The sequence below is a fragment of the Mustela nivalis genome (assembly GCF_964662115.1).
Source record: "Mustela nivalis genome assembly, chromosome: 17".
NCBI lineage: Eukaryota > Metazoa > Chordata > Mammalia > Carnivora > Mustelidae > Mustela > Mustela nivalis.
In genome coordinates, this window is record NC_139036.1 from 1,816,844 (window position 1) to 1,954,224 (window position 137,381).

Below are 137,381 nucleotides of genomic sequence, written 5' to 3' on the forward strand. Positions count from 1 at the left end.
GCATTCCAGGCCCACCCAGGGACTCCCCCTTCTCTCCTCCTCCCTGCAGCCCCTCCCATACTGCCTGGCTCTTCCCTCGGCCTTGGCAGGGGCTGGGCCGCAGAGCCACGGGTGGGCCTCAGAAGCCCCCGCCCCACTGGGTGGGACCCTCAAGGTCTGGGTCCCCCTTTCTGGCCCCTTGAAGAAGGCAGAAGTTGAGAAGGGCCCCCTGAGGCCGGGAAGGGGAGGAAGCCGCCTGCAACCTGCCTCCCTGCACCCCGCTGAGTGTCTCTCTCTCCACCTGGTCCTGTGTGCCAGCAGGGACCGGCCAGCTGGGGTTGGGGGGCCAAGAGGGGAGGTCCTGTGGGACCTCCATGCCTTGGTTTCCCAGTCTGTGACATGGAGAATTGGGGGAAGTGAGCCATGCAGACGTCTCATCGTGGGGCTGGTCTGGCTTCTGTCCCCAGGGGCCCTCCCTGCCTGTGACCCCAAGGCCAGCACGGGGTGGCTCCAACCGCTGCGGACGGATGTCCCTCGGGGCCCCTTGGACGCTGCTCCCGTGAGCTGGCAGGCCTTCCCGTGCCGGCCACATCCTTGGGGCAGGAGAGGAAATATCGCCAGTCCCACTGTGTGTGGGAGGCTTCAGGGCCACGGAACCAGGGAGAGGCCTGCTGGGGTCTTACGGGCACCGTGGCACTGTGTTCTGTGTTCTGTGACTGACTGTTGAGTAGATGACGCGGGGACAGTCTATAGACCGTAGCAGACATCACCTGTGAACACAGCCTCCATCTTCGCTGATGGTGGTCCTGCCCGCGCTGGGCACCCCGCTCCGTTCTGGGTCTCCCAACAGGCCCTGCCCTGTCCCTGCCCCCCACCGGGGCTGGACCCGGCAGCCACTGTCTGCCACGGAGTGCCCCCTATGCTCTGGGTGCCTGGGGGCTTGCGCCCAACACTGAGGCAGAGGCTGTGGACCCCTTCACGGGTGGGATGGGGACTGGGCAGCCGAAGGTTGCCATCTGTGGTGCATGCAGTGGTCCACGGGGCCCTGGCGTCACCGGAACGGGTGCCCCATGGCCTCGCCCCTGCGCCGGGCTGCAACCCCACTGTGGCCCCGTGGCCTCCGCTGCACCCCGAGCCCTGCCCTGGTTTCCTTCTCCTGAAAGCTTCCTTTCCACCTGGGGCAGCTCCCTGTTCTGTAACCAGCCCGTCCTGACCTAATGCTGGGCTCTGGGCAGCCAGGTCTCAGTCATGGGTCCCCACAGCCACATGGATGGATCAGGGGAAAGGGGCATCAAGGCCCTGCTACCTGAGCTGCGGGACCAAATGGTGGCCGGGGCAGACCTGCCCGTGGACGCCTCCAAAGCCCCGTGTCTCCCGAGACCGGGCAGTTCCTGCAAACTCCCTGCTGGCCACAGCGACCCAGGGATGGCACAAGCTGTCCCTCCCCGAGACCTGAGCACGAAGGCGAGAGAGGAGAACGGGCTGTGGTGGGGGCCGAGGGGCTGACTCTTTCCTGAGCCTAGGCTGCAATTTTGGTGGTTTTCACGGAGGAGGCAGCCTTGGAACCAGACCTTGACGGATGGGCGGGGCTGCGGTGAGGGAAGGAGGGGCAGCATGGCAAGGCCCGCCCGTAGACAGCGGGCCGCGTGGTGCAGGTGGTGTGGTTAGTGCAGGTGATGCAGTGGGAGGACCCCACACCCACGGTCCCCTCAGCACCGGCACAGCCCCAGACACGCTATTCCCTGGCCAAGTCCACCCTCCCTGGGAAGTGAGATCCACCCCAGACTCAGCCCTGCTCTGGCATCCTGGTCTTCCTCCGTGTCTGTGCGGGGAGGTCCTGCCGCACGCCTGGCCACCCCCGGTCCATGCTCACGAAAGCCCGCCAGCGACACGTGTGCGAGGGATGCAGGGGTGGGTCAGGATGGTGGCTCCAACAAGGACTGGGGCCCAGAGGCGACCGCGGGGCTCACGGGACGGCGCATTCTGAGGCTGAGCCTACGGGAGGCTGAGGGCCCTACGGGCACAGTCTTGGAGGCCAGCCCCGTCCACGGCGGCCTCTTGGCCATGTCAGCTCCCGGTCACGGATTGTGTAGCTGCGCCATGTGACGGGAGACGTGCAGAGCATCCTGGGGGTCAGAAGGAAAACACGTACACGCACACATATATAACATGCACACGCAGTGCACACATACACATATGTGCACATGTGCACACGCACGCACACGTGTGCACAGGGCTGCAGTTTCCGGGGCCCACATTCCATGGACCCAGGCAGGCAGGAAGCCTGGTAAGGGAAGGCCCCTTTCCATAGCACTCCCTGGCCTGTTGGTTGAGCGGGACCCTGCGGGGAGCTTGCTCTCATCTTCCTCCAGGGTGGATGGAGGAAGGTCTGCAGCCCCCTTTTCTGCAGAGCAGGGGCGGGTCTCACCGGGGTCACTGGGGTCACCAGGGTCAGCGGCTCTGCACCCAGGGTCCTGGGTCTGGTAAGCACCTGCTTCCCCGACCCCGCGGGTGGTGCTGCCCCCGTCAGGTCCCGCCCCAGGATTTGCAGGAACTGAGTGAGGCTGGGGAAGAGGCAGCGGAGACTCCTGGCATCCGAGGCGGAGGCGGGTGGAGGAGCTGGAGGGGGGCCTGCGAGTTTTACTTCGGACAGCTCGAAGGGGAGTTTGAACTCTGACGATCACGGTGTTCTTGTTCCCTGAGTGTGGAAACATCAGGGCGTGGAGACACGTGAACCGTGCTGTGGGCGGCAGCCCACACGGAGCCGCCTGCGCGAGGACCCCGCCGCCCCGGCGGCTTCTGGAGGCTGCAACAGCGCCCAACCGCATCCCTGGCCGCAGACAGCGCACTGTCCACAAGGCCTCAGGAGTGTGCTCTGGAAGCCGCGGGGTCCCCGGCATCTGAGTAACTTGGATTCAGGACGCGGCCTCCCCTCAGAAGCATGCGGCGCTTGCAGTCGTGGTGAGACCGGATGCACCTCCTGCTCCCATCCAGGCTGCCGGGCATGTCCCAGGTGTGACTGGTGACCCGACAGAGCAATGTGGATGTGGGGACCGGCAGTGCGGGTGTCCTTGGTGAAGGCAGGGCAGCCAGGCACGTCCACTCCTGGTGCTGGCCTCTGGGCGGCCAGCGTCCTGTCTGCTCCTCGGGGTCTCAAATCCCGGTCATGTCCGCTTATGTGGGAGAGCCCAAGCGTGCTCCTGTGGCGGCGGGAAGCGCCACATGTGCACCTTCGGTCTGCGCCGAGCCCTGCGGAGGCTGGCAGACTCGCTGCGGCTCCTGGCCGTAGGGACAGGACGGCAGGACCAGGAGGGGATAGAAGGGGCTCCTACCACAAGCCGGGGATCACCCCCGTTTTCGGGGTGCTGGGAGCCACAGGACCTCCAGCTCCTGGGCCCTGTGTCTGCAGCTATGCAGTGAGGTGCGGGTCTGCCCCGCTGGCGCTGGCCCCAGGTGGGGTCTGGGTCCTTCCTCTCTGGCACAGAGGATGTCGGAGTGTTCGGTTCCCTTCTGGGACCCCAGATCTGAAAACAAAGTAGAGCGTGGGCCCACCCCCAGCTCCCAGCCACCGCACCCCTTCCTCCCCGCACGCTGGCTCTGGCAGTTCTTGCTTCTGCCCCTGTAGGGGATTCCCGGGTAAGGGGATTTCCATTTCTAGATCTGCCTGTTTGATGGCCGTCCGCCCTCCTGGGCCAGGATGTTTCCTTGACTGACTGTGGTCCTTCAGCTGCTAATCTAATCGGCACTGGCCAGGTGCCCCGTGTCCCACAGGGGCTTCCCGGACGCTGCTCGGGTGCTTCCGTGTTTGGAGAAGGCTGCGCTGCTGGGGGCCCCTGGGGTGCCTCTGCACTCCACCAGGAATCTAGTTCATCCTTAACAAGTGGACTCAATGCACTCTCCAGCCCTTGTCAAATTCAGCCTTTTAGTCATTGGTACGTAGCCCCACCGCACCGCCGGGGGGCCTTCCAGGCCAGGTGGGCTGTGCCCACGCTGGCAGAATATGGGACCTACCAGTGGAGAGCCTGCGACCCCTGGTGCCCAGCCGTCCTGCCGTCCTAGGTCGTCTTTCCTCTGGAGGTCGAGGGGGTCATGGATGGCAGACCGGGTCCGCCACTTAGGACCCGAAGAAAGATACCTGGCTTCTAGCCTTGGTTTCCTCATCTGTAAAATGGGAATGGTTGATGGGCTGCTGTCACGACTAAACACAGTCCCTCACGAAGAATATGCGTGACACCCGTAGGGCTGCAGTGGCCGCTCTGAGAGACCCTGTCACTGCTGTTCCAAGGAGAGGAACAGAGGACAGAGGAAGAACTCCTAGCCCAACGGAGGTCCCCAGTTGCTGGCAGAGTTCAGAGGCAGAAGGGTGGACACAGTGATCCCTTGTTTGGGGATCCCTCCCTGCCGCCCCTGTCTGGGCTTATCCAGCTGTGGTCTGAGCGCCAAGCACTGGGTGCTTTCCAGGGAGCCGACACAGACTGTGAGCTCCATCGGCCACAGGACCCTTGCCCGCCCACGGCCGCCCCAGGAGCCCTCCCCACATGCAGCGATGGGGCTGCCGAGGTTTAAACCCTACGCCACAGGTGCTGCCGGTGAGCACACAAGTCCCTGCTTGCGTTTGGTCTGAGAGTAACGTGAAGACAGCTGGACCTCATCTCGGCCTCAAACCGAAAACAGCCACTGTGAGGCTGAAGGAGGAGGGGGGACCGACTGTGTGCCCAGGGCACAGCCTCCTCCATCAGCCGCGCCTTCCTCGGAAACCGGCCCCGCCCCTGCAGACTCCCCCAGCCCTGCGACCTGGCAGCATGGGCCCTCAGTGACCCTTGGCGCTCAGCGGGTTCTGTGAGACCTCCGAGGACGTCGTTGGGACAGGCTGAGGATGCGCGCACACGATGGCCTAGATTTTTCAGCCCCTCCTGGGCACGGGATGGGGACCGGGTCACCGCTGTGGAACCATGGAACACTGGGCGTGGCCCGCCGGGGTGCGGCTGTGCTGGCGGGGGGCCCTTACACTCGGGGTCCAGGGCTCCCCCGAGGGCTCATTCGCTGATCTTAAAAGGGATTGCTAGTGAGCGCCTTGGCCACCCAGCGCCTTCTTCCCTGACGGCGCTGTGAGGGTGAGGCCGTGGTTGTCCACACGCCCAGGGGTGGGTCAGGCAGGGTCCCAGCCCCTCCCTGGGTGGGCGGTGGAGGCGCAGGCTAGATTAGCCACAGAAGCTGTGGGCGAGAAGGGAAGAGCTCGCTCCCTGGCTCCCGTGGTCCCCTGGCTCCCGTGCGGCGGGCAGGGCTGGGGCAGCTCCACTTAGGCCTCTACTGCCGAGGCTCCGTCTGGGAATGGAGGCGGCCCCCCTGCAGCCATGGATGGCTGCCTGAGACTTCCCAGTGTGGGAACTGGAGAGGCGGGGCTGGGAAGGCTGCAGGGAGGACAGGTGCGACCAGCCAGTGAGGCTGGCAGAGGCCCCAGGCCTTGCCCTGACGTCTGTCTGCAGCGGGCAGCAAGGAGTCACTTGGCTTGGGCCTGAGCTGTGAGCGGCTGCGCCAGGCCTGCCGGGCACCGTGGTACCTGCCCCGGCAGCCAGTGTGTCCAGGAAGGAAATGAGTGTAGTCGGGCGTGACTGCCCTTCTGCGGGGCCATGTTGGCTCTGGTGGTGGGCGTGTCCCTTTCCAAGTGCCCAGGTCCAGGCCAGCCCCGCTCCCTGGAGCTCTCTGATGGGTCCAATCTGTGCACATTCTCGGGCAGTGGGGCGTAGCTTGGCCCGGGAGCCGCCCGCCACCCTGAAGGAAGGGTTGGCCTGGAACCCTGATGCTGAGCCTCACCACCACAGAGCTGGGTGCCCAGGAAGCAGCGGCGCCCACTTCTCTCCTGCAGGCACAAGGGCAGCGCCTCTAAATCGCTAGTCATCCGTGTTCACCAAAGGGCGATGCTAGCGGTACAGGAGGTCAGTCCCCGCTGGTTAGTCTCACGCCCATGTGGATGACGTGTTTGCTCTGACCAGAGGCAGGGCTGGAACTTCCTTAGCAGCTGGTCTGCTGGCGCGGTCAGCACCCCTGGGGGCCACCCTGCTCTCCTGGCTGAACCAGATCCAGGCCCCTCTGCCAGGAGCACCCTGTGCCTCCCGCCCACTCACTCCCCCCACCCAGGGGTGGGGCGGGGTCTGAACTTCCAACCAATGGGACGCCGCCCCCCACCTGTGCAGAGCAGTGAGTCTCAATGCTACCCTCACAGTGCGCCTTCCCTGGTGTGTGTGTGTGCACACAACACGCACATGTACACACATGCACGTCACAACACAGATACCCCCACATGCACACACATACACACGCGCACACACATCCAATACATGTGTACACATACCCCACATACACATACATACACATACACATGTACACAAACACCCCCACATATACACATTGTACATGCACGCACACACACTCATACACAGACACAGGCATGCACATCTACACACATACCCCCACACAAATGCACACACACACACAGCTCCATGCATGTACACACACATACACAGCCAGCAGCACAGCCCTACACTTACCCACACACATGTACACATACACGCACACGCACGCACAGAATGCGGTGCCAGGAGGTAGCAGGGCCCTAGCCAAATGGCAGTCACTGTGGCCACGGCGAGCCAAGGGCCCCAGAGGGGTGCACGGGTCCAGTTGTGTCCCCTCGGAGGCAGGTCTGTTGCTCCCCTGCCACCATTCCCGGTCACCGAGCAGACTTTCCCTAGCCTCTGCCTCTTTCCAGGTGCACCGGAGACAGCACAGCACCCCTCTGGGGGCCCTGCAGGTCCCAAGAGTGGGTACAGGTGAGGCCGCGGGCTCCCTGCCGGTCTGGCCCGTACCACCCGCCGCGCCCATCCCCACGGTGCCCGAGGACTGGGGAAGGGCCACAGGAGTCCATTCACTCTTCCGGCTGGTGACCAGCTTCTGAAACTCTGCCTGCTGGAGTCAGCACCGTCGTCTTGTCCCAGGATCCAGAGCTCTTGGACTGACCGATTTGCAGCCTCTGGCAAGCCAGGCTGGTGTCCTCCTGGGTGAAGACTGAGTAGGCAGTTTGGACACAGGGCCCTGGGAAGCCTCCGCTTCGCCCCGTGGGGCGCCAGTCAGGACCCATATGGGGGTCACATGCTAGATGCAGACTGCAGCTCGGGTGAGGAGAGACGTTCTCATGGTCTGCACCATCCAAAGACAGGAGAGCTCACCCTTGAACTCCTGAGCAACCCGTCCTTGGAGGTGGGCAGCCCCCAGGTGCAGGCCACTTGGAGAGCAGCCTGCGGGTGGAGTTAAAGCCGAAAAGGGTTTGTGGATTAGATGCTCACTGAGGCCCCCTGTCGTCTGTGTGCCTGGTTTCCCTTGGAGGGGCTAAGGGGACCTTGCCCTGAGGACTGAGGCTGGCCCCAGGGGGACTATCCTGCAGAAGGTGGGGGAAGGACAGGGTGGGTGGGGCACTGGCTGCAGAGGGTGATTGAGCTTAACCCTTGCCAGTTGCGCAGCGGCAAGCAGAGGCATCGTCCCAGGACAGGGCCTGGTGGGAGTTAACCCCTGCAGTAGCAGGGAGCCAGGAGGCTTGTCCTGGCACCCACCCCCTCCAGCAGCTGCCACCCCTCGGGCTGCCCCGCACTGTGAATCCCTGGCTGTGCTCAGGCAGACGCCTTCCCCCAGGGCCTGCTCACCGGGAATGTCTGTGGCCAGGTTTAGGAAGTGCCAAGGCCGCAGCTTGCTGGCTGGGCTGCTGGCCTCCCGCCCTGGAATCCCAGGTGGGATTTGCGTATATTGCACACGTTCCCGCAGAGTTCAAGGCACTGAGGTCCTTTCCAAGCTGAGGCTAGGTCAGACCGTGGTCACGCCCCCGGACCTTGGCGGGGTGCTGATGGAGAGCCATCCCAGGGCCACCTCCCTCTCTCCTCGCCTCTGCTGCTAGGTGTCTCTCCCGCTCCAGGCTCTGGGTCGCCCGTCTTCTCTGATCTCCCTCTCCCCACCTCCCCGGCTCGCGTCTTGGCCCGGGGGTGTCTCCCTGGCGCTGCGCCCCCGCGTCCCCGCGCCCCTTCTCCCGGCCCGCGCGTCCGCGTCCCCGCCCGCACCGCAGGGCCTCCCCGCGTCTGCGCCCCCCGCGCGCTGCGGTGGTGGCCGGAGAGCGGCGGCCGCGGCCGGGCGGGGGTGCGGGCCCACGGGGGCGGTGTCGGGCGCTTTCCTCCGTCAGTCCCTCCCCGGAGGCGCGGGGGGCGGCGCGGCCGCCGCTCGGCGCCTTTAAGGCAGCGGGAGGGAGCGGCGAGGCGGCGGCTGCGGCGGCTGAGGCGCGCGGGGCGGGGGCGCGGGGCGCGGCGCGCGGAGTCCGCTCGGGGCCGGAGGCGGCTCGGCTGCCGGGGCCCGGCCGGGAGCGGCGAGGAGCGCGCGCGGCGCAGCCAGAGCCCGCCGCCCGGGACATGGCCCAGGCGGGCCGCGCAGGTGAGGGCGGGCGCCGGGAGGGCAGGGCCGGCGGCCGCGGGGAGGGACCCGCGCGGCGCGAGGAGGGGCCGCGGGCCCAGGTGAGCCCCCGCGCAGGTGGGCGGAGGTTCCGGGAGGGCCGTGCGCCCCGCGTCCTTCCTGCGCCCCCGGCACCTGGAGGAACGGCGCCGGCGCGGGTGGGGGCGGGTCTGCGGCGCCCCGGTCTGGGTCAGGCCGCCACCGCCCCCCCCCCGCCCCCGCCTCCACTGCCACCCGCACGGGCAGCCCAGGGCGCGGGGACCTCAGGGGCTGTCCGGTGGCCGCCGCTCCATCCCACGCCCCTAGCGCCAGCCAGGACGCGCCCCCCTGTCCTGCCCCTTGCTCTGAACAGGACGTGCCGATGCCCCCGCCCCCAGCTCAGTCAGGAGACCCAGATTCCTTCTTGGGAAGGAGGGGTGCTGGCGCTGCACCACCGGGGACCGTACTACCCGTTTCCCCCACCCGACCCTGGAGGCAGAATGTCAGGTGCGAGGGTCTGAAGGTGGAGTCTCTTCTGGGGTCCGGTGGGCTCTGCCCTCCCCCAGGCACCAGGTGCAGACCTGTGGTGTGAGGGAGTGGGCGTTAGTCATTCCTTCATTCATTCATTCCGACAGTTCATTCACCAGCATCTGCTGTGTGCCAGGCCCAGAGCCGGGCGCTGGGGAGCAGGAGTTGCACCACACTCTGGGCCCCGTGGTGGGGAGAGCCCCCAAGACCGGCCCCACGGTGTGGGCGACTGCCAGCCCGGTCTCAGCAGGCCGGGCTGGGGAGGCTGGTGTGTGTAAATGTTTCGAGAACTCACACCCAGCCTGTGACGTTGGCAGGTGCTGTGCCTTCCCTCGGGACACGGCATTGGTCTGGCACGAACCCCACCCCTTTCCCTGCAAGCCCTGACTGTGCCAGAACAAGTGTGAATTCACCCATATACACACTCAGTGTGAGCGCCTGGGCTCTGTGCAAATCCAGTGCCACCCCAGGAATGGTGCTCTGGACCTTGGGCTGGATCTAACCGCCCCCAACTGCGTGCACATGCTGGGCTTGTGACTTATGGCCCCCAAGGAGCCCTGCAGGGTGGAGCGGGCCAAGCGAGACCCAGCAAGTGTGCAGCACAGCTAAACACCCATTCCTCATGGAGGTGCTGCGGGAGGGACCAGGAGATGACGCGGGGCAGGCTGGAAAACGCTGTCTCCCTCCCTCCTGGAGCCGGGGTCCCTCCCCACCCCCACTGCTCCCAGAGGGCAAGGCAGGGTGTATGTCCCGCCCACCACCCCCGCTCCGTGTGTGCGTGTGTGCGTGTGCGTGCACAGCCCTGCACAGATCACCTGCTGGGGCACGGCCGTGATGACAGCAGCCAACCCTCTGCCTGAACTGTGTTCCAGGCACTGTGCACAGTGATCCCGGAGGGGGAAATGCTTCTCTCCCCTCCTAAGGCTTCGGAAACAGAGGGTCTGGGCAGAGCTTCCTTTGAAGGAGGAAGTAAGGGACTGTCTCCATCATGGCCCCGTCAGTGGCCCCCACAGCCTGGGGTGCCGTTTGGCCCCTGCGGTGGCCCGTGGTCCTTTGGGTCCCAGGCTGACGGTGACAGGTGAGGCACTGCCTGGCCCCGAGCGGCTGGACCTCGCACCGCTCTAACATCTTGTCTTCTCGGCGTCCGTTCTGTGCCCGGCCCTTCCCTGCGGGGAGCCTGGACGCCCTCCTCCGTGGGTCCCAGCACCCAGGCCCCTCACTCCTGTACTCAGCTGCCCCTCCCAGGAGCCGCTGGGACTGACCCCGTAAGAGGGGTCGATGCCTGTTTTGCTCGGTCCTTCCTCCCATTTTGCAAATGTCCCTTCTGCTCTTCAGGCTCTAAGCCTACTGACCTGAAAACGGCTCTCGGTGGCGCGTGCACGGGAGCCACACCAGCAAAGCCGGAACAGAATAGATTGGCCAGCTTTAGAACAGAGACGGCCTCACAGACGGGGGCCCACAGCCCTCTCGCCGCAGCTAGGGAAACTGGGGTGCAAGGGGGGTCGTAGCACAGAGAGGTGTTGATGCTCACGACCGTCCACGGTGGATGGGCAGACTGATGGTTAGAAATGATCAGGCCACCCTGGGAGGTGACACTGGAACCAAGGAAGGCTGAAGGTTGCAGGGGGAAGCTGTGGGAGGCCGGCCTGTGAGTCAGGATGTATTCTGTGACCTGTGAGATGTTCCCTCTGAAAACTGGCCAAGGGGCTGCCTAATGAGGGAAGAGGCAGGGGTTTGGGTCACAGAGTCACCATAGCACATGACTCTGGGATTATCATATCATGGGCTAGTGAATGGTGTTTTGGGGCTCGTGCAGTGTGCAGCCTGAGCAGCTAGCCATGGCTGTGTCAGCTATGTCAGACAGGCGCTGATGGGAAGCAGTAAAAGGACTTTCACTTTGCCAGGAGATCCCAGGTGCAGGAAAGCATGTTGGGAGTTTCCAGAAGGGATTGGATAAGTTAGAGTGTTGATTCCAAACAGGTTGTTACCAGTTCCGGGTCTCTCGGGAGACTTCAGTAACCCAGGCCAGAGCTGTTGTGATACCCTGCATCTAGTCTTGAGAGAGAAGGGGAGGGCCTGAGGGAGCTCTAAGTCTGGTGGACAAGGAGGGGCCAAGCCTTCTGGCGGGGATGGTCGTCTGCACCCCAGGGCTACCTGTGGGTGGTGGAACAGAACAGGAGGCCCAAGACAGTGAAGGCTGGCAGTCTTAGGAGTTATGCCTTAGAGGCTGGTGAATTTGGATGGGAAGATGGCGAGGGGCAGGCCTGGGGTTGGGGAGGGGCTGGATGGAGGGAGAGGTGGTTGTGGAGGGGTTGGGGAGGGGTGTTGGAGGACTGGAAAGAGCTCAGGACGGAGAGCAGCATGGAGGATGGGGCCCGGTGGCAGGTTGGGAGTTTTGGCAGCCCATCTGCCCCGGGGGAGAGGCAGGTGAGGTCCAGGCTGGCTCTGTGGGGAAGGGCTGCTTCCTGCCCCTGCCCACCTCTCCTCAGGCCCCCTCTTCCCCACCCAGTGCCCCAGCAGTTTGGGACCTCTTCTCAGCAGGGCAGGGCCTTGGGCTGGAGGAACCAGTTTTTTAGCTCCCAGGGGCTGGCCCTGCTCTGAGGGGAGGGGCCTGCGGGGCCTGGGCCGGGTTGGGCAGGGGACTCGTCCTCTCCCAAGGAGGGACCAGACTCGAAGCACTTTGGGGAGGTGCGATGTTGGAGCCACTGTCAGCGGCAGAGCTGGTGGGCCGGGTAGGTGCCTACCGGAGATGCTTTGCTGCCTCTCAGCCCGGGCTGCGCGAGCTGCTGGGTCCCTGAGTCTTGTCTCAGACCTGTGGCCTTGGGCCCCGGAGCCCTTGTATTAGCGGGAGGCCCCGTCTACCTGGCCGGTTGTTTGGGAGTCTTCAGTGGGACCCGGAGTGTGACATGTGGCTAGACCCCCCTTGCAGGGGCCGGATCTGCATCCCACTGGCCAGAGGGTGTGATCCGTTTGCAGGAGACTGAGGCCCAGAGGGCATGGGGCCCTCTCCTGAGGTCTGTGTCTTCAAGAACGGGGGTGTGAACGCTCGTGGGGAGTGGGGTGTTCTGGTGGGTTCTGGCTGGGGGTCTGGAGGCACTGTGGTTGAGATGTCACTGGCCTCCCACCTGCTGGCTGGACAGCGTCTCTCCGGTAAGGCTCCGTGTCACTCCCATTTTATGGATGAAGAAACGGAGCCCTGGGAGGGTGAAGTGTCTCATTCTAGAACCCTGTGAAGTCAGAGGCTGGGCTGGAAGTAGGACTGGGGGCTGGTTGGGGCTTAACCTTGACCTGCCATCCTGGGCCTCAGTTTCCTCAAGGGTGGGGGGTTGGGGAAGGCCAGGGAAAGAGTCTCGGGAACCAGGACTGGCTCTAAAGTTGCTGCAGCTTTAACACTGGTCTTTCTTCTTTCTCAGCCCATCCTTACGGCCTTGTCCTCTGGGTGGGGGAGGGGGGTCTCCTCTCTGCTCTCCTGCCCCCTCAGGGACCCCAGAGGGGTTGTGGGGGATGGGCCCAGCACAGAGAGCCCACGTGCCCTGGGGGTCACCAGATCTGCAGCCAGGCTGGGAAGGGGGTGGCCGACTCGCCCCCCCGCCAGGGCCTGGTGTGGGAGGGGGCCTGGAGCACGTCACCAGTGAGCCTGGAAACCACGAGATCCCAGCCCCCCCCCCACGCCCTCAAGTTCTCTCTACTCCTGGGGCTTTAAAATCCTTGTTTCTAAAGAGAAAGAAAATGCTAAGTTGCACACACACACACACACACACCCCCTGCAAAGGAATGGAGCCTCCGTGAGTCACTCCGGAGGTAAATGCCACCTCCAGGGCCGCCCGCCCAGCTGTGCGGGCCCCAGTCCTCATGGGGGGCCATGTGTGGGTGGGGGGCGTCTCCTGCCTGTCAGCGGCTCAGGCTGGAGTTGGGTCCCTGCTGCGCCCCCTCCGCCCCCCCCCCCCACCTCCAGACTGTCCCCAGGGTGGTGCTTGTGAGGTTCTCTCTGAGGCTAGGGGTGGCCCGTCTGTGGGACACGTTCATGCCCTGGGGTGTGGGAGGTTTTGTGGCCGTGGGAAGGGGGGTCAGCCTGTGTGGCCAGGGCTGGCAGCGGCAGGTGCTGCTGTGTCAGACCCCAGAAACTGGGTGCCTGGCCCGCAAGCTGCTGTCCCAGCTTCTTGGCCCGGCTCGTCCCCAGGCCGGTGAGCAGCGGAGCCCGGGCCCGATCCTCCAGGGGTGGGTGACCCGGGGAGTCCGGAGCCCGCGCTCCCTGGAGAGGGTCACCCGCGTGTTTGCAGACTGGTGTGGGGGAGGCCAGCGAGGAGGCGCTCCCCTTCCCAGATGGCCGTTGCTCTGCAGGGGAGGGAGGTTGCTGTCTTTGGAAGCAAAGATGGAAACCCATCAGGCTGTGTCTGGGAGCGGCCTCTTCCCAGTGGCCTGCAGCTGAGCCGGTCACCTCCCTCACAGCTCCTGCTCAGGGACAGCCCGCCGGGTGCAAGACTCGGGGTGTGGAGAAGCCGCGGCCACCCGTCCCTGCTCGCACACCCCTGACCGTCCCCCAACCGCTCCACAGCATGTCGCTCCCCTGTCTTCCTCCTCAATGCCTCTGCCTGGCCATGGCCTGAGGCTTCCTTCTCCTGTCCCCACCCACGTCCCTCCCCTGGGAGTCTGGTCCTGGCTGAGCAACTCTGGAGTCATCCCTGGTGGTAAAAAGAGCTATTTTCGGCCTTCCCGTTACTGCCCAGGACGTGTGGGGTGTCTCTGCCTTGCTGTCACTCTGTTCCCGGGAATCTGGAGGAGGGCCGAGAGCCTCGCACAGCCCCAACTCTGGGGTCCTGGCCCCGCAGCGTCATCGGGGGGCTGTGAATCAGCCCCAGGTGGGGAGCCTGCGGGGCAGGAGGTGGCCTGGGGTCCCCTGCACTCTCTGGAGCAGCCTCGGAGTGGCAGGTGGTAAGGAGGCCCACGCAGGGTCACCTTGCCCTCGCTGCTCCCCAACTGCCAAAGGTGGCCTCTGGGGCTCTTGCCACAGTGCAGGCCGGCTCCTGGGGTGGGGGGTCTCTGCGGCTTCCTCCTCAGGCTCTGTCCCCCACCCCCCACAGGGGCTCAGGGGCATGACTGGCAGGGGGCCTCAGTCCCCACTGCTCTCATGAGCGGCCTGTAGGCGGTGGCGCTGTGGGAGCTCCCATTCGCGGGAGGACAGCGCCTTCTCCTTGTGGAGCAGGAGTCTGGGGGACGGACTGCCGGGCCCTCGAGGAGCTTTGCTCCCAGCAGCTCCGACTCTTGCAGAGCCAGGCAGGCAGGGCCGATGGAAATGCCGTAGGTAGCCAAAGCGATTAATCACCGGTTCTCTCCTAAAGACGCGAACTAGCGGGCGTTGCAGCGGCATGTTCACGAGCTACCAGAAGGCAGATAGTTTCAGAGTAACTGGTTGAGCCAGATGTGTCCTGTGGGGACCCTGGGGTCCTGATCCACCTCCAGCCCATGTCTGGGGACAGGGCTGGGACAGTGGACAGGCCAGCTGCAGGTTGGGGCCACGGCCCTTCCTCGCTGGCCTCCCGGGCCATGCAGGCCCCCGGCAGCCGTGGGAGGCGCTGCCCGGGAGTCTATGTTGGCAGAGGCCGAGCCCCTCTGTCGTGCCCGGGGCCAGTATGGCCAGGGTCAGGTGGAAGACGGCGGCTGGCACTGGTGCCCAATTTGCAGCTGGGTCTGCCATGGGGCCATGGCCACGGGTACCAAGCAACGGGGATGGGCGCCGTGGCCTGCTGTGTGCCGGGGCCGTGCCTCCGTCTGGGCCACTGCTCCAGGCGTGGGCTGTGGATGGTCTCGTGTCCACTCTGCAGCCTGGAGCCCACGCCCGGGCTCGTGGGGCCACCTGGTCCCCCAGGAGCTGGATTGGATTCCTTCCGGTCATCCAGGACTTGGGCTCCGGGTGCCGAGAGCCCCAGCAGACAGGCCCTCCCAGGGCTCCCCGCATGTCCCTGAAACAGCCCAGCCCATATGCTCATCAGTGGCGCATACAGCGGTTTGGGAAGAGTTAGGACTTGTTTCCATAGCAACCAACCCCCAACCTGCATCGGTCTCCTTCAACGGCTTCTCTGGCCTCTCGTCCCTCCCTGGTGGCACCCGTGAGGGCTGAGCATGGGCGGGTCGGCCCTGGACGAGTCTGCTTCCCGGACCTGTCGTGACCCAGAGAGGGGGGTGAAGACAGGTGCATGGGATGCTTCCCTGAGAGGGCCACCCCTGAGGTCTCTCCTGCAGGGATCCGTGCCCAGCAGAATGAGAGCTTCCTTGGTGCTCAGTCCTGGAGGGTTCCCACCAAGGGTGTGCCCCAGGGAACCCACTGCCCAGTGGGGCAGGCAGGCCTGGACCCAGGCTGCAGATGGGTGCTCTGATGGCCCAGGAGAAGGACGTCAGGGGTGCACAGAGGAGGCAGGCTCCAGACTCCCTCAGGGCCGGGAGAGCTCTGCAATGACCCCCAGCACAGGTGGGAATGAGGGGAGGGTGGGGACCCAGGGAGCGTGGCCCGGGGCCTCCCAGAGGCCATGTGCGGCAGGAGCCCAGAAATCCTGGCCTTGTGATGCTTAGAGTCTGGGGGATGGGGCGCTGTGCCCGTGCGGGGCAGGAGCCCCATGGGGTCTGTGTGCACAGACGCCGGCAGAGTGCAGGCGTGGTGCTAAGCCTGTTATGGACGCTCATTCCTGCAGTCCTCACAGCGGCCGCTCTGAGTGCTGTTACTGCCCCCACGTCCAAAGCGGGAAACTGAGGCACAGCGTGGTTAGCAGCAGTTACTGATGCCCGGTGGACGGCTGAGAGGCAGGCCTGGGATCTGAACCAGCCTCTGGGGGCGGGTGAGTGGGACGGTGGTCCACATCATGCTCGACTGAGGCGGGAGGCCAGGCTCCGGGGCCGGGGCCAGACCCGCGCATCTCACTCCAGGTCCTGCGTGTGGACTTGTGGGAGCCCAGGCCGGAGCAGTGGGGCGGGATTCCGAGTGTCGTGAGACCAGATGTGACGCTGTGCGTGTGTGCATGCGTGCGTGATGGACGCGGAGGCACGGGGGACACGGGGCCTAAGGGAGCCCCAGCAGAGCACTCGCTGCCCCCAGGTGCACGTGGTTCGCAGGCGGTGTCCCTGCCGTGGCTTCGCATCCAGCCGCGGGCTGGCCCAATGCCGGACAGCCCTGCCCCGCCACTCAGAGTCACTGGAGCCCCCGGAGGCAGCTGGCAGGGGCTGCTTCAACCCCGGCGCCATGTGGCCGTCACCGCAGATGCCGGAGGCCTCTCTGAGCTCTGATGAGCCAGACTTCCCGTTCCGGAGAAGCGTCTCAATCCAGCATCCAGTCATGGTCTGACTGCGCTGACCTGTGTCTGTCCTCCCTTCCACCTTGCCCACCCTGTACACCCTGCCCCTAAGGCTCAGCTGGGCCCCCTCCCCAGGAAGGCCTCCAGGCCCTCCAGCCTGCAGGGCGTCTGCCTGCGGGACACGCTGCCCACGCTGTGGGGTGTGGAGCTGGCCTTCAGCCCTGTGGCTGGGCTGCCCCTCGTCTGTCCTGGGCTCTTGGGAAGCTGCATCCCAGGGGCATGGACCAATCCAGGTTGGCTCGGCCCTAACTCCTTCCCCCAGGGTGCAGTCCGGCCCGCGGCCTGGCCCCAGAGGGGTCGGCCGATGCCTTCCCCCTCGGGTGGGGCTCCTGAGCTCAGCATGGTGTCTCCTCTCCGGTGGCCTCCTGTCCCCAGGTTGGGGCTGCTTTGGGGGTTCCTTAGCACAGGGCCGAGCATCCCTGATGGCTCCTGTCCACGTGTCCCTCCGTTGCCGTGTCCCTGGGCCAGCCCAGTTGGGGAAGACAAACTGGTGTGTGTGGCTGGTGATCGGAGCCCGTGCTGGCCAGGCCCAGGCCCAGTCAAAAGACTCTCCTGGGCAGCAGGAGAGAGCTCAGAGCCTGCTGGGGGTCAGGGCCTCACGGGAGCAAGGGATCCTCAGCATCCCTCTGGACGGCGAGGCTGGCTTTCCCCCTTTCTCTTTGGTCCCAATTTAGAGCTCTAAGTAAGTGTGTTGGAGGAGGTGGGACAGGAGGAGAGTCTGCTGGAGGACGCGGATGGGTCTGCGGCCATGCGGGGCTGCCGGGAAGCCCCCGTGAGCCCTGGCTACGCCTCAGTCCTGCCGCTGGTGGGGGACCAGGGCACTGGACCCAACAGTGGGCGGTCTGGGCTGAATTCCCGAGGACAGGGTTGGAGCTACAATGCCCATCTTGCAGGCGACAGAAGCGAGGCCCCACGAGCTCCGTGAGCTTCTGTCCCGGGCCCGTAAATGGTAGCGGGAGCCCGGGTTGGTGTCGCTCCATGGCCACGTGGTAACGTTTCTGCTGAGTGTCCACCCCTGCTGGCAAGCTGGTGTGCATGAGGCACAGAGGCGGGGAGGGCGTTCTGTGGGGGCGCGTGTGCTTGGCGTGTCTTTCTGACAGGGTCGGGAAGGGTGGCCTCGGGAGGATGGCCGCCTCCCAGGAGGGCAGGTGCACGTGGAGATGTCCACATGGACACGAGGATACCCAGACGCTGACTCGCAGAGCCGGAGGGCCGGTTGGATGGGTCCCGCTTCCCACGCCGCCTCGGTCACTGACGGGCTTTGTGGCCTCGAGCAAACAGCTGTCCACACCCTCGGCCTCGAGCAAACAGCTGTCCACACCCTCGGCTGTGCACCCCACACGCGTGTGTGCAGGACACACATGTATACATGCTCGGTGTGTCCGGCTCCTTCTCAGGGACCGACGCATCTGTAGGAAGGTCTCACACCCTCGTCCCGCTGCTTCCCTGCAGCCGCTCCCCCCGCCCCGGGACCCCACGAAGCCCAGCCCGTCACACCTGTTGTCAGCGTGGCAGTGACCTAGAGGGATGGTGGCCCAAAAGGAAGGATGTGGGAGGCGCCGGTGTGTGGCCTACAGATCCCAGAGCCTCTGCCCTTCAAGCTTAGGTACTGGACAGACTGGGGTGAAGCTTCCGCTGAGCCCGCTGCCCCGCCCGACCCGCGGGGACCAAACAGCAGGGACAGTGGGACCGTCCTGGCCGTCCAGGCTTCACCTCGTGGACCAGAATGGGTGTGCGCAGCGAGGCACATCTGCGTGTTAGTCTAGTGTGTCTGCTGCTGGCCGGGAATGCATGTGCATGAAGGTGAGCTCCGCAGACGTTTAAATGACTGTGCTTTCTGGGTCTCAAGCCTCTCTGCAGACATTCGGTTTCTACTCAAGCGCTTCTTTTCGTGGGTTTGGTTTTTTTGGTGCAGGTTATAAATGGTTTTGTTTCTTAAGTGTCTAACTCCGGCTCCTCCTGACAGCCCAGGGTGCGGCTGGCTTCGTGTGTCGGCCTCGTACCCGGCAACTGTGCTGTTCCAGGGGCGTTTCCGGTGGGTTTTTTTGATTCTGTGGAGGTTTTGTTTCTGTGTAGACATGATGCCGTCTGAGCATCAAGGCGGCTTGGGTTTTTCCTTTCAAATCCGTATCCCTTTGGTTTCTTCTCCCTGTCTTGCTGCAGCTGCTGGAGCACCCCCCCCACACACACACACACTGGTGCATCCTCTCAGGAAAGACAGAGTCTGTGAGCAGGGACTGGCTGCCCAGCCTGCCACGCGGCCCGCAGGGATGGGCAAGCATCGAGAGCTTAGAGAGTCCCCGCGGGGCATGTGGGTGCCCCTCGCTGGGACTCCGGGCTTCAGAACGCACCTCCCAGCATGCTTCTGGCCTGGCTCCCAGCATGGTGCTCAGGCTGGGGTGCATTTGGGAGTGAGTGGTGGGTGAGGCTACAGCGACAGGCAGGGGCAGGGTCCCTGGGCCCACGGGGCTGGTCTCGCCCTTCAGGAACAGTTTGTGATGTAGGATCCGGGCGTATGGCAGGGAGCAGTGCCAGCTTCCTGCAGGGGTGCGGAGCACGGAGGGGACAGGGCTGCCGTGGGCTCCCTGGGGCTGTCACAGTGCCCACACCCGGCTCCCGTAGCCAGGGCTGGGGCAGCACCCACCTCCCCCTTGCTCACTGGCGTGTGTGCCAGACGGGCTCCTCTGACGTCAGTCAGAATGGAAAAGGGACATTCACCGTCAGGTTCCTCAATGTGCAGATGAGGAAACTGAGGCAGGGATCTTCGATAAGAAGACGGGTCTCTCTAGACACATGACGTGTGACGTGCTGGCCAGGGCTGGTGCCCTGGGAGGACCAGCCCTGAGTGCAGGGTGATTTCACGGTCTCCCCTAGTCTCTAAGACGCCGTAGTCCCTACTGGTGACCAGACCTCTCCAGTCACGTGGTCGGTGACTGCGCATTTTGCGTGTCTCCTGTGCGACGTGCCATGGATTACTGGGGCTTCCGCTGCAGGGGAGGAAGCGTGATTAGTAAACCTATAAGGACGTTTGCTGAAAGAAAAGCCTCGAGTGTTTCCCAAAGGGCCCATGTGCGAGCGGGTCTGTGCTGTCTGAGCCTGAGTTGCTCCAGTGCCCGCCGGAGCTGGGATATGCACTCTCGGGCCACGTGGTCCGGTTTTAAAGATGTAAAGGTGTGAGGAAACACGCCTCTTCGAATGGGTAGAATAGGTTGACTCGGGAATCGAATCACTCAGCCGTGTAGAAGCCGCGTCTCCCAGCCTCCTCCTGTCAGAGCCGCTCCGCAGGAACCTTTGCCGGCCTCTTGGGCGTGTCCTCCCCGATGCAGTGACGTGGCTGAACATAAATTTGTACCATGATCTCTGCCGCAGATGCTCGCTGTGGGCTCATGAGTGCCGTGATGCGTCGCTCGAGGGGGACACCCTCCCCAGCAGGTGTAAGCTGTCCTCACCTTACAGCTGGGGAAACTGAGGCACAGGGGCTGTGGAGGGGCTCACCTACCCTCCCACAGCTTCTCGGGGCCTCAGTGACTGTGGATCCAGGCCGTCCCTCCTCAGACCTGAGCGTTTAACCAACACGCCGCCCGAATCCGTGTGCAGACACAGGCGTGTTTTCCAAACTGGCCCAAAGGAACACACTGTCCCTGCCCTTCCCGCCTCTCTCCCTCCTGGCCGTACCTGCGGGTGTCCTCCACCGGGACCACTGCACCGTTCCGTCCTGTCCCCATGTGGACGCTGGACACCTTCGAGGCTCCGGTGCTGCCGGACACGATGGTTAAGCTGCTCCCTGATGACCCTCAGGAAAGTGACTGGGCAGGTTTCTCCCGACACCTTCATGGTTTCAGTGTGGACGGTCCCCGCTCTTCATGGGTCTGGGGACGAGTGGAGGGCGTGAGCGCCCGGGTGCCTGTGGAGGGAGCTCAGAGAGGGGCTCCAGGGCAGCCCAACACGGGTGGGCGAAGGAGAAGGCCACATCCCGTGTGTGTCCTCACTGCCCCGGAGGGCCGCCGGCGCCCATCGGGCCTCGTGTGGACCAGAGGCTGCAGCTCTGGGCCTTCCGTGAGGCGGACGCTGCACCTGCCTCTGTTCACATCCTCTGAGCCTGGGGCCCATGGCCGTTCATACCTTCCGGGGCAAACCAAGGCCGTGGCGTGGAAACGGGGCCACAGGGTTCTAAGCGGGGCAGGGCTCAGGCCCAGGCCCCCTCCCGACGGGGGCTTGCGTGTCTAGGCTGCACGCGTGGTGTGGGCGTCGGCCTCCCCACCCCCGTCACGCTCCTACCACTGGGCACGGCCAGAAGCAGGCGGCCTGTGGGAAGACGCGGACACGACCGGCCGTGACTTTCGGGGCCTCTGTACCCTGCTCCGCTGACCTTGGTGTCCCATTTTGAGCAGGTGGTGGGGCCTTCGAGAGGCCATCGTGAACAGATCCCCCTTCCCGCGGGAGTGACCCTGCGCCCTCGCTGCACGGCCATGCGAGTCGTGATGTGCCCGGCGACCGTGGCGGCGTGCCTCGACCGACTCCGGTCTGTTTGGGGCCCACTCGCGCCTGCCTCACCGCAGCACGGTGGAGGGGGTCGGGGGCCCAACACAAGCCGCGTGTCTGGCTGGCTTGGCGAGGGGCGGGCTGCTGGCGGCCCTCGGTCTGGGGGCACAGGTCTGCTGCCGCACGCTGGAGGCGCTCTCAGGCCGGGCTAACGGAGTGTTCCCTCTGGCAGGTGGCCCTCCCCCGGGCGGCGGTGCCCCCTGGCACCTGAGAAACGTGCTCGGCGACTCCGTGGAAAGCTCGGACGATGAATTCTTTGATGCCAGAGGTAAGTGGACGCTGTCGTCCCGTCGTTGGCTGGAAGACTGTTCTAGAAGCCCTGGGAAGGGGCTCCCTGTGGGGGTTAGTGTCTCTCCCTCCTTGGACACCACGTCCCACACTTCAGAGGTACCCGATCTGTGAGTCCCCGGCAGGGGCTCTGCCTTCACTCTTCCACCCTCTGGGTCTCCTTGGGTGCCTTGCAAGGCACTCACCGGGCTGCAGAGGCCATGGGCTGTGGCACTGCCCTCCTCGGGCCTGTGGTTCGGTGGGGAGGCCAAACCCAGCAGTGACCCTGGGGAAGGCACACTCCTGAGGGGGAAGGATGCCGCGAGTGAAATGCACCAGACGTTCCATGGTGACATGGGTCCCTGATGGACGTGGGATGGGGAGCCTGTGGTGTCCTCTCCACGGTGACAAGGGACGAGGGCAAGGAGCCTTCCAGACACAGGAAGTGGCAGGTGGGCAGTGGAGTCTGTCCAGAATTCCCGAGGGTCCCCGTGGTCGCACTTGCCAGGCCCGTGTGCAGGTGGATGAGAAGCCCTGGAGGCCTCCTCCTGCCCCCAGAGCACCTGGTCCTCACCGGCTGGCTGGTCCCCACCCTATGTGGGGGGTCAGCTCACTCCTGGGACGGCTGGCTTTGAAATGCCTGGCAAAATGTCTGAAAGACAGACTGTGTGTTTGGGACACTCACTCAGGGCACCGGGACCTGTGGGGCACTCGGGACCTGTGGGGCACTCGGGACCTGTGGGGCACTCGGGACCTGTGGGGCACTGGGACCTGTGGGGCACTCGGGACGTGATCTCAGCCTTGCCATTGATCGTCTCCTGGCCTCAGTTTCCCTGTGCCCTCCATAACTCCAGAAATGGGGAAAGCCCGGTTCCAGTGCCTTCCAGGACGCCCAGCTGGGCAGGGGGAGGCTTGGCCTTGAGGCCACTCCCGAAACAGCCCCCTTGGGACTCGTTTGCTGTCCCCACTGGTGTCTGTCTGGAGGGGCTGCCGGGGCCGCGTCTCCGTAGCAGCTAGCTTCAGTGTGACAACAAGCGTCGCTACTCTGATGCTTAGAACGTCTGTTTCAAATACTTGGCAGTTCATCGGGGCTGGGGTTCCTAGAGCACGGGGATGGCCTGCGGTGGGAGCACTGTGGTGTGGTTTGGTGGGCGGGTCAGGCTTGCTCACCTGCTTCCCCTCTGAGGGTCCCACCTTCCACCCTGCCCGCTGTGCCTCCCGCCACACCTGTTCTCCCTGTGACCTCCCCTCCCCCAGCTGCGGGTCCGCCCTGTCCCCCTCCTCTGCCCTTGGCTCCTGGGAGCCCCATTATCTGCTCCCCACTGCCTAGCACCCCAGCCCTTAGCCACAGGAGCCGCCCCACAGGCTGTGCAGACCCCCTTACTTCTGGGCTGCCCCCTACCCTCCTCCTGGTGCTCCGTGTCGTCCCCCATCAAGGCCTCTAGAGGGTCCCAGGCTCAAGTGAGCAGTCAGGGGTGAAGCTGTCCTCCGCTGCCTGAGCCGAGTCAGGCCCCACTGGCAGCTCTCAGCCTCGGGGCCAGGCCGTGGGGGTCCAGGACTCGAGGGTCCCCTCCCTGGCCCTGTTCTCCTGCTGTCCCCTCCTCTAGCAGGGCCCTGCATCCTCCAGCCGTCGGGAAGCTCCTGGGTGGGGTGCTTGTCCAAGCAGGCCCCTGCAACGTTACATCCTCCTCCTCAGTGTTCTGATGGGGAAGATGGGGAAGCTGAGGCCACATCAAGCTGGGGTGGCAGGGCTGGAACCCTGAAGCTCAGTGTGGGGGGGTCAGGTCCCTTTCTCTGACTTAGTACCGAGGTCGGACCTTCTTCCGTCCTCCAGCCTGTAGGCCTGAACAGGGTTTCCCTGGTGGGGCGGGAGCCCCTCGCTCTGGTAGTGCAGGGGAGAGGGTTGGGCTCCGGGTGCAGGGCTCGGCTGTGTGTGAGGGGTGCGAGGCATTGGGGGCAGGAGAGTGGAGCAGGCTGGGCACCCAGCACCCCCTGGGCAGAAGGCCAGCTCCCTGGGCACTGTGGGCTGGGTGCTGGGGTCCAGATTCTCAACCCAGAAGAGGTTCCTCCCTCCTGTCAGTCACAGGAGATGTGGGGGCTGCAGACCAGTCTGGAGGGCTGGGGTGCAGAGCGAGGGCAAAGCCGGGGGGTGACGGGAGAGGCCATGGCTAAACCTCATGTCGGAGCTGGGGGCCTGCAAGGTCTTTGAGTTCAACACTGCTACCCCAATCTCCAGGCTGGGACACTGAGGCCAGAGGACTGGGAAGCTTGCTCAGGGTCGCTCAAGGTCACTCAAGGAGTTGGGCAGAGCAGGGGCTAGAAACCGCCTACCCATCCCCTCTTTCCGTGTTTACTGAGTACCTGCGCGTCGGGGAGCGGGCGCTGCCCTCGCGTAGGGCACACGGGGCGCATAGGCACTGTCCCAGCCCTTGCCGAGCCTGCTGATTGGTGGTGGTGGGCGGGAAGACCACGGAGAGCAAGTGAGCCACACTGACAGCTGCCGAAAATAAAATAAGGGAGGAAACAACCAAGACCACGGTGTGAGGCTGCCCCAAGCCCACGGGAACCAAAGCATGGTGCTGCCACGAGATCGCGGGGAACCACGGCACAGCTTTGTCTGGGCTTCCTGTGGGTGCACAGCCTCAGGCGGGATGGAAGGTAGTGGACAGTGCAAGCCACTTGGACAGAGATTGGGCCGGTGACTGGCCTGTGTCTGACCCCAGGCAAGTCTCTGGGGCCCATCATGTTGCACATGGCAGGGGTGGGGTCGTTTGTCTCAGGGACGAGTGGGACGCTATGCCATGGTGGGCAGGGGACCAAGGGGTCTCACAGAATCAAACCACAGGGGAACTCTTGACCCCTGTCCTCTCATTCAGGCTGAGAGAGGAGGAGTGGGTGCCACAGAGCTGCCCCGAGGTATCCGAGATGGGCTGTGTGGGGATCCCGTGATGGCTGTGGTGGGGGGCAGGCTGGACCGTGGTACATAGCACCAGGGGAAGGTGTGTAGTCCTAAACCCAGAGGCCCCAGGGCAGGGCTCTCCTCGGTCCTGAGAGATCGGTGTCTGATGCAGGGGTGACAGGTGGTGTTAGGCCAGTGACCATGGAAGGGGACACGCCCTCAGCTCAGTGGGCTTGAGGTGGATCCTCCCTGTGCGGAACAAGGAGTCTCGCTGCTCTGAGATCCTGTGGCCCCGGGATGGGAGGACACAGAGGCCGTGAGTAAAAGGCAAGGACCCAGCTCGCATCAGGGTCCGAGTCTGTCCAGGGTCTGGGCTGGGCAGGGACGGGAGCTCCATGGGGGAGAGGTCGGTGCAAAAACCTTCCCCCAGAGTCTCTTGGGGTGACGGTCAGCATGCGGGGCACAGCCTCCAGCCAAAATGTAGAATCGGTAACCAGAGCACGCATCTAGCCAGTGCTTCGTGGCCTCCGTGCGCCCTGCCGAGAGGCACTTACCGCAGCGAAGGGACATGGAGCAGACAGAGCGGCCATGGGCTCCGGGTGTGTGTGTGCGTGCGTGTGCGTGTCCTCTCGGGGAAGAGCCCACTGTTGCTAGAGTGAACCCCCCAGGCTGAGAGCTGAGAGCGGGCAGAGGGGAGACCCAGGGAGGGGAGAGTGTGGGCGAGGGTGGCTGGGGTCAGCGAGTGCGAGAAGCTGTGGAAGGTTCCTGAAAGCAGAGTGGGGGTGGGTGGCTCCACAGGACTGAACCAGGGTGTTGAGAGAGATCCAGTGGGAGAGGAAGAACAGGAAGAGCCCAGTGGGGATAGGGAGGTCCTGAGCCCAGAGAGCCGGGCAGCAGGAGCTCCAGCACGTGGCCAGAGCGAGGCCTGCCCTGGTGGTGTGGGACGGTGTGGCAGGGACTGCTGCAGCCTGAGAGGAGTGGGAGGGCTGGGGGGTATGGGTGAGAATGGCCAACCACAAGCGCAGGGACGTGGCGCAAGTCTGTGAGGATGCCGCACTTCTTGGAAAGAGAGACCAAGGGGCTGTGGGCCAGGAGAGGAGGGGGCTCTGCTGAGCCCTGGGGGTCCCCGGGACGCTGACCACCTCAAACACACACACCCCATGCGGCTCTGTGCTGTCATCTTCATGGGCGGTTCTCCAGGCCCGCACCTGTCCTGTGGTCGTCATGCCCATGGACACCTTGCCTTCCTGACCTCATCTAACCTCAGGGCAATCCCTGATGCCACGATGTGGTTTCATAGTGAGAAATACTGAGGTTCATAAACACACGTTACCATTCGAGGTCCGAGAGCCCGCAGATGGTGCACCCAAGGTTGAAGAGAGCCTGTCGAACCCCAGAGCTCAGCTTTTAAGCCCTTGGCGGTCCTGCTTCCCCAAGGGTTGTACTCCCTGACATCTTCTGACCACACGTGTGCCCCTGGAGCTTCGCAGGTGCAGGACATCCTCTCCTGTCCTCGGGACGGCTTGCTGGGAAGGGCTGTCAAACCAGAGCCCAGCAGAAGAGACACGAGGACAGGAACAGCTGGAGGACACGTGGGGCAGAGTGTGGACTGGAATCCGGCCGGGGTGTGCCCAGAATACAGCGCTGCATGCCAGCGTAGAGGTGTGCCAGCGGGGAGCAGGCTGCCTGTGGGGAGCGGTCAGGGCGTACGTGTGGCGCCTGGCTGGGGGGCTGGGCAGATGACTCAGGGTGTCCAGGCCAGGCCGTCGGGATCGGAGGGCTCTCAGAACGGTGCATCTGGGTTCAAATCCCGGTTCTGGCTGGTGGCCTCCGGCAAGGTCCTGAATTGCTCTGTGCGAAGCTTTCCTCGTCTATAAAATGGAAATGGTGCCAATCATTACCTTTCTTGATGTGTCACAAGGGCAGAGTAAGGGGATGTCGTGAAGCGCGTGTGACCATCTCCGTGCGGAGCCGGCACCCGGTGACATGGGTGAATCCCTCTATGTGGACTCTGGAGGCAGGAGCAGGTGTCCTGGCTGCAGGTGGGGTCGGGGAGCGCCGGCGCGGTCAGGACCATGGACAGCTCCCCATGCGCTATCTGGCTCCTGTCTCCTGCTCCGGGTTGTCCTGACCCATTGGATTCTCCTCACGGACCCGCTAACCCTGTGAGAAGGGGTGCGGCGCCCTTGGCAGGAAGGCTCGTCCCTTTCACAGCCGGGCTTGCGGACGCCTGTGGGATCGGTCTGGAGGACGTGCCCTCCTCTGGGACGGGGGGGCTGAACCAGACGGGTAGTGCAGCTGACATGGGGCCCGGGGACTGGCGCTCAGTGTGGTTGGGGAACGTGGCCCCACTGACTCCTTCGGTGTTGTCTCTGAGCCCTTCTGGGGAAGAGCGGGGATAGAGATGGGGTTGAGGGGGACGTCGGAGAGGACGGAGGCATTACTGGGTTCACAAGTGTGACATGAAAGCCAAGGGGTCATTACAGATCAAGGACTGCTCGGATGTCTCCTGCCCTCCCAGGTACACCGGAGCTGGTCCTGCCCCCCTCAAACCCAAGTGCCGGCGGCAGCACCTCTCACACGCGAGACTGTACTGTCTTTATCAACCAGCACCCCATGCCCTGAGACCTTTGCCCCATTGCCTCCTTGAATCCTCACGGCAGGTCTGTGTGTTGGGGGGACTTGCCGCACCCATTTTTCTGATGTAAAAACTGAGGCTCGGAGAAGCCAATAACCTACCCAAGGAAAAACTGAGCAAAGGGCATGGCTTTCCTCTTCCTTGCAAACACGTTTCCTTTCAGGAAATACCGCTCTTGGTGGCAGGGAGCGGAGACACAGATGGGGCTTTCAGCCTCCCTCATGACCCTCCCCTCGTCCCTTTCTTTGCCGCAGCCTGTGGGGGCCCCATAGGGTGCAGCAGCCATGCCTGCCCATGGCGGGAGCTTCCAGGAAGTGTTGTAGCTGTCCATGAGCGCAGACCCCTCTGGTAGCGGAAGTCTGCGTCCACGGGTAGGTCACCTGGACGCAGCCCGCGTGCTCATGCCCGCCTCTGCTTCTGCCCACAGAGGAGGTGGCCGAAGGGAAGAGTGCCCTCCTCATCGGGATGAGCCAGTGGAACTCCAATGACCTGGCGGAGCAGATGGAGACCATGGGGAAGCTGGACGAGCGTCCGGGTGAGCCTCTGCTTCTGGGGCTGGGGCATGTGCACGCGCGTGCCGCAGGGGCCGGGGCGTGGGTGACAGCGGCGAGAGCTCGGGTCTCTCTGGGCACCTCCCCGAATGCTGTGGCCTGTGGGAGCCCCCGTGGGCTCTCGTGCGGGGCTTTCTGTGCCGGGCGGCCGAGCTTCCCTTGTCCGTAGGATGACCTCCCCTGGGGGCATGCGTTCCTGAGGGCAGGGGCGGGGGCAATCTCCGGGGTTGGCAGAACAGGTGAAGCCAGGGAGGCGGGTGGAGAGCCTCTGGGAAGGACCTGGAAGGGGAGCAGGGCGGGCCGCACCTGCTGCGGGCCAAGTAGTTGAGGAAGGAGTGTGCGGCTGGGTTGGCCCACGGGGCTTTTCATGGAAGCGCCCATCAGCAGAGCAGCCCGTCCTCCTAGGCGTCCTGCCCATTTGGCCGTTTCACATCCCTGAGAGTTTGCTGAGCACCTACTGCATACAAGCACTTGGCAGATGGAACCCTGGGGCTCACCTGGGGCCACCGCTTGGGACGGTGATACAGGACAAGATGTAAGGGTTCAAGCTTGGGCGGAGGGTCGCTGGGCACTGGGGAGAGAGGGGGCAGGGAAGGTTCCCGAGGACGGAGCTACGGAGCCAGGCTTCGAGGGGCGGGTGGAGCAGGTCGCTTAGTGGGAAGGCCGCGTCATCAGAGCCTGGGTTGGATGAAGGCCACTCAGGAAGCAGGGCCAGATCTAGAACCACCCGGGGTCAAGGGGGCTGGCCTCTAGGCGTGTTGCCCCCAGGCTAGTCCTTCCTGTCCCCCTCCCCCGGCCCAGAGAGCACCTCTTCCTCATTTCCCGGCCCTGTCATTCCTCACACACGGGCTGGGCCAGGCTGTCCCCTCTGGAGGTGTCCTGTGAGATGGTCCCGGCCCAGCCCGAGAGGACGGCCGTCTTGGTGGCAGCCGGCTCAGTGCTGGTGTCTTGCCTGGAGCCACTTCCCTCGAGCCCATCCCCTGTGCCCTGGGCTTGGGGCACTCACCGTGCCAAAGCTGTGCTGTGAGATGGACGCACAGGGACGGATGGGTGTTCATCCTACAGATGGCGAACCCCAGGCTTACAGACGATGTGTTTTGCCCGAGGTCCTGGGAGCTGGTGCGGCACCACGCTCAGTCCCTCTCCCTTGTATCCTCATTGCCAGCTGGATGGAGGTGGGCTTTGGGGCCTCTGCAGAGTAGTCAGGTCTTAAAGAAACGGCCTGGGCTACTGGGCCGTTCCCAGGAAGGGCAGGCTCCAGTTTGGTCCCCAGGGCCTGTCCAGAGGCAATGCCCCAGTTGTCACAGCCGTGCGTTTGCAGAAGGACCCTTGGCCTGCCCTTGCCTTCACCACAAAGCCTGGAGGGGCCCAGAAGGGGTCCCAGGTTCCAGCTGCTTCCCGGGACAGTGCTCAGTCATTATAATACAAGCCCAGCCTTGCACTCACGGCCCATCTGGCCAACCTCTTCCCATCCCCTCCCCCTTGACTCCGCCTGTGCGAGCTGGGAGGGGCAGGAGCAGCAGCCAGGGCTGGGGGAGCTGGGAGGGCAAGGGAGGGAGAGCCTCAGGCGCTCTCCGTGGTCTGGGCATGAACTTGGCTCTGCAGGCAGGCAAACTCTGGGTACCTTTGGCACCTCCCTTTCTTTGTGGGCAGAGCAGGTCTAGTGCCAGTGTTGGGGGAGCTTAAGTGAGTCAGGACTTGCCAAGTGCGTTCTATACCAGGTCATCCGCTTCAGGGACCAGTACATTCCGGCAAGCACCTGACGGGCTGCACTGGGTCAGAACCACGATGCTGATACTATTTCCTCCCCGTGGGTGGGGGGAGCAGGGCGGGCAGGGAAGGGTGAGGAGGGGAAACCACTGTGTCTGCAGCCCCTGGGGACTCAGGGTGTGACTCGTTCACAGAGCAGAACACACGCATTCATCTCATTGGCCGCCCATCCATCCGCCACGACACAGGCCGCTCCTGTGCTCAGTGAGGGTACAGCCCCCTGGAGCCAAGGAGGAGCGGGGGTCCTGGCGACAGTCACCCGTGCAGGAGGGCACTGAGCACGGGGCCTCGGGAGGGAGGCCCAGGCATGACTCTGGGCAGCAGAAGCCCCCGATGCGTCAGGAGAAGTCTGCTCCGGAGACCGGCCTGGGTGGTCGCCGCCGCCCTCCATGGTGACCCCATGTCCATCTCCAGCTGCGACTTCTTCCCTGGGCTACAGACTCAGCTGTGGGCTAGCTGCCTGCGTGTTAGCTCTGCCTGGATGCCTGAGGCTGTTTCACGTTCCCCGTGTTCCTGACGGCCTGTGAGGTGTGACGTAACCACGTACACACGTGCACATACATGTACAACATATGATGCACAACACGTATAGTGTATACTAGGTATGTACGTGCAGCACGTAATGGGACATGACAGGCACTTTGTACACACAAAACACGCAACACGGAGTACAATGTATCGGGTCTCTATTCGGCACTTGTTTAAGTTACTATATGGCACGTTGTATATGTTACTTTGTATACATTTGTGCATATTGATGTATACACCCGCACACACTTGTGTTTTCTTTTTATTATTTTTCAGGGGTTTCTTTCTCTGTTTCCCCTTCCACACTTACCTTAGAGACGTTCCAGACCTGGGTCTCCCCTTGCCCTTCCTGTTCCTATTTCTTGGTCCTTGCTGGGCTCTGGAAATGTTCCTCGCTCCAACCCCATTGGTAGCTCCCCGGTTCTGTCTTCTCTAGCCATCGCCCTTCCTCTGCTCAGCTCTTCTAGGGTTTTTTTGTTTTGGGTTTTTTTTTTCTTTTTGCTTTTTCTTTCTTTCTTTTTAAACAATCATCTTTTCATTTTTGTGCACTGTGGTTTTTTTCCGTAACAATCTGGTATTTATCCGTGGGTGCCACAGACTCATTCTGTGCTCTGCAAGGTCTCTTTCTTCCTGTTCTTTGACATGTCAGAGTCCCCTGGTGGGTTAGAAGTGGATGGAAATAGACCACACGCACTTTAGTGTGGGCTAATTAACCAAAGATCCCTCAGCGAGATTATGACATGGAACGGGAGCGAGCTTGAGTCCAGTGATCTCAGGAAGCACAGTGCTGCCATTAACATTGTCCAAGGAAGGTAGGTCCTGCCGAGTTCTTTTACAAACTGAGACACAATTCGCATACCATATAACCCACCCTCATAAAGTGCACAATTCAGTGCTTTCTGTACAGTTTGTACATTCATGACCCTGAGTAGCCACCACTACCTAGTTCCTGAACATCTCATCGGCCCAAGAAGAAATCCCATACCTACCAGCAGCCACTCCCCATTTTTCTCTCCTCAAAACCCTGGGATTTTGTATGCATAGACTCCAACAGTATGTGGCCTTTTGAATTTGCTGTCTGCCTTGACATCGTGATTCTGAGACTCAGCCCTGCTGTGGCATGAACCAGAACATCATTCCATTTTATGGCTGAATGATAGTCCCACATATGGTTCATCCATTCATCAACTGGTGGACATTCGGGTGGTTTCCTTTTTTATACTGTTATAAGTAATTCTACTGTAAGTATTCAAGTACGGGTTTTTGTGGGGACACTCCCAGGACTGGGAGTGCTAGGCTGCCCCATGTTCCCTTCCTACCAGTGTTGTACCAGAGTTCAGACAATCCACATTCTTTTCAGCACTTGTCTTTGTTGTTCGATTATAGCTTCGCCAGTGGGTACGACATGGCGTATGATTATGGATTGGATTTGCATTTCCCTAATGACCGATGATGATAAACATATGTTTATGTGCTTTTTGGTTATTGTTTATCTTCTTTGGAGAAAGTCTGTTCAAATCCTTTGCCCATTTAAAATCAGATTGTTTTTCTCTTGTTGAGTTATAAGTGTTCTTTATATATTGTGGATACTAGACCCTTATCAGTTATATGATTTACAGATACTTTCTTCCATGCTGTGGCTGTCTTTTCACTTTCTTGATAATACCCTTCAGAGTGCAAATTTTTAACAGTCAGATGAAACCCATTTTATGTATTATTTCTGTGTTCAAGGCCATATCTAAGAAACCATCAACTAATACAAAGTCAAGTTTTAGCTCTTCCATTTAGGTCTGATTCACTTTGAGTTCATTTTTATATAGAGTGTGAGGTAGGGGTTCAACTTCATTGTTTTGCTGGTGGGTTACCAGTGGTACTGGAACCATTTATTGGAAAGACAATTCTTGAATTGTCTTGGCATCCTTGTCAAAAGTCAGTTGATGAGAAACATAGGGATTTACATTTGGGCTCTCAATTCTATTCCAATGATATGTGTGTATCCTTAGGCCTGCACCACATCATCTTGATAACTGTGCCTTGTAGTTAGTTTGAAATCAGGATCCATGTGCTTTGCTCTGTTTTGCAAGGTGTTTTTTTTTTTGCTATTCTGTATTCCTTGTATTTCCTTGTGAATTTTAGAATTGGCTTCTCAATTTCTGCAAAAAATCCAGCTGGGATTTTAATAGGGGTTGTGTTGAATCTGTAGATCGATTTGGGGTGTATCACCATTTCAACAATTTCAGTCTTCCAATCCATGAACATGGGATGTCTTTCTGTTCATTTAGGTCTTCTTTAATTTTTTTCAGTGACATTTTGTAATTTTCAGGGTACAAGTTTTACACTTGTTTTGCTAAATTTACTCCAAAGTATTCTATTCTTTTTGGTGCTATTGTAACTGGATTATTTTCTTCATTTCATTCATGGATTATTTGCAAGTATATAGAAATGCAATTGATTTTTGTATATAATCTTGTATCCTACCCTGCAACTTTGCTGAAATCATTTATTAGGTTTATTTTGGGGTAAGGATTCCTTAGGATGTTCTATACGCAAGATCATGTCATCTCCAAACAGGTAGTTTTACTTCTTCCTTTCCAGCCTGGATGCATTTTATTTCCCTTTCTTGCCTGAATTCTCTGGCTAAATTCCCCAGTGTAATACTGAATAGCAATGGTGGGAGCTGGCATCTTGTCTTGTTCCCGATCATCGGTGGAGTTTTCAGTCTTCTGCTGTTAAATATAATGTTAGCTGGGCTTTTCCTGTAGTTGTCATTTGCTTGGTCGAGGCAGTTCCCTTCTATTCTGGGTTATATCAGGGATATTTCTCATGAAAGGGTGTTGTGTTTTGCCAAGTGCTTCTTCTGCCTCTATTGAGATGATCCTGTGGGTTTTGTCCTGTTTTCTGTTACTGTGATTGACTTTCATGTAGGGAACAGCCCTGTTTCCCTGAGCCCTGTGTCTCACTTGGTCCTTGCCATGTTTCTATCTTTTATGTTCAGAGACTGCATATGTCTTTCTGAATAATTTATACTAACAGTCTGTGAGCTCTCACTTAAGGGGCTGCTTACAGTCTTGTTTTAGGGACAAACTGAATGTCATCAGGCAACATTCTTATTGTCAGGAGGGAGGCAGGCACTGCCCAGTTGTCCCAACCACCTTCTCTGTCTTCCCTTTCCCAGAGAGCTGTTTTATTTACCCCATGATTCCTCCCAAACTCTGGCTATGTCCTGTGTCTAATAATGTGGTTCTCAAAGAGTGTTCCCTGGACCCGTAGCATCAGCATCACTTGGACACCTGTCAGAGATGTGAATTTTGGAGCTCCCTCCCAGACTCACTGAATCTGTGTTTTAAGTGCCCTTTAGGTCCTGGTGGTGATGGCTCGACTCTGAGGTCCTGCTGACTGGCTAAGGGGTCTGCAGATCCATTTTCCTGGGCTCACCTCCCTCTGTCACTGAGTTTGGCGTCTTGCTTCCATGCTTTTGGTCTTCCTGTGATACTGGGTGACACTGTGTACCCGACTCCGTAGTCGGACCCCCCCCCCCCAGCCTGTCACTGGCTGCCGGGATGTGTCTGTTTATTGCAAACAGCTGTGCTCTGATTATCGGGGAGGGTAGCACATGCTGCTGGATGACATGAGCTTCTGGTTTATTCTTCTTGGTATTTTTAGCTTCCCAGGGTGTCCTGTTCTCAGACACTCAGCCCTTCCCACACCTGAGAGCAGATGCCTCTGCTCGGTCAATACAGGCAGGTGTTGGAAGGAGGCCCACGTGGTTGGAAAAGCTTCTTTTGCTCCTGGGTTTTCCATCGAGGAGACTGCTTTCCCCCGAGCTGCCCCTCCTTTGGCCACAGCCTTCCTTCCTCTGCAGGATGCAAATTATGGCTTCCCCTCTCCTCACTGGCAGTATGGCTGTGTGACCTTGGCGGTCCTACAAAGCTCCACGCTGAGGGTCTCTCACTTGATTTTATGCTCTGCTGTTGCCATCTTCAAACTCTTAGTACTTCTGAACATGGTCCCCACCTTTTCTTTGTGCACAGGCTCTGCACATGCCATTGCCAGCCCTGCCTCCCCTGACCTGTTCCCTCTGCTCTCCACCTCCCAGGGGTGCCATACAGTGTCCACTCTGCCAAGGACACCCCCTTCTTATTTTATAGTACCACTAAAGACAAATTCCTAGGAAAATATTTGGTGTCATTTTGGGGCGGGAGAAAAAGCTGGGTCCTGTTGTGAGTTTACCATCTGCATTCAGCTCTACTGTGCTGTAAACCCAGGACTTCCTCCTGCAGGGAGACCGGCACGGGGATTTCCATTATCTGAGGAGTGAAGGGTAAATGCCTCAGCCATGCATGGAGGTCCTCCTTCCCACAATTGTCGTCGTCTGGGGAGCGTGAGCTCACCATTGCCGTAGGAATCAGATAGCCGTGGACAGCTTGACCAGGGAGCCACACTCTTACGTGTGTAGGAAAGGAGTGAGTCCTGAGATGGCGAGACCGACTCAGAGACAGCATCCCGCGGTGGAGGGCATTGGTGTTGGAGTGGGCGCAGCAGGTGCCCAGGGGCTGCTTTCCAGAGAGGCTGGCTTGCCAGGCTCAGACCGTGAGGAAGGGGAGCCACTGTGGGCCCATGAGCCGTGAGCGGTCTGGGCAGAGCATGTGTCCTGGTGTGAGTCTAGTGTCGGGAGGCAGAGAGCTCAGGGGACGACGGCAGTGAGCCCCATGGGGTGTGCAGGTGGGGGCCTGCCCCTCCCTGCCTGTGGACCGGGGCTTCCCCTCCTGAGGTGTATGATTTGAAGGAAGTCATTGAAAATGCACAGAGAGCTTCAACCCTTGCGATGTTGGTTGTGGCCATGAGTACGACGGTGGGGTATGCATCTTCCCTCCAGCACAGTCCTTCTCAAGTCGGCCGAGGGCTGTCCCCTCCGCAGAACACTCTTCACGGGGCTTTGGGGGGGATGTTCGTGGGTGTCCTCACTTGGCTGGGGATCGTTTATGTGTGAACGAAAGTGTATCTTGTGCGTGGCTGTCGTCTGCGATGTGTTCCGGAGCCCACTGGCCGCGAGGGGTTCATCTGACTTCCAGGACTGCGGAGAGCGGCTTTTCTGGGGTCGGGGGACGAGTTCTGTCATCCACGGAACTCAGTGGAGTCCGCCCGTAGGGGCATGTGCGGCTGAGAAGCAGCGTGCCAGGCACGGGGACAGCAGTGGACAGCACAGATGCCCCTTCCACTGTGGGGCCCAAGTCTCAGAGGCAGACCCCACAGGACTCGGGCCCCGACTGTGTGAGGATGGGGGTGGGGAGGGCTGGCCGTCCCTCTGGCTGGGGGCAAAGGGGGTGCCTTGGCTGAGGCAGGACTTGGGGAGGGGGCGGTCCCAGGATGGCCACTGTGGTGGCCCAGGGCATCCAGAGCTAATGCAGGGGGGAGGCAGGAGCGGACGTGGGTGCGGAGCTAGGAGAGGGCCCGTGGCAGTCTGCACACTGCCGAGTGTCCTCAGAGAGGGCAGTGTCCTGTGAGCAGCTGCCCTGGGACAGTGGGAGGAGAAGCCAGGCCTCCCGTTCCCCGGCTCTGTGGACTGTGGTGCACGAAGGGGGGAGACCTCTGCCCACCCAGCTCTGGAAGGGGGTGGGCAGGAGCCCCATGTGGCCTCCCAACGCCCAGCACCGTGCTAGGGAGTCTGCTCACTTGTCTTCTCTTTCCCCGCAGGAGACGCGAGCACCCCGTGCACTTCCAGCACCCTCCAGGAGAAGCAGCGTGAGTTAAGCCCGACCCCCCCGGAGGCTTGTCTCCCGCCTGGGTGGGTCCAGCCTCTTTGGGCCTGGGGCCCCTCCCTGCCCCGTGGACCAAGCCTGGGGTCCCAAGTTCCCATGTGTGGGCAGCGCGGGGGCCGGTGGGCCAGGAGGCTGAGCCCGGCATGGCAGATGGGACAGTGCAAACCCTTGTGTGCCATTTGCCTGTGGACAGGAACGGGGTGCAAAGCCTTGGAGCCTCAGAGATGAGGTCCTTCGGGTGACACAGACGCGGACATGCCGTCTGCCTCCCCGACCCCCTAGAGGCTGTGAGTGCAGAGCCCGCCCCTAGTTGTCCTGGACCTGCACATCTGTCCGGTGGGGCTTCTCCAGGTTTCCTGCAGGGCCTGCCCCAGGGATGCCTGGCAGAGTGTCTGCAGTCAACCCTGTGACCTGAGGACGTCTTCTTGAGCCGTGTCTGCTGCTGGCGGGGTTGGGTTTCTCAAGAGGCTGGGGTCAGGGAGGGTCAAGATGCCAGTTGGGTCTCCGAACCCCCTTCTTCTCTCTCCTGCTGTTTGGGTCTGTGGTTGTTTCTCCGAGGGTTAAGCCCACGCTGTGCCCTCTCCTGCCCCCCGGGCTGGTCCATTCCTCAGGGGCAGGAAGGTGTCTGCATTCCCACGGCTCAGGACTGGCATGGAAGGGGTTTTTTGCACCTGGGGCAGCTGTGGACAAGGCTGTCAGGGGCCGGGGAGGGGCCGGACTCCTCTGCCAGGGGCACCCCAAAGCCTCAGGCCGAGTGCACGGGGCTCAGCATGAGTGGGGCGGCACCAGGACGAGCTCCCAGAGTTCAGCCTGCAGAGGAGGCTGAGTGAAGACCCAGGGGACCAGGACCTTCATGTTTCCCAAGAGGAAGGGCCACAAGGAAGCGCTCAGTTCTGTCCCGGGACAGACAGAGTGTGGGGGCTCACGACCCTGGGGTTGGACAGAGCGATGGGGTGCATGGCCCTGGACCGAGTGCAGGGGTGCATGGCCCTGGGGGTGGACAGAGTGCAGGGGCACTCAGCCAAGAGCCCAGGTATGTTTTCCACTGGAAAGGAGGCAATAACTTAGGAGCAGCCACTGAGAAACTGGGGGTGTCTGCGTCTATCCTGGGGGCATTTGGGGCAGGAGAGGTTGGCTTGTGCATGAAGAAGGGGTTTGGACCATGAGAGCAGGTGTTTGCAGGTGGAAGGTTCGTTTGTCTCTGGGAATTAGCCAGCCCTGCATGGGGCGTCTCCCCCCGCCAGTCTGGCCCCCCAAGATGTCAGACCTCCCATCGCTCTGGGAGGCAGGGTGTGGCTACGTCCCCCAGCGAGGGAGACACGACCTGCCTCAGAGGGAGAGCCGTGGGGCTGACCCCCCCGTCCGCTACTTCTGGACTGGGCCGGAAAAAACATGCGTTTACGTGAAGGCGAAGTCCCTTGTGTTCGGTTTTCAAACCGAGGGGGTAGGTTTCCGTGCTGAAGACTGTCCCGCGGGTCTGCGCCTTCAGGATCTTCTCCGGGGACGTGCGGCAACGTGGTTGTGGGGCCGGGGCCGGTCCAGCGCCAGCCCTGGGTCGGCGAGAACCGCAGCCTGGAGCGCCTGCGGGGAAGGCGGCCGTGGCGGTGCCACGTCCCCTGCTGGGCCGTGCTGTCCACGGAGATGGGCGCATTGCGGCTTTAGGAGATGACGGTGGTCGTCCGTGCTGCTCTGCCCGCTCCAATCCTGAGTCCCTGACGCGGGTGCTGTGCTTTGTCGTCTGGGGCCTTCCTCCCCACGTGGGGTCTGCTCCAGTATTTCCCGTCACTGTTTGCACCCTCACCAGAAGCAAGCAGCAGGCCGTGTCCTGACTGAGCTCGGCTCCGTGGGCTCATCACCTGTGGAGCCTGTGTGGCCTGAAAGGGACAAAGAAGGTGGGGGGGTCAGCACCGCCCCACGTGTGGGGCCCGACCTCATGTCCCCTGCTGGGGCCCGGGAGCCAGAGGAGCAGCTCAGATGCCTGGACCACCACCAAGGGTCCCTCCAGTGTCTCTACAGCCGCCCCCCATCTCCGGCCCAGCATGCCCGGAGACCCTACCTGCAGCTATCCCCCAGCCCCACCGTGCCCGGAGCCCCCTGCCCGCAGCTCCCCGCCCTGCCATGCCTGGAGCCCCCTGCCCGCAGCTCCACTGGTAACTGGTGTCTTTTCCTGGCTGGTGTGGGCAGCGTGCTGAGCACAGCTGCAGACGGGCTATATTTAGCTGCTTTAATGAGCTCGGGGTGGCAGACGGCGGCCTGAGGAGTTTTCCTCTTGTGTGTGTGCCGCACGGTACTCGTGTGTATATTGGCGTGCGTGTGAGTGTGCCTGTGCGTTCCTCCACATGAGGACACGTGTGTGTCTGCACACATCTGTGCTTTGCTGGGACGTCCTCAGCTTCCGACGCTGACGGGGCTCCAAAGCGGGAACAAAATATTTGTCCACTCACTTGTTAGAAAAACATTTCCTGAGCACCTCCTCGGTGCCAGCGCCCGGACGGTCTGCGTGGGGGAAACGGAGCGTAAACAAACCCTGTCCGGGCCTTGAAGGCCCTCCCGGCCAGGGAGGGAGGAGATGCCGGGTCCAGTAACCAGAAAACCTGAAGTACGGGGACTAGTTTCCGAAGAGAGAGCCCGGTGCTTCCGGGAGGAGGACGTCAAGGACGGACACCCCCGGGCGCGGGACCACGGAGGCTTCGGGAGGACATATTTGGACACAGCCGTGTGAAGAAGACACAGGGCTTGGGGAGCAGAATGTGCAAAGCCCCTGTGATGAGAGGAAGAAGGTTTGAAAACCATTGTATGGCCCAGTGCTTGAGCTCAGAGGGGAGATTGTGCAGAGGGGAGGCTGGTGTGGGACTGTGGCACTGGGATTTTATGGGGCCCGTGACTTGGTCAGGGCTCCAGGGGAGAAGGATGGCTGGGTGGACGCGGAGCTGAAGCGTGTAGTCCGTGAAAGGACTACATTCTCAGGTTCAGAGAAACCCGGGGGCATGGAACCAGGCAGGTGCCCACGTGTGGGAACCCCAGCCCGATGGTCCCATCTGTCCCTCTGTGCAGCCCCTAGCCAGTGGTCCGGGGCCCCCAGAGCTCCCCCAACCCTGAGGACACCCCGCATTTGTCTCAGCTGGGGGTGAGAATCTCTCTTCAGTCAGAATCTGTTTCCTCAAATCCTTTTCTCCTGCGAACAAAAGAGCTTCTAGAAACAAAACCCAGGAAGCCTGCCGCAGTTCTCCCCGGAGGCCGGGAAACCCAAGCAGGGAGAACATAGAAACCAGCATCTCCCAGAAGAAGTCTGCCTGCTCCACGGGGTTGAGAGAATTCCCACTTTTAATCTGACATCTGAATGGGCAGTGCCGGCCGAGGGTCTGAACTCTGGAAGGATGCAGGTGAGGCGCGCTGCTCGCCGCAGCGGCGACTGGCCACGTTCCCTGCACACGATCGTCTCCATGAATGCTCACAGATGGGAGCCTGCCACGCACTCGTCCTGCCCCTGCTCCTCGCGGGCGAGCACGTAGCGGGATTATCTTCGCCCCCCCATGCGTTTGGGGGTGTGCTGGCCGTGGGAAGGGGTCCTGTCTCCCTGTGGCGTCGCCCGTCTCACCGGCTCCTGCCGCGCTTGGCACACGTTGCTGTCTTTGTAGCGTGACCCCGTGGCCATGGCCAGCATCCTGCGTGAGCCTTTCTGTGCGAGGCTCGGTCCCAGGGCGGAGAGGGGGACGCTCAGTGTCTCTGGGGACGTGGCCAAACTGCCCTTTGCAGACACCAGCCGTGGATGGGGAGGGGCTGCCTCCCCACACCCTGGGCCGAGCAGCAGTGCTGATCTGGGAGTAGGGGAGGAGGCCTTTGGAGTGATCTCTGTGGTGATCCCTCCCGTGGGTGCCTGCACACAGGAGCTGTGACCCGTCCTTTCTCTGGAAGCAGCAGGGGTTAGTGTGCGGGCGTGCGCGGGTGGGCACGCTGCTGTTTCCCTGCGTCTCTGTGCCCGCTCCCCAGTAGGGCCCGGCAGTCTCAGTGGCGGTTGCTCCCCATTCCCTCCCCCAGGCTCAATCCATGGGGCGGCGGTCAGGCCTCTGTGTGGGCCAGCGCCTCTGAGAGGGCTGACCAGCCCACTGGGGTGAGCCTCCTTAGCAGATGAACCCAGGCTGATGGAGCTGGGCCATGACCTTGAAGGGGCCAAGGCTGTGACAGCAGGGACCTCGGGTCCATCTAGCCCACCATGCCTGGGGTGCCTGCCCGGCGTCCACCCGCCTGGCATCCACTCATAGCACCTGCTCCTACAATCCCTCCTTCCGGCCAGGCCAGCTCATTTCCCCCCAGGACAGTCATGAGCCCTCCAGAAACCACCCCCCTCGGTGGCCGGGCTCTGCCGTCCCTCCGTGACCCACATGCAGACCCCAAGCATTTACAGGCCACCGCGTCCCCTCAAGCCTGATCTTCACGGGCAGGGGCCCCTGTCCCGCAGCTTCCCTGCCTGGTTCCTGGGCTACACCTGAGCCCTCAGATTGGCCCGAGCTTCAGGAACGCAGTGTCCTCGCTCTGCCCTGAACGTGCTGGAGCTCGCAGCCGCGAGGCTGGGTGGGCGCCCCTGTCCAGCTAAGGCCCATATCACATGACCCCAGGGCCCTTGAGGTCCTCAGGCTTCCGGGTGCACGTGGGCTCCAGCCAGGAGAGCAGGAGGCCGCCGTGGTGTCCAGCTGGTTTTGGGACCCAAATGCAGGATTTTGATGAGGCCATGTTTCATGGTCACTGTCGGCCCCACAGGCCTTCCTTTCCCTTTGCATAGCCTCGGGGCCCCTTGCCAGCCCGCCAACGCCCAAGGGCTGGCCGGTCGCTCTGCTGTGTGTGTGCTGTGTGTGTGTGCGGTCGGGCAGGGCTTGCAGCTGGTTCACGGTTCTTCTTGTAAGTGACACACGCTCGCACTCGCAATAGCTTTACACTAAAGGAAGTCCGGGCTCACGTGAGGAAAATGAGAAAATCACCCGGTGTTCCCCCGTCCAGCAAAACCATGCTGACGGGGACGCGGCTGGGGGCCTCCATCCCTCATGGTCCCCGCGGCTGGTGGCAGGAGAGAGGGACATGGACCCTTCAGCCGAGCCGGGTGACACTCTGCCGGGTGTGCTGAGCGCGTGGGCGCTGACCTTGGCTTCTGTCTCAGGAGCACTGTGGCACTTGGGTAATTAGAAGGGTGATGACAATTTGTGCCTCTCCAAGGTTGTGAGTAAGCAAATATAGCCTCTCCCGCCAGCTGGCAGGGGAGCCTCGGGGAGCTGGGTAGGCCAGCAGGGGTGCTGGGGGTGGGTGCTGCGGTCACAAGACACGGTCACAGAAACAGCCGTGGGCTCTCCCCACCCTGGGACTGGGCACCGCAGGGACCCTGCCTGAATAGGGTCCCCTGGCAGAAGCAAAGCCTCGGGGAGAACCACGCAGCCCGCCCATGAGGTCCTGGGCTCCCCGCCTCCCGGGACCCTGCCCGCCGCTCCTGTCACCAGAGGCTCTGGGGAAGCCTGTGGAGGGGGAGGACCCATGAGGCCCAGGCTGAGAACTTGCCATGCTTCCCTGACACCAGCCCCCCCAGGGGCCTTCCAGGAGATACGCGTCCCAGTATAGATGCTTCTTCCCTAGATGGGACTTCTCCCGGGGCTGATGAGCACGGAGAGGTCTCCCAGGCTGCATGACCCCCAGGGTCTTTGCAGTGAACTTTCACAAAAACCTGGCTTTCGATGCTCCCTGCTCTCGGGGACCCCCAGTCTGATGCGGAAATGGTTGACTAACCTCACAGCAATGAGTCAGGCCAGCTGAGCACAGTGTGAGATGACCGTCTCTGCCTAAGTAGACCTGAGACGGCTTTCCAGAGGCTGGGATGGTTGAGCAGGGTTTTGCGGTATAGTAGGAGTTCGCTGGTGCGCCCAGGTAGGAAGGCAGAGAGCTCAGCCTGAGTGAGGCGGGGAGGAGCGAAGCTGCCGGGTCTGGTGGCCAGAACCGGTGTCCTCAGTTACTCTGCAGGGACTGTCTGCTTCTCAGAGAGCAGAAGGCTTGTGGGGAGGCACATGCTAGGGGGCCTCGAGGCTGCCTTTCTGAGTGTCTGCAGAGGCCTCTGCTGAGGCTGGAGACGCACATCCCCAGGGGTCCCCTCCAGGCCTGGTAGCTGACCCTCGGGGTGGGGGGGCCGGATCTAGATCTGCAGGCGAGGCCTCCCCTCCCCCCTCCCCCAGAGCCAAAGCTGTCTGGCTTTTGCACACTGAAAGGAAGCCAGACTCTTGCCATTGGCGGGGAAGGCGCGGGGCGCCCAGGGTCCTGCCAGGCCCGTCCCTGCCGAGCCCCGAGCTGCCTCAGTGTCGTCCGTGGCCAGGATGCGGCATCAGCTCATTGCCAGAGCGTGGCGTGGGGCCAAGGTGGCTGGCCACAGGCCGATGGAGAATGTGGGAGCCTAGGGCCCGTGGGCTCAGTGAGAGCTCAGGAACCAGCCCCGCTCGCGGAGGGCATGGCGCCCGGGAGACGGTAGGACCCTCGTGTCTTCCCTGTGGCTTATTTATAGGCTCGTGATGGTAATTCGTAGCAGCCACCGTGCATGAGCCTGCAGCCGCACTGGAGGCCGGCAGCCGGTCCAGCGAGGGTGTGGGGGGCCATCAGGGCTCTGGTGGGTTTGGGGTCAGGGCTGTGCATGCTGAGGCAGCTCCTGCCGGCCTCTGTCCCCGGCTCGGGGACCGCTGAGCCTCCCTGGCATGTCCTCCAAATGCATGACTGACACAGAGACTTAGCATGTGGCCAGCCCCACTCTGAGCCCCGTGCATGTCTGAGCTCCTCTGTGCTGGGCTCCTGCTCCGGAAGGCTGCCATCCCCATGCCCCAGAAGAGAAAACCGAGCCCTGCTCTCAAGCCACTGAGTGCAAGACTTGGACTGGGGCACTGGCTCCAAACCAGTTACCACCCAGCCTCGGAAGTTGTGGTCTCTGGGCCGCTGCCAGCCCCGTGGCCACACACACCACGGAACTGGCTGCTTTGCTGTGGGGAGGAGGTCCGTGCTGGGCAGCCTGCCGCTTTGTGGTTTGCATGAGCATCTCCTCTCCTGTGGACAGAGAGTGTGGTGTCACCTTCCCGGGGAGGACAGAGCACCACCAGGCATCGTCCTCGGTTGGGTATGGGGCTTGTGTACAGGCTCACATGGCCCGATTCGTGGTGAGGCCAGGGGGCAGTGACCCAGGAGGGGTGAGCCTCGGTTCTCTTGCTTGAAAAGGGGGCTCACACCCAGAGAACCAAAGCTCAAGGCCATTGTGGGGAGGAGGGCACAGCTCGGGGACATAGTAAGTGCTCCGCCAAGACCAGGCCAGCTCCCGGCTGTTGTAGTGGGAGCCTGTCCTGGGGTCAGGTCGGGGATCCACGGGCCGTTATGGGGACAGTCCCGTGGCTGGAAGCAGCTGGAGGAAGCGCAGGCCGAGCCTCCCTCACCACCCCCTCCGGGCCAGCCCCTCTGTCATTGAGAAACCCGCTCCTGCCCGTCTGGGCAGCAGCCCTCAGCTCATAAAGCAGCTACCCTGAGACCAGGTGCGTGTCCATGAGGACCGAGGAGTTCAGAAACGCACTTGCCTTCCAAGAAGGGCTTCTTGTTGGGTGCCCTTGGCAGAGCCCCCTGGGGCTGCTGGGAGACCCGACTTTGACCCTGGCTCCGGCTCCCCACTCCCCTGCCACGGGCTTGCCCACAGAGCCCCTGGAGGGTCCTCCTCTCGTGGATCCTCGCAGGTGTGGCAGGCTCGGGGTGGGGGTGAGTTCCCCGTCACTGAAGGCACATGAGGGGTTCATCGTCTAGCCGTGTGGTGCGGCCACACAGAGCAAGTGGAATCCTGCCCGTGGGGAGAAGAGAGGGGAAGCAAGGTCTGCATGGCAGGCGGCCCCGGGTGGGCAGTGAGGGGGGGCTGGACGTCTCGCGGCGTCTCCCTCCACCCCAGACTCCGATGCAGCGATGTTTGGGAATGCAGGCTTCAGACCGCACAGACTTCTCTGTCAGGGCCCGAGGGCAAATATTCCAGGTCCTGTGGGCTCAAAAGACTCACTGAGGCCCCTGTGAATGGCCACGGACTCCAGCTGTACCCCAATAAAACTTTATTTACAAGAGCAGGTGGTGGGCCAGATTCAGTCCGCGGCAGCGGCTTGCGGGTCCCAGCGGCAGGGGACGCAGGCTCCGCTAGAAGTCCCAGAGGAAGAGCGGCGGCTGCGGGAGGCGAGGACGTCTGGGAGCTCCCCAGACCCAGACGCCGCCACGCCTCTTTGGGGCTCCGCCTGCCCCCGGCCCCCGCTCCCCTCATTCACAGCCTTGCAGTTGGTCTGACGGCTTCAGGCAGATGCTTAAAAAAACACTCGGAGCAGAGCTCCGGCTTTCAGAGGCGTGTTCGGCCCCCGTTTGCGTCCCAAGCTGGAAGCAGGAGTCCCCAGAGGACACGTGTGCTGTTGCGGCTGTCGTGCTTCCTGGGACCGCCTTCCCTGGCCCCAGGCTGCCCCTGCCGGCCTCCCTTGCCTGGGGAGGACGGAAGTTTCTGGTGCTGTTGATCTGGATGCTGTCCCTCCAGCGAGACCCCAGGGAACTCTGAGGCCCTGGCATCGGGAGGCCCATGGGCTGAGTCCTCTGTTCCCCTGCAGGAGAACTGTATCGAGTCTCCCTGAGAAGACAGAGGTTCCCAGCTCAGGGAAGCATCGAGATCCACGAAGACAATGAGGTGGGCTGGCTTCTGGGGTGTCTGGGCCGCCGCCAGTCAGGAGTCCTGGTTGGGAGACTTCCTCACCCTAGGACTTGCTGTGCGCCCCTGCGTAGGTGCTTGTCCTGCTCTGGGCTGCTGGCTCCCAGGGGAACAAGAAAGGTCTCGTGGGACTCTCCCCGCCCTGATAACAGGGGCTTGGCCAGCCTGCTGCCCCTGTGCGGCCCTCAGAATGCACAGGAGGCCCCGCCACGCGGGGAGCTGAGACAGGCCAGCCACAGCTGTGTGTGCGACGGCGTGTCCCTGCCTCCTGTCTATCCCGACCTGTGTCCTTCTCAGGAAGGCTGCCCACAGCGCTCCTGCAAGACGCACGTCCTCCTGCTGGTGCTGCATGGGGGGAGCATCCTGGACACGGGCGTGGGGGACCCGTCCTGCAAGGCGGCCGACATCCACACCTTCGGCTCGGTGCTGGAGAAAGTCACCCGAGCCCACTTCCCGGCGGCCCTGGGCCACATCCTCATCAAGTTCGTGCCCTGCCCTGCTGTCTGCTCCGATGCCTTTTCCCTTGTCTCTAAGTGAGTCTACGTCCTTCCTGCCCTTTTGGAGAGGTGGGGGGGGGTCAGTGGGGATGACATGGAGGGGCTCCCCACCCGGCGCACCCCTGGGGGCGTAGGGTCCCGAGCGACCAGGAGCACAGGGCTGGAAAGTGGTCAGTGGGAGTCCAGAGCCCTGCACAGCCGTGCAGCATGAGCTCCTCTGCCGGACCCCCTCGATGCTGCAGACCTGCTCCTGGGGCTCACTAGACGCCGGTCTCCTGGCCCAGAGGAGGATGCCGAGGCCCCAAGAGGCAAAGCCAGTTCCCCCGGGGGTACCTGGCCCCTGGAGCTGGGAGTCAAACCTGGGCAGCCTTGCTTTTGAGCCACAGTCAGAGCCCAGTGGGCATGTGTATTCTGATGCAGTGGGCACTGGGCCCCACAGACGCCCGGGGAGGACCCAGGGGACGGCCCTGTCCCAGTGTCCTCGTCTGTATGAAGTGGACAGTCATGTCCCAAGTTCCTGCTGGAGACCGTGAAGGTCCCGCGTGCTGGTGCAGCACGCAGAGCAAGGGGTCAGCTGTGACCCAGCTTCGTCCTTGGGAGGGGACAGTGCATCCCATGAACTGGGCCAGGTGGGGGACGCTGCAGAGACCCCGGCTGGAGGGGTTGAGGCAGTGCATTTGCCGGGCCTGGGGTCTTTGTCCAGACCTGCCCCTGGTCCCTGGTGCGGAGAGCAGGGTGTGCGGGGCCCACTATTCCCTCTGAGACACGGGAAAGTCTCCTCTGCCTTTAGGACCCGAGCAACCTCTTTGCTGACCTACCTGTGGTCACGGGACACACAGGGCAGGTCTCCGTCCAAGCTGGAAGGAGGGACGGCTTGAGTCAGTAGTTCCCCGACCCGATGTGATTCTTGTCAAATGCAGGGCCCTGGGGCTCAGCCCTGGGGCCCCCGTGGTCGGGAGGGGAGGAGCCCTGGACTCTACCTGTGGCACAGCTGCTCTGGGCACCTGCTCTGCAGTGGGACTTGGGAAACAGGCTCTTCCCCACTCCAGCCGTCAGGAGCTACCGTGTCCCCGGTAATCGATATCGGGACCCCGGGCCCTCGCCCACCAGATGGCTGACCTCCAGAACTGGGTCAGCCAGGCCTGGCCTGATCACCAGGAAGATGGATGGCCCGACCGCTCAAGGGGAGGGTGGGGACAGCCTCTCTCCCCCAGGCGGCTCCTCGCCGGGCCATCCATCACGCCAGGCACTGCCGGGAGGGAGCTCTTACTCAGCTAATTAAAATCTCTCCGGCAGCAATTGAGGCCTGTTTCCTCTAATTTGTGTTCTTTGGAGATGAGGAATGGCTGTGAGGCCAGCCTTGCCCTCCATGAGGGCTCTGCCACCTGCTCAGGAAACCCTGAGCCCGGTCGCCTGTCCTGCTTCCTGCGCAGTCCCCAGTGGGTTCGTCAGCCTGAGCTCAGGCTGTGGGCAGAGGGCTGGTCCTCTGCCCAGTGAGGCCCGACGTCCCAGGGGACAGGGGCGGGCCAGGTGGGGGTGTGGGCTGGGGTGCGCGCCGGGGTCTGGTCCCAGAGGGGTCTGAGCCACGCACAGAGGGAGGGGCTTGCTGGAGGGAAGCAGGGGAACGAAGGTGCCGGACTGTCCACTGGCCCTGGGGATGCTGTAGGGCAAGGTTTCTTAGTCCTTTCTGGGATCCCGCCTTTCACAAGGGTCACAAAGGCTGTGACCCTCTCCCGAGAAGGATGGACACAGGTCACGTGTGCAGCTGTGTGCCCGTCTCCAAGCAGTGGCTGACACGGGACCCCATGCCTAGAAGGCTCTCCTTCCTCCTTCCAACATCCCTGAAGCCTTCCTTGAGACCTAGGCCAAAGTCCGCCTCCTCTAGGAAGTCTGCTCTAATGATATGTCTGTCCCCCATCCCCAGTCCACACCAGGTGGCTTCCCCACGGTGGCGGTGTCCCTTGGGGCTCAGCAGAAGAGGGCAGGGAAGGCAGCTGTCCCAGGAGGCCCCAGGCCCACATCCCAGGCTGGTGCGGGCGGAGTCATGACAGCGCACAGGGGAGTCAGCGCAGTCTGCCCCCAAGCCCCCCGCCTGTGCCCTGTTTCCTCTGGCTCTCACTCAGCCCCTCCCCTAGAGCCCCGAGCAGGGGCCTAACCATGGCCAGCTCGTGCCTGTGCTCCCTTCTGCCCAGTGTGGAGCCCCACACCGGCCCCTGCCTGAGCCTGGCTGGGCTTCCCTTGACCCTGTCTGCAGCCTGAACCCCTACAGCCACGATGACGGCGGCCTCGGCAACAGCCAGGACCACGTCCCTCTGGCTGCCCTGCCCCTGCTGGCCATCTCCTCCCCGCGCTACCAGGACGCGGTGGCGACCGTCATTGAGCGAGCCAACCAGGTCTACGCAGAGTTCCTCAGGTCTCCGGATGGGCTTGGCTTCAGTGGGCAGGTAGGATGGCCTCCTGGACCTGCCCTGCCCTAGCCCGACCCAGGCCCGAGTCTGACCCCTGCGACACCCTGGCCTGAGCCGCTGTCATGCCCACCATGACTGCAGCCCGAGCATCCATCCCCTGGCGGGCTCTGTCGTGTCTCACAGAGACAGGTTCTTTCCTCTCCCGTGGACAGGCATCCGGTGCTCTGGCTGGGTGGGGAGTGCAGGGTCAGCAGTGGGCAGCCTTGGTCCCAGCTGCGTCTTCTCCAGGTGTGTCTCATCGGGGACTGTGTGGGGGGCCTCCTGGCCTTCGACGCCATCTGCTACAGCGCGGGGCCCTCGGGGGACAGCCCGGGCAGCAGCAGCCGGAAGGGGAGCATCAGCAGCACACAGGTGCAGGCCGGACGGCAGGAACAAGGTGGTGGGACAGGCCGGGGGTCTGGCTCCGGGAGGGGCCTCTCTGGGGGAGGTGACGTCAGCCCCACACACGTGTCCGAGGTGATTTGCCTGGGTGGGTGGCTTCGCAGCCCTACGGGACTGGGGCCTGGCGCGGGCTGGGTCTAGAGTCCCAAGGGCCGCCCGACCCCGGCTTCCGCGGGAGCGCCCCCCCCATCTCAGGACAGAGGGCTTGGCGTCTCCGGTGGCATCTCCGGTGGCAGCAATGCCCTTCTGTCCTCTGTGTGGCCCCAAAGGACAGCCCGGTTGTGGTGAGCGAGGCGTGCAGTCTGGCCGGCAGCAAGCGTCTCAGCAGGAGCAGCATCGACGTGTCCAGCGCGCCCGAGGACGAGGAGCCTCAGAGACCGCTGCCTCGGAAACAGAGCGACTCGTCCACCTACGACTGTGAGGCCGTTGCCCAGCATCACACCTTCCTGTCAAGGTGAGCGCCCCTTCTTGCGCCGTGTCCGCGGCAGAGGGGACCCGGCCTCGGAGGTGGCCTGTGCCCTGCCCCTGCTCCGCTCCGGACCGGCAGGGACCCGGGACAGCTCGGCCCCCTCCCCGGGCCTCGCTGCCCCCTGCCCCGCCGACGGCTCTGAGGAGGTGGTCCGAGAGCAGACAGGGTGTGTTTCGGGAACGGCTCCAGGAGTGTGCTCTCCGTATTCCCCCGAGGGCCACAGAGGCCCCCACGGGGGAGCTCCTGGGGTCACATGGCCCGCGTCCTCGGGCCCCAGGCCCCCGGGTGCTGCCTCCTGCCCAGAGCTCCGTGAGTTGCCTGCACCCGCACTCAGGACTCAGGCCGGTGCTGGCCCACGCGGGGAGGGACGCCCTGGCCTCTGTCCTCTCTGCTTCCTGCCCCCTTTCTTACTGTGACCTGTCCTGGGAGGTCATCACAGACTCTGCAAAGCAGACCTGCCCTGGGCGTGTCCGAGGCCTTCTTCCACGTGCACCATTCATGTGCTTCCCGCACGGGTTTCCTTGGACAAAACCCCTCGTCTCGCGACCGTTCCTGACTTTTCCCCACGTAATAAGTAGTAGGGAGCGTTCTCCACGGGGAGTATTTCATCAGTGAGGACGTCTCACCTGGTCGCAGGACTCCAATCCAGGGCTTCTCCCAGCTCTTGGGACTTGCAGGCGGAGCCCCGGTGACCCTCCCTGTGCGAAGACAGTCCCAAGGGTCAGGGCTGTGTCCCAGGCGCCCTCCAGGAGGGGACTCGGCCAGAGCAAAGGCTCTGCGTTGCCGAGGCTCAAACCGTAACGCAGCTCATGTCTGGGTTGCAAGGTGAAACCACGACCTTCCCGGTTCACCCCTTTATGAGGGCCCGGATCTGGAGAGTGGGAAGAGGTCGGCGGCTTTGCTCTGTGCTGTGGGGACAGGTGGCCGTCTCTCGGGCAGTGACATAGCTGGCGTGTGGTAGGGACCGTCCGGATCCCCCACGCGGACCGCCCAGCCCCAGCGCCATCCTCACCATGAGAGGCTTGCGGTGCACAGAGGGGTGTCCGGCCTTCAGGTCCAGCTCCCGGACGCTCGCTTGCAGAGGGCAGGCCGCTCACCGGCACTGGTCCTGTTGGGACCCTGTTGTGACCTCCAAGATCCCCTCCCATGCCCACCTCGGGGGTTCTGGCTGAATCCGCGTGCCCTTAACCGATGCCTGGATCAGGGCCCCGGACGGTCTTAATCTCTGAGCTGCGCTTCCAGGCCAGCTGGCAGGTCAGGGAGGCCCCCAGCTCTGCGGCCCATCTGTCTGGCCGTGCACTCCTGTCCCCGACAGGGTGTCTGCCTGGGCTCCGAGGGGCAGCGGTGCCTGGGGTGGGACTGGTTGGGATTTGCGGGGGTTTTCTCTGCCTCCTTTCTCCGCAGGCTGCAGGGGAGGGAGGTGACAGCTGGCTGCATCTGTGTCTGTCGGCTGTGAAGCCCCTGGGGCCGTGTGTGTGGGCTGGGCCTCCCCACAGAGCCAGCACCATGGGGCGGGGCTGCCCACGGGCGTGGTGCTCCATGTTCCAAAGTCCTCAGCCCTGCTGGGAAAATGCAGTGCTGTCGGAGGGTGGCCACGAGCGTCTGTCCGAGAGTCGCTTCTGGCTGCCCGCCAGCCCTGGCACCGGAGCCCCCTCGGTGGAGGGCCAGTGGCCTCCAAAGCCTCCCACCTGGCCCTCAGAGGACACGCGGGCGGGCCGTGGCGGCTGGTACAGAGCCAGTGCAGACATGGAGGGCCGGGCTCTTCCTGATCAGCCCGCATGCAGTCCCTAACGGCCCTGCCGGCTCTCTCCCCCCCGGACAGCATCCACTCCAGCGTGCTGAAGGATGAGGCTGAGCCCCCTGCGCCCAGGGCGTCCCAGCCACCTGAGGTCAGCCTGGGCCGCCTCGACTTCGACGTGTCCGACTTCTTCCTCTTCGGCTCGCCCCTGGGCCTGGTCCTGGCCATGCGGAGGACGGTGCTGCCCGGGCTGGACGGTGGGTGGCCTGGGCCATGGCCCGAGGGGCCTTGTGTCTCTGCAGCAGCCATCAGGCCCTCCATCTGGGGGAGAGGGTGGGGCACAGGGAAAGCGAGGGGATGGGGTTGGGGGAGACGGCCGTGTCCCCTGATGGGGCAAAGGCGCGGGGGGCTCTCACACCCCTGTTCAGAGATGCCATGTCTGCTCCCTGCTGCCCACCTTCCCCGGCGTGCAGGCTCACAGACCTGTGGCAGCCGGTCAGAACACCCGGACCCCCAGCCTGGGACGGCTGCCCCCCCACACACTGACCTACAGCTCACGACCTGCTCCAACCAGTGCTGTCCACAGGGGATCGGGGAGTCCCAGAGACTAGGGCACCTCGAGGGTCCGCACTCCGGGACTTCTCAAACTCCTTTTGCAGCAGAGCTCCCCCAACGTGCACCTGATGGGACAGAAGAGAAGGGGGAGCCCTGCCGGAGCGGGCTGGGGGGTGAGGCAGAATCCCATGGCCACCCTCGGTGTTGCCAAGGAAACCTAGGGCTCCCGGACACTGGAGCGGCCAGTCTCCTGAGGCTGGCTGGTGGGGAGCCTCAGTGGAGACGCCTGGTGGTCTGCGGGAGGAGTGTTCTGCCGCTCTGGCTGCTGGAGCCTGGGGGCTGGGCCTCTGGGGAGGGGGCTGCTGTCTGCCCTATCTGCCCAGGCAGCGGCTACGTGAGAGCAGGACGGGTTTGCCGGAGTCTGACCAGGAGAGAGCAGGGGGCAGGGCGGCTGCCTGAGCAAGGACACCGGAGAAAGGGACGCCGAAGGCTGGGTGGGGAGCCACGGCGCTGGGCACCTGCTGCCGCTCCTGGGGGGCGGAGGGCAGATCGGCCTTGAGCACGGGACTCAGCGTGGCGGCTGTGCTCCTGTGGGTAGCCGGGTCGTGGCAGGTACCTGAGCAGGGGGTGGGCGACTCAAAGCTGCACTCGGGGGTTGGGGGGCAGGAACTAGAAGGGCCCCGTGCACCCTCTCACCCGCAGGCCTCCACGTGCGCCCCGCCTGCGGCCAGGTGTACAGCTTCTTCCACTGTGCCGACCCCTCGGCCTCACGGCTGGAGCCCCTGCTGGAGCCCAAGTTCCACCTGGTGCCGCCGGTCAGCGTTCCCCGCTACCAGAGGTTCCCGCTGGGTGACGGACAGTCCCTCCTCCTGGGTAGGCTCGCGGGGTTTGCGAGCGTGCTGGGCCCTGGGCTGGCCCCACCAGCTTGCCGATGGGGGACCAGCCCCCGCAGAGCAGGTCTGCAGGCTCTAGATGGACAGGTGGTGGGGGAAGCAGCCTCCTCGCCTGCCTTCCCAGCCCTCGGCGGTGTGCACCTGCTCTGCGGGAGACGACGGGGGGGGGGGGGGGCTCAGGCCCTGCCCCCCGGTGGCTTCCCGCGGCTAGTGCCAGCATACGGCCCAAGCTGCCGACCTGGACTGCAAGTCCAGGGGTCCACGCTGGGTGCTGACGCTGGAGGGGCAGGTCTGGGAGTGTCCCAGCGTGGTGGGTATCACGTAAGGGGGGGCCTTAGACCATGGCACTAGGACAGGTGGGGACGAGCTGTAGGACAGGGATCCAGAGGAACTTTGCAGGGGGAGCAGGGGACACGGCGGCTGGCGGAGGGCCAGTGACCTCTGGGGCTCAAGTGGGGTGAGCCAGGCAGGGGCAGGGAGACCTGGATTGGACGGTGGCCCAGGTGAGGAAGCCTGTTCTGAGCTCCAGACCAGGTCAGGGGGAGCTGCTGGGCCTGCGATTCGTTCAGGCTTAAAAACCAGCCCAGCCCCGATCTGTAACAGAAACTTAATTTCCAAAAGTCCTAAGAGTCAGGAGCTCCCACTGACAGAAGTGGCTCCGCACCTGCCCCCGTGCACCTTCGAATGCGTGGCCCTGCCCCGGGCTGGAGAGCCATGCGGCCCACGCGGCCCAGGGAGGCTTTTGTATGAGAGAGCATGTGGTTCCGGGTCACCTGCGACCTCAGCCCGTGCTCCACAGCTTGTGCCTGCACGACCCATGCCTTAGAAGAGGTCAGGGGTGCAGAAGGTCCATCGGGGGCCCCAAGGGGTGGGTGGTGCGGGCTGGGGGGACACAGGACCACGGCCCGACTGTGACATAATCCCCACAGCGGATGCCCTGCGTGCCCACAGTCCCCTCTTCCTGGAGGGCAGCTCACGGGACAGCCCGCCGCTTCCGGACGCCCCCTCCTCGTCTCCCCAGGGCCTGAGGGCCCAGCGCCCGGAACGGAGGACGAGCCAGGACAGCTCCCATAGTGAGAGCTCGGCGTCCTCGGACAGCCTGGCACCAGTGGGTGCCTCCCACGGTGAGTGAAGGTCCTTGGGGCCCCGCCTAGTTGGAAGTCGAGGGGGCCTCCCCAGGGCAGCTGTAGAGGGCAGGCCAGGAGCCGCAGAGGAAGTCCAGACTGAGCCCTGAGCTTTGGGCCTGGACAGGGCCCTGTGGACCGAGCCCTGGCCTAGACTGACCTCAACCACCGCCTGAGCCCTCTCCCCAGTGTTCAGTTTTCCCACTGGGAGTCCCTGCGTCCCGGGATGAGAGTGGACGTCTCTGTGGGGCTGGTGCCCACCGCTGGTGACCATGTGCAGCCCCCGCCCTGGGGGCAGGCAGGCGAGGGGCTGCGGGAGGCCGGGGGCTCCGTGCTTTGGGCCCACACGGCCCCGCGGGTCAGTCGGGGCCCAAGCAGGCCACGCTGTCCTCACCCCACTGTCGCGCCCACAGTCACAGCCAGGTGGTGGGGCGCCAGGCGCATCGACTACGCCCTGTACTGCCCTGACGTCCTGACGGCCTTCCCCACCGTGGCCCTGCCACACCTCTTCCACGCCAGCTACTGGGAGTCCACGGACGTGGTGGCCTTCATCCTGAGACAGGTGCGGCGCCCCTCCCCAGAAGGCCCGTCCCGGCGCGTGGGGGAGGGCTGCCTTGCCGGCCACCCTGGGCCCCGGAGCCGTCAGCCAGGCCGGGGTCATGCGGTCAGGCGGCCGGTCGCCGGACGAGCACTGGCTTTGGGTCGGTGCTTTCTACAAAATGCAGGAGAGAGTACCTGGGTGGACGTCCCCGTCTTCAGACACAGAGACGAGTGGTCAGTGGCTACTCCTCCAAGGGGCTCAGTGTCCTCAGAGAGGCTGGGGGCCAGGGGTGCCCGTGTCCACGAGAAGCCACGGCTGGGCTCGGGCGAGGGAGGGCAACCCGCCGATGGGACTTGTTGGGGGGAACCCGTGTCTGCTGCTTGATGGGCTGGAGAGCCGGAGCCCCGCTGTGAGACCAGCCTGGGAGCCCAACTCAGGGACGGCAGCCGGGTGCTGGCTGTGACAGAGGGGAGGTCCCCGAGCACCAGGGGGGTAGCTTCTAGGTTTGGGGAGGAGCAGGGCCAGGCTGGGATGCGGGAAGCCAAGTCTGAGGTCTGGACCTGGAAGAGGGGGTGCCGGCTGGGGATCGGGGTCTGGAGCTCAGGGCAGACGTGGACAGCATGTAAGGCAGTGACGGGCACGGTGCCCCAATTTCTGCGTGTGTGCTGCCCCACACCCGGCAGCTCTCCGCTCCAGCGGGGTGTCTGTCAAAGCAGCCCAGCTCTGAGCCCACCTACCTGGGGGCCCCGTCTGATCCCACAGGCTGGGGGTTCGGCCCCCCCGGGCTGCCAGCCTTCACAAGAACGAACCCCAGGTGCAGGTTGTCGCCAGGTCGTCCGACAAGCCTGCCTTGGGTTTGATCAGGTCGCGAGAGCGGCTCCCAGACCCCAGAGAAACCCTTCACTTACGGGATCGTCAGTGTGTTGGGCACGACTCGGGAACAGCGGGTGAAAGAGGGGCTCAGGGCAATGTGCGGGATGGGGGCAGAGCCGCCGTGCCCCAGCCAGCACCACTGTCCCCCAATCTCCATGCGTCACAACCCAGAAGCTCTACAAACCACCTCCTTCTGGGTTTCTGTGGACGCCTCACTCCCCAGCAGGACGGGTCAAATCAGTGGCTGCTGCTGATTGATTCGACCTCCACCGAGGTTGGGACTGGGGTTCTCCCAGCCACTGGCTCCCTCCTAGGTGGGGCCCAAATGCCCCTCACTAACAAACAAAGGACACCTATAGTCCCCCAGTGTTCAGGAGGTGGCAAGGATTTAGGAGATCTGTGCAGAACCGGCCAAAGGCCAGATCTGTGGTCACGCGCCCCCGGATGCGGAGGCAGTCCCCTGGGGAGGGAGCCTGGGATCTGGAGGACGCAGGACAGTCCGGGAGGGCGGGGCAGCAGCGGGAGGGGAGCAGACCTCTGAGCGGGCAGGGTGCAGTCAGGGGGCCTCCTGGAGAACTGTGCTGGGGCCTGGGGCGAGCCTGCCAGCCGCAGGTACAGGAGGGAGGTGGGGCAGGTGGGAGCCTTGCATGGGGTGAGTGTTTCATGGGGTATGGCCGTGGGAGCCACGGAGAGATGCCACGGTTCTGGGAGGCACAGAGACCATCCTCGGGACGAGCACTGGAGCAGCATCTTCGGGGGATAGAGAGTACGCCCAGTGGGGAGGGGCCAAGCAGGGGGGCTGCGTGGGGGAGTGCGGCAGGAGCAAGGCCCGGAGCAGGCAGAAGGGGCCACAGCCAAGCCCCTGAGATTTCTGGAGCCCTGTGTCCTGCTGGGTCCTGCCGGGTCCTGGGGCTCCCAGCCCCCCTGAGTGTCCCAGGCTGGCGAGTGGGCCTGACGCCCCAGACAGAGGGAGCCGGGTGGCCCCGGGTTGACCTGGAGCCCTGTACCCTCGCTGTCCGTCAGGTGATGCGCTACGAGACGGTGACCGTCAAGGAGAGTGCGGGCCTGGACCCCATGGCGCTGAGCCCCGCCAAGCCCCGGGAGAAGTGGCTCCGTAAGCGGACGCAGGTCAAGTTGCGGGTGCGTGCACGGTGGCTGCCGGGAGCGGGGACGTGGGGACCTGGGCTCCAGGGGTGGCTGGCTGGGGGGAGATGCTGGCTCCGGAGGAGTCGCTGGAGGTACGGCCTCCATAGGTGTGACCTGAGTCAGAGCTCCCCCGAGTGTGGCCTGCTGTGGTACTTGCCAGGACAGAGGGAGAGGAAGAAGACGGAGCAAAGGACTCTCAGGCCAGGCCACGCAGGGCTTCGTGAGCAAGAGTCACCTCTGCGGGGTGTTGAAGTATGAATAGGAGTTTGGGAGGCATAAGTGCATGTGCCGACTCGGCCAACCGTCCTCGAGTGTGAGTGAGGCCACTGTTTCCCGTGTGGCAGGGAGCGTAGGGCCTAGGACGGAGCCCCTGCCCTGGTGGGCCCCTCGAGTCTGGTGGGAACATTGGCTGTGCACCCTGAGGTGATCAGCGCTGCGCGGACTGGCCGTTTTTGTGAACACACATATTGAGACGGAGCCGCGTTTGACACCACGTGTACACCTGTGCGGCTCCATGGACCTCGGCAGGGTCACCGACGTACGCAGAACTCACTGCCCTCTGTTCTGGAACACATTCATGGCCTCGGGGGCAGAACCCTTGCTCGTGCCCCTCAGCACCCCACCGCCCGTCGATTCGCCCACCTCCATGTGCGGGTCACACAGCGTGCTGTCTTCTGCATCTGGCTTCTCTTGTGGGGCATCTGCGTTCCAGGCGCCTCTGTGGCCGAGCAGTCTCCCTCGCAGGGACCTACCGTTGACCCGTTCACCAGCTGCCGGGCGTTCTGGGGCTCCTCCTTCATCTGCTGGAAGCAATGCTGTCCGCCTTCGGCAGATACAAGTTCTCACTCTGGGGGTGCAGACCCGGCAGGGAACGGCGGCTTGGAGCGGCAGCTGCTATCTGTCTGTGGGAGGAGCCGGCGAGCTGCTCCGAGGAGGCTGCACGGTTTTGCACCCTGTGGGGTGGGGGGCAGCGATAAGGGGTCCCGCCACCCTGGCAAGTGCACGTGGGGTCTCCTGGTGGCGTGGCTCTGCGTTCCCCGGTGACAGGCAATACGGGCATCTTCCATGGTTTATTTGCATGATCAACTCTTCACCCTTGAGAGTTCTTGGGGGGGGCCTGTGGCGACTGTGTCTAGGTCAGGATCCTGACTGCTTCCTCCCTGTGTGCCCAGCGCCCAGCTCAGGGACCCATGCCCTCGAGGGGCCTGTGCTGAATCACATGCAGGGGCTTCCTGTCGAGGTGCTGGTGCTGGGCTGGCCTTTAGGCCACGCATATTTGGGGCACCGGGGTGAGCTGCGGCTGGGCCGGGAGCAGCGGGACGCGTGCCAGAAGGTTCACGGGGGGTCAGCTGAGGATCGGGACTGCATCCCGGGCGCGACAAGTCCACGGTGCTTTCCAAAGAGGGTTGGAGGGGAGCCCAGGCGGGTGTGGGGAGAGCGCTGGAGGGGGACGGTCACCGGCTTGAGGGATTCAGGTCTCGGAGCGAGGCCGAGCGTGGTGGGTGGGAGGGAGGCCTCGGAGCCATGGGGTGAGCAGAAACCACAAGTGCAAGGACAGGGGTGGCGGGAGGTCACAGACGAGATGACTCGGTGTTTAGGAGGCCCCAGAGCATGGTGCAGGCTCCCACGGCCTCCTCATGCCATGGTCTTCTCACGTGCTCCCTCCACTCTGGCCCATCCCCCCGTCCCAGTAAATGGCTGCGGGATGTGAGCCAGGACCCGGGAAGGAGGACAGTCAGGGGACCGGCTGCTACTGTGCAGGACGGTCAGGAGCAGAGCAAGCTCATCTGTCCCTGGAGACAGCATTGGAGTCCATGGGCCCGTTTCTTGAGGATCCCATGGAACCCGGCTCAGAAGGTCTGCCAGGAAGGCGTGGTGCAGCAAGGACACGTCCCCCTGCCTGTCCCAGGGACAGTGTCGGGAAGAAGCCAGCCCCGGCTGAGCCCGCTCTGTTCTTCCAGAATGTGACTGCGAACCACCGGGCCAACGACGTGATCGCGGCCGAAGATGGCCCCCAGGTCCTGGTGGGGCGCTTCATGTACGGGCCCCTTGACATGGTGGCCCTGACCGGAGAGAAGGTACGGGGTCCACGCTGCCCCTTGTAGGCCGCATGTGGCAGGAGGGGCAGAGGCTGGCGGGGGCGGGGGTTGCTTACTGCCTGTAGCGGGGAGGTGGGAGCCAGGAGAAGATCTCAGAGGGGAGGCAGGGGAAGGCGGGTCCTCGGTGGGTCTGAGAGGCTGGCAGGGCACTAGGCGGAGAGGGCAGTGGGAAGAGAGCTCCCTGGCAGGGCCCTCCCCATCCCGGTCTTCAGGGAGTCCCCACCCTCTGCCGTGGGCAGGTGGACATCCTGGTGATGGCAGAGCCATCCTCGGGCCGCTGGGTGCACCTGGACACCGAGATCACCAACGGCAGTGGCCGGATCACATACAGTGTGCCGCGGCCCCGGCGCCTGGGAGTTGGGGTCTACCCCGTGAAGATGGTTGTCAGGTGAGATGCCGGCTCATCCCCATGGCCCTGCCAGCTGGGCCGTCTGGAAGTGGAAGCCTCGGGGCGCCTTCCTGCGGGCCCGTGACTGTCCGTGGGGAGAGAGGAGGACAGACGGGGCCGCCAGCCAGCTTCCTTCTGACCCCGGCCCCAGACTGAGCTCTGACCCCAGCTGCAGGCTGACCTCGGGCCTCAGGCTAACAGCTGACTCGGACGCACGGCTGACCGCAGGCAGGTGCCTTGTAGGGGCGACCAGACCTTTGCGACGAGCTACCTCACGGTGCTGCCCCGGGGCATGGAGTGCGTGGTGTTCAGCATCGACGGGTCCTTCGCAGCCAGCGTGTCCATCATGGGAAGTGACCCCAAGGTCCGGCCAGGTGCAGTGGACGTCGTCCGGTGAGTGCTCCCTCTCCGCAAGGGGGGGTGTCCTGCCGTCGGGGCTGTAGCCCGCAGCCCGGGGAGACAACCGCATGTTCTCTGGGCCGGGAAGTCCTGGTCTCAGGGACTCAGGGTCCCCTGGAAACGCCCTGCCGCTCGCGGACCCCAGCTCCCCGCTCCCTCGCCGCGTCCGCCCATCCCTGCAGAGGGTCAGGCCCAGCCTCCAGGCTTCCAATCCCAGACACGATCAGAGTATTTGGGCGAGAAAGGGCTCTGCGTTTAGCAGCCAAACGTAACCGTTCACCTTTCTGTTTCTCCTGGTTCCGTGGGCTGCCCGGGCTCTGCCGGGATGTTGTCACATGTCCCCATGACTTGCAGCCAGGTGGCTGTCTGGGCTGGGGTCCCACATGGCTTCTATACTCATGTGAGCTCCTGTTCCTTGGTGGGGCTCGCTTACTGTCTGTCCACGTGGCTGCCCTCTGTGGCTGGTCTCCTCAGCACCAAGGGGGAAGCAACAAGCCTTCTTATGCCCAGCCTTGGGAGTCACGGTGACCTTCCCACTGTGGTCTGTGGGTTGTATGCAGTGGCGGGTCCACCCAGACTCACGGGGCAGGGACCACGTGCAGGTACGCATGTGGGACATGCAGCTCCCTGGGGGCCGCCTCTCAAGCCCAGCAAACGCACGGCTCCAAGCGAAGTCAACAGTGGACACTCTCCTGCTGGGCTGGTGCTTCTTGGGAAGCTGGGAAGGCTTCCTGGAGAAGGGGGCCCTGAAAGGCAGGGGTATGCGGAGGAGAGGAGGAGAGGAAGCCACGGAGGCTGCCCAGGGGACGGGTCAGCCACAGAGCCCAAGGCTTATGGGCCACGGCGCTGCCTGTGTGTGGCTGTGGGGGATGGATGCTTCGGGGCAGAACGCTGGGGGTCCCAGGTGTGCAGAGGAGGGAGACCTTTGGACACGACACGGGGAGCCAACAGAGCAGTGGAGATAGGTGTGTGAATCCACATTAAGTATAGCCAGGTAGCTGCCCTGTGGCACACACCGCGCCCGCACACCTCTCTAGGCGCATCTGGGACTGGTCCCTATCGGCCAAAGGACAGCCCTCTCAGGGCTGGGGCAGTGTCCACTCATTCCCCCACCATACAGTTGGGCACCAGGGTCCTGGGGGACTGCCCAGGCTGGGCTGGAGTTGGGGTGCTGTGAGCGAGGGCAGAGAAGCCAGCTGAAGGGGAGGGTGGGTCAGACCCTGCTGGAAGGAGATGGGGAGGGATGGGAAGGGGGGACATGGGGACAGCAGGGCAGGCAGAGCTGGCTTGTCTCTGTTAGGAAACGTGAGTGCCATCAGAGGCCCCTGGGAGAAGGGGACAGGAGCAGAGGGGGCAGCAGTGGGGGTCAGCTTGCTCGTGGGCATGTGGTGCCTGTGGGCCATCTGGGAGATGTCTGGCTCAGCTCCCTGTGACTTTGGAGTCCTTCCCCCTGGTTCTCATGGGGTCTCCTCAGAAGGGCTGTGGGGTGTGGTTGGGGGCTGGGGGGGGGCTGGGTTCTGTGGGGGGCTGCAGGGAGGCTGCAGGTTGCAGGAGGGACAGCAGGTGGGAGAGTGGGTAGGGGCTGGGGGCTGCAGGTGGGGGGTGGGGGTGGGGGGCTGGGAAGGGCTGGGGGCTACAGGTGGTGGTTGGGGGGCTGGGGGCTAAAGATGGGAGGGTGGGGGCTGGAGAGGCGGGGGCTGTAGGTGGGAGGGTTGGGCTGGGGTGCTTGGGGGCTGCAGGTGGGGGTTGGGGGCTAGGGGGGCTGGGGGCTGCAGGTGGGTGGGTGGGTAGGGGCTGAGGTGAGGGGTAGAGGCTGAGGGGCCTGGGGGCTGTAGGCGGGAGGGTGGGGGGGCTGGGGGCGCTGGGGGCCACAGGCTGGTGTGTAGGGGCTGCAGGTTGTGGGGTCTGGCCCGGGCAGAGGCAGGTGGGGAGTGTGGCGGTTGCAGGCTCCCGGGCTGGACCTGTGTGCCGTGCGCCCGCAGGCACTGGCAGGACCTGGGCTATCTGATTCTGTACATCACGGGCCGGCCGGACATGCAGAAGCAGCGGGTGGTGTCCTGGCTGTCCCAGCACAACTTTCCCCAGGGCATGATCTTCTTCTCTGATGGGCTGGTGCACGACCCCCTGCGGCAGAAGGCCATCTTCCTGCGTAACCTCGTGCAGGAGGTGAGTCCCTGTGGCCGGGCAGAGGCGAGGCCGGACCCGGACGCTGCCGCGCGCTCCTCCCCTCTGCCCTCTGCCTGCAGCCCACGCCTGCGTGCAGAGCGCATCTGTGAACCTCGCCGCGAGCCTGCACAGCTGGGTGCGGTGGGTGCTGTCCGCGGGGGCCCATGAGGACGGCCAGGCTCCCTGAGGCTCGGTGACTCGCCCACAATCCCAGAGTCCCACGATTCCACCTTTATCTCCTGCCCCCAAGCCTGAACTCTTGTCTCCGTGCCTGGTTGCTCATTCAGTGGACATCTCAGTGGCCACTTTGCTCCGTCGGGCCACTGAGCTCTGCTGTCCTTCCGGCACCGTGAGCCAGGGCGGTCCTCGTGGTGGGACTCAGGCCCCAGCACAGCATCCTCGGGGAGCTCCTTAGACAGGAGCACGCTCTGCCTCCGCCTCCTGCATCAGACACAGCACATGGGGCCCGTTCTGTACTCGGAGAGACCCTGATGGAGAGCGACCCAGGGCTCAGGGTACCCACAGCCTTTGTCTGTGGGCCTGGAACTAAGAATGGTTTCTGTAGTTTTTAGTGGCTAGGGGGATATCCAAAGGGGGATCATGGTTCATGATGTGAGGAGGACGGGAAACACAGATTTCGGTGCCCGTAAACACCGTTGTAGTCAAGCCCGGTTGTGTCCCTTGCTTACACGGTGTTCACGCTGGGTGCAAGTGTGCAGAGCCTACGACACTATCTGAGCTTTCACAACCAAGTCTGCCAGTCCCTGATCCAGAGGAAGAAAGACAGGTAAACTGACAGCCTCGTGGTCCACCATGAGCACAGGCCTCTCGGCAAGGAGGACGGACATGACTTTGCTGGGGAAGTGACACATTTTGAGCTGAGTCCTGAAGTGAGAATGTGAGTCTGCCGAAGAAACAGCCTGTGCAAAGGCACTGAGGTAGACAGAAGCCTGAGATGTTCTCAGGCTCGTGTGTACAGGGTCAGGCCCAGGTCAAGCAGGACCGGAGGCCTGGAGGTCATCAGAGGCCTGAAGGTCATCAGGAGCCTGAATGTTGGAAGGCCTTGAAAACCTTGCAAACCAGGCTGACCATAAACTCTGCTGAGGGGAATGGGGAGCCATGGAAGGGTCGAAAGCTGGGCAGCGTCAGTGACTGAAGCATTGCAGAAAGTTCCCAGCACGGTCAGACAAATGAGAGGTGGGGAGGCCAACAAGGGCGAGACTGACCCAAATCCAGGGGGTGGCCGTGGGGCTGGAGAGAAAGGCAGGGACTGTCGGGGACTCTGGCAGGGGAAGGGTCAGGTCCCAGGGCTGGTTGGGTGGGGGTGTATTCCCTGCTGGCAAGTGCGGTGTGAGCAGGGGTGGGACTGGGCGGGGCGTCCCTCCCCATGGAGGAAGCCCCTGGCTGGTTCACAGCTGGGGCACAGCTGGGGCACAGTCCTCCCCAGGGCTGGTGGTGGCCAGGGTGGGAGGTGGGACTCGGGCAGAGTTTTTCTGGGGAGCAGGAGGAGGCTGTGGCACCAGAACCGTGTGGTCCCCGAGCCCCTAGAAGTGAGAAGGTGGACCCTGGAGCAGTTCGGGGATGGTGTGAGGCAGGACGAGGGGCCCCGGCCTGTGAGGGCTGAAGCTGTGAGTGACTGGGAGGAAAGGAGCGGGCGCGCCACGGGGATGGGACCTTTAGAGCCCAGAGAAGCCATTCTGGGTTCAGTGCCAGAGGCCACTGTCCTTGAAGAAGGCAGGGTGGAGGCCCAGAAGGTCGGTGGGCTGTCCCCAGCGATGGTGGGACCAGAGTGGGGGCTCAAAGCGAGCAGTGTGAGGGTGGCCATCTCCAGGGGTGCCCAGACCCATAGCTGGTGGACACTGCAGTCCGGGCTCCTGTGGACGGCACAGGTTGTGGGTCGGGGGCCAGACAACACGGGCCTCCAGTCCTGGCCCTGCGTCCCCTGACGCCCCGTCCAGTGGGGTCCGCAGGCGCTGGGGTCCCGACTTCCCCTGCAGCTGGCCTGGGGTACAGGGCGGGGCGGGACGGGCGGCTCCTGCAGGGGCTCGTGGGGTGAAGCGGCCAGGCCTGTGTTTCAGTGTTTCATCAGAATCAGCGCGGCCTACGGCTCCACCAAGGACATCTCGGTCTATAGCGTGCTGGGGTTGCCGCCCTCCCAGATCTTCATCGTGGGCCGGCCGGCCAAGAAGTACCAGACCCAGTGCCAGGTGGGGCTGCTGGGCGGGCCTGCGGGAGCACGGGGGCCGGGGGGCAGCGTAGGCGGCTAATGCTTCTCTCTGGTCCGTAGCCCTTCATTCGTTCCCCCCCGTGCTAGTGGGTACGTGCCCTGGACCAGGCGCCGTGTGGGGCGCAGGGGGTGGACTCAGGTGTCCCCTCATCCAGTCCAGCGGGATAGAGGGAACATAAAGGCCTAATGCCTGACTAGGAGCACGGGGTGGTAGCCCCCCAGGGAGGAACAGCTAAGACGGGGGCAGGGTTGGTTTTCGGGGGTTTGAAGGACTTGTCCAGGAAAGGCCTGGGGTCCGAGGAGCACTGGCGGCAGAGGTCGCGGATGACAGCTGGAGCCCCAGCTTCTGGGGTTGGGGGCAGGGCCTGGCTTACAGCCTCTTCCTGGCGTGGGTCAGCAGGCAGGTGCTGCCCTCCCAGGGACTGAGAGCAGGAGGAGGAGGGGATTGAAGGGAAGGTGATGATCCCCTGGAACGTAGGGTGTGAGGGCGACCAGCAGATGTGGGCCTGAGACAGCGCCCCCAGGGTGGGACCCGGGTTAGAGGCGATGCCCCGCCCAGAGGGGGAACCGAGGCGGGCTTCTCTGGCTCGGATGCACACACCTGTCCTGGGGCTTGCCCCATGCAGATTCGGACTCTGGAGGCCCGGTGGGGTGGAGACTCTGCCTGCTACGGTCCTGCAGCTGCTGCTGGTCTGGGGAGCTGGGGTCTGAGGACCCAGTGCAGGGGTGGGCAAGAAGGTCACTGTGGGGGCCAAGACCTGATGGAGGTTTGTGGGGTAGGGACTGGGTGATGGGACAACCTTGCATTTGGGGGATTCAGTGGCAAGTGACAAGGACGGGGGCTTCCCCCCGACCCTGATCAAGAATCCAGAGGTCTGGTGCGCCCCACGGGTACAGATGGAAGGGCTCAGAGATCCAAGGCCTGGCAGGGAGCTGTGCGCGGTGGTGAGCTCCCTGTTCCCGCCAGGCTCCACGGGGAAGCTGGAGACCATGCTAGGGCTGTGAGGGGCCACACTGGTGGGGGCAGCATGGGGCCACTCCCGCCTGACGCCTGTCCCCCCCGCCCGCCCCTGCAGTTTCTGAGCGAGGGCTACGCTGTGCACCTGGCGGCGCTGGAGGCCGGCCACCGCTCGCGCCCCAAGAAGAACAACTCGCGAATGGTCCTGCGCAAGGGCAGCTTTGGCCTGCACGCCCAGCCCGAGTTCCTGCGCAAGCGGAACCACCTGCGCCGCACCATGTCCGTGCAGCAGCCCGACCCGCCCGCCAACCCCAAGCCTGAGCGGGCGCAGAGCCAGCCCGAGTCCGACAAGGACCATGAGCGGCCCCTGGCCGCGCTCAGCTGGGCACGTGGGCCCCCCAAGTTCGAGTCGGTGCCCTGAAGGCCAGGCTGTGTGCAGAGCAGGGGGGCCCTGCCGGCTGCCCGTGGGCTGGGAGGAGCTGCTGCTCCCCGAGACGGGCCTTTTCCTGCTTTTTCCCTCCCGTGTCTGTCCAGCAGTGTCCAACAAGAGCGGGGAGGGACCCTGCCGCGCCCGGGGGGGCTCCCCGGGCCACGAGGGGGAGATCCCAGGGTCTGTGTGCAGCCCCAGCTGCCTCCCTGTGCGGTGTGGTGACCGCAAGCCCAGGTCAGGGCTGCTGTGGGTGTGATCCTGGGGAGTGGGCCTGCCTGGAGCAGGAGGGTTGGACGCAGTTGACCATCCTGCTGGGTTCCTAAGGCTTTGGAGGTGCCGGGCAGGGAGGGGAGAAGCCCCCAGACCGGGGACCAGTGGCCCCTGGCAGGCACGGCTTTCTGGCTGTCTGCTGGAGGGGTGAGCGGCATTGGCGCCATCCTTCTTGTCGTATCCTGGGTCCCCGTCTTGGGCCTCCTGGCTTTCCTGGGGCCAAGTGGCCACTTTCTGGGAGTGAGAGGATATCCCCTGGGTCCTCCTGTGTTTGCAATGTCTGTCCAGGGCCTTGGGGGGTCGGGGTCTGGTGCTGACGGTCTGTCCTCCTGCGGCTGTCCATTGTCTCCGTCTTGTCCTCGGTATTGTTACCATTCTCCTGTGGCCCATGAGGACAGTCATTCCTCTTCCCAGGGCCCTGCCTGGCGCCCTCCCCTATGAGGCTGCAGCCATGAGCTCAGCCATGAGCTCTGGCCCAGCTGGGCTGGCTGTGAGACCTGGAGCCTACTGCTCGCCCTCTCTGGGCCTGCCTTCCATATGGGATTGGGTGGGTCTCCCTGCTGAGACTGGTGCGGGTTTCTGATTCCTGGGCTGTCTTGCCCTTGGAGCTACACAGAGCCTGGTGTAGCTGCACACAGCCTGAGGGGGGCTGTAGGGGCCCCTTGCGGGCACGGAGCACCCCACCAGTTCACAGGAAGCCCCTGGGAGGGGGATGGGGACGGGAAACTGGGAAGGGCTCCCTGCACCACGGGGTAGCTTGCTTTCCACTGCTGCCCAAACCATGTGTCCCAGGAACAGGGACATTGCCCCAAGGGCAGTGATCTGACTCGCCCTTCCCACCTCTGCTCAGACTGATTCTCACTCTTGGCTCCTGGAGGGCACAGAGCTGAGACCCAGGCATTCTGGGGGTTCATGTGATTTTGGCTCAAACTGTTGTATTCTCTTTGCTTCCGCCTGCCACTCCGCTGGGTTTGGTGCCCTCATCCTCCTGGTTCATCCCATGAGGTTGGCAGGGCTTGGCTCCCAGAGTGCGGTGCCCCTCAGAGCCTGCCCAAGGCATCCTGCTGCGAGCCCCTGCAGGGGGCCTGGGTCTCCTGCACCCCAGCTGCTGTCCCCCTGGGCGGCCGTGGCCTGCTTCGGGGCCCCCTCTGGCCGCCTCAGAGTTGGCTCAGCTCCTCCAGACAGGGCTGCCGGGCTGCCCCGGAGCCTAGACGTCTGTGTCCCCCGCAGGCACCCACGTGGGCCCCGTGTTGCTTCCGCTCGGCGTCTACCTCTTACAGCTCCCGCGTGGCCGGCGTTCTCCCCGACAGCGGCTGCTGGCGGGGAGAGCTGGCACTGACCTGTGAATTGCGGGGCAAAGCAGGCCTTCTGCTGGGGCCGGAGGGGGCCGGGCTCCCATCTCCCATCCCGCGCGCTCCTGGACGCGATTCTCTTCCAGCGCAGCAGATGCGCGCGCCCCACCTGCAGGGTGTCCTCCCCCGCCCGCCCCACCTGCGGGCAGCTCCCCCTCTGGCCCTGCCGCCCGGTGGTCCGCGGGGGCCACTCCTCCGTCCACATTCCATCCGTGGGGCACTCCGCGAGGCCGCAGCGCGCGCACACAGCCGCTTCCACCGTTTCCAGAACATGCGACGCCGCACCGCGGGCGTCCCCTTCGCGGAACTACTGATGTGGGTGATAACAGTCTTTCGGGAGAGCTTGGCCTTCTCTGCCTTGCGACCCCCGGGCTGGAAGCCAGAGAGATGGAGACAGAGACCGCGCCAGGACCCCGCAGGGAACCTGCATCCCGTGAGCGGGGCTTCGCAACCTGGTCTGGAGCTGGGGTCGGGGACCGGGCAGGAGGCCACTCCCCTCCTGTCCCGAGCTCGGAGAACTCGCGCAGGCGACGCTGAAGCCGGGCGCAGGCACAGTGGGGTTCTGCACGGGAGCCCCCCACCCCGGCTTTCCCGGCGACTGCAGCCCACACGCACCCCGTGGATCAGCGGCCTGTTCTGTAGCGTCCGTCCACTCCAGTCGGAGAGAAACAAAGCACCCCGTGGTGCTGTTGTCTGGACGGGGGCCCTGCCTCTCCCCGGAGCCGTTCCGCGACCCCGGTGCGGCTGCTTTCCAGAGAACCCTTCCAGTTCCCGGTGCGCCCGCTCCCGGGGGGCTGGTCGCCCCTCTTCCCGCCTGACCAAAGCTCCTCGTCTTTCCTGTGGCATGTTTGTTCTTCCTGACCCGGGGGCTGTCCTTGCCGCAGCGCTGCCTGACGCCCTCCTCCGCCCTCTCCCTTCCGGTGGCGCGCGGTGCGCCCAGCCCGGCCGCTCTCGGGCATCCTGGGTTTTCTTCAGAAGTTCTCGCGACTCCTCCCTGAGGCTCCACAAAACACGTGTTTCAAGAAGCCGACTCTTCCTGAGTCCGGGTGAATGGCCTCCTGTCTGGGCGCGGGGTGGGGAAGAGCAGGTGTGGACCCCGCGTTCCGGGGGTGGCCGGGGCGTGGGCTCCCAGAAGCAGGGAGACGCTCGTCCTACCACCTGGGAGTCGAGTCTGCGCCCCCGACGTGGCCTGCAGGCAGAGTACGGCGCCCTTTTTTAAAAGAAAGTCAGACACCGGAGCTGGTGGTGGCAGGTGCCGAGATGGCGCTGGTTCTGCCTGGACGCCCCCGCCCAGCCTCTGTTTCCGCCCTGCCCGGGAGGGGCGCCCAGACCTCGGAGGAGCCTCGAGGCTTGACCCCGCCTTAAATAACCAATGTCCCGCCCGATTCCCGGGGTTTGGGTGCCACGTGCTCTGGAAACCTATTCTCTTCGGCTCCGCCAAAAGAAACCACCCCTCTCTCCCTCTCTCCTTCTAGGCTTGGGGGAACTTTTGTAAAAATCACAGCTAGGGTCAGGTCCCTGAGCAGCAGTGAGGCCTGGCCCGGTCCTGCTCTTGGGGCCAGGAGGGAAGGTGGAATCTGACCTCACCCTCCCTGGGACAAAGAGTGGCCGGTGACAAGGAGGAGCAGGACAGGAGCAGCCTGCTCACGGGGACCCCCACCCTGGGACCCCACTATCTGTTTCTATTTGTTTACTCCGCGGGGGGTGGCCTGTCTGACCTTGTCCCTGGCCTGGCTGTTCCTCAGTGTTACCTGTGCGGGATGGTTCTGTGCTGGCAACGGTTTCTCCCACTCCTCATGGCTGCCTTGTACAAAATCCGTTGGAGAACATGTAAAATACCAGATTTCTAACCAGACCCACGCCTAGCACTATGGAGTTCAACGATTTTTACAAACTGGTCTTGATTTTGATGTGAGCTGGTTTTTAACTCTCGAATGTTGTCACTGAAATAAAAACCTGATTTGCCTTTAAGGTGTTCTTGGTCCTGAGCAAAGCTGAGGGGACCTTTTCTGTTCCTCGTTCCCCGTCCCCTGAGCTGGGGGCCGGCGGCTTGGCCTGGGGAGGATGAGGGGAGCCCAGCCCTGCTGCCCCAAGTGGGGTGTGCATGTGTGCGACACAGAGAACAGATGTCACAGAGGCAGAGTCTTTATTATGAAAAAGCATCGTTATCTCCAGAGAAGTCAACTGATAGGTTTTTTTTTTTGAGTAAAATGACAAAGCAGATTTCTTAAATAATTTGCCGACAGCAGAAATGGCCACTGACCAGTGCTACCCCTCCCTGCTCACTCATGGTACCCTGTGCTGGGGATAAATAGGGATCTGTGGGCCCAGGGGCTCGGGGCTTGGGGGAGGGGTTGGCACGGGGACGGGAGCCAGGGTCCCTGGAACTGGGCAGTCCAGGGGCTGATTCCTCAAAGGTCTGCCTTCTGGGTGCACAGCTCAAGGCCCCCCGGGACCTCTGCTACCCGGGCTTCCCATTGTAGACACAGCCATGAAGTGTGGGGTGAGTTTCCAAGCCCAAAAGGGGAGGTGAGTGAACCACCCCAGCCTCTCCCCATGTGACTCTCAGGCTGGGGTGGGCGGTCAAGGACAGAATCAGATGTGGCCAGGGCAGGAGCAGGGGCCCCTCCAGCAGCCTCCACCTGGGTCCTTGTTAGCAGTGGCCCCAGGCCATCCTCTGGAGCTTGGAGGGACACATGGATCCCGGTGTGAGGGCACAGTGGTCAGATGTGGCTCGCTTCCCAAAATACATAGTTCCCTTCATGCCCCCTCTGTGCTCAGAGCAGGGAAATATGGGCGCCATGGTCATCCCCCCAGAACCAGGAGCTGGAAGGTGGCCGGTATGCTCGGCTACTGATGTGGTCTGGGAGGTCAGCGGCTCTGGTTCCAGGCAGGCGGGAAGCCTCGCACACTCCCGGCTCTGCTGGGCCCATCAGCTCTGTGGGTTTTTCCAGAAAAGGCACTGTTCGAGCACTTGTTTGTGCGTGAGGAGGAGAAGGGGAGGAGGAGGAGAACCCAGGGAAGATGTCTGGGAGGAAGGCATTGTCTGCAGGCACGTCCTCAGTCACGGATGAGAGAAACGGTCATGTCCGTCATGTCGCCGCTGGAGATGGGAGGGCGGGAGGGACAGAGGCCGATGGGGCCGCCGGCTCGGGAGGGGACCTCCTGCCACATACCCGAGCTGGCTGGGCCCCACCCAGGAGCCCATCATGGCCATTGTATGAATGGGGGACTGGCCCCAAGCTGGGGCAGCTGCAGATCCAAGACTTGCCTCCAGGGCCCTGAGCAGACAGACCAGAAATGCCACCGTGGCCACAGAGCTCTTCCCAATTCCACGGGCAGGCAGGAGAGGGGAGCCATGGGGAATGTTGGAGGAAGGGTGGGTCTTTCCTGGCCTGGGGGGGTTCCAGGTGATGGACAAACATGGCACCAGGGCCTTACGTGTTTTGTCCCCCTCATGTTAGAGATGAGCAGAGGGAGCTCCAGCAAGGGGCAGGGGTAGGCCAGGGTCACACAGCAGGATAGATCCAGGGGCAGAGAGGTCCCCCAGAAATGCTGGCTCACCTCTCTTCTGCCACAATGGCCTCATCTAGCTCTTGGGACAGCTGCTGGAGATGCTGAAGTCCTGCTCCCACAGGCTCTAGGTCACTGTCAGACTCGCTGAAAGAGGGAGAAGCCGTGCCGGTGACCCGTGGGAAGCTGAAACGAGCCCCTCCCGAGCTGCCCTGGACCGGGGCGATGTCCAGGGGGCTGGGAACACCTTGTCCCAGACCCTCCCCACAAGGAGCGACACAGGCGCAGCTTAGAGCACCTGGCAGAGAACAGAGGCTCGAGGCCCAGGTCAAGGGCAGGTGACCTTGCAGACAGGTCAGCCCTGCTGTTGCCCCCACGGAAACGGAGCCTCAGCCTCCAGCTGCCGTCTGGACTTGCTTCGGGCTCATGGGATACTCCTGTCTTGACGGATAGGGAAACTGAGGGCCTGGAGGACCTCCCGAGGCCTCCGGCTGGCAGGGGGCGGCTGCTGGCAGCTCCAGGTGCCCCTGGCAGCCACAAGAGGGGGCTCAGCTCATGTTGGGGGGCCCCAGCACTGCCCCTCTTACCTGGGGGAGCAGAGGGGCTCTGTGGAGGAGTAGGGGCTGCGGAGGGCAGCCTCCCTCCTGGACCGCCGCAGGGGGTAGGTGCGTGGGCCCCCCCGGGCAGAGAGCCGGGGACCGTCCCTCTCCCATGGGTCCAGGGCCACGTAGGCAGGGGCAGCTCCGGACAGCCGAGGGCCCTTCTGTGCCCCCCTCCTCCTCCTCCTGGCTGTCACCTGGGTCTCCACCAGCCACTTGGTGCCACTGTGGCAGGACTCCTGGATTCTCTGTGGTGGGTGCAGGGATAGGTGAGTTTGGCTATCGCCAAGGGGCGCTCTCCGAGAGCCACGACAGCACCTCCCGCCCTGCGGCCTGCCAGCAGGCACAGACACCAGCAGCTCAGGGGCCTGGGGGAGGGGTGTGGACGAGCCCCTGGGAAATGGGTCCTGATCTGCCGCAGCCACGGGGAGTGAGTCCCCACTGACCCAAGTCCCTTCCCGGACCCGAAACGCCCCTGACTCTTCCAACAAAGCCCAGAGACTGGGCCTGCCACCGCCACCCCGCAGACCAGCCCCTGGTCTCACCCAGCAGTTCATGCTGCACCTTGGGCCAGCTGACAGGACCTAAAGGCCGTCTGGGGCTCCTCACTGCCTATAGCAGCAAGCCCGAGTTCCAGGGTCTCTCGGATCCGCCTGGCTCCTCTACACCAGAACGTCTGCCCCAGCAAAGCCAGAGGCCGGAGGTCAGAACAAGACCCGTGTTCCGTATGGCAGGTGGTGTGGCCGAGGGCTGACCATCTCATTTCGTGTCTCCAAGCCCGGGGGGAAAAATCCGTGCTGGGGCTCCTACAGACCAGACTTACACTTGGCTCAGGACCTCTCAGTGGAAGGTCTGGGGATTTCGGGTCCCCAATCAGACCCCAAGGAGAGGTCCGGCCCCATTCTCTCCTTGGGGGTGGGTCCATCCTCATGGCTTCTGTCCCTCCTGGGTGACACCTTCCCTCATTTTGGGTCCCTCATTGGGACCCAAAAATGTGTCCCAAGGAACACATCCTTGTTTCCAAGGATGTGCTCCCATCCTTGCTCTCCACCCTCTGGCCACACCCAAGCTTCCCCCCAGCTCTGGAGAGGGACTCACACTATGTTGCTTGCCCTCCCGCTGCCCCTCTCCTGGGTGGTTCTGTGGTCACTTCCAGAAGCTTCCTGTTTGGTGTCCCCCATTACGCCCTTGCCTGTCACCCCACCACAACGCAGCTCTGGCCTCTTGCCAATGTGGGGCTTGGTTCCTCTGGACTGCGCACCTGTCCTCATCGGCTCTGCCTCCTCATAGGGGCCCTTAGAGGCAGCTGTCTGATGCCACAGAAGCCTGAGCTAAGGGACAGGTAATGCCACCGGCCTTACCTGGGACACGGCACCCAGGGCGCTCTTAGCAGAGCGAGCCGCAGCCTGGAGGCCCTGCCCTGGCCTGGGGCTTTCCAGGCGTTTCCAGGAGGGCCCTGGCCCGAGGTTGAGGCTGACGGCTCTCAGCGGCAGCCTCCTCTGCAAGTGTCTGCACAGGGAGCCCAGGGTCCCGCCAGAGGTCTCCGGATGGCCAGCCACAGGCCGTGGCCCGTCCTCCTCCTCCAGCTGCTCCTGGTCCTGGAGCGGTGTCCGGCGCACTGAGGTCCCCACGCCCGGCCACTTGGAAGCCATCTGCCTGGCCAAGAGATTGTTCAGCCCACCAGATCCTGGGGGGAGGTCAAAAGGGAGGTCAGCACGGCAGCCCCCTTACCCTCCTGGGGCACCACGGACACAAGGCAGCTGGGGCTGGGTATGGAGGCCCCTGGCAGCTGTGGGAGCGGGAAGGAGGGTGCGTCCTGGAAGAGAGGTCAGAGGCGCAGAGGAGGGCGGAGGATGGGCAGGCCGCTCCGCCCGTCCTGCGGTCCCTGCCTGCCACTGTCCACAGCACCCTTCTTCCATCCAGCCTCCTTTCGGCTCTCCGCCGCAAGCGGGGAAGCAGGACCGGCGCCGACCTCCCTGCGCCGGAGCCGCGTCCGACGCCCTTTGGCAAGCTCGCGGGGGCCCGGGGCGCTCCAGCCGCGCAGCACCCCCCACCCCCGGTCTGCGCCTCGCAGCCCCCGACGGCCCTGCATGCGCGCCCGTCCTGCCCGGACCCCCCCGTCCCGTCCGGTCCCGTGGGAACGGAAGCGCCGCCGAGCCCCGGGCCGCACTCACCCGACAGCCCCCCGCGCCCCCCGCACGCCCCGCCGGCCGCTCTGCGCCCACCCCGCCGGTTTGAATCTCCGCGCGGGTCCGCCCTCGGCCCGTCCTCGCCGCTGACTGGCTGCGTCCGCGCAGCGCGGCCGCGCCCGGAATCCAATTGGACCCCGCGCTCGCGGCGGGGCTGCTGCCCTCCGATTGGCTGGCCGCCCGGTTCCCGCGGGAGGGGGCGCAGCCGGGGGCCGCCCCTTTGTCTGCGCGGTCTGGGGTCCGCGGGGGGCGGTGTCTGCCCGGAGCGCTCGCGGCTGCCCGCTCCCGCGTGGGTGTGTCCGTCTCCATCCCTTGCCCTGTGTTCCCCAAACGTGCCCCCGCACTCTGGACCTGGGAGATCCTGGAGGAGGGGCCAGAGCAGCGTACCCCCACCCCCCCCGCCCTCCTCCAGTCCAGTCCCCCTCAGGGCGAGTCCTCCCCCAACCCCTGCAACCGCACAAGCTCCAAAACTCGGCCTTTGGGAAGCTCCTCCCTCTTTCCCGCGACCCCGGGGCCAGGCCGCGTCCCCCCCACCAGGCTTCCTCGCTGCGAGCTTCACCGCCCCCCCACCCCATAGCTCTGTCCCGGGCCGTGCAGCGCGCCCCATCTCTGGCCGGTCTCCGTCGGCTCCCCAGCCCTTCCGCGTAGCTCGACCCTGGGCCGCGACAGAGCTGGGTCTCCCAGGCCTGGGGCTCAGGAACCTTCCTCCCCGCAGCGGGGGATGGAGGGATGAGGGAGCTGCGCGCCACAGGAGCTGGTGTGCCCGCCCAGCCCTTCTGTGACGACCTCGCTGGACCCTCAGGGCAGCCTAGGAGTAAATGAGGAAACTGAGGCCAGGCGAGGTTAGGTGGGCCCCAGTGGCCCTCAGGGGACCAGGGTCCATGCGCCCCGCTCCTCAGATCTAGCCTGTGGGGAGAGACAGGGCGTCCGTGAACCGAAGAAACAATAATCAAAGAAAATGACAGTGAAGGCCCCCGGGTCGCCTCGTTTACACCTGGGACCTTCAGAATGAGCTAAGGGAGCCCAGAACGTATTTGAGCATGTGGGGGGAGACTCCTGGCACCGAGGGGCCAGTGCCCATGGTCAGACACCCAGCTCACAGATGTGTGAGACTCAACTTTCTGGAAACGAGTGGGACTCTGAGCGGTGGGCTGGGATGTTCTGCTTTGCTGTTTCTTTGTCTGACCACGGCTCTTCCTGTCCCTGCCTTCCTCACGTGGAGGCTGAGCTGTGGCCTGTTGGGGACAGGCGTGTGGATGGCATTAGGGGATTGGATTCCGGCCTTTCCCCAAGGACACAGGAGGGGGAAGGCGAGTGCCCTTATTCTCTGGAAAACTAAGCTGGGTGTGGGAGGGAGTCACTGAAGGAAAACAGTCTCAGCTTGGCTGGGCTGCTCCCTTCTGTGTCCGGCCGTCAGAGGACAGTCCGCGCTCGCCCAGCCCTGACCCGGGCCAAGTGTGCTTCCTGCCCTGCCGCCCAAGGAGGAGCTATTTTTACTCGCATTTGGATGACAGCACAGATTTCCGAGGCTGAAGTGTCTGGCCGGACACAGGAGCACAGAGTCAGCGGGAACCGAAAAGTTGGGTGTCCCGCTTTGCATCCCAAATGCCCAATCTTTGATCACAGGACTTCCTCAGGGTCAGACGTGAATGGAGGGATGTTTGGCCAGGCCCCCTGCCCATGTGGGGCTTTGCATCCCCTCCCTCAGAACGTCCCCATCCCACCAGCCCAGGGGAAAGGACAGCAGAGTCTATGACAATGAGGGCGAGGAGGAGGAGGAAACGTCTTTTTCTGAATGAGAGACTCCTCCTTTGCCGGGAGCAGAGCCAGCGGGGGGGGGGGGGGGGGAATTGTATGCCTGGGGGGGCTGCCTCCTAGTGGAGCGGTGGCAGGGACGGGGGCAAAGCCATTCCTAGGCAGGGGCTTTCTGGGGTCCAGCCCCACCTGTGCCTCTGTTGCCAAGGAGGACGGAGGAGGAGGGGCCCCAGCCCTGCACCGTCCTGGTGGACGCCCTGGCCAACAGCAGAATTTCCTGCTAGTTCCCACGACCCCCTGGAATGGCCGGTGCTGGAAGAAGCAGACCTACGCTGGGCCAGATGCTGCAAGGGAGGCGTCCTTGGGGTGAGGAAGGTGGCGAAGGGGTGTGGGGAACCCCACGTGAGCAGGGGCAGGGTAGACTCCCTCAGCACGCTGTGGTTTAGCAGAGGAGCTCAGGGACGAGATGCAGGGTGGAGGGGGGTGGCGAGGCTTTCCTCAGCCGGGCCTGCCAAGGGCAGTGTTGGGGACCCGGCACCGCCCATTTCCAGGACAAAGGAAGGTGGCTGGCAGACTGAGGGCCTACCATCCTGGGGCCGGGTGGCCAGGGGCAGGGGGTGGCTCCACTGGCCTGGGGGGGGGGTGGGCAGAGGCTGGGGCATGTCCTGAGGGGAGCAGAGAGCCTTTGATGGGTTTTAAGAGGGGTGGGGTTATTAGGGTTGCCTTTTCCCGAAATCCATTAGGAGGTTAGTCTGGGGCTAACCGTGGCTGGGGGCCTGTCGGGACGCTGTGGCCTGAGCACGTCCTTCTTCTGGTCTCGGCTTCAACAAACACCCCCAAACTCCACTCCTGCTCCTCTGCACCGGGGGCCCAGATCTATGCCTTCTACCCCAGCATCCACCCCCAACTCCGTGCCTCTCTGCCCTCCGGAGCTGAGTGACCGATCATGGGTAACAGTGAGAAGCCAGCCGTCCCCGGCAGGGAGTCCAGCACGATGAACACAGACAGAGCCAACAGCCATGCCGCCGCTGTGGGGGAGCAGCCAGCACTGCCGGGACCCCGGAAGCAGCCCTCCACTCCTGGGTCCTCTCTCCCTCTCTCCTTCCTGCAGTGTCCATGGTAATCGCGTTATTTCCCTCTAAGCATCCGTCTTGCTTCCTGTGCATTCAGACCCCTCTGCATGGCTGTGTGGACAGAGAAGGACCCCAGGACCCCTGCTCCCAGAGAGGGCCAGACGGGAGCCCTAGGGGGTCTGAGCACCCTGGGAGGGGCCTAGGGGTCTGATCCGGCCGCCCCGGTCTGGGCTTAGGGGCTCGGGCTTGGCCTCTATGTCAGTGGCTCTTTGTGGGAGACTTTGGGGGGGAGCTGGAGAGGTGGATCTCCCCATTTTGGCGGGGCAGGTGGAGTTAAGGAGGGTGGCAGACACCCAAGGCCACAGGTCAGGAAATGAGAAGTGTGGTCAGGGGCTCTATGTGGCTCCTGATAATCCAGTGTCCCTTCCCGCTGGGGTCACAGAAAGGAAGGACCCTGGGAACCCGAGCTCCCATTGACCACAAGGTGGCGCCAAATACCACGCCTTCAGGCCACCTGTCCCTTTGATTCCAGAACAGGGATCCCAGGTGCAGGGACTGAACTCTGCAGGGGTCCCTGAGCACAGGGGTGAGGGATGAGACCCTCCACCCTGAGAGAGAGAGCCCTGCTCCCCACATTCAGAACCTGGAGTGGGGGCTGCAGCGGGGCTGGGGGACACCCTTAACTTTCCCCAAACTTGTCCTTTCTCTCACCTGGTTTTAGAAGCCCCCAAGACAGAAACCTGCTCCCCCACCCCCACCCCGCATCACATCCTCTCCTGCACAGTGTTTGGGGGGAGAGGAGGAAGAAACAGGAAAGAGGGGAGGCAGGGACTGTAGAGACCACAGGACCTTGGCATGGACACCAGGACGTGGAGGGGGCTTCAGGTTCCCCTCCTGTTCCCCTTTGCTGGGCTGAGGCCTTTCTCCTGCTACACCCCTCCCCATCTTCTCTGAGAACTTTCTGGCCTCTTTCTTTCTTCTTGGGATGGGAGAAAACCCTTGGTGGCTGGCTGGTGGGGGCCTCACCTCCCCCTGCGGAGTAGGGAGGAGGCACTGCCTGCCCGGCTTACTCCTGGCTCACACCTGCCCCGGGGGCAGGGTCAATCCCCAGGTCTGGGTGTCTTCCTCCCGGGAGATTACTGAGCCTGAGCCCGGGAGCCATGGAGGCCGCTCTGCTCCTGAACGTGGAGGGGGTCAAGAAAACCATCCTACACGGAGGGACCGGGGAGCTCCCAAACTTCATCACGGGGTCCCGGGTGAGTGGACCTGGTCTCCTGGCACCAGAAGGGGGCTCCCTGACTGCCGCCTTCTGCATTCCCGGTGTGCCTCTTTCCGCTCTGCCAAAGCAGGGCGAGGAGGGCCCTTCCCAGGATTATCAGCCCCGAGCACCTGGGAAGCTCAGAAACGGCGCCCACTCGCTGGACGTCTGTGATGCTGGCAAATTAAACTCTGGCATGGGCTGGGGGAAGGGCTTTGGGAGTTTTCTGATGCTCAGTGTAGAGTGGAGCCCTCAGGGTTCACAGTGTTGTCCCCAAATGTCTGGTGGGCTTCCCTGGATGACGGGAGTGGCGGGGTCTGTGGCCTCAGATCTAGGGCTTCTGTAAGCTGAGCTCTGAGGTCCCGCACAGCTGCCAGGCAGCAGGATAGCCAGTGGCTCGGAGCCCTTGGCGTGGGGGTTAGGGCAGGCAGCACAGGGTCGCTGTGGAGTCCCGGCATCTGGATGGGGTGCGGTGTGCTGAGCCCAGAGGATAGCCCCGCAAGTGACGGTGGGAGATTTGTCTGAGACCAGGGTCCCCTCCTGCCGACCAGGTGATCTTCCATTTCCGCACCACGAAATGCGACGAGGACCGGACAGTGATTGACGACAGCAAGCGTGTGGGCCACCCCATGCACATCATCATCGGGAACATGTTCAAGCTGGAGGTCTGGGAAGTGCTGCTGACGTCCATGCGGGTCGGCGAGGTGGCCGAGTTCTGGTGTGACGCCATCGTGAGTAGCCCACACCCGCCCGTGCGGTCCGCGCCTCCAGCAGCCTCGTCCCCGCTCTGCGGGGCAAAGTGGGGTGAAAACGAAACCCTGCATCCCTTCCTCTGCCTCTGAGCCCACGGAGGAGGGTCACCCCAGACCACAAGCCCCCAGAGTGGCCGTTGGTGGTGTGGTCGCCTGGGAGGCGGGGTGGGATAGGGCACCAGGACGGCGCCCCACACACGGTTACTGGGTCCTGGGGACTTTTGGTCACTGGTCACTTTCCTGCCCTTCTGCCTGTACCCGCGAGCCATGTAAAATTATTCTCAAGTCTGTGACCCTCCTGGGATCGCCTCCTTGCCTCCTTGTTCTGTAGCCCAGATAGAAATGGAAAGACTCACTTTTTTTTTTTAAAGATTTTTTATTTATTCATTTGAGAGAGACACAGCCAGAGAGCACAAGCAGGAGGAACAGCAGTGGGAGAGGGAGAAGCAGACTCCCCGCTGAGCAGGGAGCCCCACATGGGGCTTGAGCCCAGCACCCTGGGACCATGACCTGAGCTGAAGGCAGGCGCCCAACCCACAGAGCCACCCAGGCGCCCCCAAGACTCACGGATGTTTAAACAAACATTTCTTTCTTTCCTTTTTAAAGATTTTATTTATTTATTTGACAGAGAGAGAGAGATTGAGATATCATAAGCAGGCAGAGAGGCAGGCAGGGGTAGGGGGAAGCAGGCTCCCTGCTGAGCAGAGAGTCCAATCTGGGGCTTGATCCCAGGACCCTGGGATCATGACCTGAGCTGAAGGCAGAGGCTTTAACCCACTGAGCCACCCAGGCGCCCCTAAGCAAACATTTCTTATGGAAACTTTCAAGCATATACAAAAATCGACAGAAAGCCCAGAGACATCCCCAAGCCCATCCCCCACACCAGCCCCCACTGGACCCCAGCCAGGCTTGCCTCATCCCCTCCACCTACTCTCCCTCATCCCACACAGCTAAGCCACGCTCCAGACTCCCTACATTACAGCTGCAAAGACAACTCTGTATCTGTAAAAAGGGCATTAAAGTAACATCACCTCAGTGTCATTATTACGTCTTTTGAAAACCCCCGTAATTCCTTCAGGCCGATGGTCTCTGGTACTGTCCACATTTCTCTAGCTTAGTGGCCAGCTTATTCCAATGTCGACCCAAACACAGTCCATGCACAGGGGCTCCCCACATTCTAGAAAGCTGGTGGATTTCCATGGGACCGTCTTCCGTGTTCCTCTGTCCCCACAGTTTCTAGAAATTGTTCTGCCAGCTTCCTACTGGGCGCGCGGTCCACTGGCCTCTCACGCTGGGAGTCTCTTCTCACCGTGATCGGCCGACCGGCTCAGATGTCGCGGGCCTGACCCAGCCATTGCAGGGCTCCCCCTTGTCTTTCACCCAACGGGCGCACCCGCCCTTGATGGCGGCCCTCTGACCCATCACGTCTTCGGGGCCGCTGACCCTTTGAAGGAACAATTTGGGAGAGAGAGAGATTGAGATCTGAGTTTGAGCTCTGTGGCCCCGGGGAAGCCCTTTCTCCCTGGGACACTCTGTGTCACTCATCTCTAAGGGAAACCCGGTGCCGGGGGCCGGTTGAGGGGACTACGGGACGTGGTGGCTGCTCGGACAAGTCATAATGGAGGAGTGCTGACAGAATTTTAGATGCTGATGAGGAGGCACCGGGGCAGAGACGGGGAGTGACTTGCTCAGGGTCGGGGTGGGGTCCCCAGTTGGTCCCCTCCCTGCCACAGGGTCTGCAGGTCACAGCACGAGTCAGGCTGCAGAGCTGCCTCTGCCACTAGGGGCACCCGCCGCCTCGTCCCTCATTTCTTGGCTCACTGGGCAGACATGGACTCTGCCCACCGGTGCCTCTGCTGGTCTTGGTCCTGGTGCTTAGAAAGCTGGTCAAAGCGTTTTATTCTTAACTGCCTGGGTCTTCAGAAAATGGGCTTCCTCACTGCTTCAGATGGTTTAATATCCATCGGCTTTGCTCGGTGCAGATGCTCTGTAGCTTTTAGACCCACGTGCACCGGTCATGCCGGCCATCGTGCCGCGGCCCAGTAGACGAGGCCTGGCCACCAGCGAGGCCCTGCCCCCGCAGGATGCATGGTCACCACGCGGGAGGGCTGAGTGCATGGAGGGCTGCCAAGGAAGCCTGGGCTGGCCGATGGATGTGTTGTCTTGGCCGCGTCACAGGAGGGCACTGCCCATCTTGCTGAGCACCCACCCATCGTGCATGTGCCCAGCTGCCAATCTATCTGAAAACATTCACTGGGGACCAGATTTGGACTCTGCTGTGTGTTAGGAACGAAACGCTAAGTGCTTCCCTCAAGGAACCTCAGTTCTTGGAGGAAGAACACATACTTGAACTCTCTCGATACGGGGCAGCCAGCCCCATGACATGATTAAGGGAAGGCAGACTGCTTCAGGGCCCGGGAGATGGGCAACTAGTGCTTTACGGTCTTGGGGGAAAGTCTCCAAGATGACCTTGAACTGGGTATTGAAGGATGAATAGGAGTTCACCAGGTCTGCATGTAGAGAGCAGGTGGCATCCAGGCCAGGAAGTGCAAAAAGGTTTGGCAGGCTTAATTAGGTTGGCCCCTTTCCCCTCCAGAGGCTCCTGTCCATTTAAGAATCCAAGTGTTGGAAAGACGCAGGCAGCCGTCAGTGGAATGATCATACTAGGAGGGACTGGCCTTCCCCCGAGCAGCATTGCTTGTCACTCCCTGCAGACCCTCCCCCTGGCCAGTCCTCTCTGCATCAGTCTGAAGAGGAAGAGGCCCCCTCTCTCCCTCCCCTGCCCCTAGGGAGGGAGGCAGGGCCGCTCTGGGGCCGGGAGCTTCTGCCCTGCCCCCAGGCAGGACGTTGGTCTCCATGTGGGATTTTTATGCCGGTGCCCAGGACTGTGAGGCCACGGGTGGCAAACTAAAATTCCACGAGGGGCCCGGAGCTCTGGCTGTCTGCGGATCGTCTGCCTCATCCAAAGGGGCAGCTGGTCCTCAGCTCCGCCTGGATGGTCGCCTGGTGAGCGCCCCCGATATTTGAATGTTGGTTAACTAGTTGATAACAGCTCCGCAAGGTGAGTGATCAGACAAAACCAGTCTGCGAGCTGAGTATGGCCCATGGCCCAGAGTTTGCGGGCTCTCCTATAGCGACAGATCCATAGGCAGGAGACTCGGTGTGGGGGTCCAAGGGTCCCCTGCCTCCATCACAGGCACGGTCTTGGTCCCCAGGGCCAGAGGTGAGCTCCACGGAGCCCCACGTGTGGCTCTGGCTGGTCTGCGGTCCCCAGCCAGGCAAGCTGTCTTCAGGACTGGCACAGAGCTGGGACTCCTATCTTCCTTGCTCCCTCCCTCCCAGGAGCTGCTACCCCGCTGGGCGCGGGACTCGGGGACCCTCTTCAGGCCTTTCTCCTCCTTCCTGGATATTTTCCAGCTCCTGGTGGCACCCCCAGCCACAGTGCTGCCCTTGGTGGGGGGAGACTCTGCTGGTGCTAGGGTATGCATGTCAAGGGGCAGAGTTTCTACCGGAGGTCCTGCCCAGGCAGCCACCTGGCCCTGGGGCCCAGTTGCTCAGTGCACTTGCTGGGATGCAGGACCTGGTGCTGCCTGGAGCAACAGCTGCTCCTGGGGCCTCTTTGGGCCTTAGGTCAGCCTTGATCCCAGGGGAATTAACTACCATCTGGCCTTCTTCCTCACAAAGGAGCCTCAGCAGGGCATTCTGGGCTAATCCTGGCTGGTGGGGGCTGGGCTGGCTGACCTTCACCCCCACGCTGGTGACTCAGAGGACAGGCTGAATTGTTTCTGTCCCTTCAGTCCTTGGAGCTGCCACGAGGGTGTCTGAGATGGGCCGTTTCTGGACTTTCCAAGCAGAGGGGGGCTCTCAGGGACAGCTCACAGGCGGGGCAGCTGAGGCTCAAGGGGCTGGTTTTCTCATCCCTCCTCCTCCTTGAGGGTGGCAAGCCCCATGCCCAGTGCAGGGAGAGGCTGGGGCGAGCGGGGCCTACCCCTGTGTCTCCTCTAACTCCCCTCAGCTCCATGACCACAGGTGCGGCCAAGGGGGCTGGAGCTCAGACAGGCGCCCAGGCTCCCTGCTAATCAGCAGCCGCCTGGGGATGCCAGGTCGGCCCTCTGGCCCCTGGGGCCCGGCCTTTCCCTCCTCCCCACACTTCCCTCCCTGCAGGTCACCCACGCATGGGCTCAGGTCTCCCCGGGGGAGAAATGGGTCGGGGCTGAGCACGAGGGCCAGGAAAGGTGAGAGCATGCCCCCTGAAACCGGGCGTGAACCCGGCCTGTGTCGTTTCATTGCTGGGTGACCTTTCGCAACTGGCTTCATGCCTCTGGGCTCCAGTCTCCCACCTGTGGAGTGGGGATAAGGGCCTCCCTTGCTGGGGCCTGTGGAAGGAGCGGACAGAAGGAGCTGGGAGAGCGCTTGGCCTGGAACACAGTGCACCACAGTCCTTCCGGGGGGCCTGTTGGAGGCAAACAGCAGCAACAACCCCAGGCCGGTGAGGCTGTAGCAGGACTCAGAGCGGGGGCTCTGAGCACGCAGGCCAGATGCCATCCGCCGTCTTTCCCCCCAGCACACAGGGGTCTACCCCATCCTGTCCCGGAGCCTGCGGCAGGTGGCGGAGGGCAAGGACCCCACGGAGTGGCATGTACACACGTGTGGGCTGGCCAACATGTTCGCCTACCACACGCTGGGCTACGAGGACCTGGACGAGCTACAGAAGGAGCCACAGCCTCTGATCTTCGTGATAGAGCTGCTGCAGGTGCGCTCTGGGGGTGGCAGGGGCAGAGGGCTGTCCCAGCCTCAGAGAGCACGCGGTGTGGGGAGCCTCCCCTCCCTGGTCCCGGGCATCACTGCCTTCTCTCTAGAGCATGAGAGGGCTTCTAAACCACTGCCGCACTGTGAGGTGGTGGGAGAGGGTCTGGCCTGGGTTAGGACTCGGGTTATGGCCAAGAATGAAGTTCAGCCCGACGGCTACATGGGTGAACAAATAAGGGAATGGTGTCAACAATAGGGCCTTTGCGGGCCTTGCTAGGACAGTTGTGCGGTTTGTGCACTGCACAAGGGCCTTACTCTAAGGTGTTCATTTTAGACCTCGTAGATCTGAACTTTCATGACGGCAATTTCCCAGCAGGTGGCAATAACGTGTCTTGTTCTAGCCAAGTGAGTATGGAGACCGCCTTCTGAATATTGGAAGTCCAGTGTTGACAAGGGCTGTCTGCCTGTAACTTGCATAAAGGTGTTGATTTAGGGCGGGCTCAGCCGGTGGCTTCTGTCCCCTATGCACATGCATGTGACCAGCAAGCATGCTTGCAGAGAAGGCAGAGGAGGCGGGTCCCCAGCTGCAGGGGCGCAGGTCCCCCGGTCCCCGCCTCACCCCCCTGCGCTGTCCGGCCAGGTGGAGGCCCCGAGCGAGTACCAGCGGGAGACGTGGAGCCTGAACAACCAGGAGAAGATGCAGGCGGTGCCCATCCTCCATGGAGAAGGGAACCGGCTCTTCAAACTGGGCCGCTACAACGAAGCCTCCAGCAAGTACCAGGAAGCCATCGTCTGCCTGAGGAACCTGCAGACCAAGGTGGGAAGCTGCCCGCGCGGCCGGAGCGGGGGGACCGTGGCAGGGGCGGGGGCAGGCGGCCCAACTCATGGTGGACTGGGGTGCCCCCCGCCCCCCCACCCCGCGCGCAGGAGAAGCCCTGGGAGGTGCAGTGGCTGAAGCTGGAGAAGATGGTCAACACCCTGATCCTCAACTACTGCCAGTGTCTGCTCAAGAAGGAGGAATACTACGAGGTGCTGGAGCACACGAGCGACATCCTGCGGCTGCACCCAGGTGTGGCGGGGCGGGGCGGGGCTGGCCGACAGGTGCAGGGCCGGGCGGGCAGGGCCGGCAGGTGCGCGGGACGGAGAGGGGCGGGCCGGCAGGTGCGCGGGGCGGGGCGGAGCGGGCGGGCAGGTCCCGGGCAGAGCCCCTGAGGGAGGCCCTGGTGCTCACGCGCAGCTGCCGGGACTCGCAGGCAGCAGGCCTGCACGCTGGTGCCTCCGCAGCTGGTGCCGCTGGTGGGGAGCAGGTGTTTGCGAGCGAGGTGCGGGGGGACGGTCATGCAGGGTGGAGTGACTGCGGGTGCGCTGAGACATCGCTGTCCTGCTGTGCGCAGGGGGCTGGGCTCCCTGTGCTCCTCACCTCCTTTAGTGCCCCGAGTAACCCGTGGGGGAGGGGACGGGGGTCTGGAGCCCACGCCTTGTGGGGGAGCCCACGGGACTGAGTAGGAGGTTTCCGGTTTGGAGTTAGTTCTGGGGCCTGGCAGAGTCCCTGCAAGGGAGGGGAGTAGGACCTGCTCTTGCTGCTGTCACCCACATGTACAGCCGAAGAGGCGGCCCCAGGGGCACAGAGAAGTTAAGGATCCTGGTTAAGGTTAAGAGTTTTGTCAGTGGTGAGGTCGCGCCTGGAGGGGGTCAGCAGGTGCAGTGTCGTCCTCCCCTCAGGGATCGTGAAGGCCTACTACGTGCGGGCCCGGGCTCACGCTGAGGTGTGGAATGAGGCGGAGGCCAGGGCGGACCTTCAGAAAGTGCTGGAGCTGGAACCGTCCATGGGGAAGGCGGTGCGCAGGGAGCTGAGGCTTTTGGAAAACCGCCTGGAGGAGAAGCGGGAGGAAGAGCGGCTCCGCTGCCGGAACATGCTGGGCTAGGGTGCGGAGTGGGCCTGCCCGGCCCCCCCGGGCACTTCTGCAGCTGCGCACACTTCCTGTAGAACGCTCTCTCACGTCCATGCCGCTCCCTTCTGGGCAGGGCAACCACTGGAACTTTACTGCCCCCCATCCTGCCCCAACACCCGGCTTCTGTCCGTAGTCAAAATTACATTTTTTGTGCTTAGTCCGAGGCCTGACTGAAATGGAAAAGACAATAAACAGTGTAAGTAAGTTTCCCCACAGGCCCCATGTGGCACTGTGGTCGTGGTTCTTCCTCCGTGGTCCCCAATCCATGGGCCCAGGGCCACCAGAATGAGGCTGTTCCTGGTGGCGGGAGTGGCTGCGAACACTGTGATGTTTTCTTTCTCCTTCCCCTCTTTTGTGTCACCAGGAGGCTGGAGGTGTCAGTTCCCCGCCCTTGCCCACAGAGGAAAGAGGGTTGATGTTTGGTGGGTTCTGCTTGTGGCTAAGGGCCGCCTGGCGGGGGTGGGGGAGTCAGTGGCCAGCACGGCCTGGGGGGAGGTCAGAGCAAGGGGATGCTTTGAGCTGGGGAAGCCAGAGTGGGACAGTCGCCTGCCTCCTGATGGCCCCGGGAGGCTGGACAAGGAGGGGCCCCAGTGGGGGTCAGAGGCAGAGCCTGTCTGAGGACCGCGAGCCCCGGCCCGAGGGCTCCCGGCCCCCGTGCTCCTTTCCATTTCCTGCACGCACCTTCCTTCCCTCTCTTCTGAGGTCCGTGAGGACCTGCCCCCAAACGTGGTCCCCCCAGCAGGACTGATGCCCGAGTGTGTCCCACGACCCTGCCTGGTCCTCTCTGCGGACCAAATGGTCAGCCCAACCGTCTCCCCTCCTGATGCCCCAGGACCTTTGCAAGCCCAAGAGAGAAGAGGGGAGGGCCAGGACACGGAGGGCTGTGTGACGTTAGTGCTCCTGGTGGGGATGGCCCCGGGCAGCCGGAGACCCCTCCCCTCGTCGCAGAGTCCACAGGGTCCCTCCGGCCGCATCACACAGTGGATTAAGATCAGTCACAATTCCACTCTCGTCGTTCTAGGTCTGCTCTCCCCCAGCCCCGCCGGCCCCAGCCTGTGCACCTGCCCTTTTTGATTTTACAGTAGACACAAGGCCAAGGGCAGGACAACTGGACCCTTTCCCATGCCCCATCTGGCTAGTGGGGGCTTTGGGGAGCAGCCCCGGGGCCCCTGTAGCACGTGGCTGCCCTGTCCCCCCCAGGGACCTCTGGGAGATGTGGAGACGCCTGCTTCCCCACCTCCTGCAGCTTCTGGAGGCCGACGCCCTTCTGCCTCTGAGGTCCCCTGGCCTGCCTGCGCCCTCTGACCTCCTTCTCGCCAGCACCCTTCTCTTGTGCCGGCTCACCCGAACCATCGGTGCGGTCCCCCCAGTGCACTTAGCTGGGTCACATGGCAGATGCCACAGCGGATCACCTGTTCACGGGCTCTGGGAATTAGGCCACTGGCCTCTTTGGGGAAAGACTGTCTTCAATTTCACCTGTACCCCATGGCCTAAGCGTGGGAGGCGCCGTGAGCACTTTGCCTACACGGTCTGGGGGCCCCTTCCCTGACCCTGCCCACTGCAGGCTCCGTGGAAGTTCAGGCCGAGCCTTGTCTTCCTGGCGCGCGTGTGCAGAGCTCCTGACCTCAGGTCCTTGTCAGCACAAGGACCTGATGAACAGACTCTTGCCTTACCTCCCACTACCAACACAGACAGCGTCGGAGGACGTCCTGGGCTCTCCCCAGCAGAGTCAAGGCCGGCGGCCGCTGCGGATGGCGCAGTCCCGGGCAGGTGGCCTGTTGTACCCGTGGGTGTTGGTGTCAGCCACCAGGACAACGCCCGCTGCGGACGGGGGCGCAGGAACACTGGCTGAACCGGAGCATTTGTCCGTGGAGAACACCTCCGTTCTCACATGTGCAAGGGCCCTCAGAAATGGTCAGCCCGACCTCTCGCTTTGTGGGTGGGGAAACTGAGGCTCACAGATGAGAACAGGCATAGCCGAGGTCACCACAGTAATCACAGACAGAACCAGGGCTGGGGACACTTGTCTACACTGACCGGGGAGCCTCAGGAGGGAGGGAAGGAGGGCCCTGGGCTCCAGCACAGCGGAGGGGCTGGGGGAGAGATGCAGGGGACGGGGTCGGGTGTCCGAGGCTGGGGTCCATGCAGCGGCTCGTGCGGCTGGGGAGTACTCCTGCCACAGTCTCCCTGGTGGTCCAGTCTGATGAGGGCCCCGTGCAGAGAAGGGGGAGGAGGCAGAAGGAGGGAGGGGAGGAAGATGAGAGGGAGAAGAGAAAGAGCGTGTTTAAGAGGACACGACGTCCCCTCCCAGCCAGCCGACCTCAAGGCCCAACCAGACCCTCCCTCAGGGAAGAGAGGGGGAGGGGGAAGCCAGTGTCTGCAGCCCCCACCACCGGGTGCAGAGCGACCTGGAGCCCACAGCCGGGGCACCGTGTCCCGCAGACGCCCGGGCAGGAAGGGGAGGGCAGCGTGGTCCAGCGGCTTTGAATTCAAGCAGCGGCGATGATTTCGAGTTTCCTGGTGGCCACGCTAAAAAGGTAAAGAAGAAATAGGTGACGTTAATGTTGACCCAATATGTCAAAACACTACCGTTTTGCCCTAGATGAGACATTTTGCGTTTTGCATTTTGTTTTTGATATGGTCTCTGGGGTGATCTTGACTTGGCCAGCGTGTGGTAGTGGTTCCCCCCAAGCTCTGCCCCACACACTACAAACTAGACTCCTTCTGGGGTTTCATGTGAACACGCTCCAACAGTGGAGTTCCCTCTGTGCTCACTGTTAACGCATAAGCCTGTGGGTTCAAGCAGAGGTGCGCTCCTGGTGGTCTTTGCCGCAGGCGTGGATGGGGCCAGGGTGGGGCTCAGGGGGACAAACAACAGACCGAAAGACGCCACCTATCGTCACCATCATTCTGGTTGTGAAGGCCGCTGGGCTGCTACTTACAGTTGTGTGTGTTGTGCACTGCACAATCCAGCCCCCCCCCTCCCCGTTTACCTCCTTGTCATCTTAGGTACATGTCGTTACTGCAAATTCCCAGCAGATGTCAGGAAAGTGTTTTGGGGAAGGTGCAGCTTTTCCTCATTTGCTCGGTCGCTGTATTGGCTAATGCTGGCCCTGTGTTTCTGCTGAGTTGGGCTGGAGAAGTCAGTTTCTGAGGGCCGGGCCTGAGGATGTCCACATCTGTCACTGCCCAGTACTCGTTGGCCAGGGCATGCCAGGAGCGACGGCTGGCCAGCGATAGTGGGGCTCCCGGGTCCTTCTCTCAGCCAGCGGAACCACCACTTCTGGGACAGGTGGCCTGGCTGGGGTGGTGGGTAAGCCAGGACAAGGGCACAGTCACCCCTGCAGACCGGCCCATGAGTGCTGCTGGGGCCTGGGGTCCTGTCCTGAGGGCAGGGCTATACCCTGGGGAACTCACACGTGGCCGGACTCTGGCACAAGATGCAGGCTGGCATCTCTGTGTCCCTCCCGCCACGCCCTCTGACCTCCACTCTGTGCTTCTGCCTGACCACACTGTCCTTTCGGGGTCTGGTAACCGTGCCCTGCCCCCTGTGTTCTGGGGCTCCGTCAAGTCCCCTTGAAGAATCTCCCTCAAGCCCCCCACACTGATGGTGCTTCAAGATCCTGGCCAAACCCCAGCTGATGTGCTCACCCGGCTAGTTCAGTCTTCTCAGCGCCCCGCCAAGTGGCTTTCTCACCCTCTCCGCACCCCTGACTCTATACAGTGTTTGCAGAACTTGAGCGTGGGGCAGTTTAAGTGACCTGCCCACGGCTGCCCGGCCAGGTCCCCGCAGAGCTGTGATGGGAAGCAGAGCTGACTCTCTGACCTCAGCCCCGGCCCCAGGGCTGTCCCTTTGTGAGGCATTTGGCTTCTGGATGGTGACTGTCCTCCGCGGGCCTCCTGTCTGACACCGGGGTCCCCATGGCCATCAACTGGGTTGTCGGATGAAGGCCGAGCACGGCTGTCACGCCAGGTTCCGAGACCGACTCCCAGAGTCCTCTCGGTGTATCGGCACCCAGCGAAGGGCCAGTGCTGTGGCCTGGGGTCACCTCGTCATACGCCTGGGCTGCACCCCAGCCGCCCCCGCCCTCCGCAGGCCTCCTGGGAGCCCGTGTTCAGGTGCCTCTGTTTTCTGGGTCTAAGTGAGCCTGAATTTTCTCCACCTGCTTGAGCCCCAGCAGCTCCTGCCTGCATGGGAGGAGGGATCCGCCACCTGGAGAGACCTGGTGCGTATTTTGTGCCGGTGTGAACCATGCGACCTTTCACGGGTGTCCCCGTTCCGTCATCAATACCACAGACGGCCGACCCTAAGGCTTCACTCTCTTCACACGGCTTTTTGGGAACCCCGTGGGGAATTCAGAGCAAGAACAGTGACCCCCGCCTGGAAAGTTTATATTCACCCTGAAGACAGGTTTGCCTTTGTCTCTTAGAAATGCCTTTTCTTTCCCCAGGACTTGGCATCTCTGGCCACCCCGCGGGCCACCCTGCCGGTTCCTGGGCCCGGCATCCCCAGGGGCCAGCTCTGGGCTTGCCCCAGAGTCCAGATCAGGAGGGAGGGGAGTCCTGCAGCGGGGGTGGCAGCAAAGAGGCCCCTCTGATTCGGTGAAGCCAGCAGCCGCTTCTCCACATTCTCCCTCCCCCCGTGCCTTGTGCCTCGTTCCGGCTAATTGAGAACAGCTGCCCGCAGTGGGAACCATTTCTGGCGGCCGTGCAGAAGCCGGCTTCCCAGGAAGGCTGCTGGAGGGGCCTAGTGGTTAGCTGGGGATTTAGGGACGGGCTCTTGCGGGGTAAGCAGAGGGGAAGGGCAAGCAGAGGGGTCTCCTAGACTCCTGGGGAGTACGCACGCGGCCGGGACCCTGCTGCGGCGGTGGAGAGAAGCTCGTGTCATGCAAGCCAGAAGCCTGCAGGCCTGAGCCCGGTCTGTGCGGCGTGGTGGGGGGTTCCGAGGACTGCTGGGGGTGTGGCCGCACCACCTTCCCACCTGTGTGTGTGGGGGGTGATCTCATGTGCACATGTGCATGTGTGTGCGGGACGGAGCCCCGCACGGAGGGTCCCGGGACCGGGACTACTCACCACTTGGTGCTGTAACGTGAGTTGCCTGTTGGTCGATGCTGGGGGCAGACCGAGGGCCGGCCCTGACGTGCGGTCGGGGTCCAAGCAGAAGGCGGGTGCTCGGGTGGGCGGTGCACTGCATGGGGATGTACCCTGGCGGCTCCACGGGGCCGGGACCCCCAAGCGCTCCCTGACCGGGACCGCGACCTGCGGGGTCAGAGTCATGCTGGAGGAGGATGATGCTTCCCCGGCGTGAGGTCAGGCCAAGACGACCATGGAGAGCGGCAGTCCCCTCTGCAGGCACACGGCATGCCTCGGGGCGATTCGGGTGAAGCTCGGAGCAGCCCCCACAGGGGAGGGAAGGAATCGGAGGCAGAACCTGGACGCCCTCCTCCTGCTGAAGAATCCACGCCTGTGCTGGGGGGCGCAGAGCGCGGCCGGCTCCCTGCGGACCTCACGCCAGGAGCTCTTCCTCCTTGGGGTTAGGCTCTGGACCCCGCTTGACCCTGGTGCGGGCGCTTAGGATGCCCTTCTGGAGCCCTCTGTCCAAACCTGCTTTCCCGTCCCTTGTTGGTGGCAGCGACCTGGTGGCGGAGGCCCGGGGAAGACACGCCCCATTGTCCCCAGCCCGGTCTTCACCGACCATGTCCCCGCCTGTAGTAGTCATTCCCTGAAAGGACTCAGGCCCAGCGGATGCAGAGTTGGCCGCTGGTGGTCAGGGGCTGTCTTCGCTGGAATGGGGGAGCCCTTGTGAGCTGCTTCCTCCCTGCAGGGATGAGAGCAGACGATCTGCAGGCACGCCGTGGAGGACAGTGAGTTGAGTCATGGTCCCAGGTCCTCGAGCGGGAGGCGGACTCTTTCCCGACCTCACTGGGGGTCCTGGTGCAGCAAACGGCTTCCTTAGGCTCCTGCCCCCGTGAGCTTCCTTGGAGGCGACAGTGGCCTCGTGCAATCGGAGGGACAAGACCACTGGCCACCCCTGAGTGCCGAGCGGCTCCTTCAGACTCAGGATGCACACGCAGGAGGGGACAGGTTCGGGGCAGCTCAGCCTTGGAGAGGGGAAGGGGGAGGGGCGCCAGGCAGAGCAGGTCCCAGGCAGGGCGCCTGTCCTGCCGCACTTGCAGGCAGAGGGCGAGGAGCCAGGGAACCAGGCAGGAGGGATGAGGCGCACACGTGTGAGCACACACATGTGTGTACACGCACACACGCACACGCAGGTGTACGTGCACGTGTGTACACACAGGTATGTGCACGTGTGTGCGTGCCTACGCTATGCTCGTGTGTGCCTATGCCTGTGTGCGGGGATCATCATCATCCCGGCTTTCAGATGAGGTGAGGAGGCTGAGGCGCTCATCGGTGATGGCAACCAAGTCAGCGATGAGGACGGGCACTGCCGACGGTGCAGAGGCATGGAGCCCCGCCGCCCACAGTGTGCCATGCTGGGACAGCCGGTCTCCTCCTCCGTCGCCTAGGTGTGCAGGTGAGAGGGGGTCGGAGCCTATGTAAGTGTCTGAGGTTTGCCCTGACTGTGCACAGGAAGGGACAGGCTTGGGGGCTTCAAATGCCCCTCAGCGCCTTTGCTCTCTGTGCATTTACCATTCCAAGTGCTGGTCCCCATCTCGCTTTTCCTTGTTCCTGATGAATCTCTTTGCTGAGCCCCTGGGTAAGGAGCTGGTCTGACAGCATCTCCAAGCCAGCAGCGGCTCGAGGACTGGCCATTGGAAACCCTCCTCTCCAGCTCCACGTCTGCATCTGCTGCTGCCTTGGGGGCCGGGACCCCGTGGCTGAGGGTTGAAATCAGTTGCCCTCGATGTGGGGAGATGACCCTGCATGTCTGGCAAGCCATGGGGACCACCGGGTCCCATGGAGGGGAGGAGGGAGGAGGCCACCGGAGATGGGCCAGTGTGAGAGGGACTCTGCCACATGCTGCTGCCTGTGAAGGTGGAGGAAGGGGCCACATGCCAAGGGACATGAGTGCCCCCCAGAAGAGAGATTCACCCCTAGAACCTCCTGGAAGGAACCCAGTCCTGCCAGCATCTTGATTTGAGCCTGGCGAGTCCCATTTTGGACGTCTGAAGCCCAAGACTGTAAGGTAGTGAGAACTGTGTTAAGCCACTTTGTGGACTTCTATCACCAGGGCCGGGGGCAGGGAGGTGAGCGGCAGCATCCAGGGCCTGGGCAAGGAGAGGGGATTGGTCTGAGCGTCTCCCTGGCCAGCCCCTCGTTGGTCCCACGGCCTCGTAGATCAGAGACCCCGGTCTCCAATCCTATTCTTGCCTTTCCGTTGCTCAGTTGTCTCCCACAAAATATTGTACCCCCCGCCACGAAAGTCTAACCTTCAAACTATTGGAGACCAGCATCCTGGGGAGGCAGGGAGGTCCTGTCCACACTGCCAAGAATGGGGTCAATGATGCCAACGAGGTCCCACGTCCAGGAACCATCTTTTTACGCTGAAGACGCTGTGTTCCAGAGGTCACGGACGGTCCCAGGTGGTCCCAGGAGGTCCCAGGCGGTCTGCTAACGCAACTGTCCAGCGGCCGCTCCTCGTGTCATGATGTCCTGATTCCCAGGTAGCTTCCGCAGACACAGCAGCCGAGGTCTTAGGACATCCGCGAACCCCGCGGTGTTCTGGGCACGAGAGTCCCAGGAGCCAGCCGAGAAGAGGGGCTTTGTGCCGGTGTCCCCAGCCTCCGGCCCAGCGGGCCTTCCTCTCCCAGCCCGGCACAAGGAAAACAAGACGTGGAAGCGGTAATCACATTCACCTGTGAGATCGCCTTCCCGCCAGACCTGGGATGTACTGTAAGGGGGACGCATCTAATTAGAATTATGATAATCTGTCAAATTTGCACCTCCCCCACTGCACCATAGGATTCCAGCTAATTTTATCAGTTTTTGATTGCCGATTTGAAACTACATCTGCAGGAAGGTAAGGAAAGTTTGGATTTCATTTTCAATTTCGGCTTCAATCTTCCTTCCGTGGGACATCTTTCACCGGCGGGTTTTTTCCGGCAACTTTAGCAGCTGCATTGAATGCTACACGGGACGGAAACACTCATCCTGATTTAAATAAAGAAAAAGTAAAATGAGTAAAATACAAACTATAGCAAGGGACACAGGACACTGGAGGACAGAACTTGGAGAAACGACTTCTGTCCATCATGTGTTTCTACGGCGGCAACATCGCCGAGTCCCATGTGTGTGTCCTTCAGGGGAAAAAGTGCTTAAAACAATACCACGGGGGCGCCTGGGTGGCTCAGTGGGTTAAAGCCTCTGCCTTTGGCTCAGGTCATGATCTCAGGGTCCTGGGACCGAGCCCCACATCGGGCTCTCTGCTCAGCGGGGAGTCTGCTTCCTCCTTCTCTCTCTCTGCCTGCCTCTCTGCCTACTTGTGATCTCTGTCTGTCAAATAAAATAAATAAAATCTTAAAAAAAAAATACCACGAAACCACGATCATCCTGCCGTCCTAATGAGGGTCCAGCGTGTAACAGCATTTTCCAGCAGATGGCCTGGGGGCTTTTCATAGAATTGTCTGCTAGCTGAAATAGTATCCCCTTGGAAAAGCGCGGAATTCCAGGGAAAAAATAGTGCGCCTTTCAGGAATGAACTTCCTGGCACGCAGTGTGTAGAGGAGAGTCCAAGTCTCCCTTTCAACACATATTCAAGCATGAATTCCAGAGCCACAGTGGGAACCACGCGTCCAGCGGGGCTGGCGGGATGCCCAGCAAGCACGACGGTTAGACCGGGTTCGGCTCCCTCCAACTCACGGACTCGCCGCCGTCCCGCCCGTGCTGGGGCATCTGGACATGGACTCCGCCTCGGTTTCCCCAGACACCCACAGACCTCCTCCCTCACCCCTCCGGGCCCCTCTCCGTTGGGCTTTCCCTGGCTCCTCTGGCTGGAGGGGAACCCCATCTGCACCGGACACCCCACTCGTGAGCGACTTCCGCAAGCTGCCTATTTCCCGCACTAGACAGTAAATCCGCCAAGGCGTGTTTATCTGCCGTCCTCGCCACCGTGCTCCGGGTGCCGAGAGCAGTGTCCCGCCCACGGGAGGCACCGAGACGTAATTGTCCCAGGACAGACTGGCTTCGCGGTCCATGCGTCTAGCAGGGCCTCCTGCCAGACCTCCGCGGGCACCCGCCTCCCTCTCAGTGTTACTTCCCCCACGATCCACCAACTTCCGATCTCGCCCCGGTGACATGCCTTCTGTTCCTGCCACACAGCTCTCCTCGGGGACACCCTTTGGCTCACACACCCCCGGGAGCCCGCCGTCTTTCTCTTCTGTCATTTGCTCTTTTGTTTCAGGGATGGAACATTCTCCAGGCGTTTCCGAGAAAAGGTGGGTGGGAGGTGACGCGGGGCTGAGAGTGTATTTACTTTTCCTTCATGCTCTGTGGTGGTTTGTGGCTGCCTGCCTCTTCCCCTCCGTCTGTGAGCTCCGGACCTCATCCCTTCTGAACCTCCAGTGCCTCCCACCGCACCTGGCAGTGACCGGACGGTGGAGTTTGGGACCAGACCTTGTTTATCTGTGGCTTAACACCATGTGCCCCGGGCGGTGTATGTAATTGTCATTTTCTTTGTGAATTCCTTGTTTTGTTTCCGTGATGTTTTTCCAAAGATCTGTTCTTCCCTGGTGACGGCCTGCCTCTCTGCAGAGGGCTGTGGGGCTCTGAGACCAGGCTCACGGTGCAACCAGCAGCTCCCAGCCCAGCTGTCTGAGCCCCACCTTCTCACCACCTTCTGCCTCTGTCAGGCAACTGTCTCCAAATCCAGCCGAATCCTGCCTCCAGGGGCGAGCTGGACGGCCAGATGTGGCCCCCGGGGTCAGACAGGTCAGAGCTTCTGCCGTGGCTCTGCTGCCTAGTCCTCACCTCCCCAGGCTGCCATCCCTCGTCTGCAAAGTAGGGATGAGAGTGCATGCGGGGGGAGGTCAGGCATAGGGAGCGACTGGCACAGCGTGTGACCTGTGCAACCGTTCCTCTCACTAGCGACTGCACCTGATCCTCCATGGTCGGTCGAGCGTAGAGCACTGAGAGCCAGGCTTCCATAAACGTTAGCTGTGAGGAAGATGAGCCATGAGCCCCTGTGGTCTGTTCGTTCTTATTCCTGCAGCCTGTCTCACGGCTTCTCGGTTTTACCTCTGACCGACCAGGGTCCCCCTTTATTGAGCATCCATAGCCGGCCAGTGCTGGAATGAGCTCCCCGTCGCTGGAGGTGTTCAAGACTACCTGATGGCGTCAGGCCCTGGGGGGAGGGGACCCTCACAAGTGACAGGAGGTGGACGAGGTCGCCACCCAGGAGAGGTTCCCGCTCCTTGAACGGCGAGCGAGGGGGGGCGCCGTGTGCTAGCGTGCTGCCCAGCAGACCTGAATCTGGGGGAGAGCTCCCCTCCTTGTTTGCGCTTTTCAGCTCTCCTGTTGCCATGGGAACGGCAAGTGATTGCAATCACCGCTGTTTGCAGGGGGAGCGGCACCCGTCCACACGGCTCCTGAGAAACAAGACACACAAATCTTAACTTTGGCCTGCGGCTCGTGACCTTTCAGAACAGACACCCCAACCCCAAGAAGTCCCATGGCCTCCTCCCCGGCACAGGGGCTCCCGTTTGGAAAGTGCCCCCAGCCCAGCTTCCCTGGAGGCCGGATTCTTCCCACAGCCCCTCCCTCTCCGAGGATGTGCAGGGACCTGGGCTCCCTCCCCTCCCCCCTGCCATGCTTGTTCTTACCTACAGGGACTCAGCGGACCCTCCACTTGCCTCCCCCTGGCCCGTTCTCTCTGCCAGGTCTCTATCCAGAGGCTGCCTGAGGGCCCCCCCAGCCTCCCCGAGGGCCTGGGCCTCCCTTCCCAGGGCTACGGAACCGCTAAGGGAGTGGGAAGACGTTGGCCTGTTGCCAGAGATAATGAAACAGGAGAGACTCCCAGGAGCCTCTGACTCCGCCCCCGGGACGCCTGGGGATGAACTCCAGTGAGGGCGCAGGCACCCACCTGGCCAGAGGCCCCAGGACACAGAGCATCCCCCAGCCCTTGTCTGGGTTTTCTGCAAATCCCTCCCTCTGTGCCGCGCCCCAGGGAGCCTCATTTATAAACTCCAGCGAGGACAGCAACTGTGTCTTTGCAGCTCGCCCAGGCCTGGGATCGGTCTCCTTTAGAGAAGATGCACCATGTGATAAAGCTTTTTAAAAATGAGCTTCATTCTGGAGATGGGTACTTAGCGACAGGGTGTTCTCGGGGCCAGGCCCCAGGGAGAGGACGGCCCCCACGGAGTCCAGACTCGGCCCTGGTGTGGCACTGGGGTCCCGCCTCACCTCGTGGGCCCCGGCTGGGATCTCCCATACACTGGAGGGCATGGAGGTGACCATGTCTGCCTCGTGTCACTTGTGAGGGTCCCCACGAGCTCATGGTATCCCTGCCTTTCCTAAGGTGTGAAGAGTCCTCGAGCTCCTATCAAGTCCGACCTTCAGCTGTAGGCAAGGCTGGGGTCCCCAGCCCTGCCCCGGTGGCCGCTCAGGGGATCTGTGTTTACTCTTGTTGGGGGTGCAAAGGGTTCCCTGTGACTTTGCAGTTATCTAGGGTTCTCTGGTTTGGATGAAGGAACCTGTGACTTTGCAGTAATCTAGGGTTCTCTGGTTTGGATGAAGGAACCTGTGGAAGATGAGAAACCCCCAGGGTCCGGGCTCATTCTCCCATCCAGCCAGTCCTGGGGCCATCCGTGTGGGGCCCTGGGCCGAGCTCGGGGAGTCAGGAGAAACGGACAGAAGGCTCCCGCCTTGGGAAGCCTCTGCTGACGTCGTGTCTCTTCCAGCAGTGCCCCCAGAGGGCTGGAGTTCTGGCGTTTGGGGCGTCTGTCTGAAACCCAGAGCCTCAGGAAGGGAGCTCGTGCCTTCTCTTAGAAACAGCTGCATTTCTGTTTAGAGTGGACCCTGGTTCCTCCCGGTCTGGGGCAGAGTCCTGTGGCCGCCAGTCTCCCCAGATGGGATGCAGAGCCTGCCGCGCGGCAGAGGCTCGGGAAGTGCTGGCTGGACACGTCCGGGGCCACAGGCCAGCCCTCACCAGGACCCGCCTCCCATCTCCCGTGTGGGGCACTTGCCCAGCCTGACACACGTTTCCACGTGGGCAGGGACACAGGAAGGGGCATGGAAGTGACAACGGGTTGTTTGGGCAGAAGGAACCTACGAGGGAGTGTTCCTCAACCCTCTCCTTACCCCCTTTGCCAGCCGGGAGCAGGGGACAAAATACAGCCCACAGGCACATCTGGGCCTGCTGTGGGTTTCTGTAAATAAAGTTGAATGGGAACCCAGCCATTCCCGTCTGGGGCCTGTGTTTGTAGGTCGAGTTTACTGGCCCGTCGCCATGCCCATTTGTCTCAGGGTTATTCTGTGCCTGCTTCCTGCTACGGTGGAGGTGGCAGATCTGAGAGGCTGTGATGGAGGCATTCTGATCCCAAATATGTGCAGAAGAAGCTGGCGGAGCAGAAGAAGCTGGCGGAGCGGGGACGGTGAGACACGAGGTGGAGGGAACCGGGTCCCTGGGTCTCTGTGTGGAGGAAATGCATCACTGCTGGGAGCACTCACGGGGCCCCCGTGCGTGGGCGAGAGGAGGTCTTTCAGGGTTAGGGCTGTCCACGTTGGGGGCTCACCGCAGTCGACGGCCAAGCTGCTCAGGGATGTGCTGGGAGTCCACACGGGGTGCTGATGGCTTGCAGACCTCCTGATGCGTCTGTCCCAGAGCATGTGCAGAACGGGCCCCCCAAGCTCCCTCACCCAGCCGTGGGACGGAGCCAGGGCCTCAGGGCCATCCGAAGTGCCTCAGCATTTGGGGAGGCCCTGAAAGGGTGCACGAGGGCGCGGGGGAGACGGGATCCCACAGCCACCTGGGGACAGGACAGGTGGATGGAGCTGGATGGGGACAGTGTGTGGGCTGGGTTGGCAGGGACGGGCCCCGGGTCTGCCACCAACCGGACCTGACCTGTGGGGTTGATACAGGGGACAGATGGAAGGTGCTTTGCCGGGTGATGGATGCACGGGGACGCCAGTGCGGAAAGCCCCGGAGAGCTGGTTCCTGGTGCACAGAGAGGGCACGGGGCAGGGAGAGGAGGTGGTGCCCCTGCTCCTCCGAGGCCCAAGGTACATCCATCCTGACTCCCTCCTAAGCACCTGCCATGTCCAGCCACGTCAAGTCCTGTCCGTCTTCCCTCCTAAATCCTTCCTGATGCGTCCATTCCCCTCCCCGCCATCTCCGCACCTGCCGCGCAGGCCATAGACCCTCCTGCCTGTCGTATGGCACCCTGCACCTCCCCCCACCCCCCCACGGCCTGGATCCTCTCCTGCAGCAGCTGGTGATGTCTTCTCTGGACGCAGACCTGTCCACGTCCCTCCCGCCTCAAAGCCCTCCCTGATGGGGGCACAGCTCCTTTCCAGGGCCACCGCTCTGCCCTCCCTGCCCTCATGAGAGGCCCCCAGACCCCAGGGGTTGCCACAACCCCTTGGCCTTAGGGCTTTGCATACACCGTTTCCTCCCCGCGGAGGGGCATTCCCTGCCTCGCTGTGTTGCTGGTGATGTCTGGGTCTCCGGAGAGGCCCGTCTTCCTTGGGGAGAGTGTCTCCAACAGCTGGTTTAGAACCTGTTCCCCTGTACAGGATCAGCCCCTTCCTGGAATTTTGCACTTTTGGGGCATGTGACCATTTGGGTGGTGTCTGTCTCCTCCTCCAGACAGCTCAGGGTGGGAATGTACGATTGCGTGGGCACATCTCCTGCTGGGCGTCAGGAGGGCCGAGATGGTGTCTGTTCCTGCACACCCACAGCCCCGGCACGCAGCGGAGAGGCCAAAATGGATGGAGGGTAGGGCTGAGCGAGGACTCTGGTCTGGCTCCTCCTGGCGCTGGCCGGTTCCTGCCATGATCGCTCCCTCGTGGACGTGCCCACTGGACACGCAGTGTGAGCAGAGAGGTCTGGGCCCCACTCTGGCTTCCGCCCTGCCAACTCCTGCTCACAGTGCGAGGCTCCGTGGGGGAGCTCCTTCCGTCACGGGCTCTACCCACGGCGGGGCCTCCTGCTCTGTCGGCGTGCCTGTCTCTGTGCCCCGCCTCTGAGCTGTGGACTCACTGGGCGGGCAGCAATCCCATCTTCCTTGCCCCCAGAGTCACAGTGCCAAGCGCGGGCTCGTGGGGCACCGGCCAGAGCCATCGCATGGAGCGAGGGAAGGACGGGAGCCAGACACAGGCCTCCCTCGGAGAGCTCACGGCTCGCCCGGAGAGAAGGCCGAACGGGAGCTGCCAGGACGGCAAGGGCCTGGGCGGGGCCAGCTCTGCTCCCGGATGGGCGAGGGAGCTGATACAGCGTCCGGGAAGGGGTGCTGCCTGGCAGGATCCCCCAGCGCTCTGCACCCCCCAGTGAAAACCGGTTCCCATGCAGGATGTTGCTGGGGATGAGTGTTCGTGACTACACGGGGGTCTGGGTGGGACTCGAGAGGGAGGGGCAGGAGCTGGCCCAGCCTGGTCCCAGGGGAGGGAAGGCCGCCAACACCCCAGGTCCCGGGTCGGTCCCACCTGGAGACGTGGCTGGGTGTTGCAGGTCCCAGTGGACTCTTGTATGGCCTCGGGGCTCAAAACTTTCAGGCCCGGCTCTGCTGCCCGGTGGGGGGGCAGCTTTCCGGAGCAAACTTGTGCTATTGGGGCCAGCCAGGATGCACTTGGTGGCCATGTGGTGTTTTCTGCCGTGGCCCATCTCTGCCATCCTCCCATGCACACAGACACTGACGATATGCAGCTGACCGGCTGTGTTCCAATAAAACTTTATTTGTAAAAACAGCTGACTCCGGAGGGTGGATCACTGGAAGCCCCGAGGAGTCAGTATTTATGGTGCCAGCATGGCAGGGGACTGAGAACGCACAGCCTCTGGGTCTTCATCAGCTAAATGGGAAGATGTCCCCTGCTAGATTCCGGGAAGCTCAAGGTTCTGGCCGGTCCCGCCTGCCGGGTGCTGGGGGTGCAGGGGGACCTTGTGGCTCCCTCTGGTGACGGCAGGCACGTGGGGGAGCTGGGGTGAGATCCGGGAGACACACTTCCCAGGACAGCCTTGGGCATCCCGCCCTGGTGATGGGGTGATGGGTGGGGGCAGCCCAGTCTCAGGCCCCTGCTCTGATAGCCAGCACCCCGGGGGGAGCCGAGAAGGGGCTGGCTGGCCCCGTGGGGGCGGGGAGGCAGCCGTATCCCCTGCCCTCTGCTCCTCACCGAGGCTCACGCGCCCAGGAAGCCAATTTTTTGTCAGAATGACCAGGTTCGCTTTGGGCATATTGGAGAAAAAAAAGCTATTTCCTAGTGTCTAAATCTCATTAAAAAAGCAATTTTGCAATCAATTACCATGCAATTTAGCCACTAACTGTTTAATTATATAAATATAGAAAACAGGGGAGATGAAGAATAAGCAGAAGTGGGTTTGTCCTTCCTGTCCTTGCGTTTATGAGCCCGGCCGGGAGAGCCCGTCTTCGGGGGACCCTCGGGGGCAGAGCCGAGCGGCTGGCGTGGCCCCGTTGCACCGCGAGTTAGACTTCCCAAGTCAGTGTATTACACGCGCCCGAGGAGGTCGTGGTGTCCGGGCCTACGGCAGGGGTAGAGATTCGTTCCCCGCAGGAGCTCGGACCTCCCGTGTTCAGCCACGCACTCTGAAAACCGTGTCACTCCATTGGCTTTTATTAAAGGAACGTTATTTCTACAAATTATCTTTTAATGCTGCGGGAGCGCGTGCCTCCTGGAACCACCGCAGGAGAAGCGGGGATGAGAAGAGAGCGCGGACGAGCCCCAGGCGTACCTGCGTTCCCGCCCTGCCCTTGGCACCCCTGCACGCTCTGCAACGAATATGGGGGATCCGAGGCACAGACCCTGGCCTCACCCTGAGCCCCCGGCGACCACCCCTGCCTCAGGCCCGTTCCGGCTCAACCCCACATATGTTCCCCATCCAGGCTCAGCTGCTGTGAACCCCCTCTGCCCTCTGTCCCCGGGCTCCGTTGTTGCTGGGGTGGGGCATGGGGTACAGAGAGCCCAGGTGCCTGGGTCTTTGGAAATATCCGGGGGAGGTTTCTCTTTCCAGTCGTGAGGCTCGGGACTGGGCCGGTCGAGGGTCTCTGGGCTGGCCCCGTGGCAGGATGGGCTTGGCAGGTGCGCGGGCCACGGACGTTTGTGGTCTCCCAGACAGCGTCTGCGGGAATGGCGTGTGAAACCACAGAGGGAAGCGACTCATGTCTGTCCCCGGCGCCTCGGTGGCGCGGTTAGAGCCGGACGCCCCCAGGGCTCTGGGCGTGGGTTTCGCCTGCTGGAACCTTTCCATTGTGCATCAGAGAATCCCGTTCCTGTCCTCGGGGGCGGTCGCAGCTGTGGCTGCCGTGTGGGCCCAGGTTCGGGCGACAGGCTGCGATCCGCTCCATTTCCCGTCGCAGGGCTTAGGTCCAAGCGCTCACCCAGCCCGTGTGCGGGTCTCCACACAGTCAAGGCAAGCGCGGCCTCCTTCGTTAGCTCGTGCCCCCGGAAGAGCGCAGTTCTTTCTCCCCCGGAACACGACTCGAGTCCAGGTCCTGCGCGAGACCCGAGCCTCCATGGGGGCAGGGATGACAGGCTCCCCGAGTCACACCTGCAGCTGACAGACAAGTTACGGGGAGGCCTGGAGAGGATGAAGGCAGCGAGCAGGGACCCAGACCCAGGAGGGTCGGGAACCTGCTCAGGATGCCACCGGCCAGCTCTCGGCCCCTCGCCGGGCCTGAGTCGTGTTCCCCCACATCCGTATATTGAAGCCTGTCACCCAGGGTGATGGTTTCTGGGGGGACTCGGGAAGTGTTGCAGTGACAGGAGGCCGTGAGCGTGGCCCGGGTGCAATCAGCGCCCTTGTGATGGGGAGGAGCGGGACGATGGCGGTCTGCGGACCCCCTGATCGGGTACTTTGAGCCTCCAGAACTGTGAGAAGTTAGTCACCGGGTCAGATCTCATCAAACGCAGACAGACCCCTGGCGTGTCCCCTCTTGGTTCTGCGAGCTCTCCCGACGACTCAGCTCCTCCAGTGCTCTTCCAGAAAAGCCAGAGGGAGCGCGGAGGCCAGCAGCCCGTCTGTCTGTGTGCCCGCCGTGCCGGCCAGGCGCTGTGTTTGTGTTGCGCCTGTCATCTCAGGGAACCTCGCAGACAACCCCGCCGGCCGCTGTTCTGCTTTGCTGATTTTCCCCAGGGACCGATGATGGGCAGTGACCCAGTTGGACGAGAGCCTTGGCCTCTCTGGTGTCACAGAGGGTGATTTTCAGCCCCAGAGACCCTGCCTGAGAGGATCCTTCCCTGCGGGGAAGCCAGCAGGTGGGGCACAGGGTGGCTGGGCCATGTCGCGCCCTCCGTGGACCCCCAGGGAGGAGCCCAGCAGCCATCACTCCCGGCTCTGCCTGTCCCGATGGGTCCTAGGACCTAGGTGTCTGTGGGTGAGGCCCACGAGGAGGCCACGGCTTCAAGATCTCCGGCGGCACCTGGGCCCGGCTTGTCCCAGCCAGCCCGGGGGTGTCCTCGGCTGGTTGGACGGGCCCTGACCCCGAGGCTTCGGCTCACTCTAACTCCCAGGCAGCCTGGCTCTGAGCCCCACCGCACAGACAGGACGTGTAATTATGCCCCGATTTCCTTCCGAAGATGCACGGCCTTGGGACAGTGCTGCCTTCGGGGGAAACACCATCTGAGCGGGAAGGGGGCTCCATTCGGGGGGGCAGTCAGGGGAGCCTGGCTCTGGGGCAGTGGGGGAGGGTGCAGGATGGAGAGCCACGGGGGTGCGGAGGGAGCCCACCATGGCCCTGGGGGACTCACAGGCCTCGGGGACCCCGAAATGTGCTCTCAGCCTCCGCCGGTGGGTGAAGTGAGTCGGGATTCCGCGTGTGGACTTGCGCGTCCCTCCTCCGTCAGTGCGATTTCCGGCGACTCCCCTCCCCGTGATTAAGCTTCGTGGAGCTTTGCCAGATGGCGTATTCTCCCACTCTCCCTGTCCCCCAGGGACCGTCTGAAATACAGGCCAAGCTCTCTTACCTCCAAATTATATTAAGGAGTTTAATTAACAGAAATGACTCCATAACCCATCGATCACAGTGTGAGCGTGCAGACACACACGGGTTCCGGCTTCTCCCTTTGTCTCCGGGGACCCGGCCACAGCCTCCACAGCCATCGGACCAAGCCGTGACCTTCCTTTGTTTCTCAGGAAAAGCTCCGAGGTGCAGAGGGGGGCACAGATGTAAACATTCAATCTTGAGGGTGTGCACCTGCCCCAGACCCCCACCGCCGGGTGGCGGCTCGGAACTTGCCCAGCAGAAGCTCGTTCTCAGGGCGAGCGCTGGAGTTTGGAGCCAGGAGTGGGCCACCTCCATGCCCTCAGGACGGGGTCTCTGAGCCACACAGGTGTGGCGGGCGGCCTGGCCGGCCCCTTCCCAAAGGCACTGCACTGCTGAGTCTTCCCCCACTGACGAGGGCAGGAGACACGGAGCCACCAGCTCGGCGATCTGCCGGGAGCCTCACCTCCTTCTCTTGTCACCGCCCTGCCCCTCCCCCCAGTCCCGGGCTCCTGCTCCTTTTGCTTCCTTGTGTCTCCCTGGGGGTCCCCATGGGTGGTGCCTTGTGGCTTCCCATAGCGTGCATTTCGGTCATGATCACCCCCAATCTGATGGGGGTCCCTTAGGCTCCAAAGATGGAGGGACGCCTCGCTGTCCTGCTGTCCGTGTTCTCGACAAATGACCCCTTGCCCTCCGGGGCTTCAGACCTCCAGCCAGACATTCTCGTAGGGCGTCCGACTGCATGCGTGCAAACCCAGGATGTCCACCCATTTTGGCTGCATTTCATCTACAAAGAGTCCAGGAACGCAGCGAGCATACAAAGCTGGGAATTTTGTGTTTCCTTTTGTTCCGAATGTGCCCACCAGTGGTTCAGCGTGTTGGCAGCCATTCCCAATGGAAACGAGGCTCGTCGTATCGACGTCACTAATGGAACAGTCCTGTGGGACCCCGCATGTCTGTGCAATGGGCCGATGGGTTCACACAGTGTGCCCTAGCGTTTCTGCACTGAACGCTGGAACACGTGCTGTTTTACCAGGATTCACTTCTCCTTCCTTCTCACCTTGTATTAGGTTGGTTGAGGGATTCTGAGTTTCGGTTGGGCTATTTTCTGTGTTTTTGTTTGAAGGGTCATAAAGGGTGCCATGGCCGTGGGGGTGGTTTATGGCTGCAAAGTCCTGCCAAGGGTGCACGTGGCTTTACCACGTGGTGGGCCACTCCTCGTGTTCGTGGCAAAGCCCACTTCTCCACGCGTCCTCGGACCTGGGCTGGCTTGCGACCTGCTTTGTCAGCAGATGACGTGGAGGCTGGCCTCCTGATGACTTGCAGCTTCTGGGCTGGTAACGTCCTTGGAACGCTGCGCCGAGACCACCGGCCTGGGAAGCCGACAGCCAGACCCGCTGCCCGCGCGTGTGAGCAGAGCCACTGGGTCCCCAGCCCCGCCCGCCTGTGGATGCAGGGTCGCCACAGAGTCGCGCACAGGTAGGAGCGGGGACAGGGTGCCGTGCGCTCAGCCGCTATGCCCTGGGGCAGTCTGTGCTCTGCCAATAGTTAGCGGGCACAGGGGCCTTACAAAATACTTGATTTAAATTAAGGGTCCCGAACCGCGGGCGGACGGCAGGCTCTCCTCATGCATGCTGGACACGTCCTCCTCTTGCGCCGCTGCTGGCAGGTGACCGCTGGTGTGTGGTCCACGTCACTGGGTGAGGGGCACCCTCGCTGGGTCTGTCCCTCGTTCCTCACTTTCGTTCCTAGGTGTCTGCTTTTATTAACTCATTGCAGATGGTATTTTATTTTTATTTTTCCATCTTTTTTATTATTTTTATAAACATATAATGTATTTTTATCCCCAGGGGTAGAGGTCTGTGAATCGCCAGGTGTACACACTTCACAGCACTCACCATAGCACACACCCTCCCCAATGTCCACAACCCCACGACCCTCTCCCAACCCCCCTCTCCCTGGCCACCCTCAGTTTGTTTTGTGAGATTAAGAGTCACTTATGGTTTGTCTCCCTCCTGATCCCATCTTGTTTCACTTATTCTTTTCCTACCCCTTTAACCCCCCATGTTGCCTCTCAACTTCCTCATATCAGGGAGATCATATGATAATTATCTTTCTCTGCTTGACTTATTTTGCTAAGCATGATACGCTCTAGTTCCATCCATGTTGTCGCAAATGGCAAGATTTCATTTTTTTGATGGCTGCATAGTATTCCATTGTGTATATATACCACATCTTCTTGATCCACTCATCTGTTGATGGACATCTAGGTTCTTTCCATAGTTTGGCTATTGTCGACATTGCTGCTATAAACATTCGGGTGCACGTGTCCCTTCGGATCACTACGTTTGTATCTTTAGGGTAAATACCCAGTAGTGCAATTGCTGGGTCACAGGGTAGCTCTATTTTCAACATTTTGAGGAACCTCCATGCCGTTTTCCAGAGCGGCTGCACCAACTTGCATTCCCACCAACAGTGTAGGAGGCTCCCCTCGAGAGAGCATTTGTCATTTCCTGACTTGTCAACTTTAGCCATTCTGACGGGTGTGAGTGGGATCTCCCTGTGGTGCTGGTTTGTATTTCCCTGATGCCCAGTGATGGGGAGCACTTTTTCATGTGTGTGTTGGCCATGCAGATGGTATTTTAAAACACTTCCATTTTCTAATTTTTGTCGCTAGTACACAGAACAATCATTGTTTATTTATTTATTTGAGAGAGAGAGAGTGAGAGGGTGTGCAAGCAGGAAAAACAGGGGGAGAGGACGAGGGGGAATCTCAAGCAGGCTCCCCTCTAAACGCTGAGCCAGACGTGGGGGTCCGTCTCAGGACCTTGAGGTCATGACCTGCGCTGAAATCAAGGGTCGATGCGTAACTGACCGAGCCCCCCAGGTAGGTGCCCCTCATTGACTTCTACATGGTGGCATTGTATCCTGCAAGGTCAACAACTCAATTATCCTAGTGTCTTTTTTGTAGATTCCACATCCGTGCATTTGGTGAATCATGACCGCTTTATTTAATTTCCAAGATTTATGGTTTTTGTGCTAGAATTTCCAGAATCTAAAGTCTCCAAACTCTAAAATTTCTAAAATCTAAAGTTTCCAAACTCTGAAATCTCCAAAATCTAAAATCTAAAATCTGAAATTTCCAGTACAATGTTGAAAACAATTTCCAGGGACTTTTGCTACTGATCTTACGGGAAAAACGTGCAGTGTTGTACTATGTTGCAGGATGTTGTTAGCTCTGTGTGTGTTTGATGCCTCTCTCAGGTTAAGGACATTCTTTCACAGTTTCCTTTTTTTAGTGACCAGAGTAGATGTTGCACTTTGTCCAATGTGTTATCTGAATTATGTGGTTTCTCTCCTTTATATGATAAGGGTTGCAAATTACACTGATTTTTTTCTCCTTTATGTTAATTTAGAAAATGTCACTGGATTTTCCAAATTTTTTTTTTAAGATTTTATTTATTTATTTGACAGAGAGAAATCACAAGTAGATGGAGAGGCAGGCAGAGAGAGAGGGAAGCAAGCTCTCTGCTGAGCAGAGAGCCCGATGCGGGACTCAATCCCAGGACTCTGAGATCATGACCTGAGCCGAAAGCAGCGGCTTAACCCACTGAGCCACCCAGGCGCCCCATCCAAAGTTTTTTTTAATAGATTTTAGGTATTTCTCTCTCTCTTTTTTTTAAAGATTTTATTTATTTATTTGACAGAGAGAGATCACAAGTAGGCAGAGAGGCAGGCAGAGAGAGAGGTAGGGAAGCAGGCTCCCTGCTGAGCAGAGAGCCTGATGCGGGACTCGATCCCAGGACCCTGAAACCATGACCTGAGCCGAAGGCAGCGGCTTAACCCACTGAGCCACCCAGGCGCCCTCAAATTTTTTTTAGCTGGATTTTTTTCAAATATTTTTCCCAGGGTTGAGTTAATGTTCTGTTCTTGAGACAAATATCATTTGGTCATGACATGTTACACCTTTATATACCACTGTTTAATCTGTTAAGAGTTGGATGGAAATTTTTCTCTCTCTAATAATAAGGATTGCTGGTTTGTGATTTTTCTTTTCTTATAATGTCTTTGTCAGCTTTTGGTACCCGAATTACTCTGGTTTCGTTCAGTGATTGGGGCAATGATTCCTCCTCCTATTTCTTCCTTAAATGGTAAAATTCCTCGGTAAATCCACCTGGACTACTTTTTTGGGTGAGGAAGTTTTTGAATTGAATTAAAAGTTATTTTACATATAAGGTCACTTTAACTTGTGCTTTCGCATCAGGCAGTTTTGGCCACGTTTCTTCTTCAAAGAGCTTGTGTACTTCGCCTAAGTTGGCGACTTATTGCTGTAGGGTTGTTAATAATAATCTCTATTCTTTTATTTTTATTTTTAAATTTAAGGTAGGCTACGTAGAGTACATCATCAGTTTCAGATGTAGTGCTCCAGGATTTACCAGTTGTGTGTAGCGCCCGATGTTCTTTCCCACAGGCCGCCCCCATGCCTGTCACCCAGTCACCCCATTCCTGCACCCGCCTCCCCTCTAGCAACCCTCGCTTTGCTCCATTCTTCTTTTAATAGATACAGATTCCGCAGGAAACCCCCTCTTTAGTGTTCGATATTGGTAATGTGTGTTTTCTGTCGTCTTTTTTTGATGAGTCTCCTCGGAGAGGCTAGCGAGTTTATTATCTTCCCAAAGAGACAACTTTGACTTTGCGATTCTCATTTCTTTGTCCAATTTTTATGTCATTGATTTTCTCTCTTCTTCTTGTTTCTGTTTCCTACTTGCATTGAGTTTTATTTGCTTTTCTGTTTGGCATTTATAGGCGAAAGCTGAGGTCACTGATTTCACGCCTTTTCTCTTTATTAATACAGGCATCTAGGGCACCTGGATAGCTTAGTGGGTTAAGCCTCTGCTTTTGGCTCAGGTCTTGGTCTCAGGGTCCTTGGATCGAGCCCCGCATCGGGCTCCCTGCTCAGCAGGGAGCCTGCTTCCTCCTCTCTCTGCCTGCCTCCCTGCCTAATTGTGATCTCCTTCTTTTTCTGTCAAATAAATAAATAAAATCTTTAAAAAAATACAGGCATCTAGAGCTCTAACTTTTCTTTTAGTCCTTGTGTTAGCTGTCACCTACAGTTTTGAATAGGTTTTGCTTTCATTATCATCCAGTTAGAAATATTTCCTAGTTCCCTTGGTTATGTTTTTCACTGGCCAATGGATTATTTAAGTGTTTTGCTTAATTTCCTGGTATTTGGTGATTTCCGAGATGGCTTGCTGCCATTAGTTTTAAATTTAACTCCATTATATTAGGGAATATAGCTTGTATGATTTCAATCTTTTAAATGTTTTGAGACATGCTCTATGGCCACAAGTACGGCCTGACCTGCCATTCCTGGTGTTCCTGAGAAGAATGTGGATTCTGCCGTTTCATGGGGTGACCTCCCAAAGTTAGTCAGGTGAAGGTGGTGGGTCATATGGCTCAAATCGTCTATATTCTTACAAACATGACGAGAGGAAGGATGGCTTAGCAGGACACGCTCTGTGCTGTAGGGGGAAGGGTTGCTGGGTGAGGGTTTACTTGTAGGGGATGAAGCTTTGGCGTAACCTCTTGTTTAGGACCCACATATCTCACAGTCTGTCGAAGCCGGCAGAAAAAGATTACTTGATTGGCTTAAGTCACCTGCTTCCTAAGGGCCTCTGGTGTGTCTATCCTATCTCTGGGGAGCTTGAGGAGAGAGGGTAAGCTTTCATCAGGAAATAGGGTTTGATAGGGTTTGATTAAGTGTGCCCAGTGCCCTGTCCTTTATGACTGACCATGCCCAGTGAGACCAGCTCTGCTCTGCACCTGGGATGAGGCCCTGACTGCCTTGGGACTGAGCTCACTTGGTGGGTGCTTCCTATGGCCATCGAGCACGCACGGTCCTTTTGGATGCTCAGCTCCAACCCTTGGGGCTCCCGTCCTGTAGGACCGTTGGAGCCCAGCAGTGGTTGAGTGACAAGCAGCAAAGTCTGGGGTTACCCAAACCAAGCATTCATTGTTCAGATGGGGAGCCGAAGCCCAGAAGGTGACAGAGGGTTGATCGAGGTCACACCATGAGCGGTGCCACGCAGGAGGTAAGTGCTGGCTCTCCTGTGCCCTCTCCACGCTCAGCGCATCACAGAGCTTTGGCCCCAGGCCAGAACGCGGGAGAGCCCAGCACGGCTGACACTCCATGGTGTGCAAACCAGAGGGTCAGATGAAGTTGGAAAACCTCTCTCCCCAAGATCCCTATCAGGAGAGACGTGCCAGGAGAGGAGCACGGCCTTGGCCCGTCTTGCTGTCTCCGGGCAGCATGAGAGCCTCCCTGAAGTGTTTGCTGCCAGGACCAATCTGCTCCGTTTGTGAGGGGGCATAGGGACATGGGGTCTGGGGATTCATGGCTTAATTGCCCCCAAGCCGTTGGGAAGGTGAGGAGGAGGGAGAGTCCCCTGGTGGGAGCAGGTCATTGCTTGGGCGCAGAGATTCTCTTGCACTTGCTGCACAAAGTTTGCAGACCACGGAGCACCGGCGGGTGAGCGTGCGTCCGAGCACACTTCAGCTCCAGAGATGTATCTGGCTGATCTCTCAATCGGTGGGGAGAGCTGTTGCCGTGAGGGCCTGGCAGTTTGTTTTTTCTGCTTAAGCAAAACATAAATTATCCGGCCCATTAATATCCGGGCGCTTTAATCCATTATTAGAGGAGAAAAGTAAAAATCCTGCACCAAGATGAATGTGTGCCCTCACGGTGATTAATAACACCCAGCCCCTGGTCCATCCATCACTCGGCGGCGGCCCCGGCGGGGAGCCGACGGAGGGAACAGGTGGGAATCCGGCAGAGCCCTACCTGGAGGCTCGTCCCACGGCCCCTTCCCGCATCTCCCCTCCTCAGAGCCCTCATTCGGTGAACCCCCTGCCAGAGCACCTGCTGTGTGCCGGGCTCTGTTCTGCGGGCGAGGCCCGAGCAGCGGAGGGGGTGGTCTCTGCTCAGAGCATCTCTGTGCATTTGGGAAGCGGAGTCAGCGCCCAGCACGAGAGAGTGAGGACTCAGGTGTTGGACCTGTGGGGCCGACTCAAGGACTGTCAGAGCCCAGAAGGGAGATGCGGACATGCTGGGAATGCTTTCTGGAGGAGGCGGGCTGCTGCTGGGCCTTGGGACATGAGATGTGCGTGGTCAGCACAGTCAAAGATACCGGTTCTCCAGCACGGGTGTTCACCGAGGGTCACGCGAGGGGCTACTGTTATAGGACTGTGTCGTAGCCACGAGGTGGGCTTCCTGGTCCCCAGGGGCAGAGCTTGGCCTGGGAAGTGTGGGCGCGGGAGCAGCAGAGGAGCCCACAGGATAGGCAGGTGTGCTGGGCCGCCCTGTGCAGCGGGAGCCCTGAAACAGGGTGGCCTCTCGTTCTGGACCTTAGCAGGCACATTGCGTCCCCTGGCGCTGGGACGTGTCCTCCACCTGGGGGAAGAAAGAGCGCACAGGCTCCTCCCTCCGCTCTGCAGTGGGATGACGGCTTCCCCTCCTCCCCCAGGCCCTTTCCGCCCTGGCTCTGTGCTGTGCCGTCCCCGTTTCCAATCTGAGAACTTCTGTTCATGCCCCAGCCTTGCCCCAAAGCTGCCTCCTTGGGAGGTGCGCTGCAGGCAGAAGGGGCCACTCTCCCAGTCCTGGGCGGGGTTCATCGTTCCCACCCATCCTGGACTCTGTCTGTTCTCCCCAGCTTGTCGTGGGGACATCGCCGCCAGTCCCGGGGGCCAGCGGACTGGGACAGGAGTGGGCCGGGCCCACGCGGGGTGGGGGGGGAGCAGGACGTGGTGGCACAGCAGACTGGTGCCTGGGGCCTGTCCTCCGATGGCATTGCAGCCACTGTCCGGCAGGCCGTGCTGGGCTGAGCACTCGGTCAGTGCCAAGCTCCAGGTGGGCATTCAGGACCCAGGCCAGTGACACGGACTTGCCCTGCAGCCCAGCCCAGGCACAGATGTCATCACGGACAGGCTGCCCTGCCGGGGACTTCGGGGATGCTCTGTCAGAGCAAGACAGCTGGGAGCAGGGGTGGCCTGCCCCCGGTCCGTCTCTGAGCCCCCATGATGCTCACGGAGATGAGGTGCACCAGCCTCCCATGAGCCGGACCCCTGGTGACAGGCTGGGCCCCTGGTGCATTGGTGGCCGGCCTGGGGAGCCACTGCTGGGCCTGTCAGTGTCCTCCTCATCCTTGTGCTCCTACTGCAACGGAGCAGCATGGTTTCTGGGGGGCTGGTCCTGCCGGAGGCTGCAAGTGCCGCTCCTGCTGGTGGCAGTTGCTCTGGAGGCTGGGGAGGTCTCGGGGACACTGCCCATGGCCTGTCCTGAGGGGCTTCTGCACAGAGAGCTGGGCTCCGTTTATGACCGATGTGTTGCACATGGTACGGTTTTGAACTTCCCCAGTGAGCTCCTTATACATCTGCAACGATCTAAATGGGCTAGAGAAAAGTCCTGAGCCTCTGCCTCAGCTGGGCCAGCCTGGGGGGCTGGGAACACACCCTGTGTCAGAAGGGGCCACGGCATAGCCCCCAGCCATATGTCAAGACTGGGGACAAGGCCCTGGCCTCTGGGATGGAGAGGGGCCACTTTCTGGTGGGCGAGTAGAGGAAGACGTCCCCCAGGCTAACAGGAAGGACACACCTCGGAGACCCCATAGCGAGGGCCAGACTCTGCCCGGTGACTGGGGTGAGCCCCCATGCAGGCTGAGGTATCCAGGGCCGACCTGGGTGTGGGGTGCACCCTACCTCTGAGCTGTAGGTAGGGTCCCCTCTTAGGGGCCTTGCTTGTAATCTAGGGGATCTGGGCTTATCCCCCCAGTGGTTCAATTTCTACTTTTTTAGTGATGGAAGTCCTATGCACCTGTGGTAGCAAATTCTGACGTCCCAACTCTGCTAGCATTTGGATGCTTCCCTCGCATTTCCCCCGCAGATTTATTTTTATTTTTATTTTATTTTGTAAGATTTTGTTTATTTATTTGACACAGTGAGACGGAGAGCACAAGCTGGGGGAGCAGCAGGCAGAGGGAGAGAGAGAAGCAAGCTCTTTGCTGAGCGGAGAGCCCGATGCGGGGCTCGATCCCAGGATCCTGGGATCATGACCTGAGCCGAAGGTGGACACTTAACTGACTGAGCCCCCCAGGCGCCCCTCCCTGCAGATTTTTTGCGGTCACGAGCACCAGTTGTACATGTGATTTTGTATCCCTGTTTTATGGCACCAGAACGTCCCGTGCCCTCCTGCACATTGCTGGCAGTCTGAGCTACTTTCTCTGCAGTTATGAGCCCTCAGGAGATGCGCTCATGGTCCGATGTCTCCACTCTGGGGTTCTGGGCTCTCAGACCAGTGGGTCTCACCCTTGTGGCCATCACTCGCAGGGTGGGGGTGTATGTGTCAAGAAACCCTAGGGTCCAGGCATTGCTGGCTTGGGAAGGAGGCAAGACGTTTCTAGGAGTCGAGGGTCTCTGGAGGCCTGGGGAAGAGGTTCCCCCCACCGTCCCCGAATCTCCCCGCGGCACATGGCATCAGGGTTCCAACGAGGGTGGCCTCATCCTCCCTGGCTCCTCTCTCCCCTTCCCTGCCCTTCCTTCTGTCTTTGCCTCTCGGTGTCAGAAAAAATCCATTAGACTTTCATTGGCTTTAACAATAATGTTCATTTTTCTTTTATTTATAACAGTAAAGCCTGGAAATTGTTGGAAGAGCACCAAAAGCTGTTTAACACACACCCCTAACCCTCACCACTGTAAGCCCCACCCCTACTACACTGCATGGTATGTATTTATGCATTTGCCAAGTATAAACAATCAACATGTAATTTAATCGTGTATATTGTGAAATTTGTGCTATTTTATAGACAGCTTTCCCCCGACTTGATGAATGATTAGGAACATTTCCACTGCTCCAAGAGTTCCTGGAAAAGATGACGTCTAATGGCTCACACATTCCATTGTATGGCTAGGATACCAGATTTTCAATCAACCATCATGCATTTGGATAATTTTTTGCCATTTTTTAGTTTCACAAATAAGTCCCCCATGAGCACACTCATGCGCAAATTTTTGTGCATATCTCTGTTTTTCTCCTCTGTGTACATATAGCTGTGAGTGGAATTTTTTGAAGATTTTGATGATCATATGGAATTATTCTATGGCAATATGATATATATGTATGTATTCACATAAAATGCCAAAAGTACTGTATTCTGTAAAATCATGCAATAAAAATGACATAACTTACAGGAAAAATATGTTTAAGACAGATCACTGAAAATTATGCTCTGCTGTAACCACAACACTAACAGAAACTAACCACCTTAATAAAAATGCTATTTAAAAATTAATTAAATTTCTAACAAAGAGAGCAAAAACTACTTTACTCATAGACGCTGCTTGCTGGAAAGGGATGTGGGGACCGTCTGGAGATGAAGTGTTAAGCGAGGGAGAGGAGGTCTGAATGCAGATGGTGCCTCCCGGGCAGAGGGCAGCCAGACGCGGCCCAGGGGCACTCCGGGGGGCGGGCAGCTCGGGGTCCCCAGCTCAGCTGTGTGCCCCTGGTGGCAATGTGAACACAGCCGGGGGAGAATTGCCTGTGAACCGATGTGACCCCTGGACTCCGTCGATGCTCCCGCCATCGCACACACCCTCATTCCCATCAAAGAGCAGGGCGGACAGACTGCTTTGCAAACCTGCAGGCCAGCTTGGTGGCTCGGGTATCCTTCCATTTACAGCGCATGAGCGTCCTTGCCTGGACTCTTCCCAACACAGAAAACTTTGCCAATTTGATAGACATGGGATCTTGGTTTTCAATGTGTGGGTTTTGTTTTGTTTATCAACAGGGAAATGGTTATCTTTCATATGTTCCTCAGCCAGTTCTATGGCCTGCGTGAACCTCTGGGGCCTGGGTGTTGCCTGTTCTTCCACTGGGGTGTTCATGGTATTCTTTATGTATGGAGGTTATTAATCCTTTCTCTGTCATGACATGGTCAGATACTCTTTTAGCTTGTCATTTGCTTCTTGGTTTGATTTAGGATGCTTCCTTTTTTTAAATTTTTAAGCATTTATTTATTGGAGAGAGAGAGAGCACAAGTAGGGGGAGAGGGAGAAGCAGGCTCCCCACTGAGCAGGGAGCTGGATGCGGGACCTGATCCCAGGACCCTGAGATCGTGACCTGGGCTGAAGGCAGACGCTTAACCCACTGAGCTGCCCAGGTACCCCTGGTTTAGGATTCTCCTGAGGCACAGAATTTTAAACATTGTCATCGTATCTTTACTACTTTCTCTGTGGCTTTGTGCCAGCTGGCAGCTGGTGAAATGGTGGCATCATCTTCCAGACTTTTTAGGTTTCTTTTTTTTTTTACAGTTAATTTTTTAAAAATTAGTCTAGGACTTATTTTAACAAATTGTGTGATGTGATGATCTAATAATTTATTTTCCCCATACCCCAAGTTCCCCCCAAACTGAAAACATTCTATGTCTTCCTACCAGCTGCTGCTACAGGAAACACACAGGAAAAATAATGAGAGTACTTACTCATTATAAACAGACTCATTTAAGGGGGGTGTGTGTCCTGTCTCATTGATCTGTTTGCCGCTATTTCTCCTGGTTTCCTTATCCTGTGGGTTTAGAGACTTTATATATTAAGTATCTCACGTACAAACCCTCATTGTTCCTTTACCCAAAGCTTTCTTAGATGAAACTTTGTCCTATTCCTGCTTCTCCCAAGTTTATCTGTTGGGAATTTCCATTAGGGTTGTATTAAATTAAGAATCGGCAAGCTTTTTCTGTAAGGGGTCAAATACTGATATTCTAGGCTTTGGGGGACACGGGTGTTTTATATGCCTCCTTCCTCTCTCTTTCCTCTTTCTACCCCAACTCTTCCCTACTCTTCTTCTGCAAATGTAAAATAATTCAAGGGCTGGGGAAAACAGCCCCTGAGCTGTTGTTCACGAGCACATGATTTAAATCATCTCAGTGGGTTTCCTGGGGCCATAGCAAAGGACCGCACAGGGTCTGACTCAACATCGCAGGAGTTTATGGTCCCACAGTTCTGGAGGCCTGTGATCCAAAGGTAAGGTGTCCGCAGGACCGTGCTCCCTCTCAAGCCCACAGGGGAGCTCTTCCTTGTGTCTCCCCAGCATCTGGTGCTACCGGCCATAGTTGGTGTGCCCGGTGGGTGGGCTGGTGGGGGCGGCTCTCCAGTCTCTGCCCCCGTGGTCTGGGCTTCTCCTTGTGTCTCTGTCTTCTTATAAGGACACCAGTCTTCCTGGATAAAGGACCCACCTGACCCCAGCATGACCTCAATTTAACTAATTCCATTTGCAAATCCCTAATTCCAAATAAGCTCCCGTTCTCAGGCAAGACCGTGGGGGGGTGTGGGGGTGGGGAGGGCTTCACCGTATTGCTTTTGGGGGCGAAGCCATTCAACCCATGATGCCAAGGAAGAATATAAATTGAGGGGAGTGGCAGAAGACATCCTTAGGCTAGTACACATTTCCACCAAAAGCATCAGACGTGTTCTCTGTTGTTCATTAACACTGTAACGTCATACCATTCTTGCAAACATGGTCAATCCATTTATTCGTCCAAGTAATTTTCTCTTCGTCCTGCCTCTGCTTATACAGGCACATGTACCAGCACTCCTAGACACACACGTCTTCACTCTCCCCACGCTGACACTTTTCCAAGTGCCATGGGGACACCACTTCCTCTGCCGAAAGCTCAGCTTGGCTTTCCAAATCTGTGGGTGCATGGCAGTGGGATCCCTTGATGCAGCGTGGGAGTTAATGCATATGTGAGCGAAGTGTCCTGTGCCCTTTCTTGGGGGAGATAATGCCTTAACCTTGCATTTCCCCATGGTGGCTGTTCCCTTCCTCCGAGGGTGCAGGGTCAGCTCTGAATCCTCAGGACACCGGCACCAGCGCTCTTGGAATGAATGTCGTCCTGCACCTGGACGCACCAAGGGGGACGCAGGTCCTGGGACCCTACACTTGGGGAAGGATGGGTTGGGAGCTGATGGGCTCTGATGTGGGCATTTAGCTGTGTCTGCTGTGTCTACTGCTGCTCCGGTCAGGCCTTCCCCCGCTGGGCACTGACCTGGATGCGTCTGCACACACCCGTGAGCCCATGGCAATCCGGGGAAGCGTGTGTGGGAACCTGAGCGTGTTGTCCTCGGCCAATGGACAGCGCCTCTCACAAAGGCAGAGGCGGCAAAGTGGGGCCACCCCCTCAGCCTTCCCCAACCCCGCCATCGGGTGGCCCCCTTTCCCGCCAGACCTGGGGCACCAAAGGCTTGTGGTCCCCACGCCCTCCATGGGCCCCGGCACCCCTCTGTCGGCGCAGCAGACTCGCCCCTCTTCGAAGCTGCCGGGATCCCATATGTTCCCCCATATGCTCGAACCTTTCTGCAATTCTTCCATCTGTTTCTGGGAAATGTGAAGGAATTTAATGATCTTTTCTGGGGTTATTAAACCGACAGCTGTTGTCATTAATAGAGGACATTCTTTACAGCGCGTGCGAACACTAGTCGTGACTCTGGCCTGTCACACGGCTCGCGCTAATGAGTCGCGTGCCCGTCTGCAGACTGGGGAGGCGGGCTTTGAAGAATGACCATCTTCGTTCTCACTTCTGTTTTGTTCTCCCGGCAGCTTTGGAAGCAAAATGTATAATTGGCAAAAAAAAAAAAAAAAAAGAAAGCACAAAAAAACAAAAACAAAAACAAAAAAACCCCAAATCCAATCCGCCCGCCGCTGGCTTTCTTTGAGAATGAAGGCACTTGAGTGCTAAGAAGGAAAGATTACATTTTCCTGTGTTTCAAATTGCAGCTCATTTTCTGGTAGAATGTTCGAGGCAGAGAGAAACCGGCTTTTATCGTTTGAATTGGGGTTGTCTGCAGGGCCACACGCGGGTGGCTGGAGGCTGGGCTGGGCACACGAGGAGCAGCAGGGAGGGGACACCCGATCTGGCCTCCCCCTGCCCCTTGGGCCAGCCGGTTTCTAGACCGACAGCCTCGGGGATTGATCTCTGGGGTTCAGCTGGCCTGGGCCGGGAGTGGAAGGGTGGGGCTTTCTTCTCAGGAGGGAGGACTCAGAGCTGCAGTGGTCAGGGCGGTGGGTAGGGGTGAGAAGTCTGGGACAACAGGGCTGAGGACAGCCAGCGGCCCCCTGCATGAAGGCTCCAGCCAGGGTTCTGGCAGAGCTGGGCAGACGGGAGTATGTTGGGTCCCATTCCTGAGAAACTGGGGGCCACATGTCCAGAGAGTACACAGGAACCAAGAAAGACACCTGTCCACACATGGTGGCACTCAGCAGAGGGTCTGGGCCCAGGGACCCCAGCACCTTTATCCACACCCAGCGAGAACCCTTGTGGGGTGAATGGGGGGTGCCTGGCGGTTTGCTTGGGTCCTGGGTCAGGCCAACGGGGAGGACCTGGGTTCTGGAAGGAAGCAGCTGCCGGGTTGGGAGTGTGAGGCTGCTGTGTGGCCTGTGGCCTTGGGGCACACACTGAGTGTGCCCAGCGGCCAGGGACCAGGGAGCAGAGAGGCAGAGCGGGGAGGAGACAGCAGCCTCCCAGGGTCTCTTGTTCTTCTCCAGTGACAGTATTCAGAAAGAGGAACAGAGTATATACCCCACATTTTGCTTGGCCTGTGGAATATTAAGAGTCCAAGTCTCGCCCTCAAGGCGCTCATGGTCAGATTGTGAGGACAGACACTCAAACCACATGGGTGTGAAAAATGGGCACAGTTCCCTGTGTTTGCCTGTGTTGGCGTGGGTCAGGGAAGGCTTCCTGGAGGAGGCAGCTTCTCAGCTGGTGCAAGAGGACAAGGAGGGCTCAGCTTGTCTGCAGTGGATGGGGGTTCCCAGCAGGAGGGCCCGCAGTGAGCCAGAGGTGTGCTGGATGCTGGGTGTGGGCAGGAGAAGCCAGATGGGAGGCCGGAGGGGGAGGTGCGTGTGAGGAGTTCGGTGCCGGCTATGACTTATGACTCCAGCCGTCCCTGAGGTCGGGGGCTGCAGGTACAGTCACATTACTAACTGTGCTTTTCCTATTGGCCTTCATGAAATCTGCCCTTCCCGCCAGTTAGAATATGAAATCTGGCAACACGTGGGATGTAAGGTGTTTGCTTATGCACCGGCCACTCTGCTGAGGGCTTTGATCCCTCACACGGTGCTCTGGTGTCCTCTTGTGGGAGGGAAGAAGGAAAAGCACGTCTCCTGCAAGCTTGTGCTGGTGGCCATCACACGCTCTCTGGGACCGGTCATTTGGGGGATGGACCCTGCACAGAGAAGTGTGCATAGGGTCTGTGCAGGTCCACTTCTCTGCATAAGGGTCCGTCCTGCGCTATCACACAGCTTGCGATCTCCCACAGCAGGGGACCCACTGTGATGGCCGTGTCTCCCCCTTGGGCTCCCGGCTCCCAAGGCCTGGTCTGTTCATTTGTACCTGCTGGAAGCTGGACATGTTTTGGGTGCATGCGGAGAGCCCACCATGTGTCCCTTTGCAGGCTCCGAGCTGCCCATGAGGGGACGGTGCCTCCAAAAAGCATCACAGAGATTTCACGTGATGAAGTTTCCTGCAGTTGGAAGGCGTGGAGACCCTGACCTTGGCAGAAAAAGCTAATGTCAAGTAAATTTTATCTCAAACCCAAGCAATGCTGGGATCTCTTTCTAAAGTGAGCACATTTCGAAAGAACTCGGCCCCACTTCTGTTGACTAAAGTATTCCCCATTATACTGTCACTTGAACATGTACCAACACGGAGCTGGAGTAAAATTCTGTTTATGGCTCTCATTTCATTCTAAAAGCAAAACAAATGGACAAATTACAGAATGGCAAACTATGAAATCAATAAAATTCAAATTAACCGCATTAACTTAATAGGATGCCGTTTTACCAGGCCTAAATCTCAGCCCTTTCCATGAGCATGGGCTCTGCCTTCCTGTCATCACTCCTGGGAAGCTGACTGTGGCTCCCCATGCCCCAGCGCCTTCCTACAGAGCGTGCCTCCTTGTCCTGGTCTTCTTAGACCACCACAGTTAGCGAAAACAAAACCCAGTGCAATCCCTGAACGCTGGAGAGCTGTGGGGTTTTTTACATTTATTTTTTTGAATATTTTATTTATTTATTTGGCAGAGGGAGAGAGACAGCATGAGCAGGGGGAGGGGCAGAGGGAGAGGGGGAAGCAGGCTCCCTGCTGAGCAGAGACCTGAGCTGAAGGCAGATGCTTAACTGAGTCACCCAGGTTCTCCAAACTGAACTCTCTCTTTTTTTTTTTTTTTAAAGATTTTATTTCTTTAAGCAATCTCTTCGCCGAACACGGGGCTCAAACTCACAGTTCTGAGATCAAGGGTCATATGCTGTCCCAAGTGAGCTGGCCAGGCGGCTCTGGAAAGCTGCATTTTTAAGTCTCACCCCCAACACAGACAGACAGACAGACAGACACACACACACACACAGGCACACACATGTGCACATGCAAGCACGTGTGAGCCCTCCTTGTGCAACTCTTCCAACTTTCCTTATGTTTGAAGTTTCGTAATAAAGTGTCAGAACACACAAAAATAGAAAGGAGATGACCCTGAACATAGAGCGTCTGAGTCTGTATTCGGCAGCAGGAGGAGGTGGGGTCCTGGTTTCAACAAGGAGACCCCCACACCTTGGGAAACTCCCCAGGCCCAGGTTGCCGGGAAGGTTTGTTCACCCAACTCTCCGCCCACCTTCCGGACCTTGTGCACGGTCTGCTTTACACACCGTTTCCCCAACGTCCTTCCAGCAATCTGAACAGCTACCACGTGGACCGATTTGTGACCGCCGAAAGGCGGGTTCAGGATGAGTGACTGGTCCCCCTCCAAAACATCTCCTCGCTCTCGGGGGAGGGGGAGGAATGAGAAGAGGGGCATGCTCTGCCGTGTGCCCCCCAAATGCGAGCCTCAGCGTGCGGGCCAGTCTGCAGCTGGCCCCCGTGGGCGCTGACCACCCTCATCGCCACAGGATTCTGGTGCCATTGAACCTGGAAGTGGATAGCACGTGTCTGGATGCAAAGAAGGACCACAGGGACCTAAAGATCCCGAAAGAGGCCCGCCGAATTTATGATGCTCCTTTCCCTGCTGGGCCCAGGCTTCTCCGCTCAGATCAAACCCAGGGAGTTCCCTGGAAAGGAGAAACAGAATATTGTTTGCCTATGTTGGGTGATAACTAAAATCCAATAATATACCTTGTTAATTTAGTGAGAAGGGGGAAAAAAAGACCACACTGCAAATGTAGGTTCCAGGAGACAGAGGAAGAAATTACATTGTAGCACATGTGAAGTTGCTAATTCGATACATTCACACTATAAATACTACAGAGACACATTAGCCTGGAATGAGCAGTAGCTCTTCCCCAGCTTACTGGGCTCAGCCCACCCTGCTTTCCTGTTGATTGGAGACTTTGAATGAAGAACAGAAATGTGAACAGAAGGAATGTCCATTTTTATTTTTTATTTTATTTTATTTTATTTTTTTATTAAGATTTTATTTATTTATTTGAAAGACGGAGATCACAAGTAGGCAGAGAGGCAGGCAGAGAGAGAGAGAGAGGGATGCAGGCTTCCTGCGGAGCAGGGAGCCCGATGCAGGGCTCGATCCCAGGACCCTGAGATCATGACCCGAGCCAAAGGCAGCAGCCCAAACCACTGAGCCACCCAGGCGCCCCGGAATGTCCATTAAAAAAAAAAAAAACCTTCAGAATAAAAAAACGACTTAGCAATCTACACGAAAACACAAAAAGCAATCCACAATTGTCCGTATTTAGGGGATGGGCCCCGGAGGCCTCTTCGTCCTGCGGTGCTTCTGGAAATAGCAGTTGAGGAAAAATTAAATCTTGAGTTTGTTGGAGCAGAGGAGAGCAGACGGGGAGTCGTGATCGGTCCCCGAAGCAAGCTGCTGGCTTTCTGGGTCACTGCACGAGGCATGCACAAGGCACGTGGGAAGCGCGGGGTGGGAGGGGGTGCCCGGCTTCTCCGAACCCGGCGCTCTGCTCTCAAGGAAACAGCGTGTCTGCAACTTATCTGTGGTTGAAAAGACTTAAGTCAGAGGCTTCCAGTGCTCTCCCCTTTCAAAGTGACAGTAATTGAAGGATGGAGCCACGCAATTCTGACATTTATAATTCGGCTGTGAAAAGGTCAGCCTACTCGTGGGTACGCCGCGGAGCCCGCGGGAGAGGAGTCAGAGATGTCACGTGACGTGTTTGATATTTTCAGGGATGCTTTGATTAATAACGGCTTCAATTTGCAATATGTGATCATAACCCCCTACAGAGCCGTATGGAGTGACAGGCTCTGCAGAAATAAAGCTGTAGCTCCCCCCAAGGCGGGGTCTGAATGGAGGCCCAGAAGGACCCTGTGGGGAGCCATCTGTGGGAGGAAGAGGCCATCTTCCCCGCTGCGTGCGGCCTGGTGTTGGGAAGGGGGTCCTGGAGGCGGATGGTGGAGGGCTGGAGAGTCACACACAGGAGGGGATCTTTATCGGGGACCATGGAGGAGTTGTGAGCAGGGGGATGTGTACTCGGTCCTCGGAGGGCTCCTGCCTGCTGCCAGTGCTGCCTGGGCAGGGTTGGAGGTGTGAGGGTGCAGGTGGGGACCCCACCTGGGAGGGGCCGTGGCTGCAGGCTGGCATGAAGCTAGGGGACGGGGTGCAGAGGGAGTTCCCAGGGGGCACACCGGGGAACAACACCCTAGCGAGGGAGCTCTGAGGATGGCCCAGCTTCCAGCTGCCCCACTGACCCTCAGGGGTTCTGCTTCGATGTTCTTGCAGAGAGGAAGTTGGCGCTGTGTCTGCCCCTGCCACGTCCCTCAGCTTGTGCACAGGCCCAGCCCTCTTCCTGGGGACTGGGTCCCAAGTGAGGGAGCAGCCCTGGGAAGCAAGAGGTCCAGGCATTGGCTGCCCTCCGTGCAGGGGAGGAAAGGAGATGTGAGCCCAGAGGTAGGGAGGAAAGCCACCTGCTCTCACAGCAGGGCCGTCTATGACACTGACCCCCAGGTTACCAGTGGGGGGTCGGGCTCAGAGATCAACATCTGGCCAGGAAGAGGCTCCATCTGGGCCCAGGGCCATGGGCCAAGGAGGAGGCTATGTGAGAACTGCAGATACGGGGACACTTCCTCCCAGACAGAGGCTGAGCCCCAACACCCCTGATTAGGTCTGCAGCTTGCGTTACTCACATGTCAGGAGGGGGAGGGGATCTGGTCGGCCCAGCCTGGGTCCCTGTGGGAGCTGTCACCCTCCATTAGTCAATCATCGGTGGCCGACAGGAGAGTGGGGTCTCTCCAGGCCAAAGGGACCATGCCACCGTGTGTGGGGTAACTCCCAGGGAAAGGGGCTCTGCCGTGAGCCCCGCTTTCAGAAGCATGCGGACATCCTCCCAGGGGTGCTCCCTTGGTGTTTCTGAGCCTAAACCAGTCCTCTGTCCTCGGAGTCCTTGCCCTGGAGCCAACAGCCTGTGTCTGTAGATGCACTGGTTTCTCGGGGGACGTTTCTTCCTTCCAGATTGGTGGTCCGTGGAGAGGCCAGAGCTGAGCATCCAGACATGCCCATGAGCCCCAGATGTTCAGACCTGGGGTGGGCGGGCGTGTGTGTGTATGTCTTAGAACGCCCACCCCAAGCATAGTGCGGGTTACCTGACCCCCACCACGGAGGCCCCGGCTGGGGACCCGGCTGAGCTGTGACCTTGGGGGGAGGGGGCGGGTCCGTGGCTGGCCATGGTGGCTGAGCTGCCGGAGCATCAGCTGTCATAGTGGCGAACCATGTCAGTCCTGTCCGGAGAGCTTCTCAGGCCCTTTGGGCTGTTGCCTGGGGTGTGGCCTGTTCTCCCTGGGGGCCATCCATCTGTGACACCATCTACCTTGCTGCCATATGGGTCCCCCTGCTCAAGGTGGGAGGAGACTGGGTCGAGTGGCGAACCAAGCACCTGCTTATCTTTCTGCTCCAAGTCTCGACATGACAGAAAATGTTTCACTGCGCACCACTGCCGTGGAAAGCACAAAGCAGGCTCTGAGAGTGGACAGGATTTAAAGAAATCCACAGAAGATGGAAGGTGACCAGAGCAGAGGCCAAGCCAGCGGCAGCTGGGAGCACCATGTTTAGGGATGGGCTGGAGGGGTCTGAAGAGAGCCGGGACTGCAGGCATCGGGGACGATGGTGTGGAGGGGAGGTGGCCGTGGGGCCCTCGCTGCACCCGTCCCCAGGCTGTCTGAGCTGGAGAGGCCACGTTATGGGGTTTGTGTCCCCTTAGTGCCCGTGGCCCTTGCTCACACGGCTGTGAAGAATGAGGAGGTGGACCAGACGGGAGTAGTGGGCAGCCTGGCAATGGTTACTGAGCAGACGTGTGAAGCTCCTGGAGAGGGTGGGGGCTTGAGGGTGGTTGGCCTCTGAGCTCCTAGGGTTTCATAAGCTCTTCTGAGGAGCTGTCTTAAGCATCCTGAGACTGGGCCCCTGTGGGCTGGCTGCTAAGCTGTGTCCATCAGGGCTTTGATCGCACACCTGGCTACCTACCAGGTCACTGTTCATGTGGGCTGACTTCGGAGGCTGAGTGACAGTGGCCAATGTTTTCTGGGCTGACGTCGGAGGCTGAGTGAATCATCTATTTTGGGAAGGCCTGTGAAAGCCTTTTCTGCAGAGGCTGTAAGATGGGATGCAATCATGGTCCTGTCTGGGGCACAGAGCAGGATGCCAGTGCCATCTTGTCTCTGCGGTCCCAGCTTGTTTGCCTTCCTGTTGGGGAGCCTGGCCCCTAAAGACTTAAGTGTCCAACGAACTCCCAACGGCAGGGCCTCCATGGGTAGGTCCAGGAGCAGGAGCAGCCAGCTGAGGTCGGGGTGGGTAAGCCCAGCGACGCAGCCGAGGGAACCTCACCAACCCTGTGCCCACGGACTGACCTCCAAATCCCATACCCAACAGGGCCTGGCAGAGAGCACGAAACGCAGGAAATTCTCCACAAAATAACGGCGACATGCTTCCCAGGACAGAGGACAGGCTTCCCAGTGGGTGTGCAGCTCAGTTTCCTCTTCCGCGCCAGGAGGATAATGACAGTACCGGGGCGGGGGCAGGGAATGCATCACGAGGCGGCCGTGCGGCGAGCTCACATTACGATGATCACCACTGACAGCTGCCGGGGAGCCAAGTGCATCGGATATAAAACGCAGAGCCCCAGACCATCGTCGGAAGATTCCATACCACCAGGGATGAAGAGAAATATCCTACAAACCTCCCAGAAAAAGCAAAAGATCGACAGAGAAAGTGAGGGACTGATTGTCTATGAAACGGCAAGTCCAAGCAACGCTCCAGGGTACGCGGGGCCGTGCGTTCCGAGCTCGGGCAACGGGTTAAAGTGACGACTTCCTTCGTTGCTGCAAATGCCACAGAGGGTAGAGACAGCTTCAGATGGGCAAGAGCTTGCGACACACGTACTTCTCATAATCCATCTCTCTCCATCCGTCTGCTCACCCATCCCCCTTCTGTTCACCCACCACCCACCAATCTACTTACCACCTTCCCTTTTTCCCTTCAAGAACAAAACTCAAGAATTATTACACTGTTTGAGGAGCAACCGGTGCTTTGACAGACTCAGAATCAGCAACTTTTTAACTGACTCACCATTGCTGAGTCAGGGCCTGGTGAGTCAGTGACCGCAGAGTGATCGACGAGCTCTCGCCCCCAGATTCAAACCAGAAGGAGTCATGTCGGGTCAATCTCGCTCTCTCATAGTTTGGATTATATGGACTCAAGTCATACCTCTTTTGTTTGTTTGTTTGTTTTTTAATTAATTTTTTTTTTTTAAAAAACCTTGAGTCCAGTGGACCTACAATGTTAGAGTGTCAGGTGTATGACATAGTGATTGGATGTGTCCACACGTCACGCTCTGCTCGTCACCCGTATGGCTGCCTTCTGCCACCAGATGATATTATTACAATGGCACGGACTATAGTCCACGCACTGAAACCTCTCGTCCCTAGGACTCCCTTGTTCCATCGTCAGAAGCCCGGACCTCCCACCCTTCTCAGAATCCACCTGAAAGCACGAACAGAGAAATGAAAGATGAATCCATGAGAGGTGGTCCGCAAAACTGCAGTACATGTTAAAGATACATCACGTCTGGTTGCCAAAAATGAGGGAGAGCTGGAACGAGAATCCCAGAGGACACACGTGTGGGAGAGACACAAAGGGGTGGAGTGGGAAGAAGGAAGCAAAGGATATTCCGAGTTCTGTTCTGTTCGAGGGAAAGGTGTAGAGACGGACTCCATCCAGACGTTGATAGACGGCGTAGGTTCAAATACAGACAGTGTATTTATAGGTTCAAATACAGACAGAGTATTTAAGGGAATTCTCTGGAACAACAGAGAAGGACAATCAGAAAGGGAAACATGAGAGAAGGAAGACACCATAAAGGGAGTTGGTCCACTTGGTGACAGGGAGGCAGTGGTGTGGCAGGAGGAGGAAGAAAAGTCAATAGGAAACAGAATAAAACGGACACGGTCCAAAGTGAGTGTAACTTAAGTACACCCCCTGAGAGGGATTCCAAGTTAGGGTCACAAGTTTGTCTCTAAGCCATTTCCAGGAAGCACATCAGGAACAGAAACACACAGGGACATGGGAGAGAATTTACGTGAGACGCTGAGCCCCTACCGACAAGAGAGAAGCAGAAGTTACCTGCTGACGCTCGACAGCATATTTCAAGATAGAAAGTATCTGGTGGATAAGGAGGGATGACTGGCATTGCCAGAGGGTCTAGTCAACGGACAAAGACGAGCTCCAGTCACCTAATGCTGGGGCTCCCAAGTATGGGAGCAGGACCCGATGGGTGGAGGAACAGGAAGAAGCTGGTCTCTGATCACCCCAGGGCCCTTATCTTGGAAGCCAACAGATCAAGGAGATGAGAGCAGAGCAGAGAAGACTGGGATAGCATCGTCGTTAGCTGGTCACACGCACTCCTGCACACGTACCCATATACGTGCAGGGTAGTTTGCAGACGGCACGCACTGTCTTCACGCACACTCGAAACTAACAGTCACACAAACAGCTATGGGTTAGGTTGTAGTGGAGATCTTGGTGAACTGTGGGAAGTAGCTGTCACACAGCTCAGACTTCTCCTGTCCGGGAAAGCACACGACATACGGTGATGGCCCCTCCCTCTGAAACTGGATAAAATACTATTTTTTCCCCTTAAGTGCACTGATAAATTGGAAAGAAAGGAACGATGAAGTAAAAAACTCAGTGAAGGCAGGTACCCCTCCTAGTCTTTGGATTCTTGCCCCAAGGGCATTTGCTGAATTGGAAATGTGACTTGGAATAATAAGCAAAGACCCAGGCCAGGTGGGTAGTCTAGTAGGAACCCCTCATTCTCATCATTAGGGAACAAGAAATAACCCTTGATTCCCCCCTGCAAGGAGAACCACCAACTTAAATTTTTAAAAATCTTTTTTTTTTAAATTTATTTGACAGACAGATCATAAGTAGGCAGAGAGGCAGGCAGAGAGAGGAAGGAAAGCAGGCTCCCTGCTGAGCAGAGAGCCCAATGCGGGGCTCAATCCCAGGACCCTGGGATCATGACCCGAGACGAAAGCAGAGGCTTTTAACCCACTGAGCCACCAGGTGTCCCCCAACTTAAATTTGGTACTAAGAGGAAGAGGGAAAAAATTTCCCTTGGGTGTACATCAACACATATTGGCTCTTCCGGATCGGAAACTTTGGTGGGCAGCCCAGGATCGTCGGCATTTTTCAAAGCCCCCTCTGCAATTCCGGGGAAGGGGTCCTCAGGCTGAGCCCACTAGTGCTTCTGCACATTCGAATTACCTGGAGAGTCTTTAACTGTTTCAGTGCCTGGGCCGCATGACCCGTTAAGCCTGATGATCTGCTGCTGGGATTCAGGCCTTCGAATTCTTCAGAAGGTCTCCAGAAGGTTCTAATATGCAACCAAAGTTGAGAACCACGGTCCTGTAAACTGTGTGGTCACTGGGGTGACAGTGAGGGACTTCTGGCTGCCTGTGCTAGGGAAGTACTCCCACACCTGCCCATCCCCGTTTGTCCATCTGTCCATCCATCCATCCATCCATCCTCCCATATGTCCTCTTTCCTTCTCTCCGTCGTCCACCAAACCTTCCTTCTGTTCCGTCCGCCCACTCATTTGTCCGTACCTCCTGGCAACAAGTATGTTTCGAGCCCACTTGAGCTCGTCCGTGTTCTAGGCACCGGGTAGACAGAGGTAAGAGAAATGGGCCAAAATCCCTGGTCTTGAGCAGCTCTTGCATTTGCATGGGGTAAGGCAGATCTGAAAGTAAAGTCCTGTGTGGGGATGTCCCACGCGGAGGGGGAACGCGGGACAACCCGCAATGCTCGATGGGAAAGACTATTGAACTACAGCCCCCTGGGCCGTCATGGATGAGGCTGAGTGGGATGACTCCCCAGCCCAGTGCTCCCGGGCCATGTGTCCAATGACTCCGGTCCTACGTCTCCTCATTTGTAAAGTGGGGATGACAATATCATGTTCCCTGAGAGATTACTTATTTTCTCACTCATTTATTCACATACACACACGCACGTGCACACACACGTGTGTGCACACACGCATACATACACACACACACACACACACGTCCAAGACAGAGCATCAGCACGCTTGGTGGTGATCACGGCAGAGAGGAAGCCTTCACGACGCCAGCTGCCCTTGCTTTCCCGGCCCTTACTGTGACGCTGACTGACACAGCCGCTGCTGGCTTATGGCAGAAAAAGTACCAGGTTTAGAAGCAGAAAACTTGAGCTCTATTCTTAATGATGCTACTTACTCTGAACGCGATCTGGGGCAAGGAACATTTACGAAAGGTGTCAATTAGAATCTCATTATGTCTCAGCTGTCACGGTTAATAATTTGTTCCTTTCAGTTGAGATGCTGTGCTTGGATGACTTGTGTTCTCAGCGCTCTCTAAAAAACGAAGGTGTTTGGGGTCTCTGAAAGCATGCTCACCATCTAGTTTCACCAAGAATTCGGAAGGGCACAGCAGTGCCCGTTTGCGAGCCCAGCAATATCATTCCTAGCTGCGGAATTTAGAGCCCTCATTCAATTAATTTCATATAGGTCTTTTTAAAAATAATATTTTATTTATTTATTTGACAGAGATCACAAGTAGGCAGAGAGGCAGGCAGAGAAAAAGAGGGGGAAGCAGGCTCCCCGCTGAGCAGAGAACCTGATGCAGGGCTCGATCCCAGGACCCTGAGATCATGACCTGAGCCAAAGGCAGAGGCTTTAACCCACTGAGCCACCCAGGCGCCCCCATATAGGTCTTTCTTTAAAAAAAGGCAAAGCGATGAAAACCAGGGAGAATGGAGCAATGAGCCTGTGGGTACCATTCCTCCTCTTCAACGGCATGCAACACGAGGGCAATATCTCGTTGGAAGGGTCCCTAAGTGACATGAATGCAGTAGGTATGGTGTCTCACAAGCTGGACAATTCCTGGGGCCCGGGCCCCCACCCCACTATGAGAAGCAGACCCCAGGCTGATGCTGAAGATGCACAAGAAGCCGACTTCCACGCAGAGCACTGGCACCCGCAGAGAGAGCCTCCCTCCGAGGACCAGAGGGTCCAGGTTTGCTGAAAGAAACAGAGAACTGTAGGCCCCGCTGAGTGAGCTCCTGTTCTGAGCTAGACCCAGGGCTACACACTTAACGTCCTAACACATTTGCAATTTATCCTTCAAAAACCCTGCAGGGCAGATGCTTTTAGTATTTACAGACTAAACACGGGACGTCTGTAAACCGAGGGTGAGATCGGCGGCCCGCGACTCGGACCCCAGTGCCTGCTGCAGTCAGTGCCCCTGCTGTACGGTCCCTGCTGCAGTCAGTGCCCCTGCTGTACGGTCCCTGCTGCACTGCGTGAAGGGGTCCCGGGCACCTGAAGGGCGAGGCGGGGCGGGCTCCGAGAGCGCATGGGGCCCGGCTGGCACCGCAGGACCCACCCGCGACCGCCAACACCCGCCGGGGAGCGCGGCGCTCGCCCGGGGCGGGCGTCCGAGCAGGACCGGACACGGGTGGCTCCTCCCCTGGAGGCCGCGTCAGCCCCGCTGCCTTTTCCGGGCCACCGGCCGGCTCGCTCCGAGTTCCCTTCCGCCCGGCCCCGCCGCGGGCCTCCCCGCCCCGCCGACGCCCGCCCTCGCTTCAGCTGCGGAATCGGACGCGGGACCCGACATTCGGCGACGGCCTCACTTCGGTGGCGCCTGCGGGAGGACGCGGACCGGGTTCGTCGACCGACGTCGTGACCGCGCGAGGCCGGGCCCGCGGCAGCGACTCCGCGTCGTCCCCACGGACGGGTCCTCCTGGGCGCGGCGGCAGAGAAGGCCTCGCGCTTCCGTGTCCTCCGGGAACGTACGGGCCGCGGCAAGCCCGGCGCGGGGCGGATCCTGCCTCCTCCCGGCTGCAGCGGGGGGCGCGGGGGCGGGCGGCTGCCGTCCCCGGGGCCCCGCACAGCGCCCTCAGACCGCCCTCGGTCCCCAGCACCCGCGCGACCTTCGACGGCGCCACCCCTTGTCCAGGCGGTCGGAGCATGTGACCCGAGTCGGCCAATCCGAGTATTCTGAGCCTGGCGCCTCGGTGACGCGGCAGACGGGGACACGTGATCTGATCCGGCCAATCCGAGTAGTCCGTGAGGGACACGTGACCCGAGCCGGCCAATCTGAGTACTCCGAGCCACGTGTCTCCGGGACCAGACTGGCACGGACACTGGACCTGGACCCGGCACGTGAGAGGCCTGTCGGAGGTTACTGTGTGACCGCCGAGGCTGGCGGCGCTCTCGCTTCTCCGCGTGTCTGTCGTCCTCAGAGGGGACCGGAGCCTGGTGCCGCCGCTGTCCCAGGAGAGCCCCGGGACGGCCGGCCTCTGGCGCGGGCACACCTGGACCTTCGCTGCCTGCGTCAGGTGGCTCTGGGCCGCGCGGCTCTGCCCCGGCTGTTCGACGCCCAGTCCGGGCGGGGGTCGCTGGTCCTGGCGGGGGCCCTGGTCCGGGGGAAGGTCCCTGGTCCGGGCGGGGGTCCTGGTCCTGGTGGGCATCAGGTTCTGGTGCGGGTCCCCAGGCAGGGGCTGCTGGTCCTGGTATGGGGCCCGATCAGGGTGGGGGTCCCCGGGCTCCGGAGGGGTTGACCCCCTCTGCGGATGACCCGGGCCACTCTCCATCGCTGGTCCGCAGTCAGCTGCGGGGGCCGCGGTGTGCGGGCAGTAGAACTGGGGTGTCTCCGCGGCCGTTCGGGTGTTGCAGACCTCCGCTGCGAGGAGCTCTGCCGGCGTCCTGGTGAACCACACGTCATCCAAGGGTGTGGGACAGGTGGCGACTGAGGCCGTCCTCATGACGGCCGGGGAGCCTCCCTGAGCGGGAGACAGGAGAGCAGTGCCTGCAGGAGGAGAAGGTTGTCCTGTCCAGTCCTGGGAGAAGCTCCTGGGAGGAGCCAGTGCCAGGCCCACAGGTGGGCCTGCCGGGTGGGGTGGGGGACAGCAGGGTGGAGGCTTCCGTGGAGCATGGGGTAGGCCAGGAGGTGAGAGGGGAGGGCCAGCCAGGATGGCCTTGAAGAGGGGATTGAGGCCTGGCAACCCCCCCCCCCCGGGTCCTGTCACGCTTTGTCAGGCTCCAGGATGTCCCTGTTAGGACAACACATGTGGGGTCCCTCTGCCTGTGGCCCTCGTAGGACTTTGGAGTTTGCTCCTAGTGAAATAGGGCTGGAACCAAAGGAGGCGTAGGAAGAGGGTTCCAGGCTGACTGAGAAGCTTGTGAAAAGGCCCTGTGGTGGGAGGGGAGGGCGATGGTCAGACCTGGGTTTGGAAGGGCATCTCTCACGTGCCGTGAACGTGGGATGGGGCCAGCACGGGTGTGGGGAAGAGGCCCTGATGCAGGTGAGCAGCCGTGCTGGCTTGTATGCAGCTCGCTGAGCACAGCTCGTCAGCCAGAGCTGGACGTGCCCCGCCGGCATCGCTACTTTTGTTCCCCAAAAACCCCAGCGTCCCCGGCCACAGAGATGTGCGTCCCAGTCTGTGGTCCTGGTGGGAATCCTTTGTCCTGACACCCTGGTGCCTCTTCATACCAGGCTTCCTGCCGTGGAGACTGCAGATGACGCCCCTCTGGTGGGACGGGCCGCAGGAACAACGTGTGCATGCAGTCTCAAGCCGTCCTGGAAACCGTCTCCTCCCGGAGAGCTGACCTGATAGTCTCCGAATCAGTGGGGGGTTAACGTGTCCTCCTCATGGTGCTGCCGGCCTCCAAGACTGCTACACCGTAGATCTGTAAGTCTCACGCTCTCGGCTTTGACAAAGACTTGGAATGGACAGATCTGAATGCACATGAGCTGTTAACGTGCAGTGAGTGGCATGTGTCACCGAGGCCCCGTGATGGTTCCCTGTCTGCTGGGGGCACAGCCTGCTAGGAGGGCCGGTGCCACTCACACTCCCGGATGGCCTCCCCTGCCGTCACTGAGACTCATGCTTCTTGCTGCCCTGGGGATGCTTCTGCCCCTGCCACAGCCCTGCTCCTTTCTGGGTTTCCAGCAGAGACACTGGAATGTATGTGGGAGACATGTGGGTAGGGTCGAGGCGTGGGACTTGGTGCGGACTGAGGGTCTGCCTGTCTGGGACGTCAGGCATAGCCCAGACAGAACACATGTGGCCAGGGCGGAGCTCTGATACGGGAAGCAGTTAGCGTCCATTGTTGGGGGTCATGGACAGGAGACAGCCCTGTCTGGGGCAAGGTCAGGGCACGGCCGCCAGCCTGCTGGAGCACCAAAACCTGCAAGGTGTGTCCTCAGCTGTCGTTTCCATTCCAGGACAGTCCCACCTGTCTGGACTGGTCCCACCTTGTGGGTCTCCGAAAGTCCGTCCTGGACCCGCCTGCCTCTCCAGCCTCGCTCCCCGCCTCAGGTCACGTCACCACCCGCTCTCTAGGTTCTGTGCCCGCCTTGCCCGTCCGGGGTTGTGCACCCACTCTTAGGCTTTCCGTCACGACCCCATGTGCTCGTAGGCGGTAGGTGTGCGGCCCTGAGCACCGGTCTGTGCAGAGGCTGCGGGGCAGCCATGTGGTGCAGGCCTTTCCCAAAGACCTTGGGGCTCTTCATTTCCGCAGCCGTCATCTTGAGCGGTTGTTTGCTCCACGGTGCTGAGCGAGACGTCTCTCAGCATCCGTTTTCCGATCCTGAGCACCAGCTGGGCATGTGGGCCCCTGGCTAGAACCCACATTTCCCAGCCTTCCTGACACTCAGGAAGCCAGGGGCCCCCAGGACTAAATCTGGGCGAAGAGGGCATGAGCACTGTGTGCCCATGTAGGCCCTGACCTTGAAGGCAGAGCAGCAGACATTGGCCGCAGAGCTGGTAGCTCCATGCTGGGGACGGCAGCCGTGGCCGCCCTGCCTCAGTCCCTGACAGCCTTCGAGGCTGGGGCTGCTTGTCCTTCCTAGACTCTTGCTGCCTTTGCCAGCGGACACATTATTTTATTTAAGCCAGTGTGTCTGTGAGTGTCTTTAGCTGACAGTCCAAGCTCACCTGGCCCACGTGTCATAGAGCCTGTAGCCTCCCTTCTGGGTTGTCCTCACACTGGAGCTTCACAGTAGCCCCTGTGAGTCAGGGGACTGGGGGCTTGGGGTCCCAACCATACTTTGCAGATAAGGAAACGGGGGGCCCTGAAAAGGCTGGGTTTTGTCCAAGGTCGGAAATGCAGAGAGGAGACAAGTCCCTCACCTCCCAGTAACACTCGTTCCCTGCGTCGGGCTGTCGCGTGTAACACTCTGAATCAAGACCATAATGTTGTTATTAAAATATTTACTTGCATGAAAAATTTCTATTACCTGAAACTCATGTATTATAGATGGAATCAGTAGCTTAGGAGGAAATAAACAAGAAGAATCACTTTAATAACAAAAGCTATGCAGATAAATTCCTCATTTCAGCAAGCTCTCAGCGGTCCCAAATAAATATATCATTTTTATCAGGCAAGTGCTCTAGAAACAGCGTCTTCAGGAAATATGTCAAAATAATCTCTCTGGCTGTGCTGCTTTCTGGAGGAGGAAATGCGATGGTGGCTTTGGCACAGGCCATTGGAAGGGAGGGTAGAGGGGGGGCCTGACTTGCTGGTCTCCAGGCTTCTTTCCAGCCTGCAGGGCACAGCCCGGGTTGTCGGCCACGCTATCCCCTCTTGACTTTGTGACATTAGCCAAGCTGCTTGCCCTCTCTGGGCTTCTCCTGGTCTGGGTGTGGAAATGTGATACCCAGCACAGAATGCTGCTCACAGATAACACGGGACCTCATTAAATGCTGTCGCTACTCTTACTGTTCATGTCGCGGATGCGGTGTAAGGTGAGGACCAGAGAACAGAGCCTGATACCCACTGGCTGAGGAGTGCGTGTGCGTGCGTGTGTGCTGTGTGCACACACTCACGCATCCTTATCTGTGCTCCTCTCCCGGAGATGCACCACCATTGCTTGGCCCTCCATGATCCAACCTCAGCGCTTGCAACCCCTTTCCAGTGAGAAGAGCCAGTTCCCACCGAGCCCTGGGCATCTACGTTCTGTTCCTCAGTCCCTGTACCCGCCCTGGTCTCTACCCTCACTTTTACGGCCTTTGATCAGGACACCGTTGCTTCTGACCTGTGCTCCAGTGTCCCCACATTTTCTACCAGTCTGAGCTTCCTCCAGGATGAAAGTTGTCCGTCTGTCTGGAAACCTCCCACTGCCTGCGGGATGAAGTCCGGATTCCTCACCTGATACGCAGAGCCCTCACACCTCTCTGGCCCAGCAGCCCCAACATGCCGTCTCCCGTGTTCCCACACCTGCTTCTGCCCTGGTCTCTCTGCAGTGGCCTCTCCTTTTTCTGGGGTATTGGCTCACCCTGCAGGGTCCAGGTCAAGTGTGTCCTGGATGTCATGGACAGAGCACTGGCTCTCTCTGCTGTGGGCTTTCACGGAGTCCTGTCCGTACCTCTGTGGTGCCTCCCAGGCCTTGCGAGGCAGGTTGCCTACCTGTTGGTTCCGCAGTCTGACACAGGAAGGGAAGGGGGGTACGGAGCCTGCAGCCCTGCTGGCTAGTGAAACATGGGTTCTGACCGACCGGGCCAACACCTCCACTTGGGGGACAGCTGGAAGTGGGCATGCAGAGGGAGATTTGGGGAAAGGACATGGAGAGGCCCCTCCCCCTTTCTTGTACTGCAAGCTCGAGGCAAGAAATAAACTTTCCCTTTCTCCCACCTGGCAGTACCCTCCCTCTTGTCCACCTGATTTAGCTGGAGTCCATTCCTGAAGCAAACCCCATCCCTACAGGGCTCTTAGGGTCTCCGTCAGCAAAGGAAGGGAAAGAGGGCTCTCTGTGCTGGTAGCTCCTGGCATTTCCAGGTAGAGCATGTGACGATCAGCTGAGAACTCGTCCTTCGCACGTTGCCACCTGTGTAACGTCTGTGTGTGTGTGTGTGTGTGTGCGTGCATGAGAGACGCATGTGCACATGTGTGACTGTGGACGTGCATGCACGTATATACTGTACACATGTGTGGTCGTGTGTGCATGCACTCGCGTGTGCTGGAGGGCAGAGTTTGTCATTTCAGCCAAGGGCCCAGCCATCACGAACAGAGCTGATTTCCGTTGATAATGCTGGCGCGTCTCGAAAACCAGCCAGCAGGTCACCGCTCGTCCCTCAGCGCTGGACAGAGAGGGAGTGGGCAGTTGGCTTTACCGTGGGGGAGGTGCCCAGTCCCGCCGCCCGGCGCGATGCCTGTGCTGTGTGTAATACACCAGTAATTAACCTTGTAAACTCACTTTTTGAACAGCCCTCGTCTATATTTTAAATTAATTAGGAGATCCACAGGGACTGACTCGGAGGGAGATAATTACTGCTCTTCGCGGGGTTACGGGGAGCTTCACTAGTCAAGAACCATCTTCTTTTCCCTGGAAAATTAAACCAGTGCGCCATTATCCCATCATTTCTAGATGAATAAAGGACTGGGTCTTAACATCATGGTTTCATTTCGGCAAGAAAGACACGCTGACAAGCTGTTTTGTCACATGCTTGTTTGAGCAGAACATTCTGAGAAATGTCTCTGGGTCCATTTGGGAAGAGGAGCTGCCGGGGAGGAAAAATGTCCGCGATGACCAAATGTGACAGGGCTATTTGCCAAGTAATCACCCCACGCCCGAGCCTGGGGAAGAAACAAATGCGCTTCCATTTTCTGCTCTTAGGCCAGAGGGGCCTTGCTCAGGGTGGGGAACCGGAGTACATCTGGTGGAAAATCACGACAATTCTGCCCGGCCATTGACGCGAGTGAGCACAGCGATATGAAACCAGCCGGCTGTGCCTCATGAAATTGTACTCTTCTGTCACAGGCCCTCCCAGGATGGCCTTCCAGCCCATACACCTTCTGTCACCCCAGGAGCTGGCCCCCTGACTCAGTGGCACCCCGCAGCCTCTGCTGTCTCTGGCCAGAGCTGCTTGGGCACGGAGGCACCTGAGCCAGGCCAGTCACACTCTTTCCACCAGAAATGGGGCCGTGGCTCACTTGGTAGGCATAGTGCTAGCGACGGGCCCCTCCTCCCTGGAAAAGAAGGAGGAAAGCAGGGACTTGGAGCCAGGCTCTGAAGCCAGACATTTCTGGGTTCTAATCCTGGCTCTGAGTCTTGGGTCTGATCCCAATCTCATAACCTTGAGCATGTGGCTTTGCCTCTCTGACTTCGGTTTGCACACTTGGAAAATGGATATTTGGTAAAGAGAGAGAAAATTGTTATTTAGAACAACTGTCACGAGCCTCTCTTGCTGGTTGTGAAATTCCTTTCTAGGGTGAGTGGATCTTGGCTACCAAATGCTGATGGAGACTTAGGTGTTAAAAACAGAGTCTTGAGGATGTGGCTGGACTTTTGCAGACCAAGAGGGAGGGAATCACCGCCTTCTGCATAAGGAGGTAGAGTTGTAGGGTTTCCCCGAGGAGCGGGCTTGGGGGAGGAGGCTCCTTGCGGGTGTGTGGGGAGGAGTTCCAGCCCAGGACAATGCGGGCTTCTTCTGTGCTGTTCTTACAGAACCCAGAGGCCAGCAGCCTCTGCCAAGGATGGTGTGCAAATTCGGGAAAAATTCCAAATTAAAATAAAACAACAATAACAACAAATAACTGTGCTTACAAAAACAAAATGGGTTATCAACTCTCGTTTTAGGTCAAAGGGCATTCTCCTTATCCTGGATGTTTTCAGATTTCCCCATGAACTCTTGACAGAGAGTTCTTGTTTTCATCACAACTATCCTGATGGTCCGGTGAGCTTTTCCACAGTGATGGTTGTGTCCTCTCGATCTGGTGAATTCCCTAGTTCTCTTAGAAGGTCTTTTCTCCCTCGATCTCCTAGGAGCCGCACTAGTTATCCCGTATCTGGTGGGCCTCCCAGACTTGCTGGCCTCTCCTTTTTTTCCTCTCATCTATTCTGTCTCTTTTTGTTATATTTTCTGGGCTATTGGATTTGACTTTTTTTTTTTTTAAACAGTCCTTCTACATGTTTCAAAAATACCTGTGGCCATATATTTTTAATCTCTAGGAGTTCCTTCGTGTTCTCTGAGTGTTTAGATTTTGTAGAATTATGTTGTTTTATAATAGATGCGATGTCTTGTGGTTTCTCCCTGAAGCTACTAGTTAGGGTTGGTGGTGGTGGTTCTCATCCCATTTCCAGAATTATTTCTAATCCCTCAGGGGTCAGCTTTTCTCTTTCATAGTCCAATGCCTTCTCTTTGACGTTACAGGGTTTTTGTCCCCTGAAGTGTCTGGTATTCTGGTTGACCAGTGCATTTAGATAACTTGTGTTTACATTTAGAATAAGACACACAGGTGCACAGGTGTTCCGTGAATATGAGGAGGCTTGGTAAATGGTGGAGTTGGCTTTAAATGAGTCACAGGGAACTGTCTTTAGGGACGGTGGACCCCTGAACCCTAGATGAGGAGGTCTGTTTTTCTGGGATGGGGTGGCTTTTCAATCAAGCTGTAAATCTTTGGGCATGCCATCTTGGAAGAGGTAGAGCTTAATTCCACTTCCCTTAAGTGACTTTATTGTCATGCATAGAATGTGGCAAACATGACCGTGTGTGACTTCCGCTGTTGGGTCCAAGCGGCACTGTGCGTTCCTCTTGTTTTTGCCATGTGGGAGGTCAGCTGCTGGGTCATGGACATGGTCAGGGGCTGCTAGAGAGTCTGGGTAGTGAGGGACCATCCTGGACAGACTGCCTGGCACCATGCAGATCTTCAGAGGATGCAGTTCTGGGTCCTGTCCTGACTACACCCTCAGGAGAGAGCCGGGCAGGAAGCACCAGCTAAGCCGCTCTTCAGTTCCTGACCTGCAGGAGCTGCACATTAATACGGGGCTCAGCTCTGGGACGAGCTGTTGTGCAGCACTGGGTGACTAAGACACGGGCCGTCCATCTTCCTTGAGACGCACGGGCCTGGCTGCTCAGTGTCAGCCCCACGGCGGGTCACATGTTCCATGTACCATTGGCTTAAGCACCTGCTCTCGGCTCTGTATCTCAGTTCCATCTCTGCGTGATGTTTCCCAGCCCCACCCACAGGCTGCGGAGGGCTGGGTTTATCTCCACGTGTGGCCTCGGCGGCCGCCTCCTCCACACAGCCTCCCCCATACCCCCACGTCCCCCGCCTCCAGAGACTGACCTGCTGCCCCTGACTGCGGATGGCTTGGTTGACACGCATCTGTGCCTGGCACAGCCGTTCACGTTCGCTATAGTGCGGTCTCAGGTGAAGCAGGAAGTGAAAGACCACGATTATTCAGGTTTTGATCCTACCTTTCTAGAAGACTCAAAGGTCTGCAACCGGAAGTGATTAGGAAGATCCACAAGTTGATACGGTAAAGCTTCTTTCTATTTTTCCGATCACGGAGACCTGATCACAGCACGAGGCACGGATATCTTCATTGCCCACCCCAGGTTTGCAGGTCTCAGTAGAAGGGCTTGTTGATGACCCCAGAGCCCCAGGCAGCTCGTGACCATGAGGCCTGGCTTGCTTTTGCTAAGCCTCTGGGTCATACAAGTCAGGTGTGGCAGCTGTTTCCAAGTGACAAAGCCTTTGCTGAAGGCCGGGAGTCCTAATGAACCAATAATTAGTCTTAAGAAGCTAAGTTGACACCAAATTTCCACTAATTCCTTTTTAATTGCTTTTGCACTCGTGTTTTAGCAAATGTGTACCTCATGTCTCATGGAACCAGTCACTTGGGCACTCGGGGACCTGCAGGCCCCAGGCTTCCATGGGGATGCTGTAGGGCAAGGCCCTCAGGCTTTGACTGGTTCTCTTGCTCGCCCTCCGCCGAGGGCGGGAGGTCCGATCCACAGACGCAGGAAATACTTCCACAAACGGGTCTTCTGATCCAGAGCCCTCAAAAGCCAAGGACGCCCACGATCCAGAGCCTTCAAGGAGCAGACTTGGGGGAGGAGGCTGGGAGGGTGGGGAACTAGCAGTATCTTCTGCTACTCCTTGTGTGAAAAAATTCTGTATCTCCGTCTCCAAACGTGGCTGACAGCTGTGTGGAAGGAAGCTCCTTCTCTGTAGTCTTCAGCTTCAGTGTGAAGGTTCTGTCCTCGGTGTGGGCGAGACCATCAAGTGAACAGGCATCAGATGCAAAATAAAGCCATTCTGCCTTTGATAAGCATGTAGAGTGAGCAGGCTACGTGCTGGGGCAGAGTAACTAGGGACACTGTTCTGGGGACATTGTTGGGAATCTGAAAATAGCTCCAAAGGACAGAATTCATTCTCAGAAGTAGGGTTATGATGGGAGGGAGTTTCGCCACTAGTACTTCTAAATTGTCTAGTGTTTCCTTTAAGAACATGACTTTTGTCATAAAAATTGAAAGGATATTTCTATTTTAGGGGAAAGGAAGGATCTTGTTCTGAAACCTCATGTTTATTTTCCTTGTGCTGATTCACTGAGTCAGCAGACATTTCTGAGGGGTGGGCTTCGCACATGCCCTAGGCTGGACTGTGTGCCAGGAGACTGGAGGAGCCAGGCTCTGGCCTCGTGGGCCTCAGAGGCTGGAGGAGGGCCCCGGAGATGCCCCGTGAAGACTGGCTGCTTAGTAGCTGTGGTCTGGGTGGATGGGCAGATCGTATTATGCACAGCAATGTCGCAACCGAGCCTGCACGTCCCCTTGTCCTGCCGCCCTCTTTCCAGGTGTGTGCAGACGGTGGTGGGCACCTGAAGGATGAAGGCTTTTGTCCAGTTTAATCAGGTCTGTGGGTTTATCATCGGGGGAGTGCCTGGCTCACCGCAGAGGCTTGATAGAAACGCGCTGCTCTACACGTGTCTACAGTGGGTCATTATAGGGTTACAGCTGGTCGGGAGAACAGGCTTGTCGTCACATGGCTTCCAGTTTCCACGTCTTTCTCTCTGCAGTGGGGACCTCAGGGCACGTCCCACACAGGGGACGTGAGCGGTAACCGAACAAAGCCTTTCCGCGTTTGTCCTCGTCTGG

At 60.4% G+C, this 137,381-nt stretch overlaps 3 protein-coding genes across 11 annotated transcripts; 2 read left to right on the forward strand and 1 right to left on the reverse strand.

Moving 5' to 3' along the window:
• Positions 1-8,311: 8,311 nt before the first annotated feature.
• Positions 8,312-66,937, forward strand: PITPNM3 (PITPNM family member 3). Of its 6 annotated transcripts, none has more exons than XM_082707759.1 (20): positions 8,312-8,445; positions 21,028-21,123; positions 27,087-27,194; positions 35,203-35,250; positions 43,895-43,971; positions 44,290-44,525; positions 46,744-46,933; positions 47,186-47,308; positions 47,608-47,792; positions 49,630-49,802; positions 50,803-50,973; positions 51,923-52,117; positions 52,531-52,679; positions 54,555-54,671; positions 56,639-56,755; positions 57,016-57,164; positions 57,393-57,557; positions 59,546-59,729; positions 61,808-61,936; positions 63,033-66,937. In XM_082707759.1, exons 1-20 carry the CDS (start codon positions 8,424-8,426, stop codon positions 63,333-63,335), a joined length of 2,937 nt encoding a protein of 978 aa, XP_082563885.1. In that variant the 5' UTR covers positions 8,312-8,423; the 3' UTR covers positions 63,336-66,937. The 6 variants fall into 6 exon arrangements, 5 of the variants coding, with proteins under 5 accessions (XP_082563885.1, XP_082563886.1, XP_082563887.1 ...); XM_082707760.1 differs by having other exon boundaries at positions 57,408-57,557; XR_014304983.1 differs by lacking the exon at positions 59,546-59,729 and having other exon boundaries at positions 57,334-57,557; positions 63,033-63,167.
• Positions 66,938-67,104: 167 nt separating this feature from the next.
• On the reverse strand, positions 67,105-71,327 carry PIMREG (PICALM interacting mitotic regulator). Of its 2 annotated transcripts, none has more exons than XM_082707804.1 (5): positions 71,253-71,327; positions 70,440-70,765; positions 69,067-69,326; positions 68,531-68,626; positions 67,105-67,904 (listed from the first exon to the last, which is right to left on the reverse strand). In XM_082707804.1, the coding sequence occupies exons 2-5, from the start codon at positions 70,728-70,730 to the stop codon at positions 67,838-67,840; spliced, it is 714 nt and encodes a 237-aa protein (XP_082563930.1). In that variant the 5' UTR covers positions 70,731-70,765; positions 71,253-71,327; the 3' UTR covers positions 67,105-67,837. The 2 variants fall into 2 exon arrangements, with proteins under 2 accessions (XP_082563930.1, XP_082563931.1); XM_082707805.1 differs by having other exon boundaries at positions 67,105-68,069.
• A 1,907-nt stretch (positions 71,328-73,234) lies between these two features.
• AIPL1 (AIP like 1 HSP90 co-chaperone) lies at positions 73,235-83,011 on the forward strand. 3 transcript variants are annotated; one of them, XM_082707800.1, is made up of 8 exons: positions 73,235-73,388; positions 73,766-74,141; positions 75,194-75,351; positions 75,905-76,084; positions 80,670-80,858; positions 81,495-81,671; positions 81,782-81,923; positions 82,577-83,011. In XM_082707800.1, the coding sequence occupies exons 2-8, from the start codon at positions 74,042-74,044 to the stop codon at positions 82,777-82,779; spliced, it is 1,149 nt and encodes a 382-aa protein (XP_082563926.1). In that variant the 5' UTR covers positions 73,235-73,388; positions 73,766-74,041; the 3' UTR covers positions 82,780-83,011. The 3 variants fall into 3 exon arrangements, with proteins under 3 accessions (XP_082563926.1, XP_082563927.1, XP_082563928.1); XM_082707801.1 differs by having other exon boundaries at positions 73,955-74,141; XM_082707802.1 differs by lacking the exon at positions 73,766-74,141.
• The last annotated feature ends 54,370 nt before the right edge of the window (positions 83,012-137,381 follow it).

Bases quoted from the DNA above. Each gene is read 5' to 3' on its own strand.
- AIPL1 (XM_082707800.1), top strand. From the start codon at position 74,042: ATGCCGCCGCTGTGGGGGAGCAGCCAGCACTGCCGGGACCCCGGAAGC. The intron at 76,085-80,669 runs GTGAGTAGCCCA...CTTTCCCCCCAG, and splicing joins AGTTCTGGTGTGACGCCATC to CACACAGGGGTCTACCCCAT. The intron at 81,924-82,576 runs GTGTGGCGGGGC...TCCTCCCCTCAG, and splicing joins CATCCTGCGGCTGCACCCAG to GGATCGTGAAGGCCTACTAC.
- PITPNM3 (XM_082707759.1), top strand. From the start codon at position 8,424: ATGGCCCAGGCGGGCCGCGCAG. The intron at 43,972-44,289 runs GTGGGCTGGCTT...TGTCCTTCTCAG, and splicing joins AGATCCACGAAGACAATGAG to GAAGGCTGCCCACAGCGCTC. The intron at 57,165-57,392 runs GTGAGATGCCGG...GGCTGACCGCAG, and splicing joins CCCGTGAAGATGGTTGTCAG to GCAGGTGCCTTGTAGGGGCG.
- PIMREG (XM_082707804.1), bottom strand. From the start codon at position 70,730: ATGGCTTCCAAGTGGCCGGGCGTGGGGACCTCAGTGCGCCGGACACCG. The intron at 69,327-70,439 runs GTAAGGCCGGTG...CACCCACCACAG, and splicing joins CCCTGGGTGCCGTGTCCCAG to AGAATCCAGGAGTCCTGCCA. The intron at 67,905-68,530 runs GTGAGCCAGCAT...AAAAACCCACAG, and splicing joins GCCATTGTGGCAGAAGAGAG to AGCTGATGGGCCCAGCAGAG.